A 108,942-nucleotide genomic window follows, 5' to 3' on the forward strand; every position below is an offset into this window, starting at 1 on the left:
ATGCCAGAACGTGGGTTTTCTGGAATAATGCTTCAGCTGTTCCTGCGGTTCAGAAGGGATGCGGTCCTTCCTGGCCTTTTATAGAGGCGCACAAACCTGAATCCATTTTTAGTACATCGCTTGATGCTATTCTGTTTTCTAAACCTACCGTACCTACCAAACTTCAGAGTAAAGATTTTGTCCTTGGTCACTCAGTCAGGATCTTAAAGCAAGTTAGGGATGCTCTGTGCCTTCCAGACCTATCATATTTTACCCCCGTAACTTAAAACCTTTCTCTTTCACTTGGCTTGATGGACCCCGTGTATAAGCATTGGTCAGATTTAGGTCTTCACACTATTAAGCACCTCTACATCGACAATTGTTTGCTTCATTTGCTCAGCAGCAATCAAATTTATGCTCCCCTCTGCTCATTTATTTCAACATTTACAAATCAGGAACTTATCAGGAATTTTGTTAAACAGTCTTTCTCCCATCTGGATCAGCCCCCTGCTCATAGTGACTTTTATTATCATTATTATTACCTAATCAGCCAGTTTACTACACGTTGTACACTTACAGCACCACAGCAGAGATGCTTGGTTAAGGACATGGAAGCAGAGATATTGGACGCTTGATGGGCCAATGAAATGCCAGATTACAACTTATATTATATGTTAAATATGTTTAACATATATAACCTGATTTATGGCTTAAGAGTAAAGCCAGATAGTATAATTGCAGTGCTAGGCTGCTCCCTAACCTCATTGGCAGTTCTGCAGCACTATATACATATGAACAGTATTAACAGAGAGAAATTAAATAAAATGTACAAATATACAAACTGGTGTTAAAAAAAAAGTAAATATGTAATAAATAGTGTTATGTATATACAGTTGGGTTATTGCACATAGAATATGGTATTGCACAGTGGTGGTTCATAGAGGGAAATGTGTTATCGGTGCATGTGTGAGTTCAGGGTGGTTATAGCCTTTGGGAAGAAACTGTTCTTGCGTCTGTGGGTTTTTGTGCTGATGCACCTGTAGTGCTGTAGAAACTCTTCTGGACTCTGTGGACTCTCTGTTGCCCTGTCTAACGAACACAGAAGATCTTCTTCAGACTCTTCTTCTTGCATTTCTCCTGTACTTTTGATTTGGACTGACTAAGCTGTGTGGGGTTTGTTTGGTTGTTGTTTTTTTCTTTCCTTTGTCTTGTGTGATTTGATGTAATTTTGAACTTAAGGTCTTATAAATAAACTTAAACATTCACTGTTCAATCCTTTGATATCCATGAATTTGAAACACTTCTTGAGGCTATTACATCAAAGTGTGAATGCTTACACTGGGAACATTAAAGCAAAACTTTTCTGTCTTTTTTAAGGATGTTTCAAAACCAATATTTGCAGAAATAATGCAATTTGTTGTTGTTATTATTATTATTGGAGCTATTACAAATTATTAAACTGCTGCTGAAGCAGTTTTCATTGAATAAAAACTGAGCTGAGAGTGCTCCACCTGTCCACCCGGAGTCTGCTTCTGTCTTGGTGACACAGGTCTGTCAGTTTGGTTTAGGGATTTGATTCTGGCTTTGGGTGAGAGGGGGCCTGCTTTCAAATTCCATAGGAGACCATGTGGTCCTTAGTTAACTCTATGAAAATTTATGCAGTCCTTGTTTAGTTAGCAATTGATCCAGGTCTCATCAGTGTTTTACCTATGTTACCGGCAGCTGCTGTTCACTGATCACCTTATTTAGGGTCAAATGTGAGAAGAAGTTTCCAAAATACAAGAAAAAAATAATTCAAACAAATGAATTCTCAGTTAAAAGCTCTGTTACATCCAGTTTGGTGAGCAATATAGTGTTCTGATTCTTACAGTCCTACCTGAGAAGAAATGACCTGCTCTCATTATACAGAGTGAACAAATAAAAGAAACAATGAGACCTCTCATCCAAGAGGCTTCTTCAGTTCTAAAAGCAAAGGGCTGCTTTTTTAACACTAACAGGAGTTATCCCTTAAAGAAGTCCCATCATTTTTCTGTACAATGACCTGACAACTAAGAACAGACAGACAGCATCTACTATCTTTTAGGAACTACTGGGATTTGAGCCCAGGACCTCCTGCTTACTATATTGCTTTCTAGGCTGGCACTTTAACCAACTTAGCCACAGTGCAACCTAACCTCCCACAAAGATACGTAGCTAATCAACACTGAGAAATCAGGTATGTAAAAGCTCTGCGCTACAACCAGATCATCAGGATAACAGTCTGGTGAGGAGTAGTGGTGGAGACCAGGAGTGCATGCCAAAAGTACCTATGATCTCCAATTCCTAACCTCTTTGAAAAGTTGGTAGGGCATTTGTTAAGGACGTAAGAAAAGGGAAGAGACATTCAGTGAGCTAACTTTAATCTGAGTTTAGTTAATCTAGAGTTTAGCTCCTAAATGAGGTTTTCTGTTGCTCTCCTCGGTGTCGGTTCTCAAGCTTTTTGTGAACCCTTTGGGAAAAAAAACATCTGACTACATCGACTCAAGCTGCTTTAAAGTAATTGACAGAAAGATATCAGCAAAAGCTAATGAAACACAGAGAAGGAAACAATTTTATTATTAGAAGAAAGCTTTTAAATGAGCTAATTGTAGAGTTTCTGTTTTTTTATTAGTCTGTTACTAAGCGCTAATTAGCAGCTCTGTGTTGCATTCCCCCCTCTGTCCATTCCCCCACAGCTCAGGTGGGGGAATGGACAGATTCCCCCACCTGAGCTGTAGATCTCTGCAGCTCGTCCAGAGTCACCATGGGCCTCTTGGCTGCATTTCTGATCAGCGCTCTCCTTGTTCAGCCTGTGAGTTTAGGTGGACGGCCTTGTCTTGGTAGGTTTACAGTTGTGCCATACTCCTTCCATTTCTGAATGATGGCTTGAACAGTGCTCCGTGGGATGTTCAAGGCTTGGGAAATCTTTTTGTAGCCTAAGCCTGCTTTAAATTTCTCAGTAACTTTATCCCTGACCTGTCTGCTGTGTTCTTTGGACTTCATGGTGTTGTTGCTCCCAATATTCTCTTAGACAACCTCTGAGGCGTCACAGAGCAGCTGTATTTGTACTGACATTAGATCACACACAGGTGCACTCTATTTAGTCATTAGCACTCATCAGGCAACGTCTATGGGCAACTGACTGCACTCAGACCAAAGGGCGCTGAATAATTATGCACACCCCACTTTTCAGTTATTTATTTGTAACAAATGTTTGGAGTCATGTATGATTTTCATTCCACTTCTCACATGTGCACCACTTTGTGTTGGTCTTTCACGTGGAATTCCAATAAAACTGATTCATGTTTGTGGCTGTAATGTGACAAAATGTGGGAAAGTTCAAGGGGGCCAAATACTTTTGCAAGTCTCTGTATTGTGTTGTTGTGGTCTTCATAAATAGTAGTACAGAAAAGCTTCAGCTTACCTGTTGGTTGTCCTTCACCTCTCTGTCGCCCCCTCTTTCAGGTACAGCCTCTACGCTGCTGTATCCATGTTCAAACCTGCCTCACTCCTCACCTCACTGCCATAATAACTGTCATGCTGTATGCCCTGAAGTCCAGTGAAGGCGTCATGGTAGAAATTATTGCTGTAGCGCTTGTGTTTGAAATATTCCCAGTTAAAACGAGTATTTTAATTTCCCACCTCCTATTTTATTGTTTTCAGAAACAGCTTGAGGAGGACAAGACGTTTGTTCTGCTGGACGGTGATGACGATGACGACAACAATGAGGAAAAAAATACAGAGGATTTTTTGGAAGATGACAAAGAGACAGATATCCATGATGTGGCTGGGTAAGGCTCACATACATGCACACACGTAGTTCATCTTCTTCCAAGTACTCACACCAAAACCCAATGTGTGTAATAAACATTAAAAACCCTTTCCTTAAAATAAATGTTTTCCTGCTAGGTGTTGTGCCTGTAGCATTTTATTAATACTTTACTTTTTCAAAGGATATGTTGATAATGCTCTGACAAAAATATCTTAGTTTAACACACTTGTTCTTTTGTGATATGGAAGTGATATGGTGGTTCATTGGTCTTTTCATAACAAGAGGTTTGTGACCTTAACCCCCACTAGAGACCTTTTTTGGTGTTTCCTCTAACCTCAGAATACCTGCTACTGACCAAGGCAATAATGGACAGCAGGAATAGTTTACTATTTGGCCTCGAGGACTGGCATTACAGTGTCCCGTTTTAGGGGTCAAACCTTGTTGGTTCTGCCATAATGTCAGGGTCAGTCGTTGAACCTGTTATGTCTGTATGTCTGGCAGCCCCACCCAGTAAGCTGTAGTTTTGATGCTTTTTTTTGGGGGGGGGGGGGGGGGGGGGTATTCTCTCTTTCTTTTCTCCCCAGTTTCCCCATGAGGATGTTTGCAGGGCAGTGTTTGGAGCCATGGGTCAGTTTTGTCAAGCTCAGCACAAAGTGTGCAACGAGAATCCCACCGAGGACAACCACCGGGGTAATACAGGATACCAGCATGCTGAATTAGGCAGTGCATTGTCTGCACTGTATCAAAACTACCCCGGGTCGAAAAAGTTTCTAAACAGAGATAGAAAGTTACATATAGATTTTATGTCCTGGAACATTATACCCACTTTGAACTGAAATATTAGGGTGACCATATTTGACAGTATTTTGTCTCTATCCACCTCCGTCCAATTTCCAATTTACCCATCATTTCTAAGATACTCGAAAAAGTGGTTGCAGCTCAACTTCATGTACACCTGGTTAATAATAACATCTACAAGAGATTTCAATCTGGTTTTCGCTCATGTCACAGTACAGAAACTGCTCTACTTAAAGTCACTAACGATCTTCTAATCGGAGCTGACTCTGGTCTTCTCACCATTCTCGTCCTTTTAGATCTGAGCTCAGCCTTCAACACCATTTCTCACTCTGTCCTTCTAAGCAGACTTTCCTCTCTCGGCATCTCTGACACACCCCTCGCCTGGTTTCAATCATATCTCCTCGACCGTTCCCAGTTTATTCAACTAAGATCATTCCGCTCTCGTCTATTCCCCGTCACCTCTGGTGTACCTCAAGGCTCAGTTTTAGGCCCTCTTCTCTTCATAATATACATCCTCCCTCTAGGTACCATTTTCCGCAAATTTGATCTTCAGTTTCACTGTTTTGCTGATGACACCCAGTTATATCTCTCTTGCAAACCTGATTCCTCCCTCCCACCTTCTTCCCTTACAGAATGTCTATCCGAGTTAAAATCCTGGTTTAGCTCTAATTTTCTAAAGCTCAATGAGGATAAAACTGAGATCCTCCTTATTGGCACCAAATCCAACCTTTTGAAGGCGAACCATTTCTCACTCACCATCGATAACTCCACAGTTTTCCCTTCTCCTCAGGTTAAGAGCCTTGGTGTCATCCTAGACAGTTCGCTTTCCTATAAATCTCACATCAATAATCTCACCCGTTCTGCCTACTTCCATCTACGTAACATTAACAGATTGCTTCCTTCTCTTTCCACCCAGTCTACGTCCATTCTTGTCCACAGTCTTGTTACCTCCCGTATTGACTGCTGCAATTCTCTTCTGCATGGTCTCCCCCAAAAATCCCTCCATAAGCTTCAACTGGTTCAGAACTCTGCTGCTGGCTCCCAGTGAAGTTCCGGATAATATTCAAACTTCTTCTGCTCACCTTCAAGGCCATTCTTAACCTCGCTCCTCTCTACCTTTCTGACCTGTTAACCACAACCTGTTCTGCCCGTTCACTTCGATCTTCTTCTTCTATCCAGCTTGCTGTACCTTCCTTCCACCTCACCACCATGGGAAGCAGAGCTTTCAGCTGCTCTGCTCCCAGGCTGTGGAGCTCTCTGCCCCAAGAAATAAGAAATATTGGTTCTCCCCCAGTTTAAATCCCAACTCAAAACTCATCTGTTCAAATCTGCATACTCACTGTGAATCCACTGTTTGTTAATTTTGTCTTGTGCTTTTGTTTTATTGTTCTTATTCTGCCATTGTTTTACCAGGTGTTTTATCCTATTGTAAAGTGTCCTTGGGTGACTTGAAAGGCGCTCATAAATAAAATGTATTATTATTATTATTATTAAATTCATCTCATGTAAACAACAATTGGCGCACAGCGTGACGTGAAAAAAGGCACACACCTTTGACGTTGCGTGACGAACTCTGTATTCCTCGTCCAAACGTAAACACAAAAGCTGAGTTTTAAAAAATCTCTATTTTCAGTGATTCGAAATGCTGTTTATGTGTGGACGAAAGGCCTAAACACATAGAAACAGCCTCGTTTTCATAAATACCCGTGTAGGTGGGGACGTAGCGTAAAAGAGTTAGTAGTGTATTTTATTACTACCTGTAATTTATTGCAGTTTACTTTTATTTGTTTAATTGTTTACTAAATGTTTGACTCTGAACCGAAGCCTGAATTTTATTTAAGGTACCAACTATTCAGGCAGTAAACGGCTAATATGAGAACCCAGTGTGTTAAATATCAGTACCAGTGGTATTACAGTTAGCTAACCAAAACTTAACAAACATCAGCTAGCGTATTTACAGCAGCCGTGTCAAAAAGTTCCCTTGTAGCCGGGCAAAGTAATGCTAACGTTAACTTTAATCATACCTGCTGAATAACTTCAATGTCAGGCTGTGACAGAATCTGTTCCAGCTTTTCTGTCATCTCGACCCCTCAGCTACCACCTTTGAGATGACGGTTTTGTGATGATAACGTTACTGTTAGTTAACGTTGACTCGTACACTAAACGAGTTGCCTCCACTTAGTGTGTCTTCTTCTGAAGTATGCGACAGCTGCCAAATATATCAGCAGATTCTCTCCTGGTAGTTTTGAAAAGATCTGCTCGAGCTTGAGCCCTCAGCACTACCACCTTTCAGATAACCATTTAACCTATAGTCTGCGACACCTGCCAAATATGTCAACAGAGTCTCGCTGGGTAGTTTATAAAAGTTAGCTACCGAATTTGCCTGAGAGGAAAATCAGTTTTAAATAGTGGGGACCAAAAATAAAGACTAAAAGATTCAAGCATCGAAACTCGGTCCGGTCTGCCAACGCTCCAACTGCCAGCAGATTTCAGGGTTTTTTACATCCCCCACTTTGCCATGCCTGATGTGCCACCTCCTTCAGCCACTGAGCAAGTCTTTTCATGATGTTGTGTTGACTGTTTTTCTACAAAGAAGTAAAATATAATGCCTGCAAACTGTAGTTGTGTACTGTCTATGGAGAAAAGTGTCAAAAATATGTGGAACCAAAGATCCACACATCCAGATACCACATTGGTCTTTGCTGTTCACTGACAGATGAACTGACTGTGTTCATTTTAAGCAGTTTGATTGGTTAGAAATGTTAGACACATATTTATACTTGTTTAAATGCATTGTGTTATGCAAAAACCTTTATCTTATGTTGTTACCTACAACAGTAGTTCTGTATTCTTGAATGTTTTAATTCAAGATTTTAATGTTTTGTACAACATTTGTTTTTTCACTACATTCTGTAAAAAGTGAGTGTCAAATGTGAAAAGTGGTTCGCATCACTGCATTAACCGGGTCCCTTTGACTGTACTGGAGGCTGTAATTCACATAGTCAGTGTCATGTTGCCATGAATATGATCTGAAACCAGCAACTGAGCCCATAAACCCATCACTCTCTTTCCTGTACTTTCTCAAATAAAGTTGGCATTAGAAGCATGTATTTTGTTTAGTTATAACTATGAAGGCTGGTGTAATTATACTGAGTACTGCTACTGCAAGTCAAAATAAAAAAATCTAAGGTTCATTGAGATGTGCGAACTTGTAGTACTTTTTTATGTTGAGACTTAAAGTTTCCATTATTATTATTATGTAGTATAAAATTTAGGATGTCATGACAAATACGTTAAACCACATAATTTATGGAAATATGCTATAATTTAATGACCAATACATTAATTGTCTTTAGTGTATAGAGATGGTGGCATTTGGACTTTGATCGATTATTATGTGCAGTTGAACTGACTGAAATTTTGTATGTATGCATAACTTAAATACATACTTTTAAATATGTCACTGGCAGGACGGCTCTTTCAGGGTATCATCATAAGTTGAAAGAGATTTCCAGTGATGGTCCATCTCTCTAACAACAATCTTCTTTTCCTCCTCGAGTCTTCTTACTGCCATGATGATATCGAATGCCTTTCTCTTTGCTCTAAGGCTGACAGACTGAAATGCATTTAGAGCAAAGTTAGATATCAGTTCGCAAAGAACGTCTGAAGTCGTAAGTGATTTTAGGTTGACAGCTGAAGCTTGTGCTTCACGTGTGCTTGTTGTTGCTGCTTAGAAGAAATGAGATAGTTGCACTTAACATAAAGTCATTGTGCAATCAGCATCAAATTTTTGAACCTGTTTTTGCTCAACTCTTCTGCCCACTCCTTTACATCACTGACACAGTCATCCAGTTGACTGTCAGTCACTGCCAACTGAAGCTGGCTTAGAACAGCTTTTGTGGCCCACATTAAAAAGTTGGGATTAAAAAACAAAGCATTAAAGACATGTTTACTCCAAATATTTAGAACACAGAGGAGTAATCATCTAAAAATACAATACCAATATCATGACCTTCTGATATTGGTGGGTCAGGGAGGTGGCCAGGTTGTCTAACGTTTGTTGGTTCCAGTGCATGGCCATAAGAGTTAGCATGTCTGTCCTGCAAACAAAGGAAACGTAATGTTACCATTTTCTCTCATCATAGTTAGACACTTCAAATCTAGTGCAGGATTTGGCCTTCTCGCATGCTTTGGACTAATGTTTTGTGGTAATTGCAATCTTTGACAGAACGACACTGCTCCACCTCCTCCCCTAGTGTCAAACCAGCCCCATCCTGATATGCTCCACTCCATTTCACCTGGATATAAGCACACACACACACACACACACACACACACACACACACACACACACACACACACAGAGAGAGAGAGAGAGAGAGAGACCAATAGAGAGGCAGAAACAGAGAGACGAACAAATAAGGGCAGCAGTAAGTACATATTTAAAAAAGACTGACGTGGTTCTTAAAAGTGCCTTTGGGAGTTTTTGAAAAAGCAGATTTGGGAAGCACTAATAGGCTGATTGATGAAGAACTGTTGGGAACATTTTTTTTGTTTTTGATGCAAGTTACCCAAAGTCATGCGCCCAGGTTCTCTAGCATCTATCCCAGGAATACATGAATCCCAGGACATGAACCAAATATGATCAAATGAATGAGGGCTCATTTAGCTCTGATGGAAGCATGAAATGTTGCTCACAAAGGTGTATGAAATGATCTGAAAGGGAGATTCCCTCCTTCTTCCTCCGAGGGGCGTGGGCTGAGGGCGTGAACCCGCAATGAGGTTCAGCGAGAAAAAGAACGAGAGAGAGAGAGAAAGGCAGAAACAGCTGATCAGCGCCCTGCTGACCCTCCTGGCTGTGACATTTTAAACCAAACGTTAATTGTAATATAACCCTTGTGATGGGTTCAAGTTTCGATCCAATTTTTGGTAACCTCAGCTTGGTCAATTTAACACAATTTCTGGACAGTTATCGTAACTCAGTGTGCTGGGTCAAACCAGTAACCAAACCCTGTTCAGTTGAAAAAACCCAACGTTGGCTCGGTCCATATTTGACCCAGCATTTTTTGTGTGGCATATTTGAACTAGGACGCTCTCAACCAGTTGTTTGTGCAGTAATTTAAAGATTTTTTAAAATTACTTTTCATGTTTTTTTGGCTGAATTTGTGCCTAAAAAGGATCAGATTATAATAGTTGGTGATTTTAATATTCATGTCTGTTGCCCTGATGGTCGGCTTGCTCAAGAGTTTTTAAATGTATTCAGTCATTTTACCTTTAAAGTCCGTTGAAGGCCCTACACACCAGCAGGAGCACACTCTGGTGTTATCACATGGTTTATCTGTTTTATATTTGGAAATTGGGGATTCAGTGTTCTCTCATCACAAACCTGTTTCTCTTGTGCATGAGTTTAAAGCTTGTGCTCCACTCCGCCGCTGCTCTCTTCTCCTCCACTTTTATAAAGAAAATCTTTACCGACCCTGAGATTACTTATTGGGCCCACCCCAGATGAGCTGCTTTTGCAGTTCCAGGAAACCTGTACTCAGACCCTGAACACTGTGAACCCATTAAAAACCAGGCGCCCAAAACGTGTTCCACAGCCCTGGTTAAATGAATCCACCCGAGCAGTCAGGCGTCAGTGTAGGAGAGCAGAGTGGAAGTGGGAGAAAGACAATTTGCAGGTTTCTTTTGAAATATTAAAAGAATGTTGGAAATTAGATCAGAATACAGTGAAAATGAGAGAAACAGATGTTTTTCTCAGATCATTGTGTTAAATTGTCATAATCCCCGTGTTCTTTAAGACTATCAGCTCTACTCTAAACAACCCTGAAAGCCTCTGCTGACACATGTCATCAGTTCCTTTCTTTCTTTGTGAACAAGGTCGAGTCTGTCAGGTCAGCAATAGTTCTTCCTACAAATGACCCATCAGTGTTTATTCCATGACTGTAAACATGTTTCCATTTGTCACTTCAGTCTTTACTCTGAAATACAGGAAATGACATCATGGCTCAAAATCTTTGTCGTTCAAACAATTCTTTATTTAACAGTTTTTTAACTTTATTTAAGAACTTTATTTAATAAAATACATTCAATAAAAACAGAAAGAACAGGAAACTGATTTTTCATCCAACCACTGAAAAAAAAGGTAACCACTGAACACAAACACTGCAGAAGAACAATTTATAAAGATTAACATGGAACTACAGGAACATTTTGATTCATTGCCTCATTAGAACGTTAAGGAGAGCCCATCTCTGTGGAGCCTGATCTCCAGGGTTTTAAGTTGGACTCTGACGCCAGAAGAGGATGTTTCTCTCTCTTCAGATTCGCTGTCGTCCTGTGATGGGAACGATTTCAGCGCTGCGTGATCGCGCTGATGTTTGCACAGAGCAGATAATGAAGTGAATGTTTTGGCACATTGGTAACAGTGAAACAGTTTATTAGTAACGTGGAATCGTTTGTGTGCAGAGTATGAACTGAGATTACTGAAGCTCTTGTCACACTGCTCACAGCTGTAGTTTCCTTCCATGTGTGCACGTTCATGCTTGCTACGACTACCTGAACATGAGAAGCTTTTCTCACAGTGTCTGCACTTGTATGGTTTCTCTCCTGTGTGGACTCGTTTGTGTGTTTTAAGGTTACTTGCCGTGTTGAAGGATGACCCACACTGATCACAGAGGTGCTTTTTGACCCCACTGTGAATCAGTTCATGTCGTTTTAAGTCACCTGATGTGGGGAAGCTTCTCCCACATTCTTTGCAGTATTTCAGTTTGTCTCCAGTGTGTCTACGTTGATGTATTTTTAGGCCAGCTTGCTCACTGAAAGTTTTTCCACAGATGTCACAACGAAAGTCTTTCCCACCACCACAGTGATGACAGGGTTGAGAAGTGGATCCATCTGTGTCGCTCTGCTTCTAAACAAAGACACAAAGACAGTGTAAGTTAGTCCTTCAACATTTGTATCCTGAACGTCGCCTGAAATAAAGAGCATCTCTGCAGACGTCCAATTTTACTGCTTCGATTAACACACTCAGTGTACTGGGCTACAATAACTACAATACTACCACAATAATACTACAGTAATACTTCTTATTACAGTAACATCTGACTTACACTTAAATGAAATGAAAATCTGAATAATGGCTCAGAGCTACTCTTGGGTGCAGTAGAAGTGCTAACATGCTAACACAATTTAATGAGCAGACTTGTTCCAAACCGTCAGACTGAACTTACAAGATAAAAACAAAAATATATACCTCACAGTAACTGCACTTGTAGAGTCTCTTTCTGGTGTGGATCTGCTGGTGTCGTCTCAGGTGCTGTGGAGTTTTAAAAGTCTTCTCACACAGGTCACATTGATAAGGTCTCTCCTCAGTGTGGGTAAACATGTGGCGTTGTAACTGTGCGTCTATTGTAAAGTATTTGCCACACTGATCACACCAGTACACATCTTCTCCGGAGTGAATGCGTAGGTGTGTATTTCGGCTCCATAGCCGGCTGAAGGTTTTTCCACAGATGTCACAGCTGTATGCCTTATTTCCAGAATGGGTAACTAGATGCCTCTGTAAGCTGCTACTTCGAGTAAAAGCTCTGCCGCACTGATCACAGCTGTAAGCTTTAACTCCACTGTGGACAACTTGGTGTGTTTTTAGGGCAGTCTTCCAGGAAAACGACTTTCCACACAAGTCACAGCTGAACGGTCTCTCTCCAGTGTGGATTAACTGATGTTGTTTTAGTTTAGACTTCCCAGTAAAACCCTTCCCACACTCGTCACAGGTGTTTTTTTTCTCTCTCTTTCTTCTGTGAGGTTTGTCGGCCTCCTGAGAGCGCTGACTTCTCGCTCCATGTTGGTCCTGCAGTGACAGAGATACAAACAGAGGCAGTGAGTGAAATGCAGTCATTAAACAAACTGAGGCTTCAAACTCCCTCCATTAACACTAGTTTTAAACCTGAAGGGGGAGTGTGGCACCAAACACCTTAAAGGTCTCTTATCCCCACCTACTGGTAGTAGTAACACATTACATCCAACCTGGTGTTAAAGATAATTAATCATTGTTCAAACAAGCTAAAATCATGCCCATCTCTCCTACTTGTGCACAAATATTAATGCTAACACTCAGAATAGTAATAAATGTTTACCAGGTCTGCACTTTTTTATATTTCCTGTTGCTGTTTCCTATTATATATTTCTATAATTGTCTAATTTATTCAGTAATAATAAATCAAATGTAACAGTTACTAGCTTGACTCAGTGAAGGATGATGTCAGAGTCTGAGTTTTTTTTTTTACTTTTACTCGCTACATATAAAAAAAATCAGTATTTTCTACTCCTTATATTTTCAAAACAGGCTGTTACTTTTGGTTTAATTCATTTGAGGGGAGTTATTTCATCACTGCGGGCATCAAAGATCTAATCGATTTGAGCCTAAACAATAACATATGAAATCCAATCCCGATCATGTACTAACGATAAAAGATTAAAGAGGCAAAACTGTGTGCCATAGTCAGGGGTTAAAATGGGCCAGCGTTTGTGTTTTTTGGCACAGAATCTGAACGACTGCAGGTAGGGCTGTGCGATATGACCAAAATCTCATCTCCCGATATAAGACATCTATCGTCCCGATAACGATATAAATCACAAAAATGTAACCTTTTCTGTAAATTCTGTGAATCTCGGGCAGCTTGACTTGGTGAAGTGTTTCCAGCTGCGCGTCGTGTAGCTGGAGTCGAGTGTTTTAACCGATACATGAAACGATACATTTTTAGACATAAGTTGTAACGGACGCCGTTTTCTTTGTGAGTATTTATTACACGGCGTGCTGCGGGGAGAAGCCTGTTCTAACGTTTGAGTCTAAGGTTGATTTTTTTAGCACCTGGCGTCTTTTTTACTTCTCATCCGTAAACATTCTGCATCTTTCACGTGATTCAGTTTATTTTGAAAAGTCTCAACAAGATCTTGAGCTTTATTGTGAAAGGTTTATGTGGAACATAAACAAGCGGACACGCGATGGTTTTACCGTCGTTGTTGCTAACGACAATGCATAAAAACAGGCGCTTGTCCGTCCGTAGTGTGGTTATATTAAATATAAGAGAAAGAGAGAACTTTAAGAACTTAATATAGCCACTACAGTGACCATCAAAACCATGAACAAATATTACTGTAAACAGTTTATTTTGTGACACCACGAAACAAACGATAGTGTAAAATGAAACGATAGACGTTTTTATATCATCATCCGATATATATCGTTACATCGAACAGCCCTACCTGCAGGTGCTAATAAGTCGCGGTCGCGTTATTTCAACATCTAGCTAGCAATACAGAAGACAAGCGAGAATAAATGGAGTAATATTTTTTATGTGGCAGGTAATTTCAAATGCAGCGATTCTATCAGCCCAACAAACATCAGCAAACACACAAACTGTTTGTGTGCAGTTTGTCTCACAATGTGATTTAAAGACTGCAGTAAAATCCTCTGCAGGTTAGTGCAGGATAAGCAGGTAAGTTTACTGTACTGTGATGGATTTAAAGTAATGAACAGTGTGTGACTGGTGCACAGAGACTGTGGTGCTCATGTCAGAGTTAGGTTACATCAAGTGTAGCAGAGATTAACTTGAACTTAAGCTCATGATGCTGACATTCATTCACTGAGCTCCACCCACATACCAACAGTTTAGTGTCTAATATAAAGACAGTGTACTGTCAGTGCAGAGAATGGAAATCAGCCAGGACAACTCATGAAACATCTGCTGACATCTGGATGAATTCACAGAGACCAACAGGTCAGCTGATCACAGCCTGTACATTAAAAAAATCTACTGGAGCTTTCAATAGAAATTATTGTGAGCTGTGATTCTTTTCCCCACACTGAGCCACTACAGCTGATTTTAGGGTTGAATCCTGCTGAATCCCACTTTAACCTCTTCCCTGCTCGTTTTGATGTTTAGAGGCACACGTCACCGTCTAAGATGTATGCATTGTATACATCTTTTTTACATTACATTAATACAGCACAGGGTTCAGTTAGTTTAGCATAAAACATATATCAGTACTTTAGCTTTTAATGGAGTATTTCTTAACACTAGTATCTGTCACCTTCTTTGTCGAACTCATTGTTTTCTCTGCAGTGGCTGAGCTGAGTCCAAGTAGCTGAAATGTTCCTCTGCTGCTCTGTCAGACTCTTCTCCTCCTGCTGATCAGCTGGGACACAAAACAGAACTTTGTTAGGCTCCACACTGCACTGAAGACTCAAAGTGTCTCATATGTTCATCTGAGAGTACAAACAACAAATTTTAGCTTCCCTGGGTGGGCAACTTGTTTTAAACAAAGACAAAAGGTTTGAGCACTGATACCAAATTCAGCAGTATGGCACACCAGTACCAGGAGAGCAATTCCTCTTTAAAAAAGGCCCTGGCCAAGAACGAAAACAGAACAATCGATGGAGCTGCATAAACGAGTACACATACGTGTGCCGTGAGAACTGATCAGGTGTGCCGTGGAAGATTATCCTATCTGAGTGGGTGTAGAAATCTGAGCCATGATCTGAGTAACCCTCATCACTCAGTCACACTCCGATTCTCTACTTGTATCAAGTCCATTGCACTACTTTCAAGAATTCTGCAACCTGTTCTCTAATGTGTGCCTTCCTCCTCTTTGTATATACTCCTCTTATATGTTATTTATTCTTACTGTCTTACTATTTATATTGTTTTCCATGCACAGTTGGTGTGGAGCCCCCACAATTTAGCTGGAAATGTACAAAGACAATAAAAGACTATTCTATTCTATATATCTTTGTTCCTCCATTTCAGTTTTGTTTGGAGCTTTAAAAGATCTGCAGTACATTTAAATGTGATAAAATTAGAACACAGATCCCCTCTTAGGGTTCGAGGTTGTATTTGTTTTAAAAATGCATCTCTGGTATCTCTGGCCTATCATTATTATTTTGCTAACAGTTAATCAGGCTCATTTACTGAATACTGATCAGAATTTATCAAATCATCTTTGAAATGATTTTAATAACAGGCCTCTCAGAGTGAGGCCAGTTTTTACAGTCACATGCCCTGTGGGCCAAACAACTTTGCTCTGATAAGACAAAGGCAGCTGTGTTTTAGCCTGGAATACATTTATTTTTACATTTCTCATAAATGGATTCCATTATAGCACTTTTACCGCCATCATGTTGGGTCTTTTGGAGCCTGAAGTGATGGATGAAGGGTGGCGCTAGCTAGCTAGCTTGGATAGCACGTTCATAAACTGTGCAGGTGCCACAGAGATGCTAAGTAGCGCTTAGTAACAGACTAATAAAATAACATAAACTCTGATTACAGTGAGCTCATTTAAAAGCTTTCTTCTAATAAAATTATTTTCTTCTCTGTGTTTCATAACCTTTTTCTGATATCTTTCTGTGAATTAGTTTAAAGCAGCTTGAGTCAATTTAGTCAGATTTTTTTTCAACTGGTTTACAAAACCTGAGAACAGAGAACAGAAAGACTCATTCAGGAGCTAATCTCTACATTAACTAGACTCGGTGCTTACCTTTAAATCAGTCTTGACAATAAACTGAGAGAAAAACGCCATAAAGCGGGAACTCGGCTTCTTCTTCGGCTTTTGGATTTGTTTGGCGGTTAAAGCTTTAAGGCGCATTACCGCCACCTGCTGGACTGGACTTTTCATATCCTAAACATCAACAGTTGGCCACAAATTTGTTGGAGTTTCTGTTAATGAAAAAGATGGAATTCAAGGATCTTGTGATTTGGTTTCTTTGTTTTCACCATTTACTCTACAATTTTCTGCCAGTGTATAGCAAACCCCACAGCTCAAATCAATGAAGAATTTAGTATTTTTAAAATATTGCTTAAGCTGGAACCAGCAGCTATGTAGGCCCAAGTTTTAATCCAAACATGTGATAGAAGTTTACCACCAGGAGAAGCAGACTGTAAATAAAAGACTGTGCTACTGAAAACCGCTACTTTGGATTGTAAATATGTTTCCATTTGTCACTTCTGTATTTGTATATGGCTCAAACTATTTGTTATGAAAGCAAAACAAACAAACTGATGTTGTATAAATTCATTCAGGATTATTTACTTCGAGTCCAGAAATCATAGCTGTCTCATCAGATCCAATTGTGACATTAGCTATAATTTCCGCGGAGGGTACTTGGTTCTATATCAGCGGTCTCCAACCTTTTTTGCGCCACAGGCCGGTTTATGCCCGACAATATTTTCAAGGACCGGCCTTTAAGGTGTCGTGGATAAATACAACAAAATAAAACTAGTACCGGTACCGAAAAAAAGAAGATTTATTCATAACACACGTGAAAAGACCCAGGACCCAGTTAACGATAAAAACAATAACAAAATAACGCTGAAAACCGATAAAAACCCAGAAAACCATACATTTCACACCTGAGCCTCAACTTTTGCGGCCCGGTACCAAATGACAGGACTGGTACTGGTCCAAGGCCCAGGGGTTGGGGAGCGCTGTTCTATATGACAGCACAGCTTTTAGGTTGAATTCAAGCGCTTAGGTACAGCCTGATAATTACAGGCCTGCAAACTGTTTGCTGATGAACTTTGGAGGTAAAAGTACAGACAGCTTCAGAAGACACAGGACACAAGATGGGTTCAACATTTCTTTTGAGTTCCACGTAACAATCCCTAACTCTGTAATTAAAGAATGTGTCATTTAATCTTGGATGGCTAAAATGGGCTTAGCTGTTCCCAGGACTGCGCTCTTCTGGACAGAGATCTCCGATGTTGTTCCCGGGATCTGCTTGAGCCACTCACCTAGCCTAGGAGTCACCGCACCTAGTGCTCCGATTACCACGGGGACCACCGTTACCTTCACCCTCCACATCCTCTCGAGCTCTTCTCTGAGCCCTTGGTATTTCTCCAGCTTCTCATGTTCCTTCTTCCTGATATTGCTGTCATTTGGAACCGCTACATCGATCACTACGGCCGTCTTCTTCTGTTTGTCTACCACCACTATGTCCGGTTGGTTAGCCACCACCATTTTGTCCGTCTGTATCTGGAAGTCCCACAGGATCTTAGCTCGGTCATTCTCCACCACCCTTGGGGGCATCTCCCATTTTGACCTCGGGACTTCCAGGTTATACTCGGCACAGATGTTCCTGTACACTATGCCGGCCACTTGGTTATGGCGTTCCATGTATGCCTTGCCTGCTAGCATCTTGCACCCTGCTGTTATGTGCTAGATTGTCTCTGGAGCATCTTTACACAGCCTGCACCTGGGGTCTTGCCTGGTGTGATAGACCCCAGCCTCTATGGATCTTGTACTCATAGCTTGTTCTTGTGCTGCCATGATTAGTGCCTCTGTGCTGTCTTTCAGTCCAGCTTTATCCAGCCACTGGTAGGATTTCTGGATATCAGCCACCTCCTCTATCTGCCGGTGGTACATACCGTGCAGGGGCCTGTCCTTCCATGATGGTTCCTCGTCTCCCTCCTCTTTCTTGGGTTTCTGCTGCCTGAGGTATTCACTGAGCACTTGGTCAGTTGGGGCCATCTTCCCAATGTATTCTTGGATGTTCGTTGTCTCATCCTGGACTGTGGTGCTGACACTCACCAGTCCCCGGCCCCCTTCCTTCCGCTTAGCGTACAGCCTCAGGGTGCTGGACTTGGGGTGAAACCCTCCATGCATGGTAAGGAGCTTTCTTGTCTTTATGTCAGTGGCTTCTATCTCCTCCTTTGCCCAGCCTATTACCCCAGCAGGGTACCTGATCACGGGCAAGGCGTAGGTGTTGATGGCCCGGATCTTGTTCTTACCATTCAGCTGATTCCTCAGGACTTGCCTGACCCTCTGCAGGTACTTGGTGGTTGCAGCTTTTCTAGCGGCCTCTTCATGGTTCCCATTCGCCTGTGGGATCCCCAGGTACTTGTAACTGTCCTCTATGTCTGCAATGTTGCCTTCTGGTAGTTTAATCCCCTCAGTTCTGACTACCTTCCCTCTCTTTGTTACCATTCGACTACACTTCTCCAGTCCGAACGACATTCCAATGTCATTGCTGTATAGCCTGGTAGTGTGGATCAGTGAATCGATGTCTCGTTCACTCTTGGCATACAGCTTGATGTCATCCATGTACAGGAGGTGGCTGACAACTGCTCCGTTCCGTAGTCGGTATCCGTAGCCAGTCTTGTTAATGATCTCACTGAGGGGGTTCAGGCCTATGCAGAACAGCAGTGGGGACAGAGCATCTCCTTGGTAGATCCGCACTTGATGGTGACTTGTGCTATGGGCTTGGAGTTGGCCTCTAGTGTTGTCCGCCACATCCCCATTGAGTTCCTGATGAAGGCTCTTAGGGTCCTGTTGATCTTGTACAATTCAAAGCATTCCAGTATCCAGCTGTGGGGCATTGAGTCATAGGCCTTCTTGTAATCAATCCAGGCAGTGCACAGGTTGGTCAGTCTGGTCTTGCAGTCTCGGCTGACTGTTCTGTCTACCAGTAGCTGGTGTTTTGCGCCTCTGGTATTCTTGCCCATCCCTTTCTGTGCCCCGCTCATGTATTGACCCATGTGCCTGTTCATCTTAGCCGATATGATGCCTGACAGGAGCTTCCATGTAGTACTGAGGCAGGTTATTGGTCGGTAGTTGGAGGGGACCGGTCCCTTCTTGGGGTCCTTGGGGATCAGGACCGTCCGGCCTTCAGTTAGCCATTCCGGGTGTCTCTCGTTAACTAGCAGCTGGTTCATTTGTGCTGCCAGACGCTCGTGGAGTGCAGTCAGCTTCTTCAGCCAGTAGGCGTGAACCATGTCGGGCCCTGGTGCTGTCCAACTCTTCATACTGGAGACCCTTTCTTGGATATCTGCCACTGTGATGGTTACTGGACCCTGTTCAGGGAGGTCGCTGTGGTCTGCCCTCAGATCCACTAGCCACTGAGCATTGCCGTTATGGGTTGCGTCCTTCACCCGTATGCTCTTCCAGTATTGCTCCGTCTCCAGCTTTGGTGGTGCTGTTCTCTTATTGTTCCCTTGCCACTGAGAGTACACCTTTGCTGGTTCTGTGGAGAACAGCTGGTTTATTCTCCTGCCTTCTATCTCTCTGGTGTACCTCCTCAAACGGCTGGCCAAGGCTGTGAGTCTTTGCTTGGCAGTTTCCAAGGCCTCAGGTATGGACAGCTTGCTGTATTTCTTATGCACCTTCTTTGCCGCACCTTTCTGCAACTCCGATAGTTGGCTAACCTCCCTCCGTGCTACTTTGATCTTGCCCTCTAGCCTCCTTCTCCATGGAGGGTACTGCCCCTTGTGGCTGTTCAACTTGTAGCCAAGCATCTCACTGATCACTGCTGCCGTATTGTAGATCAGCTTGTTAGTGTCGGTAATCGTGGTTGTAGGTATTGTCTGTAGTGCTGCATTAACATCATCTAGCAGACCTTCTGAGGGTACTTCACTTAATCTTGGTAACCGGCTATGGGGGGTCCAGGTTTCAAGCTTGGCCATGATCCTATTTTTCAGGTCAGTTCCTCTTGCACTCAACGATCCTTCTCCTATCGCACTTGGGGCTATGTACCTAATCTCGGGTGGGGGTGATGATATCTCCCCCCTGACCTGGTGTCCTGACTCCTCCTTGCCGTAGCATTTATGTTGTACCTCGTCAATCTCTAGCTGTGAGAGCAGTCCCTTCTTCCGAATGTTGGAACACTGAGCTACTAGTTGTTTCGCCGTCATTGTGGATGTTGGGTATCGAAGAATCCATAGGTCCCTCATCCTATTCATGTAACCCCTTCCGCCAGGGTTACTTGCATAGTAGCATTCCAACAACGCCCTGTTTTCATCTCTTGCCCACCGATGCCTTCTTGTTCCAGTAGCCCACTTGTCGTCAGGGTGCCCTGGTTCCTCAACACCTGACGCGGACCTTGTTGGGAGGGACAGCCTGATATGTCATGTTTTTTCTTCTTCAGTTCTTATTTAATCACATGCTTTTTGATTTATTTGAATCAGATAATAAATGAGGTTACTGTGGGTGTTGGAGAGGAGAAGGCCCCACTGAAAAAGTAAGATCTTTGCTCTGTGTCACATTTTTACTATGATGAAAATTATTTTTATGTGTACATTTATAAATACACACATAAACATGCATGCACAGTTGTTAGAGTGAATTGTTAAATGTTGTCATTTTTATGCTTACCATCTCTACATTGTTTTAACACTGTGATGAAAGGAATGTCCCCCTCCCCAGCCTCTCGAGGTTCTGGGGGGGGGGGGGGGGGGGGCTGTAGTCTTTTATTGCAGATACATCCTATCTGGAAGATCTGTTTCTTGTGATGTTGCTTCCTGCGTTTACGACCCTTTGGTCAGCAGGAGGTCACACACACACACACACACATTCTTAATTACCTACTTACTTGGGGCGACCGTGGCGCTGGGGGTTGGGAAGCGCATCTGTAACTGGAAGGTCGCCGGTTTGATTCCTGGGCTCTCTGTCCTGGTCGTTGTGTCCTTGGGCAAGACACTTTACCCTACCGCCTGCTGGTGTTGGCCAGATGGCGCAATATGGCAGCCTCGCTTCTGTCAGTCTGCCCCAGGGCAGCTGTGGCTACAACTGTAGCTGCCTCCACCAGTGTGTGAATGTGAGAGTGAATGAATAGTGGCATTGTAAAGCGCTTTGGGTGCCTTGAAAAGCGCTGTATAAATCCAATCCATTATTATTATACAGAAGTTCACACATATACATACAATGCCTTGTCTTAGAACCATGTGGGCGTTGCTTTGCTGTGATGTGTTTTGTGTGAACTGTTTCTCAATAAAAGGCAGCAGGAGGAGGCCATCGTCAGGGTCATTGTTAGACACAGACGAGGCCTCTCTTGCAAGTAAACGATCGATCGCTGTTGTCTTGTTTTTCTTTCACGGGAATAAATCCTGGATACAGCGGGGTCTGAGTTTAGACCCAACAACAGTTTTCTCATTTGAAAGTAAATATTTGTCTGAATATTTGAGCTGAATCAGTTTTTACTGTTATCAAATCCGCTTCTTTTAAATTCTTTCACCGACTCAGTGTGGTCAAAGCTCACAAAATCATCTTTATTCTACATTCCCAGAAAAGGAGAGCTGCAGACGCTAGCAAGCATCCACAGGTCTGAAGCATCACAAGCCAAAACGAGCATAACATAATCAGTCATACGTCACACATAGTTTCAATCAAAACAACTCTGCAGTGCACTCTGCCTAGTTTCACTTTTCTGTCTGCACCGCTTCCTGTTCTCTGCACAAAGTGTGCAGAGTTTCCTGTCAGTACTCTGTGACCTTTTACACACTTTATAACTCAAAGTGGCGTTTTCCTACACTGGCCCCTATAAAACAATATAAATAGAAAATAAGCACTAAGAATATATATTTATTTCGTAACAGTCCCCCCCCCCCCCCCCCCTTTCATCTTTCCTAAGAAAGACGGCATAATTCCTGATTTATCCCATTAAGTTTATTTGCATGTGAGAATAATAGCTAAAGTATAACAAAAGAAATCCTGCTAAACAAAATGAAACCTTTCAGTTGCCCAACCATATATGTCATCCATCCCCTCAATGGGTTGTGTATTTTCAATGTTCCCTTATTATTGTGGCGTAATTACTTGTATCCACAACAAATAAATCTAACAAATAAGTCAAGCTCTAACACAGCACCTCGCGTCTACGCCGGGCTGTGAGCTGTCCTACCTTACTTCCTACACCCCCTTTTTACCCAGAATCACAGTTTAAACCCACTTCTGACTTTCCTCACTGCTCAAATCCAAACAGATATAATTAGCTTTTCCTAGTAAAAGGTCCTAGATTACTTTGGTCAATCTGTGGAAACAGTCTCTATAGAGTTAACCCGTTTCCTCTTTAAAAATTACTCCTGGTTTCTAAGCACACAACTTACAGTGCTCTTCATTGTCCCTTTGCCCCCTTTAACGGGTAGACCATATCCGGCCTTACCACTGTGTTTGGGCAATTGACACAACATACAAATCATACAAACCATTACTAAAGCTACTCTTCCCATTACTCTTCATTACTTTGTGTTCACACTATAACCTCTGTCTAACAAGCTTTTGACCTTCTTTACAATTGAAACAGCTAATTTTCTGGAACGGGCGATTCTCTGCGCTCTATGCTTCTTTTGGGGGCCCCTTTCTTGGCCAGATCCGTTCGGTCTGGTGCTTCCTGGATTCTCGACAACCCCTTCGTGGTTTTGCTGTGGTTCTGGAATTTGCTCCTTCTTCTGTAAAGGACAGAAAATGAAAACACCTCTCTGCGACACCTCAATCTAATATGTTCATCTATTGTTCTTTTAGTTATTCAAAGTTAGTTCAGACTATCATGTTCAGAGCTCTATTATTTATATATGATTAGTCTCAATATTATTTATGTGTGTAAGCGACACTGTTGACAGCCTTTAACACACTTAAAGAGCCGTTCTCACCGTCTTCACTCCAGGCGTTTCCTGTTGCTCATTCTCTTCACCCTTATCTCTGGAACATCATGAGCACGTCCTGTACCAAGACTGTTGCTATGCAGGTACAAAATGCACTTTCAAGCAAAACGTGTCTTACCTCTGACCTAGAAATGAATCTACGTGTTATCTGTGTATGTAAGCGTGTTTGCATCGACCTTTGCTGCACTCTAAGTCGTTTTCCTTGTGACCTTTTATACACTTTATAACTCAAAGTGGCGTTTTCCTACACTGGCCCCTATAAAACAATATAAATAGAAAATAAGCACTAAGAATATATATTTATTTCATAACACTGTGTGAGTTGTAGATTTCTTCCCTTTGTGGAGTCCACAGCTTCATGTAGTCGGTTCAGATGACTTTCTTTTTTTTTTTGCCTGTCCCATTTGATTCTTTAGCCGTCAGAATTGTTGTCTGAAGACCAACAAGGAGACCCAATGGATTTACTTTGCCAAATGAATCATCACGGCCTTGCCGTATTGACAGACATCCAGAGGCCCCAGAGTGCGAGAGCCCAAGGAGGACCACCGGAGGGGCATCCATGCCACCCTCCTGGGAAGAGCTGAGGAGAGCCCCAGATGAGGGGTCACCCAGTAGCCACGGAGCAGAAGCCAGAAGGGGCTGCAGTGATGTGCCCGCCGGCTCTGCCGGCAGCCAGCTGTACCAGAGTGAACCGAGCCACAGGCCCAGAGGCCGGAGGCCCGAGGGCCCCCCGCACCCCGGAAGAGGCCTGACCGAGCAACAGGCACCAGGCCCCGCAAAGTAGTCACCGGGAGTGAGCTGGTACATACCTGAGCGCCCAGCCCCGGACACCAAGAACAACCAACGCACCGACCCCTGAGGGCATCAGTTACCGACAGGGAGTGTGGTGAGGGGAGATAGGCCTTGGAAGGCCTGGGAGTCCCCAGAGAGGTGGAGTCTAAGACCCGACCTGACATATAGACACAGACAAACAGGCACACACAGACACAAACATGCATTCCCACCCTCATGCACACATATACAAATACTCAGCACTCACCCAACGTAGGGATAGACCTACATGGACACTGTACACACAATCACACTCCCCAAACACACTCTATACCCCAGGTCCAGGTACCCTCACCCCTGGAGGGGGAAACGGCACCTAGACCCAGGAGATGTTACCCTTTCCCCCGGGGTGGAGGCAAGCAGACCGCCCCAGGCTCCGCAGCAGCAGGGAGGCCCCGCATCCCAGATCCCAATCGGATGGCCAACACCTCCTTCCAGCCCCCCCGCCCCGATGGCCAGCAGAGAACAGGGATCTGTGAAGACCCCAAACCTCCCTCCTCTCGCTCATGTGTAGTGTTGCTGCGTGTTGTTCTAAGGTGCATTTAAAACACGGGAGAGCATGGTGCTGCTGCTAGAGAGCAGCATGTGTTAGCGCGGCCCCTCTCGAGAACCCTCAATGTCTACATGGATTTAAAATTGAGAGGTGGGCACCGGCGCCAGAGGTTCAGATGACTTTCTTAAGGCACTGAGTGCAGTTTGAGTGCATTACAGCAGACTGATCTTCTCTGTTATCGTTGTGTTTCCAGTGCGAGTCCACGAAAGGATCTCATGGATCAACATGTGGTCCTCGGGACTCCAGCCACCTCTGCTGCACCAGTCTCACCTCCAGCTGAGACTCAGAGGAACAAAGCAAAGAAAGCTTCCTGGTGGCACAGATGGCTTTTTTGTAAGGTGAGTTTAACACTGCAGAAATAAATAAATAACAGTTTTATTATTACTATTATCATTATTATTGTTATAAATATATTTGTTTATCTTTATTATTAGTAGAAGTAATGTTGTTGTTTATGTTGATATGGTTATATTTTTATTATTATTATTATTACTGGTATTTTTGACCTTATTATTATTATAAGTTTGTTGTTATTGTCATTATTATTAGTAGTAGTACTAGTTATATTATATTATTATTTAAAATGTTATTGTTATTACTATTATTGTTGTTATTAAATTTTTTACATAGGTCACTCCATCGTATGGAAAGGTCAAAGTCTTGATGCTTTTCTGATTGTTTTAGAGGTTCAGGTGAATAAACATTACAAACATGTTTTTGTTCTTTTAATCTTCCCGGTGACAGAGTTAGGATTTAGTTTAAGGAACGTCTGATTGCAGATTCCTGTTAGAAAGTAAGTGTATTGCATTTCTGCAGTGGTTACAGTGGTGACACTTATTAGACTCTGTAGGCTGTGCACCAGTTTTTCAGGGTCCTTTTAGGTGCAATTGTTGCAACCACTGTAAATGTGACACCATCACAGAAAAAGTTGATTAAATCAGTTGAAGAAAGTGAACTCTAATATGATGGCTGCACACCAGCTGGACCATTATAATCACATCACATGAGTAACTTTTTCAGCTCCACATTTTTGCCATTTCTAAAAAAAACTATGCAAACTCATTACCTCCAAAAAATTGAGTAACGTTTACTGAAGACGACTGTTAGGACAACTTATTCATTGCAAGTATGCAGTACTAAGAATAACTTGATGTTTCTGACTGTGCATTACGAATTATTGACCGACTGACACTGACACTACTAAATTCAAAAACAATTTGTGGTAACCTGATTATGATTTAAAAAGAATGATTAAACTAAACTGCTGCCATCTGCTGGCAACTATGACACGTTTACAATCTCACGACCACTTTGTGCTTTGATCCTTTGATCTTAAAAAACCCTTAAATAGGGGTGAGACGCAATGACTTTTAGTCCGTTATTTGCAGCATTTATGTTCGCAGCATTCAAACGTTTGCCAGAGAAATCTTTTAAAACATTTGGATCCTTTTCAGAGTGACAGTTTACAGATTCAAACATGTCTCAGAGAAAACCCACAAAAAGAGAAAAAGTAAAGCCCAGCTCTCCTCTTTGTGACCAGGGCCCTATTTCAGGAAGCCGGTTTAGAAAACTCAGAGTGAAAAACGATACTCAGGGTTGAGTAACCCCGAACTGTCCAACTCGGAATATTCGGTTTCAGAAAGGCTGATAACAAGTAGTTCAATCAACGCGGAGTTGCTTTAACCCCAAGTTAAGCGCGCGCACAAGGATACATAAAGCCCTGATTAGTGGAGCACAGATTAAGCGAGTCACCATGGAGACGGAGGGAAAGAAGGCGCGGTCAATGTATTTTACAGCGCTTGAGGCCGAAATTCTGATGGCAGCATATGCCGATAACATGCAAATCTTGCGGAAAAAAAGTAACACAGCCTCAGCTGCAAAAGAAAGGGAGCATGCATGGCAAAACAAAGCCGACAGAGTCAATGCGTGAGTGTTAATTTAAACATTGATCTAGGGATTTCCACCCATTTAACATGTTATTTTATTATATTTTATTTTATTTTATATGTTATACATTTTATTTTGTGATGTGACGTGAGCGCAGGTGCAACCCAACAGGCCCCAAACGTTCCTGGCAGCAAGTAGAAATGAAATATAAAAATATAGTCCAAACAGGTGGTGTAATTGTATTATGAGCCATAGTGCTTGGTCTGTTTGTCCGATGTAAATCAATTGCAGTTAGAGGCTACATTAATTTCCCCTCTGTAAGCACTTATTGAAATTATCTGAGCACATTACAAGTACATATTTGCTCTGTATGCTCAAATGTGACCCGTTATAGCCAACAGAAAAAAAGCGGAGGCCCGAAAAACAGGTGGGGGTCCTCCACCACCACCACTCACAGAGGCTGAGCACTTGGCTTCCACATTTGTGATAATGTTGGCAGCATCACATATGATCTTCACAGTGCAGAGAACACAAATTAGCATCCATTACTATAATGAAATAATCTGTTAGTTTGAAATGCTACAGGGAACTATGTACCTGCACATTAATGCTGTGGAAAGACTTCCTGTTCACATAGTCTCCTTCATTTACTGAAGGAGCAATGATTGGAATGTGAGTGCCATCTTCAAATCAAATCAAATCAAATCACTTTTTATTGTCACATCACATGTGCAGGCACACTGGCACAGCACATGCGAGTGAAATTCTTGTGTGCGAGCCCCAATCACGCCTGGGAACCGTGAGAATAAATGTAAAATTTAAGTAGTAGTTCAAATATCACCACATCATGAATTAAGTTTTGTTCATCCTGATACCTGCAATTTTGTGGCATCCCTCTTTGATAAATCTTGTGGGTCTATGACCGGGGAACACCACAAACCAGTACAGGAGACGTTTCAGTGCAACTGTAACATTCCTGACTGCCCGACAGACGGTAGCCTTGGAAACGTGCTCAGCGTCACCAATATTATACAGAAAGCTCCCGTTTGCAAAAAACCGAAGTGCAATACAAATAATATGTACAGAACTGAGAGCATGTCCGCGATGTGTCACATGAGCAATATTAGGCCTGAGGATGTTATTCAAATAAATTATAGATTGTGCTGAGAAACGGTAACGTTCACACAGGAAATCATCAGGAAATGATAAAATGTCCAAACGCGCTCTGATCACTCTCTCCCGGCGGAGAGCTCTGCGGAGAATTTGGGCTTCAACATCTACTGGCTCTTCAAGGAAGGAGCACGCCATGTCTGACACTTCCTGCAGTCAGGTTTCCGACAAAGAGGCGGAGAACGTCAGGGTTAGTTGAAGTAAACCTGCTAGGGGGCAGGTTAGCTTCACGGAGTGTGTCGTCATAGTAACTCACTCAGAATGAATCTAAACTCGCTTTGTGAAACCGAAAACCCAGAGTTTTCGTTAACTCAGGGTATACTTACTCAGAGTTTGCACTAAACCGGCTTCCTGAAATAGGGCCCAGGAAGACAAAATTCAACTTCCTGATCAAAACAAATCATTCAGCCAGCTTCTAGAAAAGGAAGGTATTCTGAAGGTGAAAGAAATGGAACTCCTAGACATGCAGGGAAGAAACTTTGAGCTCCAAGCAAAGCTTGATAAAGCACTCGAAAAACCAGTGCTGAAGGACAAAAAGAATCAGGAGCTGCAAGTAAAGCTTGATGAAGCTCTGCAACAAAATGAAGAAATCCTTGAAGAGAAAGAACACCTGAAAATAAACCAGAGAGACACGCAGTGCCAACTCCAAGACATGGAGGAGAAATACAGAGCGCTGCAGGTAAAGCTCGATGAAAGACCGCACACAAAGGAAGAGTTTCTTCAAGAAAAAAGGCTACAGGAGATAAAAAAGAACGAAATGGATTTCAAGCTTCAGGACATGGAGAAACACAACAAAGGCTTGCAAATCAAGCTTAATGAAGCTCTGCAAAAAAATAAAGAACTCCTCCAAGAAAAACATCAACAGGACATAAAGCAGCGCAACAAGGCATGGAGGAAAAATGCAAAGCGCTTCAGGTAAAGCTTGATAAAACACTGAACAAAAGTAAGGAGTTGCTTCAAGAACAAAAGCAACAAGAAATTAAACAGAAACAAATGGACTCCAAGCTTGAAGACGTGGAGGAAAAATACACAGCGCTGAAAATAAAGCTTGATAAAGCACTGCAAAGAAATAAAGACTTCCTTCAAGAGAAAGAACAGCAAGACATGAAACAGAAAGATCTGGATTGCAAGCTTCAGAACATCGAGAAACACAACGAAGGCTTGCAGGTAAAGCTTGATGAAGCTCTGCAACAAAATAAAGAAATCCTTGAAGAGAAGGAAAAACTGGACATTAACCAGAGAGACATGCAGTGCCAACTCCAAGGTGTGCAGGAAAAATACGGAGCGCTGCAGGTAAAGCTTGATGAAACACTGCACAAATATCAAGAGCTGCTTCAAGACCAAGAACAACAGGAAATAAAGCAGAAAGAAGACAAACAAATTCTCCAGGACTTTGAGAGGAAAAACCAAAACCTGCAAGAACTTTATAACAAATTGAACTACAAAACAACTCAACTGGAAGGGGAAAAGGAAAAACTGCAAAACCAATGCTCAGAGATGCAGAGTGAGCTCAATGACATGCTGAGAAAAAACACAGAACTTGAGGAACTTTCAGTCAACTTGAAGTGCAAAAACACTAAGATGCAGGTGCTAAAGCAACAACTAGAGAAAACAAACGAAGACCTGCAGTGTACACTTCAGGAAATCGAGAGCAGAAGTCAGCAGTTAGAAGACACGCATGACAAATTACAACAGAGTTATACAGAGCTGCACGAGGCAAAGCTAATGCAGGAGGCAACATCTAAAGAAAAGAAAGAAAGGCTCGAAGACAAACAAGCCAAATTAGAAGAAGTGGAGAAAACATGCAAGAGACTTGAGAAGGAGAACTCAGAAACAATCGATCAGTTGAGAACCCTCATCCTAGAGAAAAAAGTGCTCGTGGAAAAGCTCATGGGAAAGAGGAAAAAACGCTTACACTTCTTCTGGAGGAAGGACACTCCTGCTTTTTCTACTTTTTCCACTTTTTCTACTGCTAATGTCACCTCGTCTTCCTCCACCTCTGTTCCATCTTAATTTTCACCTCTCCTCTCCCTTTCTCTCCTGACACCTCTCCCTCCCCTGTCTCCCTTTAACTCCTAATACCTGCCCCATCTCCCTCCCCCCCTCTCTCTCTTTTCACCCTCACCCCCCAACCAGTCCTGACAGTTGACTGCCCCCTCTAGAGCCTGGTTCTGTCATAGGTTTCTTCCTTTATAGGGAGTTTTTCCTATCCACTGCCGCACCTAGTGCTTGCACATGAGGAGTTTCCTCCCATGTAAACAGATGTGTGCCATGATAAAACCTTTCTCCACACACTAGAAATAAGAAACTAATTTCAACCCTCTGTTACATCTTATTCACTTATTTTATAATCCAGTCATTTTTCCAAATCTAGTATCAACTAATTTGCCTATCAGCTCATAATGCGCTAAGTTGACAGGTCAACAGAAATGCACGTTCAAAATATTATCACAAAAGAGAATTTCCTTCATACAGTAAATGACTTGTGTTGCATCAATCAAACAGAAAACATGTCACAATGTATTGTATTACCAACTAAATCTATTGTCTGATTATTGCTTGGTCATACCAGACTCTCTGTGTCTTTATTTTATCCTTCTCTGTTTTCACAAACGTTTCACCTGTTGTCCTGCAAGCTGGAGATTCAGCATTTGATAACAAAACTCTGTTAAGTTTTTCCCTGCTTTAGAAGAAAGAAAGTGTACTTTATTGGTCCCCGTGGGGAAAATCCCTCTCTGCATTTAACCCATTCACTCAGTGAAGCAGTGGGCAGCCACTGGGCGCCCGGGGAGCAGTGTGTAGGGACGGTACCTTGCTCAGGGGTACCGAACCCCCGACCTTCTGATCATGGGGCCACCACTCTACCTACTGAGCTATCCCTGCCCTAACACCAATGAGAGATATAGGTGCATGTATAGTGTGTGCTATAGTGTAAGCTGTTCTTCAGTGCATGTATGTGTGTTAGTACGCTTGCATGCAGGGCCTGTGGGCCTCTCTCACCCAAAAGGGCATTTTCTTAACAGCTGCCTTTCTCTTGCATATGTTAAGAAAGGCAAATGTGCTTGTAGCAGTTGTGAGATTATTGTGCTGTTATATATTACATTATACCTGTAATCAAAATGAGTGAATCATGATACTGCTGTAGGCCACATCATACTTCTTGTGTAATCAGTATGTAGTTTTAGTTTGCATCATTCTTCTGAGTTAAAAGAGTGTGAAAATCATGAGATTTATTGGATAGGTTTGTATTATCCTATACTGCTGACTTACTGTGAGTGAGTTACACTGTTTCATGACATTTCATACTGCCGAGTTATGAAGAGAATATTGTGTTCAGAGAGTCAGGGCCTTTTTTATTTATTTATTTTTCCTGATAGTAGAGACAACAGAGCACATTGCACGGGAGCTTCACTCCCACCTTTGTTAGAAGCAGAAAAAACAGCGAGCCAAGGTCATAACTCAGGCTCTTCTCTAATGGTCAGAGTGTGACCCCATAAAGACTTCCCTAAACCTGCTGGCCTGGAAGTCCAGCAGTTCATCTAAACAAAAGGCACTTAGCCTAAAACTGACATAGCTACGTTTATCCTACCATAAAACAATAAAACAAGGTACGACCTCTCCCATGCTCCCAGGGTGTTGGTGTGAATGCCAGAGCACTCTGGAATGCACACAAAGCCTTTGCAGACTGCTAAAGATCACACATCCTATCACTACACACTCGATTATATACCTCTAAGCATATATGGTTAAATATTTCCCAATACAAATAATAAAATCTAAACCCATCAGAGTCCTCATACCAAGCAGAAACTGCTCGAAGTGGGATTCAAACCTACACCTCTAGGGGAGACTGCGACCTGAACACAGCACCTTAGACCACTCAGCCATCCTGAAACAGATCTAACAGAACTGATTTTCTGATAAATCCAGAATCCAGTTTAAACTCCTTCCCTTCACATAAAAAGTCTTGAATGAACCTTTGGTCCAACTGTTCCTCACACCTGACTGGTAACAAGATGGCGCTGGTGTGTGTGGTTGCTCATCTGTCACGCCCAAGTTTGTTTCTGTTTCTATTATTTCTGACCTGTGTCATTCACCAAACAAAGTCTCTGCTCAGGTGTAATCGCCAGACATGATGATCACCTTTTATTGAAAAGGTCGGCACCGCCAGGCCTCTTATCACAGATCCCGACCCCTCTGTCTCTGTCCCTTGCACTGCTGATTTTACTCAGTCTGAGCTTGTGATTCTCTCCATTTCAGAGGATGCGGGGTGTCATATTAACCCCGCAGGTTCCCCCAGGATCCTTTCCCTCCACAATTTTTAAAAGAAGGTTTTCCTAGTATAGGGCAGTCTGTCCTTGACATTATTAACAGCAGTCTGTCCTGTGGTGCGGTTCCTGCAATTTTCAAACATGCAGTAGTGCAGCCACTGCTTAAGAAACCTGGCCTTGATCACACAGTTTTAGCTAATTATAGACCGATTTCCAAGCTGCATTTTCTTTCCAAGTGTTAGAGAAAATTGTTTTGTGTCAACTGAAATATTTTATAGATGTAATGGCATCCTTGAGGTTTTTCAATCAGGATTTAAAACCCTTTATAGCACAGAATCTGCATTCTTAAAGGTTTTTATTCTGGTAACCACGTTGTTCTGGTCTTGCTTGACCTGACTGCTGCCTTTGACACAGTAGAAGACAAAATTCTAATATCTCGATTACGGTAAATGATCTAGTGGGTATTGGTGGCACTGCACTTAATTGGTTTAGTCTTATTTGGTAAATAGAACTTTCTCTGTCAGCTTCTCGGTTCCAAATCATCGTCTGCTTCTCTGTCATGTGGCGTCCCACAGGGGTCAATTTTACGGCCACTGCTCTTTTTACTCTATATATTGCCTTAGGGTTTCATCCTTAAAAGGCATGGGATCTCTTTTCATTGTTCCACTGATGACTGTTAAAGCAGAAGGATGGCATCTCCATAAAACCTCGCTTGGCATCTCTAGATGACATTAAAGCTTGGTTGGCTTTAAACTTCTTAAATTCTAATGATAAGAAAACAGAGGTGTTGGTGTTTTGAACTAGTGGTCCTTGCTGATTTGGGACTCCTGGATGTTCTTACTGACCTTGGTTTTCAGTTGGACAGTGATTTTAAACTGGACAGCCAAGTTAGAGCCTGTGGTGAAGTCCAGTTTTTATCATTTAAGGAGACTGACAAGAGTGAAATCTTTTCTTTCTCTGCAGCACTTTGAAGGGTTTTACTTTTATTTCCTCAGTTAGTTATTATTACTCTCTTGCTCTCTAAACTAAACTGAAATGCATAAACACACAATAGAACATAAGTGAAACTAAACTAAATTAAAAACAAATGAAGAAAATGAAAATGCAAAACTAGAGTAACTCTGCAGGATTCCCACCCAGAAGCTGACTAGTGTGAGTGGGCATCAAGGGGCAATGGAGGAGGCTGACTGTAGATGAGCCTGGAGTTTAGAGTGTCGTGGAGAGTTAGCAAAACAAAAACACCGTCGCACTTTTAACCCCTGACTTTGACAGACGTCGTCTCTTTTGATGCGACACCCTCTGGTGATTAATATAAAAAAAACAAGATTACCTTTCATGTGTTTCTGTTTAAGCTCAAATTGGTTTGATGTGTGGAGGTTTTCTCAGTGTTCATCAGTCACTCATCTGTGTGGCGTGTCTGTGGCGCTGTGGCTTAGTTGGTTAAAGTGCCTGTCTAGTAAGTGTTAAACTAGAAAACAGGAGATCCTGGGTTCAACTCCCAGCAGTGCCTAAAAGATATAAGCTTTGTCTGTTCTCAGTCATCCACAGCCTGTTAGTCTACGGAGATCGGAAAGATGAGTGCCTGGATTCCTTTAAGTGCAATGTTAAAATAAGATCTTTAAAAAGCACAAAATGATTTAATATGAAGGCAATATGAGCAGCGAGGGACTGGCTGTTAGTTCAGCGAGAGAGTTATTTGTAAAGAAAACTATTTTCATTACCAGTCAAAACTAATGTGCACACTTATGTCTGCATTTTTGTTTTGTTAAATATGAACAAAAGAACAGAAAGTATAGACCCACGTTCGGCGCGAGCACATCACGATAAGCACTGGGTAACAGACGTCGCCGAAAACATCACAGCACTTTTGCAAATATGCGATGTCTTGATAAACCAAATAGATATTTGAAGTTCATACGGCTACTTTCTGAAAATATGTTAAAAGTTTATTTTGTGACGCAGAAAGATAAATTAGAGTAATATGAAAACTTAGTAGCGGCTGCCATTGTTGGAAACTGTTGCACTGAAATGTGAGATTTTAAAAAGGAGCTGTTTCCTGTGACTTGTTGGTTTTTGGGGATGATCCTCAGTTTAAGTTTCTTATGTTCAAATCCCAGATGAGCCCATTTGTTGTTTAAGACTTTGCCGCCTCCCTGTTGATTTCTGTAATTTGTTACTATCAGGATGTCCTAAAAACTCCACGGAAAGCGTTTAGCTTCAGAGCAAAACTGGCAGGAAACAGAAAGACAGCATTTTTCTCCTATATTGACTTTTCTCCACTGGATTCCTGTTAAATCTAGAATTTAATATAAAATACTATTTTTTACTTTTAGCTTCTACTTTTTTACATCACACTGTGCACAATCTCTGTGGAATTAATCCTAGAATAAAAACTAGAATCAAACACAGAAACCGATGACTTTCTGAGCTTTCAAAACAATCTTTCATACACTCTTCTTCATTTTTTTACTCTGATGTGTGACTTTGGGAAAATGACACAATTAACTGTTTGGCTTGTTGGTCTAGTTTCAATGGGAGAAATGTCCCTGTCTCCCTTGAAGGGAGTCTTCCCTTGGAAGAACTCGCCTCACGGGTGAAGAGTGCTCTTTAAAAGGAGCTGAGCAACAAAACCAGTGATACTTCTGAGGCTGTTTCCAGCTCTGTGTCAGAGCAGAAACAGGTTTTTGCTGTCCCATCACTGCCACTCTGCACGATCCCAGCACTGCTCCAGAGAAACCTAAAGGTGGTGTTCACAGAGAGACAGTTAAATATTCTTGTCCACCCATTTCATTTGAAGCATTACCATGAGCCAAGAGAGATTAAATATTTGGAAGAGATGACAGGACTGACCTACAAACGGGTGAGTGTTTTTCAGCTTACTGAACATAAGAAATTGAATTTGTGTTCAATCTTGTCTCCAGTGAACTGATTAGATGTTTTCTATTTTCTTCCATCTTTGGGTAAAAACCTGGTTTCAAAACAGAAGGAGAAAGTTTAGGAGGAGGTCACATCCTCAGCATCTCAATCAGGGTGTCCCATTTCATGTAAGTATCTCCTATTATTAAACTTTGATTCAGACATCTGGGTAATTCATTCATTAATTTCATTTGAAATGTGTTGAATTTGAAACAAGAACTTTGTATTGTACTTTTACTGACTGTGCTGTCTGTGATTCAGTTTCAGGGAGAGGGACAGCCCCCACTCAAGCAGCAGTACACCCAGCACCTGGAGATCAATTTAATCAGAAGTGGTGCAAATTATCAGGCTGTGGGCAATTTTGCGGTTGGACCTCAATGGATCTTCCCCACCTCACCCCAGTTGTTTGGCTGGTCGATGCTACCAGGCAACGGCAATTATGAATTCAACCCTGTTGCCGATATGAACAACAACAACTCAGGTTTTCACAACACAACTTTTGAAGGAGCAAGTGGAGAGCCTTGCCAGCAGCTACTGATCCTTTAATTACAAATATTGTAATGTATATCAGATTTTTTGTATTAAGTTTGAATCTTCTTGTCTTCATGTAGCTCAACACAACAGAGTCTCAGATTTGATCTCTTCCAGTAAATAAAAGGAACGGGGTGAATTTTCGGCCCTTTATTTTTAACTGTTGGATTTAAAATAAATAGATGAACTAAAAAAATTAAAATAAATAAAATTCTTCGAGCTGACACTTCCTGTACTGTGGCATAAAGAGGAAGTGTGATGGCTCACCTGGTAGTGGTGTGCCACACTGCAAAACCTGAAATATAAATGAGTTTGTCTGAACAGCACTTTGTGCAGGGGTCTGGGTTTGTCTGAGAGGTTTCCCTCCTCCTCACTAAGTTTGTTTTGCTGCTCTTTCCGGAAAAAAACTTCTCTTTGTCATCTCTTGTTCTTTATAAACTGGTGGTGTTGCCACAGTAGAGTGTCTCTCAGTTTGTGCGCTCATCTAAAGGTAAGCACCGAGCTAACGTTACTGTGAGTTCAGTTCATGTTGAGTTTAGCTCCTGAATGAGGTCTTCTGCTGCTCTGCTCGGTGTCTGTTCACAGTTTATTGTGAACACGTTGAGAGAAGAGTGAGAGAGTGTTTGGTGAAAAACACCAACTAATCATTAGCTCAGCACGCTGGGAGAAGTTGAGCGTTTGCTGGCTGAAAGTTGGTGCAGAAAAGTATTTTCAGCAGCCCTGCAGCTGCTTTTCTGCAGCCTCATTTCTATTTGAAGTGATAACAGGAAATGGATCAGAAGGATCTGCTGCAGTATCAGGGTCACAATAAACTTTATTGTCCAGCTGCTGTGGATGAACACAAGCGTGGAATTCAATTGTTAATTAATGAATTGATTATATTCAAATCTCTGATTTGCAATGAGGATAAGGACATAACAGAATGTGGGGAGTGTAGACCAATGTGAAATTGAAAACTGAAAACTATTGTGCTGATGAAAAGAAGCATTATAGTTGGTTAGTTTGGGGTGTGAAACTGGAGCTTTGTGGTTTCAGTTGGTATCTAAACAAATGAAAGAAAAAATCTAAGTTATACAATCTAAAAAAAAAGGAGAATTAATCTAATGTCTTCCTAGAGTTGTTATAGCACCACACAGACTCATCTGGGATTCGGACCAGGGACCGCTCACACATGAAGCAAGAAACATTCCCTAGGAACAACAAGTAGGCCTGCAGAGCGAGAGCGAAGTGCTCTAATAGGGTGATATGGTACTACAAGGTCATTAAGATAAGATGGGGCCTGATTATTTAAGACCTTGTATGTGAGGAGCAGGATTTTGAATTCTGGATTTAACAGGAAGCCAATGAAGGGAAGCCAATACAGGAGAAATCTGCTCTCTCTTTCTAGTCCCTGTCAGGACTCTTGCTGCAGCATTTTGGATCAGCTGAAGGCTTTTCAGGGAGTTTTTAGGACATCCTGATAATAATGAATTACAGTCGTCCAGCCTGGAAGTAATAAATGCATGAACTAGTCTTTCAGCGTCACTCTGAGACAGGATGTTTCTAACTTTAGAGATGTTGCACAAATGGAAGAAAGCAGTCTTACATATTTGTTTAATATGTGCATGGAAGTCAAAAATGACTCCAAGGTTCCTCACAGTGTTACTGGAGGCCAAGGTAATGCCATCCAGACTAAGAATCTGGTTAGATACCATGTTTCTAAGATTTTCAGGGCCGAGTATAAATAACCTCAGTTTTATCTGAATTAAGAAGCAGAAAGTTAGCGGCCATCCAGGTCTTTATGTCTTTAAGACATTCCTGTAGTTTAACTAATTGGTGTGTGCTTGATGTTTGTTGTGTATTTGCTGCTATGACAACTAATCTTTCCTCTGGGAATAATAAAGTCTCTGTGATGCGCTCTTATATATATATTTATATGGCTATTTATTCCATGTCAAAAAAATGGACTTCAACATACCTGCCTGGCAATGTATTTTCATTCAACTGTGCACTGTTGGATCATAAACAGAATAACGGTAAGTGCCTCAATAAATATCTCGACGTGGGACTGACATCAGTAAATCGAGTCTAACCTGCAGATGTTCGGTGTAACAGAGACAGACACAGAGCAGGTTTGAAGCTGAAGACTTTATTCAGAAAAAACAGGGCAGAACATTTTTTATATTTTGTTTTAAGTAGAATTTAAATGCTGTTTGGGGAAAAAAATCATTTAAAAGTGTGAAGGAAGTTTGTCTCCAGGGATGATGGTTTGTTTTTAACTCCTCTAACCTTTACTGCTACTGCTCCTCCTGCAGCCTCCACCTCTGTTTTTACTGCTGCTCCTCCCCCTGCTTCCTCATGTACTTCCTCCTCTGCTCCTTCTCTTGCTACTATGTTTGCTTCTCTTCCTGCTGCTCCTGCCTCCACCTTTGTGTTTTTTACTGTTTCTGCTGCTGCTCTCACTCTGACTCCTGTACATGTTCCGCTTGCTGCTGCTGCCTCCACCCATGTTTTTTCTGTTGGGCCTGCTCCCACTGCTGCTCCTGTTTCCCCATCTTCTTTCTACTCTGCTGCTCTCACTCTGTCTCCTTTCCCGTCTATGGTTTCCTGCCTGTTATTATTATTAATACAAAACTCAGAATAGCTGCCATCTGTATAGCAGCTGTGACACTAACTCAGAATTACTCGTTTTATCACAGCGAGGCTGAGGCTGCCCATTGACCACGCGAGCTCGAGAAGTGACTCTGTCAACTCCCTCTGTCTATGGTTGTGTGTGTGCTGACATCAACTTCAGACTGAGTTTCAGAATTTGATTTGTCATAAACTTTTGTAAACACAAAGGCACTGTCTGCCCATTTGTGAATGTACATGTCAGTCTGTTTAAGGATGTTATTGCTATCATATATGTCTGTACACGTGCTACACGGGGAGAGATAAGAGTAGAGGAGCAGGAAGTTTCCAGCGCTGTTTTGGCTCAATTGTTCTAGTTTTTGAAGAACTTGATATTCTGCGTGTTTAGGTTTTAAAACCCTGGCTATAACCAGGTTGTTGCCTACATAAACTTTACTGTTCTCAGAGTTTCTTTCCTCAATGACTGTCCTCACTTTTTCTTCATAGCTTCTTTCTCTGAGGATTTCATGAAGTGTGTTGGTGTCGCGCTGCAGCGGGATGTTTGCAGCTAGACAAAACTGTCCATCTATCCTGTACCTGACAACAAAGAGAGAAGAACACAGAAGTTTTAATGTGACACAGAAATTCTGTATTTGCCAAATGAGAAACAAACATCTCAGATCATTTCAGACACGCTACAGGTACTCTGATACCTCTGTGTCTGTCACATATATGTGTCCACAACTTCAGTGATTAGGTCTGCTGTCGAGGTCCCCTCATGACAGCCAGCCAGCAGATACTAGTTGTGTTTGTCTAGGTTAGTTAGGGTTAGCTATCCAAAAGTTTGATTAAACTTAAACTGAACCAAATTCGATATAAAGCATCTGTACCAGCCTGAGCTTCTGCCACTTAGCGCTGCTGATAAAAACAGAAGCTACAGACAGATGTATAACAGCCGGGCCTTAGGGCAAAACAAACAGTCAGTGTGTTTGTGTTAATGGGCACGAACTGTGATTTTTGTCCGTGTCAGTAAGCATTTACAGTCATGGTACTAAGGACATATAACACCTCCCTAAGGTTTTACATATCGGGATGTAAATGAAGTCATCTGGTCCTCAGCAGGTCTTATTCAAATATAGCCTCAGATAATCATGACATTTTACACAGTCACTATCATAGAACAGCAGCTAAGCCAACATGCAGAGACAGTCTGAAAAGCGAAATGACAGAAACAACCAGGGGCTGGACTCGGTCTTTCACACTCTGCTTCTGCATTTTGTTAAATAAATAATGACTAACATGACACACCAACATGTATTATGTTGTTGTCCATCTCAGGTTGTATTTACTTAATTTAAAGACCATATTTATTTTTGTTCTGACATGTGAGACTTTGCGTTTTAACCCAGTTACTTTTTTCTAAAAGTGACCTAATGGGTTTTTAATTTGTGAAGTATGTTTTAGTTCAGATAGTCGAAAAACTCTCCCACAATGCATAGCTGTGTAGCTGTTAAACTCCTCCTTCTTCCGGGTTTACTAACGCCGTCTCCACGTGAGATACACTTCCAGTGCAGTAATGTCAACAAACCCCACGGTTCCGAATGGCGCGGAGGACGAGGAGTTCCGAGTGTTCGTGGCTCTCCACAGCGCAGCGCTCCAGGCTTCAGCTATCCCTCCGGTCTACTGGAGGAGCCTGCACCACAAGATCACCAGCGAGGTGTGCTCTGACATCACGAAGCACTGAAACACATGTTCAGTCCTAATAACTGTTTGTTTACTGTTGCAGAAAAAGCTGCTGCTGACATTTCATACACGCTGAGATGCAGCACCTTGGCGTGCACACATTAAAAGACATTCTCCCAGCAGGCCCCTTCATGCCATGTCTGTTTCCGTAGATTTATGATGCCGGGGAAGTTTTCGGAATAATGCAGTTCCAACAAGAAGATGAAGATGAGAGGGAGGGAGATGAAGAAAACGGAGAGGAGAAGAAGAAGGACAATCCTGGAGATGAGATCAGATGTAAAGTGGTTGTAACCCGGGAGAGTGGTCTGCAAGCCTCGGAGCCGACCAGGTGAGGGCGCCAAACGATAACTCTTCTTCCACTGATTGCATGTTTGTCTTTGTGCTCCTTGGAGAGGAAAGGAATGCTACGACCTTAACATTTAAGTGTTTAAATGTCTTATTTATGTCACTATATACGACTGCAGACTGCACGTCAAAGGTGCGGGCTGCACTCTAGTTGTATTTATATAATGTGTTTAAATACAGGCCTTTTATATTAAAAGTTAAAGACCCTCCAATAGTACAGAGAAAACCTGAGAAACCCTTTGGGAATAGCGGGAAGGAAAAACTCCTTTTTAACCGGAAGAAGCCTCCAGCAGGACCCGGCTCAAGGAGGGGCGGGGCCATCTGCTGCGACCAATTGGTCTGATGGGAGGGGACAATTGAGCAAGAGGACCAGACAATAATAACGAATGATTAACTAATGATGTGGTGTATAAACAAAAACAGTATTTTTTTTTTTATTTGATTTCAAACTAAAACTTTTTTACATTTTGTTTCACTTTTTAGCTCAGTTTTTGTTAACTATAATAGCCGTGCCCGTGATAAGGACATAGCTATGATGATCTCCAGCCTCCAACTAACAAATCAACAAAGTAAAAGATAAATTATTTAACAGAAAATTGCTTTTCCTCTCCTCTTGGATGTTACATCATACTTTTTCATATTTGATATTTTGAGATGCTTTGATTCTGCTCCTCCAAAGCTGTGCCAAAGTCCAGGTATCTGGTATATTTATATGAGCTGAGTACTGTTTTGCTTCATATTTCCAAACTGTTAATCCTTGAACAGGTAGTTAGAGGAAGTGGATGGGGTGATGTTCAGAATAGCTGAACTTAATCAGTTGTCTTACCTCATGGTGAACAAGAATAACTGGATAGTTGTTTGTTGTGTTATTGCTGTGAACATTGAAATCCTGACCCTGTCCTTTACTGTTTTATATTTATATAAACAAAATGACACAGAAAACCTTAAATTCATTAACATTATAACAAAATAGTGAGAAGAGAACATCGTTAACAACTGGAATTCTTAAGAAAACCATGGAAATCCCTTTAACCCTTGGTTGTAACTACATTTCATTTTCCGAGCTAAAATGAACTATTGCTTTAGTGACAAGGTTAAAGGTTCATCCAGTAATATTTCATAGACTACAAATGATTAATAAAAGTGCCCTGCAGGTCAGGGTGTCAGCTTGAAGGAATCCAGGGGGAGAGCAGCTGCAGCTTAGTCATATTACACCGCCACAGAAATATTTAACTGCATCGTTTCTGGGCAAATTTCCTGCGGCTACTTTCCATCAGCGCTTTCTTTATGTGAATAAAGAGATTTTTAAGATTTTATTAATCGTCAGCATTTTAAAGCTCTTTAAAGGTAATTTTCCAAACGAACATCTAGCGTGAGATTGTCTCCATATTCCTGCAGCGTTTTCCTGGTGGATCACGCGTGGACGTACCGCGTGGATCATGCCCGGCAGCAGCTGGAACAGATCCCAGGCCTGTTGCCCAGAATGGCGGCCCTTATGGGGCTGGACTTCCATGGTGAGGTCCCCGACCCTGACACGGTGGAGCTGGTGATGGAGCGCATGTGGAAGTACAACCAGACTTATCAGCTCTCTCAGGGGGTGTGTGAGAAAACACTGCTCTTATCACTTAGATATGTACTACACATGATTCTCCTAATACTGTATATTAGATGATTGTGGAGCTACTATAGGAACCATGATGTGAAACTTATTTCAGTATAAAGCAGCTAATGTGTAACACAAACCTGCTGAACGCTTGTCCTTACGAGGGCTGCGCACACTTTGAACAAAAGGGAGTTTGTGATAATAATGACCCGAAAGCCAGAACCTGACCCTCCTCTGCCTCACTTCCTCCCGTGTTTTCCTGTGCAGTCCCCAGAGGACAAGGTTCCCGTGTGGTACGTCATGGATGAGTTTGGCTCTCAGGTGCGGCACTCTGATCAACCGACCTGCAGCATGGCTCCTTTCTTCTACGTGCAGGGCCAGTTAGCCTACACCGTGCTCTGGCCTCTGCAGGACCTGCACGAAGGAGGTGAAAGCGCACACAGCATACACGGAGCGATCACCATGTCACAATTCAGAAAATGAATACATCTGGTTGTCTTTGGATACAAGATACCTGAAATAGAGTTTCCCTGTTAAAACATGCAACATGATTGGATGACATAATGTTTTATTACATTATTATCCACAGATGAAGTTACCCGTGACTATACATATGGAGAGCCAGACCCTCTGGTGCGGCAGTGCCGCCTGTTACCATGGATACCTAGTGATCTAGAAGAGGTCAGCAGCGTCACAGCTGAGCCCCCGGACTCATTCTTTGAGGTGAGGAGTACCACATAAATTTATCAGCCTCAAGAATTCTATTAAACTTTATTCTCATCTCAAACTCAGATTCAGTCTTTTGGATTCTTGATAAAAAAAAAAGTCAAACAGTTCACAAAGTAGTAAATAATGTTAAATAAGTTTCACTAATAGGAGATTTAAATACGACAAAGTATTTTCATTCGGTACCTAAGGCACAGTCCAGTCACCCCTTCCTCATTTCCTAAATTATGATCCAACTGTGATTAACCACGTGTTTTTGAAAGGTGAGTTCAGTTTGATTAAATACACCCAGGCCTGATTACTGGCAGACCTGTTGAATTAAGAAGACACTTAAGTAGAACCAGAACATCTTCCTAACAGTAAAATATGGTGGTGGTAGTGTGATGGTCTGTGTGGCTGCCTGAGAACCTGCAGCACTTGCTGTGGTAAATGGAACCATGAATTCTGCCGTCTACCAAAACATCCTGAAGGAGAATATCCGGCCAGCTCTTTGTGACCTCGATGCACCGTTCTCCCTCCTCCCATCTGGCAGAAGTTTTCGCAGCATCAAAACTGTAACGACCAGACACTGCAAGAGCTTTTCCCCCAAGCAGTCAGAGCCCTCAACTCACTACCACCAGACTGATAAACACAAACACCTTACAGTACTCACCAAAAGACTCAAACACAACACAAACTTCCACAAATGCACTACAAACCGGACCTGGGAACAATCTGCTTATTTGCACACTCAGTCACATAGTTACTGAACACATCTCAAATATATTTGCACATTTTGTCTCTTGCACGTCTTCGTCCGTTCTCGTCTAAAATATCCTGACTCATAACTTCAACCTTGTATTCAGTACCTGCTGCACAATCCACTCCATATTGTCTCTGTCCTGTCTGTGTTTATTACATAGATAAAGTTAGTAATAGTACCTTTTTATCACTTAATTTGACCCAAATTTAGCAAGTTATTATTTATGTGTAAATCCTAGTTTTATATCTCTTGGAGATATATTATTTATACTCATATAAATGCACCAGGGGGACTCGGGGTGAAACGCTGTATACTGTGTATATTGTTGTATTGACAATAAAGTTCTTGAATCTTGAATCTTGAGATGCTGTGGCATGACCTGAAAAACCCTCCAGTGTGGCTGAATTACAACAATCCTGCAAAGATGAGTGGGCCCAGCTGGTTTCCCCTTAATAAGAAACATTTAAAACTGCATTTTTAAAGGAGGTGAAATCTTTGTCCTGGATTTAAATTTGTTTGATGATCTGAAACGTTTAAGTTTGACAAACATATGAAGTCAGGAACACTTTTTCCCACCACTGTATGTGATGTATCCACAGTCAATATCTGAGCTGAACTGAAGCCTAATTGTTGGGTCGTCTCTGTGTCTGCAGAACATTGCTCGGGAAAACAAGGAGCAGCTTCCCGTGGAAATACAGCCTTACACTGTTCCGAAGGACAAAGTCTACAAGTAAGTTTGTCACTGTTACAGAAATCTTTTTTATTATATTTACCTGTAGGGCCTTTCTGAGTTGGGCACTGACTTGCTGCAGACTTCTGTATTTGGATAATATAATAATGATAATGTGACACAGAGAAAGTGGATATCTGAATATGAAGGAGAAATACTGAGCTGGTCCACAGCTTCAGACGTTGCTTGTTCACGCCTGTTCATGTGTGTCAGGAAGGTCGCTGCCTGCCTCCACTCTCTCCCTCACTAAAGATAACACATTTACTTTGTTGGGAATTTGCAGGTCGAGATGATCTCCGTGTAGTGTTTGTCTGACTATAGATAATATTTTAATCTCTACCAACATAGAGGCCAGATTTCAGTGTGTGGTGGAATGTATCTGAATACATAGTTGGTGCTCAACTGAAATCTAAGGTGCATGTACAGGATTCATTGTTTCATGCTACGTCTACAGCTAGAAAAACTTTTCTGAATTTAAAGAAACTCAAAATAACTTCTGCTCAGGGTTTTATACAGCAAATCGCTTCATATATGCTGTCGCTCTTCATCATGTCTCATTCAGTTTATATGCTGCTTTACATCAACATGAGTTCTCATTAGCTCAGTCTCATGTGAACTGAACCTGCTTTTTCCCTTTATGACGCTGTGTTTGTCAGTCACAGCATCACTTCTGTTATTCAAAATCACAGTCACATTGGACTCTGGTGCCTTTCTCACACACACACACACACACACACACACACACACACACACACACACACACACACACACACACACACACACACACACAGAATGAATGAGAGCACAGCAGAATGCTTCGGGAATCTGGGTGAAAAAGTCAGGCGTTCATTACTCAAACATGATTTTCTTACTCATCCTGGTGATTAGATCTGGTCTTGATTATACTTTGAATTAGAATTAAATATGTTGAACTATTAGCAAAGTCACTGCTAAGTAAACTCTACTTTAGCGCTCTGTGTCACCGTCCCCATAAAAAGGCTGGATGTTTAATCCTTTTCCTCCACTTGTGGGTAAAGATAAGCTGGAAGAGATCAATCTCTTTGAGATCGTATATATCAGATGAAGCCGATTAAACATATACAAGAGTATACAATGAGACTGACTGGATGTTATATTTTAAACCAGACTGTTAACCAAAAACAGCTTCTTGGTTTTTCGTCTCTCCATCGAACACATCAGTCTATTTTTGCTGCGGACATAGTGACAGGGTTCGTGCTTCGGTAAGAAGAACAGTTTGTGTTTGTGTTGTGATGCACATGTAATAACCCAGTGGTTCCCAAACCATGAATGGAGATTTTTTAAAACTCCTTTTTTGCATTTAGTGTGGACGATAAAATATTTGCCTTTTTCCACATCACGCTGTGGCCACGTTATTGTTTACATGAGATGAACTGCAGAATGGCAGATAGAGACAAAATCCTGTTAATCTGACTGTCTGGAGGCTTTACACGCTTACATACACAAACAGTTACTGTCTATTTACAAAGGCAGAGGCGTCACGGTGCCATTATTTTACGTGTAGTTGTTTTTTCCTGTGTAATAATATTCAACATTGCTGTCAATACTTTTTTCAAAATCGCCTCTCTGTGCAAAATGGGTTCAAAAACATAAACAGCTGTAGGATCCTGTTCGTCCGTGATTTAGACAGGGGAACAAATCGTGGCAGGATCAGCCTGATGTTATTTGTATCCAGCTGTAACTTTACTGTATAAAGAGCTAACATCTCCAAAATGTCAGGAGCAGTTAGTCATTACAACAAGTGTTTGTGAACTAAAAATCAAGAATGTGGGATCCTGTTCGTCCGTGATTTGAACAGCCCAGTGCGTGCTAGCAGTGTCCAAGCGTTTTTTTTCCCTTTTCATACGGCGCCCGCCCCCTGCAATGGCCCTGCGCCCCCCCTAGGCGGCGGCCCCACACTTTGGGAAGCTCTGTATTAAGCTGTTAGGTTGTAAACTGTCTGGATGAGAACAGACATTCCTTTATTGCATAAAATACATATAATCGTGTTAGCTGATTGTGCCACTCGCTACATACAAGGAAAAATCTGTTTTTGACTCCGCAGACATCTGACTCAAACAGGCTTTCCTTCATACAGTCTTCATTTACAAAGTGCTTTACAAATCCAAACATTACAGCTAGCAGGTGTATTTTCCCGTTTCAGTATAGCTAACCAAACAACGAAGAGCCACCAGAGACTGATTTTTAGTTTACGTCCCTTCGCTTTCCCTGAGTTATTGGGTTTGTTACCAATTACCTAACATAAACTAATGCAAGTCTACTGATCGCAACCAACCAACCCATGATGTCACATAATATACTGACACAAGATGGCGCTAAACATGTTTTCAAACTTTAAGCCCTAATTTCTTAAATCCAGCGTCACAGACAGTCTGTTTTTGAGAGCAGCGCTCAGTTTATAGATAAAGAGTTTCATGTCCACTTTAAGTGCTAATTAAAAAGCTCAACAAAAAGAGTTTTTTGTTATTGTTTTGTTCATTTGTTTCCAGGGTTTACTCTGAAATGTCACAAGTAACAAACAACCTTAGCCACCCTCGGTTCCAGCTGATAGAGGATGAGGACGAGGCAGATATCATTTGGCGCTATAATCACATCAAAGACTACAGGTGAGCAAGCGAAGCTGCATTCATAACTCGGTGACATTATGGAGCTAGACAGACATGATTTCTTCATAAGTGACTGTTTCATACATGGTAGCTGTTGGATTAAAAAAACATGTGCTCAAGGAAACCAGGAAACACCTATTTCTGCAGAGTCACAGCACACAGGTCCTTGGGGCCTTATACACTAGGCTACAGAATTCAGTGAATTGTGCATAATTCTTATGCACTAAGTATAGTGCTTTTCTGATCATTGTGTCAGTAGGTTGTATTCAGTGAACACAAAACCATCACAGTTGGTACTGGTTGGCGAGTAACCTTCTTTAATAGTAATAAATCACACAGCAATAGTACATTCATGTAGCATGACAATATATTAAGTAATCCAAAGTATTCAGAATACGTTACTCTCATTGAGTAACGTAATGGAATACCTTACAAAATAAATGTTGGGCCATGTAATCTGTAATCTGTAGTGGGATACATTTTAAAAATAACCTTCCCAACACTGGTGATGTCCATGGGTCACGTTGCAAAGGGTTTTCATTCAAGCATTTTAGATATTTTTCAGTTTGAAGTTATTTTAGTTTGCCAACTTATTTTTGAGCTTCTGAAAACGAATATGACTGTGTGTAAAAACGGCTAAACACCTGAACGTTTGTTAAACTCTTCAAAATAACACTGAAAGTCTGCACATCAGTCACATTTTGATTGTTTGATTCATGTTTGTGGTGAACAGATTTATTTATATAGCGCCCTAAGGTGCTTAATATTGTAATGTAAAGATCCAACAATAATAGAGATCAGTTGTCCAAAAGGTATGATCCTGGCTGTGTTATAATATTATTATATGTTAACTCACAGTTTGTGTATTCTGTTGGTGTGTGTGTGTGTTGAGTGACTAATAGAAAGACTTTATTAGACTTTATTTCAAAGCTAACACTGATCTTGACCAACTGTCAGGCAGGAATTATGAAAACAGGCTTTATTGTGTGTGAATGCCAAGAACATGTTTTTTTGTGTGACTTAATAAGTAAATAATTAATAATAAACTCTGTATGTTTGTTGCTAGGCTGCGCTACATTGTTGCATAAACATCCTAATCTCAGCTTTAATTGATTCCAACACAATTTTAAAAAGTGACCTGTTTTCATGCTGGGGAGGTATTTAAGTTCATAAATACCAGAAAGTTAAAAGAAGTCTGGGATTATTCTAAGTCTATCAGCAAAGTTATGTTGACACTTGATAAAGCAGCTATGAACCAGCGTTAGGTGAGGTTGCTGTTGGACTGTCTGAAAGGTTAAGTATCATGTTTTGATTTGGCAGCAAACTCAGTGTGGAGCGGCCTCATGTGTTGCTGAACCAGTTTCCCTGTGAGAGCATCATCACGGTGAAGGACTGCCTGGCTGCTGTGGCTCGCAGGGTGAAAGGCAGCCCAGGACCCGACTGGTTACCGCAGACCTTCAACCTACAGACAGAGCTGCCACAGTTCATCAAGCATTACCAGCAACAAAGGTTGGGATTCTGATTTTGTTTGTTTCTAGTCATCTCTAGTTTTTATGACGAATAATAAAAGGAAGGAAGAACTTAACCGCAGTGTTTCACACAGACACCCTGAATAGTATACAGAAACATCTGTGCTGAGTATGGCCTGGAAGTCCTGAGGTCAAAAAGGGACACGCTCCCCTAGGGTGCTTGAGAATGACCGAGCTAAGATCCTGTGGGACTTCCAGATACAGACAAAGTGGTGATGGCTAACATAGTGATGCTGGACAAGCAGAGGAAGACGGTCGTAGTTGTTATCAAATGGCAGCAATATCAGGAAAAAGGAGCACGAGAAGCTTGAGAAGTGCTGAAAGAAGGGAACTGGAAGCTGTACATGTGGGTCACCAGCAACCAAGTATAATCCAGGCTATACTGTAACAGCTTCTGGTAGAGGCAGTGTGATGGTGAGATATCGACCTACTGCCACAGTCTGGGACTGAACTTAAACCCCACCCTGTGTTGTCATCTTTATCAGAGATTAGAGGATGGAAGGGCCTGCCTGCAGTCCCGACCTCCGTCCCATTAAACACTTACAGGGTCTGCTTGGGCATGTTGTGACAAATGCAGATTGAAGGGTGGGATCCCACAACAGTGTGTGACCGTCCTGGTGAACAGGAGAGATCCAGTCTGTGGCTTGGTATGGTTCTTCCACATGTTTATTAATGTTTTAAGGTCTTTACAATGTAAAGCGCCTTGAGGCGACTGCTGTTGTGATTTGGTGCTATATAAATAAAATGGAATTGAATTGTAAAATAATAAACTTTATATTTCTTCTTTCTTCAGACTTCAATCATTAATTTAATAAACAGCAGCAAGCAAAAGTCAATAGCAGCTTAAGCTGTTTGGCATCAGCAGAGATTTTAAAGGGAACAACCCACGAATGCAAGTGTGGACCATAAACAGGCAGTGTTACAATGAAGAAATAATTGAAGTTTCCTTTTATGTATTTATTATTGTTATTATCATTATTAACTGGATAATTAAAAGTTGCCTTATATTTTTCAGGGGAGAAGATAACCACTGGATCTGTAAGCCTTGGAATTTAGCTCGTGGACTAGACACACACATAACCAACAACCTGGATTACATAATCAGGCAGCGAGAGAGTACACCAAAGGTGATGGCACACATACACAGAAACCAAGAATGACACTTATATAAACTTATACAGTGGGGCAAAAAAGTATTTAGTCAGCCACCGATTGTGCAAGTTCCCCCACCTAAAATGATGACAGAGGTCAGTAATTTGCACCAGAGGTACACTTCAACTGTGAGAGACAGAATGTGAAAGAAAAATCCATGAATCCACATGGTAGGATTTGTAAAGAATTTATTCGTAAATCAGGGTGGAAAATAAGTATTTGGTCAATAACAAAAATACAACTCAATACTTTGTAACATAACCTTTGTTGGCAATAACAGAGGTCAAACGTTTACTATAGGTCTTTACCAGGTTTGCACACACAGTAGCTGGTATTTTGGCCCATTCCTCCATGCAGATCTTCTCGAGAGCAGTGATGTTTTGGGGCTGTCGCCGAGCAACACGGACTTTCAACTCCCGCCACAGATTTTCTATGGGGTTGAGGTCTGGAGACTGGCTAGGCCACTCCAGGACTTTCAAATGCTTCTTACGGAGCCACTCCTTTGTTGCCCGGGCGGTGTGTTTTGGATCATTGTCATGTTGGAAGACCCAGCCTCGTTTCATCTTCAAAGTTCTCACTGATGGAAGGAGGTTTTGGCTCAAAATCTCACGATACATGGCCCCATTCATTCTGTCCTTAACACGGATCAGTCGTCCTGTCCCCTTGGCAGAAAAACAGCCCCATAGCATGATGTTTCCACCCCCATGCTTCACAGTAGGTATGGTGTTCTTGGGATGCAACTCAGTATTCTTCTTCCTCCAAACACGACGAGTTGAGTTTATACCAAAAAGTTCTACTTTGGTTTCATCTGACCACATGACATTCTCCCAATCCTCTGCTGTATCATCCATGTGCTCTCTGGCAAACTTCAGACGGGCCTGGACATGCACTGGCTTCAGCAGCGGAACACGTCTGGCACTGCGGGATTTGATTCCCTGCCGTTGTAGTGTGTTACTGATGGTGACCTTTGTTACTTTGGTCCCAGCTCTCTGCAGGTCATTCACCAGGTCCCCCCGTGTGGTTCTGGGATCTTTGCTCACCGTTCTCATGATCATTTTGACCCCACGGGATGAGATCTTGCGTGGAGCCCCAGATCGAGGGAGATCATCAGTGGTCTTGTATGTCTTCCATTTTCTGATGATTGCTCCCACAGTTGATTTTTTCACACCAAGCTGCTTGCCTATTGTAGATTCACTCGTCCCAGTCTGGTGCAGGTCTACAATACTTTTCCTGGTGTCCTTCGAAAGCTCTTTGGTCTTGGCCATGGCGGAGTTTGGAGTCTGACTGTTTGAGGCTGTGGACAGGTGTCTTTTATACAGATGATGAGTTCAAACAGGTGCCATTCATACAGGTAACGAGTGGGGGACAGAAAAGCTTCTTACAGAAGACGTTACAGGTCTGTGAGAGCCAGAGATTTTCCATGTTTGAGGTGACCAAATACTTATTTTCCACCCTGATTTACGAATAAATTCTTTACAAATCCTACCATGTGGATTCATGGATTTTTTTTTCACATTCTGTCTCTCACAGTTGAAGTGTACCTCTGGTGCAAATTACTGACCTCTGTCATCATTTTAAGTGGGGGAACTTGCACAATCGGTGGCTGACTAAATACTTTTTTGCCCCACTGTATATGTATGTGTATGTGTTCAGAAAGGGCCTTCTGTATCACTTTCCAAACCGCTTCCACTTGACCTCAGTGGTGGATGAGGTCAAAGAAAGATGGGTAGAAGACTTGATAATTAATTAGGAAACGAGAAGAGCAGTGTGATGAGAGTGACCATAAACTAGTCTTACACCCTGGACAGGTCGCTGGCCTGTCGCAGGGCTAACACAGAGTTACAGACAACCAGTCACAATGACATTCACACATCAGAATTATGCATGATTAGCTGTTATTAACTACTATTGTTAACTTCATTAACTAATAGATATTCTCATTTTATAACACTGCATTACTTTACAAAAATAATACAGTAATTCTAGAACAGTTCATCTGCTAATAAGGTTTGATTTGATCCCATCTGCTCCCGTGGTGCATGCCAAATATCTCTGGGCAAGATTAACCCCCAAGCTGCTCTCTGACGCGTCCATCGGGTATGAGTGCGAGAGTGTGAATGTTAGATTAGCACAGAAAACAGTGATCAGGTAGAAAGGTGCTGTATAGGGACCACTCCATTTAACCACATAAGACATATATGATGCTATCCTTTCTATCTGTAACTCATATATTTATATTTACTGTTATCAGAACACAGGATCGATACGCTAAGGTAAAACAAATTTCCATCACAGAAATCTTCAAAGGGATACAGAGTTGCAGACTCCGTGCTGCATGACTTTAAGATTCACACGGTGTCAGGACTGTAAAGCTCACAGTTGTCAAAGGAGCTTGCAAAGAAAAGCGTCTGGACTTCTTTAGCCCTTGTGTTGTCCACGGGTCATTTTTGTCCTCTAAAGAAATCTTTTGCTATCAAAAATAACAGAAGTTATTCATTACTATACTATGAATGATTGGAATAAGTTTCAAGTAATTTGATTTATTTATGTGGTTTTTATTGAATTTTATAACGTTGGTGGTCCTCGTGGACAAAAATGACCCCAAAGTACAAAGTGTTGCAAAGAGCCGTATTTTCACACCATACTGTTTTCAAACATCTTTGATCTTGGATCACTGATGTGTGGGGTCAAGCACTGGTCATAACAACCACAACAGGCAGCACAATGAGGAGGCAGGTGCTCTATATTCAATGAAATTTTATTTATACAGCGCCAAATCACAACAACAGCCGCATCAAAGTGTTTCGTATTGTAAGGTAGACTCTACAATAATACATACACAGAAAGTATCCTCAAAAGCCTCCATTGCACTGGAGATTTGCATACTTTGATGAGCATACTTTTTTTTACCATGTTGTGCAAAACAATGACCAGTAGGACAAAGCACATATTGTCCTCTAGTATAATGAGGAGGGAGAATCAATGTTCAGGAAGATCCAGGGTTAGAAGATATAGAAAATATTGTCAATATTTAGAGCACATGCTACCCTTTCTCTGAAAAAGCACATCAGCCACCTGCAGAAGTGGAAGAAGGCTATGAAGTGAAGAAAAGTGATGAAGAATCTGAACTATGTTCAAGTAGGTTCTCAGGCATCCAGGACATGGTAGTCTGAGGAGCTTGGAGAGAAAGTGACTGGGCTTCTTGAAGTTTCTTGAATTTTCAGAATGTGAAACTGAAATAGAAGATGTGTCAGAGGACTACACATCATCCATTTCAATTATGATGAAGACAAAGAATCAAGCAGGAAAGAGGAATCAGCTGAGACAGAGGAATATTTGCAGTAACGTGAGGAAACACTGATCTGGTCTTCTAACCTTCCCAGTGACAGACGATGCATGACTCTCTCATGTGCCTCAGAGAAAGATGATCTACCACAGTCCAAGCACATGTGCCAGGTCCCATACTCCTTCAGTGGCTTTTCTACTCGAGTACTGAAAGCATTATACACAGTGTATTCTGCTTGTATTCTGCTTTTTAACGTTCACATGCCAATGGATGCATCAGAGACCAAGTTGGGGTTCAGTAACTTGCCCAAGGACACCTTGGTAAGAACTCCAGACTAGAGCACACAGAGATTGAACCAACAACCATCCAATTAGCAGATGACCTGCTCTACAGCCAACTCAATGACGAACAAGGAGGGACAACAAGAGAGGAAGAAAAATGGACCGAATGCAGCTGTAGGCATATGTGGGTGTGTTGATTCTTACTGCCGTGCATCCAGTAGAGTCGCTACGGCCAGTTTATGACATCCTGAGTCTGGTAGAGAAGTTTTCATGCTGACACAAGATTAATCATAGAAGCACAAAAAGGACATAATTTCTTGATAAAGACACAATAGATGATCGTCGTTCATGACACAAACGTGCTCCCATTTGAGGTGTATGATGTGTGTTGGTGTTGACTTGACTTGAAACACAAGTGGGTGTTCCTCCTGCTGTGATGTAAGATCCTGGTACTGATGTGACTGTATGAGCACCAAGTCCCCTTCAGAGGACTCTGTCCCCTCCAACAGAACATCCAAGTGTTGATACTAGTAGTTAAACATATGCCGTTTTATGACCAGTAGTCAATGTAGTAAATTAGCTTAACAGCTGTAGGCCATATATTATCCTTTAGTTCTAATGGTGTGCTATGTATGTAGTTTAGTCTCTATTATACTCTTGAATAAAAGAAACATAATCATTTGTAGTTCATTAGACAAAGTGTGCATTACTCTGTATCCTTGATCAGCTGTGAATGTCTGACACTGTTTTCTTGAGATGTTTTATTGCTGAATCATGTGAAGAAGGCTGTAAGAGGGAGACTAGGTGTCTGGGCAGAAGAGATAAAACCACATTCCTTACCCCCCTTCCTGCTTTACACAGAAAGACAGGGAGGCAAGGTCAGGAGCCAGGCTCGCTAAGAATTAGAAAAACATGTGAAGATGCAGCTTTTATGACAAAGAGGGGGGCTGTGACTAGCTATAAAAGTCTGTGAAAGTTGCTACCATTTTGAGACATGCTGTCGAACCTCTGCAGGCATCTCTCCCGTCCGGACGTTGTAATGCTCTGACTGTTGAATTGTATGGAAATAAATGATTGTTGATTGAGCATTTATACACCGAGTATTGTCCTTCCTTCAGCCCAAAGATTCAAAGAATTGGGAGATTTCAACACAAGTAAACCAGGGAACTTTGAGACAAAAACATGGGCAGCATGTGATGCAGGTCCAGCTGTACATGGAACATGCTCGTGTGCGATGGCAAACCGTCTGTCCTGCAGTCAGGACACGAGTTGTCCCTAACATTGCAGGTTTCCAAAAGAAAACAATCACCTGTAACAGCTTGTTTACTGTATATGCCCCTTGGCCTGCAACTGCAGAAAGAAAGCTGTCCATGATGGGACCAGTGCAGAGGAATAAACCTGAGCTTCCTCCTGCACTTGGGTCAAATATGGACACGCCTTTGTCCTCATGAAAGTTTGCCTTCACTCAGACTCATGCCCTCCTACCATGCCAAAATATAGAAAACTGTCAGGCAATGAGTTGGAATAAAGTTGAATAAAACCTTGAAACACAGAGATGGATGATATTTTATACTTGTTGCTTCAAAGCAAACGGGGTCATTTTTGAGCCCTGAGGACCACAGGTGTGATTATGTGCTGCCATTTAAAATTTATAAATGGTTCAAAAAAAGAATTCTCACTAAAGTTCAACATACAGCACTCTGTATGTTGAACTTTAGTGAGAATTTTTTTAAAAAAATTTTTTTTTAAATATTTAATTTAATTAAATATTTAATTTTCTTGTTTTATTTTCGCTAAAAAACAGGGTGTATTTTTTGTAAACAAGGTCTGGTAGCCCTAAAATGTAAAATGTTGGGTAAATTATGTGTTAATGTGTTGGTCTTAAGTAAAACTAAGGTGTAACACTGAATTGATTGACAATTTATACTTTATACTTTAAAAAACAGTCAAATGAAGTGGAGACACTTTTGACCCCTGAGGACCACCAGTGTGATTATTTGCTGCCATTAAAAAAATTTAAATGGTTCAAAAAAAAATTCTCACTAAAGTTCAACATACAGCACTCTCTAGTTATTCAGATAGTCAAAATTACCTAAACAATTAAATATTTAATTTTCTCAATTTGTTTTCGCTAAAAAACAGGGTTTATTTTTTGTAAAGAAGGTCTGGTGGCCCTAAAATGTAAAATGTTGAGTAAATTTTGTGTTAATGTGTTGGTCTTAAGTAAAACTAAGGTGTAACACTGAATTGATTGACAATTTATACTTTATACTTTAAAAAACAGTCAAATGAAGTGGAGACACTTTTGACCCCTGATGGCTCGCATTGTATGCAAATCGGGAGGACATCACAAGGGTTAAGTTGCTTGAAGACGTTTCACCTCTCATCCGAGAAGCTTCTTCAGTTCTAAGGTCAAATGGTGGAGAGTCCCAGATATAAACCTAGTGGGAGTGACCCCCCACAGAGGGACAAAAGGACCCCCTGATGATCCTCTAATCGCCTGAGCCAAGGTGGGAAACTGGGCGTGGGTCCCAATCAGCCAGAGTTTCGGGTGAGTTCATTGTGAAACCTGGCCCCACCTTATCATGTGAATTCCTGAGGTCAGATGGCCCAGGATGTGAGTGGGCGTTAAGGCGTCTGGGGAGGGATCTCAAAACTGGATTATAGATGGCAGAGAGTTGGTGTCGTAAACCCCCGCCTCTGTTCAAAGATGGTCGCTCACAGTGGACATAGATGGCTTCTTTCACTCCTCTTTCAAACCATCTGTCCTCTCTGTCCAAAATGTGAACATTGGCATCCTCGAAAGAGTGTCCTTTATCCTGTCATGACCTGGATGACTGAGAACCTTCACAGACAAAGCTCACAGTTGTTTTCATGTTCCAGGTGGTGTGCAAGTATCTCGAAGATCCAGTCCTGTTCAACAGGGAGGAAGTGGGAATGGTGAAGTTTGACATTCGCTACATGTTGATGTTGCGTTCTGTGCAGCCTCTGCGTCTCTATGCCTATAATGTCTTCTGGCTGCGCTTTGCCAACAGGTAAGAAATGCATACATACAGAAAGAGTTCTTTCCTGTAGGGTACCTTTCTCTGCACAGTCTGATTCCTCAGACTTTGCTTAGTGTCCACAGATTATTAAGTATGGATTACATCCATACTTAATAATCTGTGGACACTAAGCAAAGCGAAGTCAGACAGGAAAAGGCAGATGATGGCTCACACTGCTTTTGTGGCACTCATTAGTTTGTTTGTTCTTGTTCCATTTGATGTAAAAAATAACAGCACAATTTAATTAAATATATCAAAAGTTAACATAGAAGTTACAAACCAACCAAAACTAGCAAAATAATGTTTCTGTCTATTCTTTCATATTCAAAGATTGTCTTGTTTCTTATCCATCGATTGGCTCTTCACGAAGTTAAACCTGTTTGTTGTTAAACCTGGCAGTTTGTTGTTGCTCCTCCATCCTTGACCCTTTGCCGTGCTGGTGCTGATCTTTCGGTGTTTCTGCCTAGACCGTTCTCCTTGGACCATTTTGATGATTACCAAAAGCACTTCACTGTCATGAACTATGCCGAGGGGGTGGAGCTTAAGCAGGTATCTTCTCTATTTTAATTTGTATGTCTTGCCATAGCTGTTGTCGTCATCAAAGTCTAGTGATAACAGTTTGGATGGGTCCCTTTCGTAGGTGCACTATGATGAGTTCATCCCAATGTTTGAGAAGCAGTACCCACAGCATCCATGGAAAGAAGTGGAAGTGAGTGAAAATGTTAAGTGCTTTTCAGTTTAGGATGCTCTTTCTGAGAGTTTAGGGAAATGGTTTGTTTATAAGAAGTGATACCAAGCTGGTCACTGATGTTTTCAGTCATCAGTGGCATGTCAGCACAAATTATGATTCTTCCAGGAGTATCTAAAGCCCTCACACCACCTGTTGAATCTGCAGATTAGGTAGCAGCATCTGCACAGATTGTGAAGCACGTGTGACAGTATCTCTAAGGCCTTAATCCTAGTATGGTTATCGTACTCAAATCTGGGTTTCTGTCCATTTTTCTTTACAGGGAGAGTTATTTAAAGCTTTCAAGGAGCTCTTTGAGGCAGCCACTTCTAGACCGGCACCATATGGTATTTGTCCCTATCCTTCATCCCGGGCCATCTATGCTGTAGACCTCATGCTAAAGTGGAGTAGAGGACAAAATGGTGAGCATTTATCCTACTGATCATCAAAGCCAGTAACATTTGTTTGAGCCTCAGAGGAATGGCACCTTAACCACATTTGTTTCAAAGGCAAGCTCTCTTTTCATTTGACCTGGCTCATGTTTTTTCTTCTGTGACCTTTGGGAGCATCTCTCTACATTTATTTTGTCTCCCCAAATTCATTAACACAAGATTCTGTAACTTTGAGATTCTGCTTCAATCAAGGTTGAGAGGGCGGAGGAGAGGTTGCAAATTTGTCCCGTTATGCATTCCCAGGCAGAAAAGAATCACACAGACTCATTTAAAAGCTGTGCAAAGCATGTTTTACCATCATTCAACTTTCTGGAAAGCTCGGAGGAAATCCACACTGTACAAGTACAGATTGCAAGATAAAAAGGATCATCATGTACAGCAGCCCTGACAGTAGAAAAGAGGTTAAAGTGGGTTATAAGTTTAAATACTTAACAAGCAAGTTGCATTTTAGCAGCATCTCTTGCAGCAAACTGGCTCTCAGAACCACCGTCACAAGTTCAGATCAGGCTGGTGTCAGGCTGCATGAGAGGCATTTCCATCCTTCGCTCCACGTGTGAAGAAATCAGGATGTCAGTGACACAGGACGTTAGCTGTCCAATTCTGATACAAGGTTTTTTCTCTCTTAAATGATTTAGCTGCTTGGTAGACTCTTCCATGTGATTAACACTCTCCCTGATGCACAGCTAGAATTGAGTGAATGTCTGTATTTGTGTAGTAAATATGTAAAAGAGGTCGCTTTCACGACTAAATCAAAATGAGCCCTTGTAGTATCTATCGACATTTCAGAGGCCTTATTGAGCTCGAGGTCTTTTGAAGACAAAGGCTCAGAGTAAAACAAGGATTCATGAAAGTGACAGGAGAAGGGTACAGATTAAAGAAAAGAAACTCAAAACCCCTTTTTTACAACAAAACATGCAGACCCTACCCCAGAGTCTGAATCCTTGTAATCGTGCCTTGGTGCATCTGAACCAGAATAAAGTGTCTGTATCTAGACTTCAATTCAATTCAGTTTTATTTACACAGCGCCAAATCACAGCAGCAGTCGCCTCAAGGCGCTTTGTATTGTAAGGTAGACCCTATAATGATACATACAGAGAAAAACCCAACAATCACATGACCCCCTATGAGCAGCACTTTGGTGACAGTGGGAAGGAAAAACTCCCTTTCAACAGGAAGAAACCTCCAGCAGAACCAGGCTCAGGGAGGGGCGGGGCCATCTGCTGCGACCGGTTGGGGTGAGAGAAGGACGACAGGATAAAGACATGCCATATTTTGCAGTTATTTTCTGCTTATCCAGTCTTCTTAAAATATGGCATCAAGAAATGTGTTTACTGTGAGCTTCAGAGAGCTTAATGAGACAGTGTCTTTGGAAAGTGTTTGGCTATTTCGGCCCATTTACAGTCTTTTTACAAAACTACACCTGTTGGCGGCACAACAGGTGTAGTTTTGTAACAAGACATTGCACATATCAGCTTATCAGACTAAAACTTTATTTACTGTGTTCTCATCCTTCAGGTGAACGTATAATACAACCTCAGATCCTAGAGTTGAACTTCAGCCCAGACTGTGCCCGGGCCTGCCTCTACCACCCTGACTTCTACAACCACATGTTTCAGACGCTGTTCCTGGATCAGCCTGAGGAGTGCCCTGTCACGCAAATCATGTGATTAACCGAACATGATGGAGGAGTGTCTTTAGTTTATGTTTTCATGCTTCAAGTTGCTGAAATCTTCCCCTTATCCATCTGCGCTGCATAGGTTTGGTGGAACTCCCTGTATGCGAGATAACAACTGTGCATACTCTGCTGGTTGTGTGCTTGTAGAGTCGTATAGAGGAACACCTTGTCAACTCTGTGTTGCACAGTGAGATTAAAAATGGATAAACTTCAGTTTCTGTTAATGATTTCTCTTGATGTAATCTCTTTAGTTTCACTGTTCATTAAAGCCATATTGTACTCTTTCATCTGTGTCATTATAATTACTTTTTCTTTCTTTTGCTGTATGTTTCCTCATGCACACACGGCTGACATTGTTCTGCAGTTCCTGCAGACAGTAGCTCAGAAGACGTCACACATATACTGCATACAAAAAATGAAAGATATAGTTCGAAACTCCATCAAAGAAAAAATCCTACTGGACATGTGATATGTGTTGATGCAGGCCCTATTAGGATCCCAGAAAGTTGATTCTGTTTATCTGGATGCAGCGTGTTCAGTGGGAGAAATGTTTCGTCCCAAGTGACTTTTTTTAGTCTCAGGCTGAGACTGTGAAATTGCCATCAGTAATGGGAGCACCAACTGGGTGAATCAGGTCATAAAACCTGTTTTCATTCTATGCTGTAGTGTTGTAAATAGACAAATTAGAAAAGTGTAACATCATAATTCTAGAAAATAACCAAAAATATGCTGTTATTACAACTATGGTTATTTTAGGGGTGCTCTGATGATACCTAAGCACCCCCAAATGGGTCTAAATTGGTTATGTGTCAGTATAATACAACACCGACTGAACACCATCCCCAAAGATACAGCAGCAAGTGGATTGCTGTGTTTTATTCATCGGGGGAACCAAACAGCCTCTGGCTAAGAGGATGACACACCACAGAAGAGCTAACTCATCAGGCCAGGACTCTGCAGTGTTTACACCTACACTCAGTGGCCAGTCTTTCAGTGATGAGGATGTACACATTCTGAACAGGCCTGGTTTGAGTCCAGGCTATCCTGAAATGTGAGTGAAGGAAATTGCCGTCCCGGGTTTCCTCCGTGGCGTGAGCGATAAGCAGAGTTCTGTCCTTTCCTTCTAAGATTCCTAATTATTTAAAGTAACACTCAGGTATGCCGTTCAGCTGGGTTAGTTACAGCGCCGGGAGCAGCTTGGGAGAACAAGGAAACACAGACTGCTTCAGGTTGCCTTCCCAAATCAACTCAAAGGTTTATTTGATACACAGCAGTTTATATAGAGGAAAAAAAGGTTCGTGTGTCAGCTTTCCCAGTTCAAACCGGTACAGACTAAATAAGGAAACGTCTTCCTGCCTTCTGAGCAAAGTATCCCTTGTGTAGTTTATCAGTTCAGCTATAATTTATGATCATCCCAGCAAAATACACTCCTAGACATAAAATACAGAGTTCTTTCATTAGTGAATTCTGAAACAAACCACCTGGCCTTTAACGAGCCTTTTTCTAAAAGATAAGGAAGGGAGGATGGGAGTAAGGAAGTGGTCTCGTCTCTGTGGTGTTTTCGACCTTGGGGTACCAGCCTGTGAGTCTTACACATTAATTCTTGGGTCACAGAGAAAGAGAAAAACAACTATTAGATGGGCCTTATTGAGTAACAGTTTTCACTACAAAGCAATATCCTGTAAATGCTACCATGGTATCAAAATATCACAACAGTGAGGGGTAGAGTTGGTTGTAGCTCAGGAGGCAGAGCAGCATCTACTAATGCATGTTAGCTAAAAGTACTTCAGCCTAGAAAAAAAGCGCTTGTATGAAAGGGTAAGTCGGGTTGCATAATGCCTTGAGTGCTCAGGTAGAGTAGAAAGCAGCAGTGAGTCTAATGTGTTAGGAATGATGGAAACAAAGTGGAAAGATGCTGCAGCAGAGGGTCCACTTTGTAGAAAAATGATAGTCAGTACTTTGTATGACCCCCCCCCCCCACACACACACACACACACACACACACACAGTCTTGATGCTTGCTCAGTCATCCAGGTAAGGAAATCCAAAAAAGCTGATTCTGTCGTTGTCAGTGGGAGAAAACACTACGTCCAAACGCTGTATGACTGACTTCTCCTACTGACGTCTGATATTCAATGTCCCAGAAGTTTTCTATAGGCCAGCTGAGTGTGAGGGGCAGTAACTGGTATCAGTTCCTTCATCCTCCATTACAGTTCACAACATATTACCACACACACTCACAGGCCCTTGAGGGGCCCCCCCAGAGGCTTGTGGGTGGGACTGCTGCAGTGGCCCCGTTCACCCCTTAACTGTTATCTGCCCTTCATTTTTATCTGCATCTTAGACAATGACAGGGGATGTGCGCTACTGTTCAACAGTTAGGCTAAACAGTCTGCTTGCTGGGGGGGCAAGTGGTCATTGTGTCTGCATGTGTGGCTTCGTGTGTCTGTGTGTCATTGGTGGGTATGTATGAGTGAGTGAATGGTATGTGTGGCTGGGCCTGGGTCCCTGTGGGACATGGTCACAGAGGAAAAGCAAAATGTGTTTGGCACAACAGTGCAAGCAGATCTTAATCGCAAAAGCTGCCAGACAGGACAGGGTTAATTAAATCATGTGTTAAAATTCAAAAAAGCAGAGGTTTTGGTTTCTTTGTTTTTCCCCCTTTTCCCTTCCCGCCTTTATTCTCAAATATTCACAGGAGGAATTGCCGGGCTGTCTCCACCTAAAGGCAGACCTCAGTGTTAGACTACAAGCACAGGTTCTGTTGACAGAGGAGGCCGTGCCTTTGCCGTTGCTGCACCCAGGCTATGGAATACTCTCCCTCTTCATATTCGCGCGTCAGATTCCATTCAGTCTTTTAAATCACGTTTAAAAACGTATTTGTTTGATCTGGCATTTAAGGCGAATTAGGGTAATTTACATCTGGCTCTGTATTTAGATTATGTAATTATCTTATTTTATATATTTGTAATTTATATTTTATTGTGATTTTATTTGTACTGCGATTTTAATGGAAAGCACTTTGGTGTACTTCGGTCTTAAAAATGTGCTATATAAATAAATTTTGATTGATTGATTGATTGATATGGTGAATCTTAAGCTGCCTCATTAACTATAAGATGACATAAACTACACAAACAAGTTGTTTTTGTAAAGTTTTAATTTGCCCTTGGAAGGGGATCAATTCTGTTCTTAGCTATAAGAATAGAATAACAGAGAAGAGCTGCCTCGACGGGGCAAGACTCGGCTGTCCATCTGCATCTGAAGGACAAAGGTCAATGTTCACATTCTGGACAGAGAAGACAGATGGTTAGAAAGAGGAGCGAAAGAAGCATCTATGTCCACTGGGTCCGTGAGTCGTTTGGTACCGGGCCGCGAGAGTTGAGGCTCAGGTGTGAAATGTTTGGTTTTCAGGGTTTTTATCGGTTTCCAGCGTTATTTTGTTATCGTTTTATCGTTAACTCGGTTTTCCTGGGTCTTTTCACGTGTGTTATGAATAAATCTTCTTTTTTTCGGTACCGGTACTAGTTTTATTTTGTTGTATTTAAGGCCGGTCTGTGAGAATATTGTCGGGCATAAACCGGTCCGTGGCGCAAAAGAGGTTGGAGACCACTGAGGTAGAGGATCAATAAGGGGTCCATGACCCTCTTGGGGGGACACTCCCACAGGATTTAAATCTGGGACTCTCCACCATTCAACCCTAGAACTGAAGAAGTTTCTCAGATGAAACATCTTCAAGCAACTTAAAGAAGTCCAGACGCTTTTCTTTCCAAGCTCCTTAGACTACAGAGAAGGCCGAAATCCTAAAAAGAAAAAGATCTATTCAAGTATGTACAAATATAGCACAACCATCACACCTACAACTCCCAGCAGGTTCAAACAAGGTCACATTGTGTCATACAGAAAGCATAGAGATGTTTTTGTGGGTCTCAGACACCCCTGGTGGTATAGCAGAATAGAAGGAGAACTAAAATAAAAATAGGAATTTTACACTGAAGTTTAAGATTCTTCAAAATCAGAAAAGGTGGAATCCAATCAGGGATTGAGGACAGGTCAGTCAGAGACTGTAGTTCAAAGTCAGGTGTACTCGGAACCAGCTGGGCTGAAAGAGATCTCTAGGAATGGACTAGGTGGTCTGTTCCCAGAGAGCCAAATAGAGATGACTTGGGGTCCAAACGGTCAGTCCTCTTCAGGTAATTTAATGGTTTTACAGGTGGAGGCCACTGACCTTTCCCTCCTCCTTTGCGTATACTCATGCACTGTATATAATGTTCTGTCTCTCTCTTTGTCTTTGCACAGTCAAGGAGCGTATCAGGTCACATTTCACTGCGTGTTATACCTGTATAACTATGCACATGACAAATAAAGAATCTTAAATCTTGAATCATTTTTTCTGACGATTTTGTTTTCACTAGTTTTGCATTTGGCTTCTAGTTCAATTCAATTCAATTCAATTGTTTTTATATAGCGCCAAATCACAACAAAAGTCGCCTCAAGGCGCTTCATAGATACAGAGAAAAACCCAACAATCATATGACCCCCTATGAGCAGCACTTTGGCGACAGTGGGAAGGAAAAACTCCCTTTTAACAGGAAGAAACCTCCGGCAGAACCAGGCTCAGGGAGGGGCGGGGCCATCTGCTGTGATTGGTTGGGGTTAGAGAAGGAAGACAGGATAAAAGACATGCTTTTCCAGTTTAAGATACTCCATAACTTCTGTGATCCATTGTGAACATGAAGGGGGTGAGGAGTCTTTCAGTGCAACAGCACAAGTCTCCTGGCTAACAGAGGACAAAAGCATCTTCAGCTTGTGTTTTTTCAGATGCCTCCCCTGTGGTACCAAATAGAGCAACAAAGCAACATGGATCAAATTTTAAAAAGAGTAGAGAATTGCCAAAACTGATGTAGCATTGAATGTGTCCAGGACATATGTAGGAGGATCGCTGGAGCCTGCCTACATTTATCACAGGTAGAATCCAGATCTGGTCTAAATCGGGACAAATCTTTGACGAGTATGACATTGGCAAATTGATGATGAACAAATCTTACTTATAATTTTTAGGCAGTCTTCCCTGGAGATTTCAACATTTAAATCCACTTCAAACTTTACTTTTACGTGATTAAGAGTGGTTGAGCTGTGGATTCGTTTTTTATAAATGTTACCAATAATTCTGATCAAATGCTACTTTAAAAGTATCATCTAGCAGAGAAACAGCTGGACGAGAGGGGAAATGTCAATATAAAATTGTACTTATTAGTCAGTATAAGCTTTTAAATGATATAAGTTTGCATATGATAGAATACTGCATGATGACCTTTTTATGACTTAGACTGTTGTCCACTACAAGACTGTTTCTCACAGCGATAATAGCTGAACAAGCTGTTATTATTTCACTCCTGCTAGGAAGAGGAGAGCTGGACACTTTTATCTGCGCTCCCTAACAAGAAGAGGGGCCACGTCCTTCACAATCACACACACACACACACACACACACACACACACACACACACACACACACACACACACACACACACACACCTACATACACACTAACATTCCTCTTCCTATGAATAGACGTATTCACTGTTGTATTATTTTTGTATTTAAATAAAGACAAGTGCAGGAACGGAGCGCACATCACAGGGCCCCCACTCTGGTGTGAGTGTTCTGTGATCGCCCTTGCAAGTAAAAGCTGCAGCGTCTGTGTGTTTCTTTTTTTTCTTTTTCTTTTTTTGTTTTTTTGCCTGTCCCGTTTGGCTCTTTTGCATCAGAATTGTTGTCTAAAGGCAAAGAAAGATGCCCAACGGATTTACTTTACCAAACTGACCATCCCAGCCTTGCCGTAATGGTCCATTTGATTCACCTTTTATTGTTTATTTTATTTTCACTTACTGAATATGGGACAGACTTGACTGGGGGAAAGAAGGGGAGAAAGAAAGAGGGAAAGAGAAACAGCTGAGAAGAGGGACGGGGGAGAAGGGCAAAAAACAAAAACCAACAGAATGAGCAGAAAAAGAAAATGCATATATCAATCACCTGGATCACCTGCTGAGAAAGAAAAAAGAAAACAAGCAGAAGAGAACAAGAGTAATAGAATAAACAACATCACAATGATATATGGGAATATGACAGTAAATACTAAATGTTAAACATTATTGTGCAGCACCTAAGATCAACAGAACACAGTGTGCTTTGAGGTAGGAGCCAAAAAGGGTGTAGTTTGTGGGTGTGATCACCCGTGTGTACACCTGTGAGCATGGACGCGCTTGTTTTTTGTTTTTTTAAAAGGTTCCTTCATGTAATAATCTGCTAGAGGGTGTGGGGGGGCACAGCCCCGTCCTCCAGGGCATGAAGCAGGTATGGAGGAGATCAAGACTCCAGACATCCAGAGGCCCCCAGAACACAAGAGACCAAGGAAGACCAACAGAGGGGCAGCTGCGCCACTGTCCCAGAAAGAGCTGAGGAGAGTCCCAGATGAGGGCTCACTCAGCAGCCGCGGAGCAGAAGTCAGGGGGAGTTGCAGTGACGCGCCCGTGAGCTCCGCCGGCAGCCAGCCGCGCCTGAGTGACCGAGCCCCAGGCCGAGAGGCCGGGGGCACCCCACCTCCGAAGTGGCCCGAGCGAGCCCCAGGCTCCAGGCCCCGATAAGCGGCCGCCAAGGAGTGAGCCGGTGTGTACCCGGACGCCCATCCCCAGACACAAAGAACCACCAACGCACTGATGTCTGAGGGAGTCCGCCACTGGCAGGGGAAGTGGTGGTAGGGGGAGATAGGCCTCCATACCTTGGAGGGCCTGAGATGTCCCCAGAGAGGTGGCGCCTGACACCCAACCTGACATATAGACACAGACATACAGGCACACACAGACACAAACATCCATTCCCACCCTCATGCTCTCATATGCACTCACTCCACACTCAACCAACGTGGAGACAGACATAAAGAGACGCTGTACACACGATCACACTCCCCAAGCGTACTCTACAAACCGGGTCTAGGTACCCTTGCCCCTGGAGGGGGGAACTGCACCCAGACCCAGGTGGTGTTACCCTTTTCCCTGCAGTGGGGGGAGGCAGACCGCCCCGACTCCGCAGCAGCAGGGAGGCCCCACACCCCAGACCGCAGTCGGACGGCCAACTCCTCCTACTAGCCCCCCCGCTCCAGCAGGTCGCAGAGAATGTCTGTGTGTTTCTACCTTTAGATTCTCAGCTGAAGAAGTGTCTTTAGAATAAATCTCTTGACAAGAAGCAATCTGTATGTAAGGATACAAAGTTTTGTAATTGTAAGCATAAAAAAATAGATTTGGGTATGGAAAACCTGTTTACCAGCTGATTGAAAGAGGGAAAACTGTTTCTTATATAAATGTCCTGTATTGACAGAATACTATTTTTACACAAAACCTGAAAGCCTCCACCTGACAGGGAGGGGATGAACATGTGGTTTCCAGTAACTGGTCCAAAGAGAGAAAGACTGTGTAGCATGAAAGCCTTCTGTTATGGATTTTGTTGACAAAGTATGCAAACACAGCCAGCTGAAGTCAATACCTTTATTACCACACGTGTGAGAGCAAGCCGACAGTCAATGATGGTTACAGAGTCATGAGTGCTCCGCTTTCTGGACCCAATTTAGACACATTTTTGGTTTGCAGGGGCCCTCTATTGAAGCACCATTAATAGGGAACCATCTGTTTCCCCATCTCTACAAGACAGTGTATTCACTGGATGGGCCAGGTTGGGCATTGGGACTTTTGCAGATCTATATTTAGATTCATCTTTTGCATCTTTTCAACAATTGATCGCAAAATTTGCATTACTTAGGAGCCATTTTTTTCAGATACTTCCAGGTCCAAAACTTTGTTCACCGTTCATGTAAAGATTGTCCTGTTCTCCTTAGTCATCTATTTATGCTAAACATTATTTTGCTCGGTTTAGGATGATACACCGTACTCATTATACTAAGGACTGGCTCACTAAAATATATAATCCAATGTCTCCGTCATTCTTCTGCAAATTATGCTCATATATTCTGGCACTCTCCATCTTTGAGGGTGTCCTGATCTGGAGTCTTTGATGCCCTGTCCAAGGTAACTGGGAGAAATATTGTTCTAAATGCTGTGACTGCATAATTTGTGTATCATGAGCTTCACTCAATCTACATAAAGACTCGATAGCATCCTTAACTTTGTTGGCCAGCAGGCTGATCTTTTTGAGGTGGTACTCTTCAGTTCCACCTTCTCATATGGCCTGGGTTAAGGAAGTGCTCTATCATCTGAAGCTGGAGAAGATCAGACTGACCCTATCTGGTACTGGGCACAAATTTGAAAAGACTGGGAAACATTTTTTTTCTTATGTGAACAGCACATCTTGTCCTGTTACCCGAGCTTGTCTTGTGGGTGTATAACAAACCTTAATAATAATACTTGTTCTGTTTATTATTATTGCTATTTTTTACTTCTTTATATTATTACTTTATATTACTAAAAAAAGATTCCAGATCACCTTTTGTCTCCTTTTTGAGAGTGTTTACATGTACCCTTAGTGCAAATGAATTCCAAAAATCATTAACAATCCATTCTTTTAAAATGAATCAAAGTTTGGAAATGGGCCTGCACTTGTCTTAAAAAATCTGGAAACTTTTTGATAAATGCATATGAGTTTTAATTTGTTTCACGTTTGCTATTTCATGCATTTTTTGCAACTTATTCCTTAAAATGCAATTTATTTAGGTTTAGTTAGAAAAAAAAGACGTTTCAAAAACTCATAGATCAAATATGATAAAGTTGGAGTGAACAGGTTAAACTATGAGTAAATGGTAAATTGTGGGTATTGGACTTCCTCATTTGGTTGGACAGTACACATATAGCTGACAATGCCATTTCACAAGGGAGTGTGTGCAGCTCTTTATGGCTTAACAAAAGGATGATGGTGATATATTTTAAAATATACTTATAAAGTACTTTCTACATATTGAGAATACACACCACACTTGCAAGAATCATAGTGTCTAACTTAAGGCTTTCTGTCAAATTTAGACCAATAAATTTATTACAGTGATCTCACTCTACAACATAGGTGTCAAACTCTGGCCCGCGGGCCAAATTTGGCCAGCAGCCTAATTACATTTGGCCCGCAAAGCCACACCAAATTATTATTAGAGCTGGCCTACTGGTATTATACAGCTAATATATATATATTGTTTAGTATTAAGCTTTGTTTGTTCCATATTCAGTTTTTCAGCAAAATGTGTTTGAGTCCATAAGAAAAGATTCATTCTGGAGGAATAAATATATTTCAATAAATATTAGCGTTAGCCTGCGACTTTGTTCCAGTTTTGAATTTTGGCCCACTGTGTATTTGAGTTTGACACCCCTGCTCTACAACATAACAACGTTTCACAATTTTTTCAAAGCTTTAGTTATTGTGTTTACAAACAGAATGACGTACATGCACACACACGCTAGCAAAAACATTGTGACCTTGGCAAAGGTGGTTAAGTCTGATTGTGTCATTGTCACCTATTCCTCCCTGAAAATTTGTTAAACCATTAAACCACTTTCTCTTGTTCCTGAAAAAAAATCAAAAAGAATATCAGAAGGTGCAATAATACAAGTGTCATGAAATCAATATCCTTATTTTCCTATTAGATTGTGTTATGTACTTTAATAATGAAGGCTTGTAAAGCAAGGCCACTTTTGACTCACAAACTAAGTGCTCAGCTAGACTGAAAAACAGGAAGTTTTAGTGCACAGCCATATTAATAGCTAAGACACAGAAAAGAGGAACTTTCCATATAAGCAATGTTTGAAACTGTGTGACGTCTGAAGTACAGAAATAACACCATATGAGACACATGTTGAGCTAAAAATGTTAGAGCTCTTGCAACTGGCGTTTGAGCTGTGCAGGGGTCTCTCTCTTCCGGAAGATGATTGAATAAAAAGAAATATAAATGTTTTAACACACTATGAGTCGGTTTTCTCTGTTCTGTCATGGGGACAAAAGAATCGGGGTTTCCGCCCGGTTCTTCGTGTAACAGAGAGAACAAATGTGGCCGAAGGTTGGATCTGATATGAGGCGAACAGAAGACCGGTCTAAAGAGATTTAAAGGTACAGGCACAAACCTGTTCAAAAAGCAAATTTGTGCATATTGGCTGAATTCTAAATTATCTGTTCGCTGAGTGGATGATCTTAACTATTAAATTGGCTCAGTAGTGGTAAAACTAAATTCTTGAGAATAAAGTGAAGCTTTGAAGTAAGGATAATGACACTGTGAGAAAAAGACAGTACTGAGATAAAAGTAACATGAGATGTTGTGGTAAGAGAGAAAAGAGACCAATGTGTGTTTAGGAAAACACAGGATCATAGGTTATTGGTCATTTTATGGGTTAATAAGTGTCAAGTTCAGGATATGTGCTACCCGTTAAAGGGGACGAAGAAACCAGGACTAAGTTTTAAAGATGAAACGGGTTAACTTTATAGAGGTTGTTTCCAAACCAGTGACAAGAGTAAAGTAGGACCTTTTACCAGGAAAAGCTAATTGTATCTTTTGGAGTTTACAGTGTACACTGAGGGAAGTCAGGAATAGTTTTAAACTGGGATTCTAGTTGAAAAGGGGGTGAAGGACGTAGATTTAGGGCAGCTCACAGCCTGGCGTAAATGCAAGGTGCTGTCTCGCAACTTGATTTATTTGTTTGATTTATTTTTATGACAAAAATAATAAGGAAACATTGAAAACATACAACCCGTTGAGGGGACAGATAGGGTTGGGCAATTGAAAGGTTTTGTTTTGTTTAGCATGATTTTTTTTGTTATATTTTAGCTTTTAACATGGAACACGCCTCTCTGCAGCTTCTCTCCTAATGCTACCCCAAATAAAACCCATCTCCATAGAGACTGTGTCAGCTCCCAAACAGACAAAAACAAACTAAAAGCCAGCAGTAAACAACGTAAACATAAACAATCACAACGAAAGAACAATACAGAATCCACATCTGAACCAAAGAGTAAAACAGTGAAATGTGGATTATTAAATATTAGGTCTCTCTCTTCAAAGTCTCTGTTATCTCACCCCAACCAATCACAGCAGATGGCCCCGCCCCTCCCTGAGCCTGGTTCTGCTGGAGGTTTCTTCCTGTTAAAAGGGAGTTTTTCCTTCCCACTGTCACCAAAGTGCTGCTCACAGGGGGTCATATGATTGTTGGGTTTTTCTCTGTATCTATGAAGCGCCTTGAGGCGACTTTTGTTGTGATTTGGCGCTATATAAATAAAATTGAATTGAATTGAATTGAAGTAAACTTAATGGGATAAATTAGGAATTATGTTGTGTTTCTTCTGTCATGGGGACAAAAGAATCGGGGTTTAATACAAGAGTATAAAGATCAACAGCAATTCAAAGAAAATATATATTTACTGATGAGTACTGCAAGTACTGTTTTTTATATCCCTCAATATGTAGCAGTGAAGAATAGAACAGATCTTTTTTCAGGATACAGCATAAAAGTAATGGGAATAATGTTTGCACTGCAGTAGGTCAAAGAAAGTAACCAAAATCAAAGTTCCATCATACATATAGCTTTTCAGCACATTTCAATCAGTCTGGAAAATTATCATGTAGACTGAATATTATTATTATCACATCTTTCACATGCTTTTGGAATTCCACAGCAGGGTTTCAGAAATGTAATTTACCCAAATTATTGCTCATGTACTGTTAAAGGGAACGGAAAGGTAGAGATGCAAATGCACATTTCATTAAAATAATAGGAAGTTAACAAGCAGAGCTGAGGATAAAATATCATTTAGAATCATATATGGAAAATTACTGGTGTATATAACTAACAATATCCAAAAGGAGTTGAATATAATAAGGCAGGAACTCAAAGAACACGATGCTTATTACTCCCTTGAAAAGAGAACATATAGGATTAAACCATGTACTCCATAAAAAAGCAAAACACCCAACAGGTCTCTGTCTTTAACGTAATACACCAGAAAGCGTTAAACATGTATGGACCAATTGCACAAAGCATGTGGAAGAGAGACGAGAATTAGTTATATTCCCCACCGCACGCTGTACTCCATCCACACGCCCTTCCCGTAGGTGGCGCTAATGCGCATGCCAGTCGGTTCTCCACTCGCCATTAACGTCCGAAGAAAACGAAAAGAAACGGAAGAAGACAGTTCAGCGGGACCAAGATATAAAAACGTATTTACTGTGGTACGTAAGTTTGCTGGTAGCAAGCATCATCATTGAATTTGATCTTTCAGCCGTTGCATTGTTTTGTGTGCACGCTTCAAAGACGATGAGAATTGCATTGTGAAAAACGCGGTAAGGATGAGTGACATGAGCACCTCGACGTGTTTGTTTTTTATAACCTTTTAATTACCGTTCAAAAGACATAACACGCCTCTGTTTGCATGTGACTGGCGCGTTTTCTTTAAAAAGAAGAAGAAGAAGAAGTTAAAAATATAGTATTTTTAGTATTTATTTATTTATTGTCATTGTCAAGAACAATGAAATTGCGTTTGGGGCTTCCATACAACCCAAAACGGGACGTTAACGAATCACACAGCCCCGTTAGCGTAGGTAGGTTGAGCCAAAGTCTTTGTTCTTGAGCATGTGACATATTCTTAATCTGAAATGCGAAAGTCAAGAGCTGCGTTCCTGGTAACCAGTTTAACTCAAATGGTTCCCCAACGTACTCATGGTTCCCCTTCAGTCGACCCACTCCATATGGGATCACGCTTCCGGGTGCCCTGGCTGAAACCCCACAGCTACGATGACGTATGTGGCTCCCGCTCGTGGCATCATCCCTCAGTTCTTGCACTCTTCACCTTAATAAAGAACACCTATGCTGAACTGGGCTAGATAGCTACTGCTAGTTAGCTCCGTTGCCTGCCGCCCCTGTTGTTTTACTGGTGTTTTGATGGCAGAGCTGCGGGGGCGCGTTCGCTGTATTGTTCCTCTGCTGTCAGATGGAGGCAGTGTAGGAAGTCTGTGCTGGTCAGTGGACGGCTCTTGCTCCAGCTGCGGAGGAGAGGGAAGTTATAACGTATAGAAGGCCTAAGAGAAACAGTGTTTGACTACAATGACCTGGATGACTGAGAACCTTCACAGACATAGTGTTAAACATTGAAAATTGTAACTACGGCCACTGGCTGTGCTACTTTTTTAAAATCTTTCAGGCTGTAATCAAATCTACTGTCTTTGGCTTTACTTTTGCAAGTAGATGGAAAGCATTCCTCTGTTTCAGAGACTTGGAGAGCGATCCATGCTTTCATTGTATCTCGACTTTTGTCGTCTGTTAGCTGACTGCAGCTACATTGGTTAGCACCCTCATACCTTTCTGATCTTTTGAACTGGTAGATCTTTCAATATCATCTGCAGACTACCAAAGCACAGAGGAGGTCGGCCTTTGCTGTGACTGCTCCTAAACTGTGAAACAAACTGCCTCTTCACATCAGGACCTCCCCAACATTAGGCACTTTCAAAACATGTTTGAAAACCCACATTTATTCCTTGGTTTTTAAAGCAGAATGAGTTCTGACTACTTGTTCTTGTACTGCTTTACTGCTTGTTCTGACTGCTTGCTGCAGCACTTGAGTCAGCAGCAATGTGCTATATAAATAAATGTGACTGACTTTTGTTGTTGTACGCTTGTTCATAATATCAGTCTGTACATGCTCCAGAGAGCTTTTCTTCAAATTCTTTAATTCTCACTCGCTTTTGCAACTTTGTACTTTTGTGTTACTCGCAGCAACAACTCCACCTCATTGTTAGTCCATTTAAAAAGCTCGCTGCTTTTCCTCAACATTTTGCTGCCACATTTCAACAAGTAAATAAACGGCAGACGGAAATGAGGCAGGTCGAATCTTCTTGCGTTTCACGCATGCGCAGGACTGGAACGTAAGCGTTTTCAGCCGTTTCAACTCCGTGAAAACGACTGAAAATGCTAGTGTGGACGCGGAGGCGAAAACGCCGTTTTCACATTTATCCAGGCTAGTGTGGTTGTAGCGTCAGTCTCTACCACTCAAAGCGGTTGGTGCCTGCAGAGTGCTAATTCAGAATCATCTTGTGCAGCATTTTTGCTTTGATCCTTTTGGTACTCATTCCACATCTCTACCAACTGCCTTTGGGTTGTATGCCTCTCCCTTCTTAAACATGAGCACTGTCTCCATGTCCAAAGAGCTCTAGTTTCATCTCATGTGAGAAAGGAAGTGCTACCAGTGTGTAGAATCTTTCTCCCAAGTTATCCTTAGCATACTTTAGTCTGGCTTGAAGGTGTTTCTTCTACAGAAGTGTAGTTTTTCTTGCTCTGCATTCTCAGTCTCTTCCTGTACAGTGTCCTGGTGATTGTCTTCGATCCATCTTAGTTTAATAAATACCACACATTATCTGAAGTTAATTTTGAACTTTTCCATAACTTTGTTGTTCTACTGTAGTTAAATTACTTAGATGGGTTAGCTGTTGTTTGTTGCATCCTTTGCAGATTCATGAATTTGAATATATATTTAATATTAGTCTGTAATGAAATAACAGGGCTCGCAAAATCTCTAGCCCGACGTCCCGGGGCTAGCGATTTTTCCAGTCGGGCCCTGCCCTGCCCATCGGGCTATCATAGGAAGGAAAAATATATGTCAATGCTTTTGTGTTCTTTCGGAAATGTAGCTGGGTAATTATGTCATTGACATCGGTGAGCCACTGTCAATATGTGACATATTGAAATCGTGTTTGAATTTGCGCTTGTTTTTTGCTTTCACTTTGCAATCGCACGAACTGTGTATAGAGAGCGACAGCACTGATCTGTGAGTGATGATAATTTGTGCACCAATCCCTCTGACGTCGTCTTATCAATCGTTAGCTTACTATGCAAACATGACAAGTGAAATCTCCCGCAGCAAGCTTAAACATGTGAGAGGTAGGGCTGGGCAAAACAATTATTTTCCTAATCGATTAATCTAACGATTCATTTTTCAATCTGATTCGATTTCGATTCGATTCGATTAACGATTTTTTTTCCCCATTATTTGACTTGTATAGCAATTTCACATTTACTAATTTATGTATATAAATGAAAAAAACAAATTTATTCATTTGAAGACCTTTTAATAAAAAAAAATTGCAAAATAAAGTTGTAGAGGTCGTACAATCAATACAATAGAGATAGCATTTAACAAGAAATGAAATGTGCAAACATATATAAAATTAAGGAAAAGTTAACAAAACATTTCAAATAAATAGCAACAATGGTGTCTTTAAACAAACAAAATGTAACATTCACTTTGCTTTCTGCCAAAAAGTGCTCTTCATTCACAAAACAAAATCCACAATAACATTGTACTACAATCTTCTGTTTTTAACAAAAAATTAAATGTTTTGCAAAACAAATATAACAAAGGAAATCATAGCAAAAAATTAATAATATACAAACAGCAGAAATGGCGTCTTTGAACAAATAATGAAATGACAAGTTACCCCTAAGTAGGACTCTGTGACCAGACTTGTCCAAGCATCAGTGGTAAGGGAGATTTTGGATGTGGCTTTTTTTAGTTCATTCCTTAGTTTCTCCACTGAAGTTTCATACTTTCTCTCCATCATGCTTGTAAAATGACGCTTAGACGGCAGAGTGTAACCTGGTTGGAAAGTGGTCAGCATTTCTTTGAATCCCTCACCCACAGCAAGTGGTCTCTTGTCTTTTAAAATCATAGATAAGACGCTCTCAGTAAGTACAGCCACCTCCTGGGGGGTGCATGGTGTACTTCTTCTCTGACAGTAGTCCTCCAGACTTCTCTGTTTATTCCTGAAATCATAAATCACACACAGCACACAGATGTGTGCTGTGATTATCTCTGTGTCTATGAGTGAGTGTACGTCTACGTGGGGGGGGGGGGGTCTGGATGAATTAACGGGTAAAAACTAGCGTTAGTAAACAAGTTGAAAACTTACGGTGGTTTGTCCTTTGCAGAAGCGGCTCCTGGATGCAGTCGTTTGAGGTGCTGGTGCATAGCCGTCGTGCTTTTATGATAGGCCATTTCCACCTCACAAAGCCGGCAAACGACTGAATCACTTCCTTTTCTGTTAAAATATCCCCATACTGTAGAACTGCGTGTTCGGGTGGAGTGATTTAAGTTGACTGCAACTGCCTCACTCATGATTCCGCTACTCGCTGCCGCCATGTCTTTTTTTGAAAGTGACGACGCATCGACGCAGATTTTTTTACGTCGATGTATTTTTTGCGTCGACGTAATCGATTACGTCGACGCGTTGTCCCAGCCCTAATGCGGACCACTTATGTGCACCCGTGTAAATAACATAATGTTCTGCCGGGTGTGTTGTTGGTTTTCTCTCGATTTCTGAGTCGACAAGCGCCTTTGTTACTGGGACCAGTCATTTTAAGAAAGGCCCCATTAGAACCCATGAGAAATGCAAGAAATGCATTATTGCTCAGTCTGCAATATCTTTCCCAGAACAAACACCAATTGCAAATAACATACTAAAAATAAACCTGAAAAATCAGTTTAAAACAGCTACTATGTTGCAAAGAGTGAACTACCACTGGCACAATGTAGCAGTCTTTGCAAACTTTAAAAAGCAAATGGCCTCGATCTTGGTTCCACTTGCCTCTTACCCGTGACTTCAGTGGAAATTTCAAATTCAGGATCTGACACAGACTGATTCATGTCCTACACAGTTCTTACAAGTTCATAGAAATGTCTGTTCAATCAGAACCAAGTATTTGAGTTGATGATTGTAATTTTTATACAATGTTGTAATTTGTGTTTCAACAATTTTTTGATTAATATTTTGTTTCCGTTACAATATTATACATTAATGTATAATATTGTACATTAATGTATAATATTGTAACGGAAACAAAACAGGAAACAAAACATCAATCAAAAAATTGCTCTTTTTTTTATTCGGGCTACTTAAATTTATTTTGGGCTACCAAAAACTGAAGAGTCCCTGCCCGAAGGGCTACCAGGGATTTTGAAATTTTGCGAGCCCTGAATAATCAACATTTTTAAGCTAACAAAACCTTAAAACTGAACCTTAAATACCTTTTTGTGAAATTTTGGTTATCGTTATTTTATAAAATTGAAAGTACATCAGAATTAACAACTTTGTCCAAAATTAGTTTCTCTTGCCATTACTGCTGTTGTTGCAGGAAATTCGTCAGTATGACCACCACAGATAGTTCCAGAGAGTTTCTGGGAGGTTTAGCGTTAGTAAAGTATCTCAGTGTCTTTATAATATTTTTTAATAAAGTTTTAGTTTCTATCCTTAGGCAGGGAGGAATTATAGCATCATCTGAGAATTCTGAAGGCCCTTTCACATAAGACACGGCATGCTCTGCGCTGGCTGCTGCCCTCTGCTTGTACGTCGTTTTTTTGTGCCCGGTCTATAGCTACTTTTTTCATTAGTACTTATTAAGATCAGCTCGCCATGACTAAACTCAGATCGACTGGTTTTCCATTACAATGCATGTTTGTTGTTATAGCAATGCGGCCAAGTGTCCAATGACGTAATTAGTATGTGACATGAACCCTACAACAAAGGTGGACGTCGAGGCAACGATATACCCGGTGCTCGATCTATGGCTGTTTGTCAGACTCGGGGGACCATGTCCTTGTTTTGTGTTTTGTTTTTTGCTTTTTTTGTAGCCATTTTCCCTCATTGCCAGGTTTCAAAACTGGCAGTTTTGATTTGCATAAGTAAGACTTTCTCATGACTCATTGAATGACGCCACTGATCAGCCAATCGGGGGCACGCAGTCTGACTCTAAATATTGTGGCAAATTGTGGCGAGATGATCCAAGTAGGTACTAATGAAAAAGAGGTTATGTACCAGATTGCTTTGTTTCCACAACACTGCTTTCCTTCCAAGGTCCCCAGAGCTGTTGAATGGAATGACTTACTCAACGGCTTGGAGGGAAACTTCTGTCATAACGTTCATTGAACTGCACAGAATGTTTTCGTTGCATGCTTGAACTTAGGGTGACTGTAGTTTTAGTTTCAAAACTTGTGTGAAGGTATGTCAGCAGGCATGAGGACTCCTCGCTGGCGTGCTTGTGCTGTGCTTTGCTCGCTGCCGCTGGAAAACGTCCCAGGATTCCAAGTTTATCCGCTCTGCACAAAGCGCTCTGCCTCCTGTATCGTAGATGTACACACTGAACACGATGAATGCAGGGTTAAAGGGTTTGTCTGTGCTAGGGGTGGGTGATAGAGATTTTGACTATACCGCTCTATCGCGATAGCGCATGTTGATGATGTCATCAAGCTGCGCCTGTTTTGGTCGAAAGCATCGCAGCGGCTACAACCATTATCATCTGCAAATTGTGGCGGGCGACAGTCACAGCAAAGAGATGAAGCACTTCTGGAATATGGGGAAAGCTGAAAACTGCGCTTCCTCCACTTCCGTAACGTTGAGTCATTAATGTTGAATTCTCTCGCAGCTACTCTGTTCCCATGTTGTTGCAGTATATTAATAACTAACCTCGTATTGTGGATGAATGATCTCAGTTGTTCTCCTGACTGACGTTTGGCCCGTGTACAGCATCCTGCTATGCGACTGCATTTGTCCTTGACCACCAGAATCCCTCACGTTAACTTTTATCGAGTGGAAAAAAAGTTGGCGTTCATCCTCCAGCTTCACTGTGCTAATGTTATGCTAACATCGCTGTGTCGCTAGCAATCATGTAGCACAACATTATATACCAGGTAGTCCAACTTCAGTAACCCTGCAAACGCCACTGCTGTTTAGTTTTCCGTCTTCATTTATGTTGGAAGTGGCAGCAGAGCTGTACGTTTGAATTAGTTTCAAAAATCTCTGTCAGAACATGGTATGAAATGTTTAGGTGGAAACTAGCGAGCCAACTTCCTGTTAACTTCTAACTCCGTTAAATTTAATAAATTCTGTTTTCATGGATGCCTGGATGTTAAACTTAATTGTTACACCAGATGATTTAATTAAAGATGAAAGAATTTAGACCGTTTTTAACTCTTAGTTTTCGTTTGACTTTGGGACCTGAAGAAGACGGAGTTTTGGACCCAGATTACTCCGCGAAGCTCCTCACTACGGCAGCCGTAATGCTCTGACAATCCATCAAAACATTTTTAACAGATTTCTGCACGCCAAAATCGGTTCGAGGTCAGTAAGCACAACCAGAATTCATACATAAGGCACACTCGATTTTTGAGAAAATTAAAGGATTTTGTGTGGAAAATACGTTATACAGAAGAAAAGAATATATCGTGATATATATCGTTACCGCACGTGCTTCAAATTATATCGCGATATGGATTTTAGGCCATATTGCCCAGCACTAGTCTGTGCTACACACAGCTGGATCATGTTTGTTCCTTCTCAGAACGTTGTGGACCTTCTGCTCAGTCATTTCTGATTTAATTTTGTACAGTTTAGACATGTATCATGATTGCTGTAAAATTTCAGCTTCATAGATCAAAAATGTTTTTTAAAAATGGTCTATTGTTAAATATATGCAGATTTTTAATTTTCACTTTCATTTATTTGTCTTGTTTCCTAGACAAGGGGACTACTTAACTGAAGTCATCGTTTGAAAGACTGCTCTTCAGGCAATACTTTCTGAATGTTCCAACAGTCAAGGAAGTCTCAGGACAGCCTGGTTCTCCTGACAATTTGAACTCAAATCAGGGTAGCCTTTCTGCATCTTGAAAAATCAGAAGTGACTTGCTGTCAAGAAAGCAGTGCACAATCCCACCAAAATTCCATGGAATCCACTGTCTACAAAAATCACAATTGTGCACTGAATTACAGCACCCCAAACCCAAGGATTTTGCATTTAGTGTGTATAGCAGTGACAATCAAACAAAAAGAAATACTGGCTTGAGTTCATCAGCACATGTCCTTGTTTAACACAAAGGAATATCCTCTCTTGAGAACTTCATAAGACAGCCTTCTAACAAAAGTGGACAGCTTGTGGAATTTTTAACTGAGACTTTAACTTTTCCTAAAAGTTTCTAATATACAATGCTGGGCTGAAGCAAGGGCTGCTCCACTTCATAGAGAGAGAGCCCAAATGTTTTCTTTACAAGATCAGTCTTCTTCTGTACCTGAGAACAACGCCTCCACATCATCCCCATTATTTTGCATCTCTCCAAAAAAGGAATCTGCTCATTTCAAATCTTCCAAGATTGAACCTAATGTTGATGATTTTTCAGAGGAAAAATGTTTTGAGAATCAGGAAGTGGGAAGTTTCCTCCCACGAGTTTGTGAGCAGAAGGAACAAATCCTAGATCATTCAGAAGGAAATGTTTCCACCCCTTCTCAGAAGCTCTCCCCTTCTTCTCTCAGGGATCAGCCAGCCGAAGGTGAAGTCTTGGAAGCTAAAAAAACCAAACGGATCACAGATGATGAAATATTAGACTTTATCGAGAAAGAGGTTGCGTTACTATATTCTACCAAGCGGCAAAGTTTCAGCCCTGTTCTTACTGAGCAGTGCACTACTGCAACTGGACAAGAAGATGAAGTGAAGGAAAGCAAAGGAGCTGAGTTCTCTCCCACGTCTCAAGAGAAATGTGATATATCTGCATCAGAGAAACATGTAGCAGGTACACCAAACTCTGCTGTTGACAGCTCAAGACATGTTCATAAAAATGTTGAGAAGTATTCCAGTGTAAATTTTACCAGTATGAAAACATGACCTTGTTTCATGGCAAACCCCCAAAAGTGGATTCTGTCCATCTGGACGTAGCGTTTTCAGTGGGAGAAACGTTTCATCCAACTGACTTCTTCAGTCTGGGGAAACCTGCAGTCAGCTCAATCTTAATGATCAAGGAACTGACCCCCTAGCCCATTGTTCCTTCGGTGCTGCTAGTGTCAGTCATTATGCAAATGTACTGTTTATAAGATTGGGGAAACCTGCAGTCAGCTCAGACTGAAGAAGTCAGTTGGATGAAACGTTTCTTCCACTGAAAACGCTACGTCCCGATGGACAGAATCAACTTTTAGGGATTTACTTATCTGGGTGATTGAGCATGCATCAAGACATTTCATGGGTAACTTTCATCTCTTTACATCCACAGATTATCAACGTGTCGTCTTGGACGTTGCTCCCACTTGCATAAATAATGAAGCAGAGCATCCAGTGACTGTGACAGCAGTTTCTGGAGTCACCGTGCCAGAAGAGACTGAGAAGTACCCAGGATTAACGGTCAGCTGCAGTTCCTCACAAGGAGAGCGTGAGAGAGTCAAAGAAACCGAAGGCACTGGAGATCAAGATCAAAATGTAAACGAACAGACACCTCCATCTAGACCTGAAGGTGCAGATACATTCTCTGCTGCAGTTAGAAATGATCCAGAATATGAACAGGGTTCATCAAAGCCAGACATGCATCTTTTAAACACAAACCAAGAGGAAGTAAGGTTTGAGGACCCTTCATATGAAGATATAAGTGAAGATGAGAATCCAGAAGTTGATAATAATGACGAGGAGATGCCTTCACCTTCATGTGACGTGTCTGAAGCCAGTAATACGCAGTTTGGACATGTGCAGAGTCAGGCCGAGCTTCCAAAGAACCAAACACTTGGCATAGCACAAGATTGCTCTTGTCCATGTTTTGTTGAAACTGAGGATGGGTTTGAACGTTTCTTATGTCCTAAATGTGACGGTGAGAAACATTTAGATTGGCAAGCAAGCTGCTCTTTGAGCCCCCTTTCTGACGCGCAAGATCAAGAGGAGACTGATGAGGACGATGATTGGCTTGTTATGCCTATTAGCGTATTAGATGTTAAATGGGAACCAGCAGATGAAGGCCAGGCTGACCCAGAAACTGTTTCACAGCATGATGGTGAGCATGAAGACCAGGTAAAACAAAGTGACACAAATCCAGCTGTCTGTGAGGTACCCGGATCTGTTCCAAACCATGTGCCAGCTTCTGCTTTTTCCATGATGGAGGTTTTTGAAACACCTTCTCATCTAGCAAAAGTCATACAATCTAGAGAGACAATGCAACAGTCCTTCATGGTGCCTTCTTCCTGGGGCACAACTGAGACTAAAGCTCAGAGACCACAAAATAGGGAGTCACATAGTGCTCCTGATGACAGTTGTGAAACTGACGATAGTTCCGATTACTCTGCTGATTCAGGACGTAACTATCTGACCGTGTCCAAACAGTGGTTAAGTAACCTGTCAGCGCCTGCGTCAGCAGAGAAAAATGACTCTGGTTCTGTAAAAGAAAATGAAGACCATGAGATGGCAAACTTACAACCAAGTCAAACGGGGAACAGAAGCAAGTCTTCAGAAAAGGATGACATCATCAACCTTGATTCTGACACCGAGGATGAAGGTGTCCAAAGCTGTCCAGAGACAAAAACAAAGAGATTATGCTCTACGCGCACAGAGAACAGTGGAGCTGCCAGCCTTAATCAACTGAAGAAACCTTCTCCTGAAACTGTGGAAGGAAACTGTCAAACCAATGGACGTACATCTATAGATTTATCCAGATGTTGTGACGAAGTGATCCAGAGTGGGAACCCTGACCTTTCACAAAGGACAGAAAAGTGTAATAATACTGGATCTCACCATGGTAGAAAAGCACGAAGCATTTCAGATGATCCTGCTGTTATAGTAATATTTGACAGTGATGATGAAGAAAAACAAAGCAGCAGACGGGTAAAGAGGAAAGGTGCATTCTCTGAGTCAATGAGTGGAGGCAGTACTTCATGTGGAGAACAAGTGAGGGATATTGAAAAGAAGGGAAGTCCTAAAGCAAACAGCAGAAAGCCGAGTATGCCTTGTGCAGATTCACCAAAGTCACAGCATCAGTCCAAACCTCAGCAAACACAGATAAAAGAAAAGAAACAGGATGTAACCTTTAGCCAATCAGATAGTATAAAGAAGAGAAAACTGATTAAAGTTAAAGTGCGTCCTGAGCGTGTTCAACAAAACGACAACAGACAGACTACTTCAAAAATCATGGAACAACATCGTGATGATGCACAAAATAGTCTTCATGTCAGCCAAAACACCCAAATCAATTTATCATCAAAGAACCGCTGTGAGAAGCAGTCTGTGGACACGGAGGTAGACATCACTAAAGCTCACTATCACCACGTTCAACAAAAGGCACAAAGGCAAACCTCAGAAATGGTGCAAAGAGAAGTAGAAAAACACCTTAACAACAAGGAAAGAGAGACTAGAGTTCTCTCGTCAGAAACGGAGGACAGCGATGATACCTTGATTTATATACAAACCAGTCCACCGTTCATGAACTACCAACACAAGAACCCCCAGTCTGCGGACAAGGGAATGGGCTCCATTTGCCATCAGCATGTTGAACAAAAGGCCAGTGAACATATGACATCAAAAACAATGGACAGGAAGGTTAAACAAGCCTTGAAGAAGCAGAAGAGAAAGACTAGAGTTCTCTCATCTCAAACTGAGGACAGCGATGATACCTTAATTTATGCACAAACTAGTCCATCCTGTTCTGATAGCGAGGATGACTCCACTATGACTCCCGTGATTCCTCGCTTTGTTGTTCAGAAGTCTTCTTCATCTAGTGATTCCCTTAAACTTCTAAAACAGTCTACAGTCCAAAGGCGAGGCAAAAATGAATCCCAGCCAACTCCAGAGACCCCCACAGAAACCAGCAAGACTGACTCTAAAAAGAAGAAACAACAAGGGGCTAAAGGAAAGCTTGTATCCAACCCAAAGCCTATAAGTGATGCACACCATACAGAACCGTTGTCTAGGTCTGCGGATAGCTCATCTAGTTCCAGGCACTGCTCGTCCTCATCCAAACTACAGCGATCTCACTCTGACAGAAACTCTTCAACATTACATCAGTCTCGCACTCCTACAGAGGGCCCGTCATCTTCCACATCCATGCAGTCATCAGCAAAGGAACAAGTGTTCAGTGACTGGCGAAAGAGCTTTGTCCCAACCAGGAGAGACCGAAAGAGTAGTCTGGAGAGTAACCTGAGACCAAGGCACAATTACGAGTCGCTAAGAGAAGCCAGAGCTGGACCAAGTCAATGTGACAAGCCACACAAACGGAGACACAGCTCCTATGAGTCTGTACCTCCTCTGATGAAGAGGCCCAAGGATGAAGCCATACAGATAACGAAGGCCAGACATCAGGACGCTCCATTAGTGCGAAGTGTGTACTTTTGAAGTCTCTAAAATGTTTTAATTGATTTGATTCATATATTAATAATAGTCAAGTTCCAAATTGTTATTTTAAATGTGTTTGATCTTGACTGCATGTTTCTAAATGTAGGATTTCCTCTGAGACAAGGCTACAAGTGGAAGAATGAAACGAGCGTCATGGCCGACAAAAGGTGATGCTCAACATTTAATATCGACTGCATATAAAAGAGTGGTCAAGCCTCCGGGTATGAGCAGTAAAACCAATACGGAGATCCCTCTAACTTTCCTTTGGCCAGCAGAGAGAAGTAACTTGTGTAGGGCTGTGCGATATGACCAAAATCTCATATATATAGATGTCTTAATATCCCGATATTAAGACATCTATCGTCCGATAACGATATAAATCACAAAAATGTAACATTTTCTGTAAATTCTGTGAATCTCGGGCAGCTCGACTTGCGTGAAGTGTTTCCAGCTGCGCGTCGTGTACCTGGAGTCCAGTGTTTTAGCCGATGCATGAAACGATACATTTTTAGACATAAGTTGTAACGGCCGCAGTTTTCTTTGTGAGTATTTATTACACGGCGTGCTGCGGGGAGAAGCCTGTTCTGACGTTTGAGTCTAAGGTTTATTTTTTAGCACCTGGCGGCTCTTTTTTACTTCTCATCCATAAACAATCTGCTCTTTCACGTGATTCAGTTTATTTTGAAAAGTCTCAACAGGATCTTGAGCTTTATTGTGAAAGGTTTATGTGGAACAAGCGGACACGCGGTGGTTTTACCGTTGTTGTTGTTGCTAACGACAACGCATAAAAACAAACGCTTGTCCGTCCGTAGTGTGGTTATATTAAATATAAGAGAAAGAGAGAACTTTAGGAAATGAATATAGCCACTACAGGGACCATAATAATGATAATGAAAAAATATCGCTGTAAACAGTTTATTTTGCGACACCACGAAACAAACGATTGCGTAAAATGAAACGACAGACGTTTTTATATCGTCATCCGATATATATCGTTATATCCAGCAGCCCTAACTTGTAGTTGTTTCGACATGTGGGAAAACTGCCTTGGCTCCGGACTCTGAGTATTTGATCTGCTGCTGAATTTGAATCTGCTTTTTTAACTCATGCTCAAGTCCAAAAGGTTTATTTAACCAATTTAACGTCCATGTAAAATCACTAGTATTGGTCAGTTTACAGGTTGAATGAGGCCATGTCAAAGATAATGTGAAAATTGTGGTCTGGGCTTGTTATGTCTGGTTTTAAATAGCTAAGATATCACGTGAATATGCTTAGCTTGAGGCTTCACAACAGAGCTTGAGTAAAGAGTCATTGATAACTTGCTGTTTTGTTTTCAAAGTCAAAGCAATGCAGTGTACAGTATGACCAGGTTTTCTGAGGTGTGTCCTGTGTTTCACTGTGTGCAGACCAAGGAAAAGGTTCAGCTCTCCAAGACCTCACCACTGAAGGGAAAAACGCTCTGCCAAAGAGGCATTCTGTTGTTTTTGTTATGACTGGTTCTGTGTTTGATTTAATAAAGCACTTGTGTAAAACAAGTGACGTTACATATAAAACTATAAGAAGTTCAGCATTTTATGTGTTGTACTTGCTATATTATATACACTCAAAAAATACAGGAACACTGAAGTTGCACACCAGACAATCTTGAAAATGAAAGTTGGAAATGGGATGGAAACTAAAGTCATCAACGTTTTGATGGGTCCATTCTAATTCTAAGCAAACACTGACTTGTTCCCGTATTTTCTGAGCAGTATACAAACATTATTCTTTGTTTTCTTTGGAAACAGAAGTGCCTGTATGAAAACCCAACATGCAGCTGTTTACTGTATTTTCTCTGAATACTGTTCATACTTGAAACTTTGTAAATAGTTTGTTGAATTTTTTTATCTATTCATTTATAAGCTTTTTTTCTTACTCAGAAAATTCTATGCACCACTTAAAATAGCTGCATATTAAAAAAAAAAAAAGCCTTATTACAAGAAGTGCTAATAGATTCACAATTGTTTGAATGTCTGTTTCACGGGATTTTAAATGCAGTATTATGCTCACTCTGTTTAAGTGATGTTCCCCAGTGCCTGTGTGAGTCCTAAACCCATCAGAAGGTTTCAAACCGCTGACAGGTGAAATGAATAAAAGTTGGTACAATGTTCTGCTAGAAAAACATGGGCGCTGTTATTTGCGTGATTGTTATTTCATCATGTATTGCTCACCTGTGGTTGGGGAAATAAGTACTTGATCTGTTGCTGAATTTGTTAGTTTGCTCACGTACAAAGAACTGAAAAGTCTCTTATTTTTATTGTAGTTTTATTTTAATAGTGAGAGGGGATATCTGAAAAATATAGCAGATTCTTTGCATAATCGCAGAGAATACAGATGTAAAATCCATAGACATGGACATAGCGATAGACAGGAAAACAGCCCCAAAGCATGTTTCCATGTCTGCGCTTTGCTGTAATGTAATTTGAGGTCATACTCTGCAGGCCAGTTATCAAGTCCAGAAGGAGAAAAAATAAAAACGACAGGTGCAAAGGAAGCGGTTCCAGCCCATTTTAAGATAAGATACCTTTATTAGTCCCACGAGTGAGAAATTTCATGTTAAGGCTGCCGACCTATTGCACGCGGTGCCATCTTACCCTCCGACCATACATACGTTACACAAAAACATCACAAGGGGAAGACAGGTCAGAGAGGTACAACAATGGAAAATGCACCACATGAGGAAAGATAAGGAGAAAAAAATAACTCCCCCCAGACTGAGCTCCAACAGGGAGATCAGTTTGAGAACAGAGAAAAACACCTCTGCACATGAAAAAACTCTTAATACACCAAAGAAGCACATGACAAGCAACAGGGGGGGTAAAGGGTGAGAGACAGCCAATGTAGACAGGACATCCGGGCCTGCAGCCTGTGCGCTGGTCTCCTTGATCCACCGTCAGCATCGGAAAATCAAAACTTGCACCGTAACCTGCACATGACCAGGTTATGTGGTAAATATAATGCTTTATTTGTCTACACCCTGTGGGCACTTTTTCGTAGAACTGCAATAAACTTTGACCCAACTGTAGAACCTCTGGAGAAAAGCAAAAACTGAAGCTGTAGACTATTGCTACTTCAGTCAAAACCAAACTAAATGAACATTGGACATGCAACTTCAAATTTGCAGAAAAATAGTTCCTCGAAATACATTTTCACTAAACTCAAAAGCATAGACAAAATATGTTAAGGCTGTCCAATTTTCTGAGAAGCATACCGAGTTGCCCAAATGGTGACCTTCTCGCCCTGCCGGATTCAGAAAATTTGGTACTTTCCAGTTCTCTCCCTATTTCTCATCCCTATTTGGGATCTCTGACAAGTGTCTGAAGGTTGAGAAGACCTTGAGGTGTGCAAAAAATTAAATTAAATACTGCAAATGTATAACTAAGATTATGAATTATAGAATTGTGCATCATAGTTAGATGATCAATGTGTAAAATAATAATGGCACAGTGGTTAGCACTGTTGCCGCACAGCAAGAAGGTCCTGAGTTCAATTCTACCATTAGGTCTTTCTGTGTGGAGTTTGCATGTTCTCCCCGTGTCTGCGTGGGTTCCCTCCGGGTACTCCGGCTTCCTCCCACCGTCCAAAGACATGCAGCTTGTGGGGATAGGTTAATTGGATAATCCAAATTGTCACTAGGTGTGAATGGTTGTCTGTCCCTGTGTGTTGGCTCTGCGATAGACTGGCGACCTGTCCAGGGTGTACCCCGCCTCTCGCCCTATGACAGCTGGGATAGGCTCCAGCGCCCCCCACGACCCTGAAAGGGATAAGCAGAAGTGAATGGATGGATAACATAATAATAAAACTTTATTAGAAAACTAAAAACGGTTGTACAACAACTGTTGCTGCGTGAAAACATTTATTACTTCCTGCATAATGCTTTGTGTTATGTGTGACCCTGACCCGTAAAACTGTAAGGTGAATATCAATACATTTTCTCTAGTGCCTTTATGAATTAAATTATTGAATGACTGAAAAGGTTCAATATTGAATCAGCTTATTAACTCAAAACACTTGCAGAAGCCTTTAGATTGTATCTCAGTCTAGTTCTGTAGGCTACACAATCATGGGGAAGATAGTTGTCCAAAAGACGACCATTGACACCTTGCACAAGGATGGCAAGACACAAAAGGTCGTTGCAAAAGAGGCTGGCTATTCACAGCTCTGTCTCCAAGCACATTAATAGAGAGGCGAAGGGAAGGAAAAGATGCAGGGCTCGCAAAATCGCTAGCCCGACGTCCCGGGGCTAGCGATTTTTCCAGTCGGGCTACCAAAATCTATCTCTGCCCTGCCCGTCGGGCTATAATAGGAAGGAAAGATATATGTCAATGCTTTTGCATTCTTTCGGAAATGTCTTCTACTTCTGCTTCGAATGGTTTGCATTTTAAACTCCCAGCCTTTCAGGTTGTTATGAACGGCTTATATTTCTAACATTTTGTGATGTAAAAGTGAACCACGTGGCTTTTTTTATTTTCTGTGTGATGGAAGGACTTAAGACACGAGTTATTTAAACAATTATAAATGACAGTGTGATGGCCATGGTACTTTATGTGGACCAAATATGTTAAGGATAATGTTTATCAATGTAAAACTGCAAAGAACCTTTGGTTAGATTATAACATCCAAAGGCTTTAAACATGTGCTTTGTCTGTAACGACGGCATCAACCTACAGAGCATTGTTTTTACTAAAATTCAGCATCTTCAGATTAAAATTTGGTTGCTTTTTTTTTTCACTGTAACACCCCCTCAATGCTATTTTTGTGATATTCTTGGAGATTTCATTTTTTATATTTATAAATGGTAAATGGCCTGTATTTATATAGCGCTTTACTAGTCCCTAAGGACCCCAAAGCGCTTTACATATCCAGTCATCCACCCACACACTGGTGATGGCAGCTACATTGTAGCCACAGCCACCCTGGGGCGCACTGACAGAGGCGAGGCTGCCGGACACTGGCGCCACCGGGCCCTCTGACCACCACTAGTAGGCAACGGGTGAGGTGTCTTGCCCAAGGACACAACGACCGAGACTGTCCAAGCCGGGGCTCGAACCGGCAACCTTCCGATTACAAGGCGAACTCCCAACTCTTGAGCCACGATCGCCCCGATTGCTTTTTGGTGTGAGGGACGTAACATTTTAACAACAAAAGTATAGAAATCCAAAATGGTTTCTTCCAGCTCGCCTCTCCCCTACTGTGATTCTAGCACTCGAGTGGCTGAGATGCAGCGCAGCGGAGGTGTGAGTGTCTGGCTTAAAACAGGACATATTAGCTGCATTTAACATTCAGTTACTCTTTATATAGTTAGGTAGTTATCAGACCATGTTTCTTTTTAGCTGAAAAACATTACACCAGGTAACCTGCAGTGTTGAGTGTGTGTGTGTGTGTGTGTGTGTGTGTGTGTGTGTGTGTGTGTGTGTGTGTGTGTGTGTGTGTGTGTGTACAGAGAGACAGGTTCATAATGGATATAAGGAAGTTTTTTCAAAAAAGGAGCCACATTCAGGTAAAAGTGTAAAATCAAATGACCTGTGATTCAGGAATAATGTTGGATCAGTGTTTCAATATTTATATCTTTTATTAGATGTTCGTGTGGTTTGGTTATTTTCCTTTTGGTTGAAAGTACACTGAGAGAGGACTTTTTGTTAGTGATCTTACAGTTTTTTGTGAATGCTTAAACCCTAACTGTGATTCCTGTAGCACAATCTCTAAAACTATTCAGACTTATAGCAAAACCACTCACTGAGTTTGCAAAACTAAAAGCACAAAAACTGCTTTGCACTCAGTTTGCAATTTTGTAACACACACTTTGCAAAACTGTAGGCACAATTCACTGCACAACACTCAATTACCAAATTTCCAACACACTCCTAGCAAAAGTATACACATGTATGGCTATCATTAACACTAATTTGCCAACTGTCTGGCACACTTTCACATGTGAAAACTTTTTTAGATAATTAGTTCACTTTGCAATCAGCCTAAGCACTATAATACAGGTAAGCTGTGTGTGCGGAGTACAATGGAGGGAGCAGGAAGAGTGAGAAGTAGAGGAGGCCGAGGAAGAGGACGTGGAGGTGAAGAAGTAGGATGAAGAGGACGACAAGGACAAGGAGGAGCAAGAGGAAGACGAGGAGGGGGCAGAGGAAGGGTAGGAAGAGTAAGAAATAGAATTGCTGATGACATCAGAGCTACAATAGTGGACCATGTAATCAACCGTGGAATGACCCTGAGGGAAGCTGGCCAACGGGTCCAGCCTAACTCGAGCCGCTACACTGTAGCAAGCACCATAAGGACATCTTGAAATGAGAATCGGTTAGTACAGTCACTTCGCACTAAGATCTGTAGCACTGCCATATGCCAATGAGAAACACACCAATACCATTGATGTAAAAATACTGAAATTGTTACTTTACAGAATTGCTAGATGACCAGATGCTGGGGCAGAGGAAGCATGTTCACTGCAGACCAAGTAACCCATATAGTCATTATGGCGATTGCAAATAATCCTATACTTGGAAATAAACACTTGTGGTTGTTTTGATGTGTTTGAATAAACACCAGTACTTGAAGTTTGGATCCCTCTATGCTTATGGATCTATGACAGCAGTATGAGCTCAAACTGACATAGCCTACCTTGTGCACAGAGAAAGCAAAAGCCAGATGTGTTTTGTATTCATACCATCAGTGTGCAGTTGGCGCATTGTGTGCTTAGTAGATGATGGCTTGTGTGTACTGTTTGATACGGAAACACCATTTTTACGAAGGTGTGAAGAGTTAATCTAGCTGTGTTTGCTTTTGCAAGAGAACTACAATGTTTTGATGATTGGGTGACAGGTTTTCTTATTTGTGTGAAGAGTTTTGCAAAATTAGCCAATAGTTACAAAAAATGTGCTTACGCAATCAGAAAAAACTGTAATAGAATTTTTTCATATTAATGTAATTTTTCATCTAATTGAATACAATCTATTTGTGTATGATTGTCAGTCCAAAGAGGGAGAGAGGAAAGAGGGAACGTGAGGAGAAAGTACAAGGTCAGGAAGAACCAGGTAAGCAAACAGACAGGGAGCAGTGACAGGCACAACACAAACTGTTAAACTGACAAAGAGAAAAAACCTGATTTTACTCACAGTCTGGAAGTTGTGTCCTCCCTATATTAAAGCTGCTGTACAGAATCTGCTAAACAAACTGGGTTGAAGCATTTTGACCCTCTTTAACAACATTCCAACATAACATTATCACTGATTGGGGAGATTAAAATTAATGATATATTTTTATGTGGTTCAGCCACAACTCTACTGAAACCTCAGCCAGTAATAGGTCGGCCAACCTTTGGACCGTCCAGTTGTCTGTATGACTGCCGCAGTACGTGCATCACATGTGCTCACTATCAGAAAGAGCCAAACAGCCCTGGTGGAGTGAGCAGCTGTAAAGAGAAGCAGATGCTCTGTTTCTAAAAATGTTTTAAGCTTGTTTCAAAGATTCTGTACAGCAGCTTTAAATGTTTTCCAAAAGCACACAGACACTTATCAGTGTTTCTCACACTTTTTACAGTGTGGGCCACCTGATAACAATGTCAAGCTCTCCCAAGCACCACTATGAAAGCATGAAACTCATAAATCTTGCAACACAAAATTAGTATTATTAAATTAGTAAAATTAGCATCTGCAGTAACGATTTTTTCATACATTGTAGACATTCTACCACAGGCAAAGTTGCCTCCATTTTTATAGTTTTTTTAAATTAATATTTTGTAATAATTTATTTGTAATAATTTATGCTGTTTTGGGAGTGTTTTTGTATGTATCCAAAAATGCACTCAGTTTACTTCTTACTCACTGTGAGCATCGTTCATTATTCTCCCCCAATAATTAAGGTCAGGATGTGTATTTTTCTATTCCAATCCATTCTTCTTTTGCAGCATTTAAATAACCTTTATCAGATTTGATGGTTTTGTTACAGACTTTTCAAAAAAGTGTTTTGCTTTTCTTTCACAAATGTGGGATTAAATTGTGTTAAAATGTACAAAACAGTGATGTCATGTTTTGGCACAGAGAGACTTGATGAATTTAAGAATCTTATGATTTAATAAAGAAATTTGCAGACTTGCACAGAGATGGTAAAATTATGATGACTGATAGCAGAGACAAAGATAACAGACGACAAGGACAGGGAGGAACAGGGGTTTAAATGCACCAAGGAGACATTCAGAGACAACTTGGGACAACTGGAGACATTTAAGGATGCAGGGACTGACAGAGACGGGGAAGACATCTCATCGTGATGAGTAAAGTTTATCTTACCTGGCTGGGCAGCTCTCTGGGTGCTCAGCACCCCCAAAGCTCTGATCCTAGAATCGCCCCTGCTGCAGACAGTGAGAGTCTGGTTTATTTCATGAATACAATGAAACATTTTACAGTCCACAGAGCAAAGTAGCATACATGATAATGGATACACATAACACGGACAGTGAAAAGTAAATCTCATCGTCTTACCAGTTGTTATATTCTGTAAACTTAAAATAAACCATTGAAATTAGAGTTTGGTGTTTTAAGTCGTCCATTACTGAAGTCACACTTTAACAATGCTTCATTTCACAGTCTTTATGATGACAAAACATGCTTTCGCGTTAGCAAATGTCTGTGCTGTCACTTGAACCCTGGCTCAAATGTCCAGAGCCAGGGTTCAAGCTTCCTCTTCAATTATCTTTGATCATTAATAGGGACACAAAAGATTCGTCACATTATGCCCATAAACAACATGTTTTTATAGAAATCATTGTGACACAAATATTTATATTCTTGTTTCACAATGTGCATGAACTCAAAATCTTCAGAGTTTCATATTTTTAAAGTATTGAAAAGAATACATTTATACCATTGTATGAGCTACACTTCTTGTAAAAAGAAAAACTGATTGGAAATGCACTCAAAAAAGCAGGAGCTATGACCTTCCTTCTGTGAGCACAGCACACACACACACACACACACACACACACACACACACACTGGTTGGTCATACCAGTCTCTTTGTTTTCTTTGAAGTTAAGTTGTTGTCCTGCAACCCAGAGACTTTACAGTTCATCCTTTAACCACAGGTGTATGTTAAGTTTCCCTGCTTTAATCTTGCTGAAAAAATCTTCACGTGTCCATGAGTGTAAGCTGCTTTTTCATTGCGTGTGTGTGCATTTGTAGGCGGGTTACTTTTAACTTTTTCTCCAACAAGGCGTTTCCTTAAAAGGTGCTTTTCTCTCACATTTCTCTGCTTGTGTGTGTTTTTGTTTCACCTTTTGTTGCGATGCTCCGGACGCTTTCCCAACCTCCACAAGTCCGTTGGCCCAAAATCCAACCCAATTTTGTGTACTCTTAAAGCTTTAGTTTCTCCTTTAATTCTCTCCTCGCTGCAGTCTCTTCCACAGCTGCTGATTCTTGCTGGGTGTGGCTCCCATTGCTATCATTTTGCTTCGGCCACTGTGCTTGTGGTGGGCGGTTGGTCCAGGTCTGTAGCCTCCTGTATTAACACACTAAGAGATTTCTTTCTTTCATTTTCATCACTGTTAAACAGACAAGCAGGCAACACGCCCACCTTTACAGCGCAAACTGCACTCTCACAACACATTCCTCTCTCTGCTTCTCCATAATTCTCCACTCTCCCTTTATTTCTCCATGTCAATGGAAAATTGTACTTAGTAGTCAGTATAATCTTTTAATGATATAAGTTTGCATATGGTAGAATGCTGCATGTAATCATTTGTGTTTAGAAGTATATAGTTGGTGGCATATTGAAAGAATGTCTCATCCTAGGAGGTCTGTAACATTCCAGGGTGTTCACCCCCACATTCTGGGAGCATGGGAGAGGTCGTACCTTGTCTTATTGTTTTACGGTAGGACTATGTCAGTTTTAGTTTAAGTGCTTCTTTACATATAGATGAACTGTTGGATTTTCCAGACCAGCAGGTGAAAGGAAGTCGTTTATGGGGCCACACTCTGACCCCACACACACGCACACACGCACACACACACGCACACACACGCGCACACACACACACACACACACACACACACACACACTCCAATGTAAGGAACAAACGCTCACTGAAGTATAAATAAAGACCAGGGCAGTTTCTCAGTGCGAGCCTCAGTGCTGGAGGCTGCCCTTGCTAGCAAGAAGTTGTATGCCGATGACTGTCAGCTTTACTTACCTTTTAGTCATTTGGATACCTCCCCATGTCAATCACTGCTTGACTGTCTTAGCGATATTAAATGTCATGGTCCCTGTGCCCCGCTGGTCAATCCTCTATTGGGCAATATGTTTGTGGTTTGTTTGCTCTCTCGCTCTCGCCCTCTCTCTCTCACTCTCTCTCTCTCTCGCCACGGCGATGCTCACTGCGGGCTCCCGCTGCTGGCCCACACACCTGCTCATCACCACACCGGCCGCTGATCCCAGCTGATTACTGCACTACTTAGATGGCGAGTCTGCACTAGTCTTCGCTGGATCGTTGAGCTATCAGTGTCAGTTAGACTTGTGTTTCTGCTAACCTGTACTTTGAGAATTTCTTATAATTATCCTGCTAACCCGACGTTTTGTGTGTAGATCGTTTTTGGAACCCGATGCGGAGAGGAGTGATTGAGGGGGAACGTTTTTGTACAGAAAGTGTGGAACACCCTTCTCCCAACCCTGTTTCCCACGGACCCTGGCGACCCGGACCCGTTTCCCCTGCATGTTGTATATAGCCACTTGGTGTATGTGTTCACTGTAAATAAACGCACTGTCCTTCGCTTAAAGGAAAACCCTGGCCTGCGCCTGAGTCTCTTTCGGAAACCTTATCAGAACGATCCAGCCATTATGGACTCAGCAGGACAGGACCCCGTGGGCCGGGCTCTGGCCGCCCAGGAAGCCGCGCTGGCCCGCCATGAACAAATGCTCGGGCAGCTACGGCAGGATGTCGCCGCATTGACCCTGGCGGTGGCGCAGTTAATACCGCTGGAGGGAAATGCGCAACCAGGGAATCCCCAGCCACCCAGCCCGGCTCCCCAGGCGGCACCGCCTGCCGTAGCGTCAGGTAGCTCACCGCGGGTCGGTACGCCGTCTGACGGACCTTTACCCACACCGGAACCATTCTCGGGTGAGTCTGACAAATGTGCCGGATTTTTGGCTCAGGTGTCTCTGACGTTTCGCGAGCTGCAGCGTTTTCATAGCAACGATGGGGCAAAGATCACTTATTTAGTTCAACTTCTGAGGGGCCGTGCACTAAAATGGGCCCAGGTTGTGTTGAACTCTGATCCTGTCATCACCTACGCTGACTTTCTCTCCAAATTTAAGAGTGTGTTTAACCCAGGCACCGGGGCAGAGACCGCTGCTCTCCGTCTCCTCAACTTCAAACAAGGTAGGAGAAGCATGTCTGAATACGCTATCGACTTCTGGATTCTGGCAGAAGAGGCAGGGTGGAATCAGGAGGCGCTACGGAGCACGTTGCTGAACAATATCAGAGAAGAATTAAGGGACGAGCTAATCATGCGTGATCTCCCTGCCTCCTTTAATGAGCTAATGTCCCTGTGCATTAAGGTGGATGAGCGGCTACGGGCTCGCCGGTCGCAGCGGAACTACAACTTCCATGAGGCTGCGGGAGTCTCTGGCACCGGCGCCATGGCGGATGCCGGCCCCTCCCGGACTCACAAGAGCGGGGACGGAGAGGAACCCATGCAGCTGGGCGGCTCCCATCTCACCGCGGCGGAGCGTCAGCGCAGGATTACGGCCGGTGAGTGCCTCTATTGTGGTCACAGGGGACATGTTGTGGCTACCTGCCCTTCGCGGGCAAAAGGGCGCGCCCGCCAGTGATGGTAGGAGTACTGGTGGGCGAGCTGAGCCAGGAAGAAGCTCCTACCCGTTTAACACTACCGACCATGCTTTCCATTCACTCTAAGAGCCGCTCCCTATCGGTGTTAATCGACTCTGGGGCGGAACAAAACTTTATTGACTGTCAGTTAGCCCGGCAACTTGGGTTACTATTGGAGCCCCTGCCTCATGCATTACGTGTTACGGCGTTGTCTGTCAGGTCAACGCCTTCCAGACATCACTCTGGTGACGGAGCCTGTCGAGCTCACCCTCTCTGGCAATCATTCTGAAGAAATCTGTTTTTTGGTGTTTAAAGCAACTCGCACTCCACTAGTTCTCGGCCATCCTTGGCTACAACAGCACAACCCTCACATAGATTGGCTAAAGGGGCGTGTCACTGGGTGGGGGGAGGACTGCCACATGACCTGCCTTAAAGCTGCCTCGCCTCCAAGCACTGAAACGCCCTCTCCTGGGGAATTGAAATCAGCTGATTTAACTAATGTGCCCTCTGTTTATCACGACCTAGCTGAGGTGTTTCAAAAGGCCCGCGCCCAGTCACTTCCTCCGCATAGGCCCTATGACTGTGCTATCGAACTGCTCCCGGGAGCTCCTTTACCCACCAGTCGGCTCTATAGCATCTCACTTCCAGAACGAGACGCTATGGACAAGTACATCACGGAATCCCTGGCTGCCGGCCTCATTCGGGCCTCCACCTCTCCAGTCGCGGCAGGCTTCTTCTTTGTCGAAAAGAAGGATAAAACCCTCCGGCCATGCATTGACTATCGCGGATTAAACAACATCACAGTAAAAAATAAATACCCTCTGCCGCTCCTCAGTTCGGCCTTCGAGCTCCTCCAGGGGGCTACTGTTTTCACCAAACTGGATTTGCGAAACGCATACCATCTGGTTCGCATCCGTGAGGGCGATGAGTGGAAGACCGCCTTCAACACCCACCTTGGCCACTTCGAGTACCTTGTCATGCCCTTTGGTCTCACTAATGCCCCTGCGGTGTTCCAAGCCCTGGTGAATGACGTGCTCAGAGACTTCATTAACCGTTTTGTTTTTGTCTATCTAGATGACATCCTGATCTTTTCCAGAAACCAATCCAAGCACGAGACCCATGTCAGACAGGTCCTGCAACGACTCCTCGAAAACCGATTGTTCGTCAAAGGAGAAAAGTGTGAGTTCCACGTCTCCACCGTTGCATTCCTGGGGTACATAATCGACCAAGGAAACCTCCGCCAGGACCCTGTGAAGGTAAAAGGCGTTGTTGAGTGGCCGGAACCTCCTAATAGGCACCAACTGCAACGGTTCCTTGGGTTTTCCAACTTTTACCGGCGGTTCATTCGGGACTTCAGCCGAGTTGCCTTTCCGCTGACCCAGCTAACCTCTCCCAAGCTTCCTTTTCAGTTGAACAAAGAAGCTCAGGTAGCTTTCCAAGAACTGAAGAAACGATTCGCCTCAGCCCCCATCCTGATCCAACCCGACCTCACGCAGCCATTTGTGGTCGAGGTCGACGTGTCCGACTCAGGGGTTGGAGCGGTTCTGTCGCAACGGAAGGATGGTAAGCTCCACCCTTGTGCCTTCTTCTCCCGCCGTCTGTCCCCTGCAGAGAGAAACTATGATGTCAGGGATCGGGAACTGCTGGCGATAAAACTAGCCCTGGAGGAGTGGCGGCACTAGTTGGAGGGCACGGCTCAGCCTTTCCTCGTCTGGACAGACCACAAGAACCTGGCATACCTGCAATCAGCTAAGAGGCTCAACGCCCGACAGGCCAGGTGGGCCCTGTTTTTCACCCGTTTCCACTTCTCCATCTCTTACAGACCCGGTTCCCGGAATGTCAAACCCGACGCCCTGTCCCGTCAGTTCTCAGTCTCGGAGGACCCCACTGAGCCCGCTCCCATTCTCCCCGCCACCTGTGTCGTGGGCGCCATCTCCTGGGGGATCGAAGCAGCCATTCGGGAGGCTCATGTGTCGGAACCGGATCCGGGAGGTGGGCCAGCCCAACGGCTCTACGTCCCTCAATCAGTACGTTCTCAAGTACTTCAATGGGCCCACACTGCCCGCTTTACGTGCCACCCAGGGGTCCACCGCACTATCAACTTCCTCCAGCGCTACTTCTGGTGGCCCTCTCTGACTAAAGACGCTCGGGAGTACGTCTCCGCCTGCGCGACCTGTGCCCGGAATAAACCGTCTCATCAGCCGCCCGCTGGACAGCTCAATCCCCTGCCGACTCCGTCCAGGCCGTGGTCCCATATAGCTTTGGACTTTGTGACCGGACTGCCGCCATCAGCAGGCAACACTTTCATACTTACTATCGTAGACCGTTTTTCTAAAGCTGCCCACTTCATAGCTCTACCCAAGCTTCCCACGGCCATGGAGACCGCACGACTGCTTACCCGTCATGTGTTTTGTTTGCATGGGATCCCGGAAGACATTGTGTCTGACAGAGGCCCCCAGTTCACGTCTGGCGTCTGGAAGGAATTCTGCTCCTCATTAGGAGCAAAGGTCAGTCTGACCTCCGGTTACCATCCCCAAAGCAACGGTCAGTGTGAGCGAGCTAATCAAGAGCTCGAGGCAATGTTGCGGTGCATAGCGTCCTCCAACCAGTCCATCTGGAGTGATGAACTACCCTGGATTGAGTACGCCCATAACAGTCTGACTTCCTCCGCCACTGGTCTGTCTCCCTTCGAGGTCTCACTGGGTTTCCAGCCACCTCTCTTCCCCTCTGTCGAGGGTGAGCATTCTGTACCATCTGTCCAGGCCCATCTACGTAGGTGCCGACGAGCTTGGCGGGCCGCACAGACGGCGTTGCTGCGCACAAAGGACCGAACCAAACAGACCGCAGATCGCCGCCGCACACCAGCTCCAGCATACAGCGTGGGACAAAAGGTATGGCTGTCCACACGCTTTGTTCCTCTCAGGACTGAGTCCAAGAAGCTCAACCCAAACTTCATTGGTCCGTTTGAGGTTTCGGCGCTGATCAACCCCGTCTCTGTGAAACTCCGGCTGCCGCGCAACATGAGGATTCACAATGTGTTCCACGTCTCCCAAATCAAACCTGTCCGGAATAGCCCTCTGTGCCCTCCTTCCAGGCCCCCTCCACCCGCCCAGCTTGTGGACGGCTTGCCCGCCTATTCCATCACGCGGATTATGGACTCTCGCCGCCGCGGGCGTGGCTTCCAGTACCTTGTGGACTGGGAGGGCTATGGCATTGAGGAGCGGTCCTGGGTTCCGCGGGCCGGTGTCCTGGACAAGCGTATGCTGCAGGCCTTCCATCAGTCTCATCCTGGTAAGCCTGGTGGGTCGCCGGGGGGCTCCCGTTGAGGGGGGGGGGGTACTGTCATGGTCCCTGTGCCCCGCTGGTCAAGCCTCTATTGGGCAATATGTTTGTGGTTTGTTTGCTCTCTCGCTCTCGCCCTCTCTCTCTCACTCTCTCTCTCTCTCGCCACGGCGATGCTCACTGCGGGCTTCCGCTGCTGGCCCACACACCTGCTCATCACCACACCGGCCGCTGATCCCAGCTGATTACTGCACTACTTAGATGGCGAGTCTGCACTAGTCTTCGCTGGATCGTTGAGCTATCAGTGTCAGTTAGACTTGTGTTTCTGCTAACCTGTACTTTGAGAATTTCTTATAATTATCCTGCTAACCCGACGTTTTGTGTGTAGATCGTTTTTGGAACCCGATGCGGAGAGGAGTGATTGAGGGGGAACGTTTTTGTACAGAAAGTGTGGAACACCCTTCTCCCAACCCTGTTTCCCACGGACCCTGGCGACCCGGACCCGTTTCCCCTGCATGTTGTATATAGCCACTTGGTGTATGTGTTCACTGTAAATAAACGCACTGTCCTTCGCTTAAAGGAAAACCCTGGCCTGCGCCTGAGTCTCTTTCGGAAACCTTATCATTAAATTATGGATGGCAAATAATTTTTTGAATTTTAATGGTCGCCCACATCACTCTACTGATTCTCAAGATGTTGATTTTGGTGATTTGACCTCTCATCTGAAAAGTTCAGTCACTAATCTTGGTGTTAAACTTGATTCTGCGCTTACTTTTGAAGGTCATGTAAATGGGGTGGTGAAATCAGATTTTATCACCTCAGACGCCTGTCGAAGGTTAAGCCTTTCCTTTCCAACCCCAATTTGGAAACTCTTATTCGTGCTTTTATCAGCTCACGTCTGGACTATTGTAATCCCCTTTTAAAAGGGGTCGGGTCGGGCACCTTGTCACGCCTGCAGTTGGTGCAAAATGCAGCGGCGCGATTTTTAACCGGTAGTAGGAAATTCGATCACATCACTCCGGTTCTGGCTTCCTTGCATTGGCTTCCCATTCAATTTAGGGTTCGTTTTAAAGTCCTTTTATTGGTTTTTAAATCTTTAAATGGTCTGGCTCCTGTGTACTTATCTGATTTGCTGAAGCCACATGTTCCTCCTCGCTCGCGCCGTTCAGCTGAGCAGCTGCTGCTGTCGGTCCCTAAGTCGCGGCTGAAATGCAGAGGAGACCGAGCGTTTTCAATTGCGGCTCCGATGCTCTGGAATAACCTTCCCCTCCAAATTAGACAAGCGTCATCAGTGCAGGTCTTTAAGTCCAGATTGAAAACCTATTTTTATTCCCTGGCTTTTAACTCTGTAGGAAACTGACACCTTCTTATTAATTTTATTGTATGTAATGATTTGATGGTATTTTTAATTTGGTTGTTGTTTTGATCTGTGTTGTTCAGCACTTTGGTCTGCCTGGTGTGTTCTTAAAGTGCTATACAAATAAACGATGATGAAGAAGTTCTGTGTTTCTCTTCTCTGACTCTTTACTGAAGAAGTGTTTTAGAGTATATTTCTTAACACTCCATTCTCTACGTCAGATTTATAACCGTATAGCAGTTTTTTACACCACAGAGTATCACACCCAATTACGCCCGTCTATCTCTATGTGGCTCCAAATTTCCCTCTTTACTCTCTGTTATTTTAATTTTCCACACTCGTCAGGGGACAGGCACAAAGTAATCAACAATTTCAACCACTGAAACGAGGAATGCAACCTTTTCGACTAATATAGAACTTAACCTTTGATTTCAAAACGTGTCTTGCTCTAGTCCAGAATAAATGTAAACCCGTGATTGCACAGCGGTTTCAGTGTTATTCTGTTATTATTTGAGAGCCCTGAGTCCTCAGGTTATAAACCTGGATCACCAGACGCCGCTGGACCGTACCTTGTGTCCAAAGTACGGTGAGGGAACCAACCCCAGGACAAAGCTTTTTTAGGTGTCCTCACCTCCAAGGTTGCTATCCTAGTTACATCCGGGTCGCGTCCGAACTACCAGTTGAGGGAACCACTCCTAGGACAAAATCCACAAGGCCCACTAGGCGTCAACCTTAGATCCTAAAATGTGTCTCCGCTCTAGTGCCCTCCAATTCACACATCAACCGTCACTGTCACCATGTTCATATTTCACACACAGAAACACACACAGAAACCTCTGAGCTCACCTTTGAAATGCAAGCGCACCACAAGCCAGACTCTATTTCATATGTTGAACTTTGGCCGCGTCTTAGAAATTTTCCCCGTTTCTTGCAACAGAAGCCAGTCATACACAAAATTAAATGTGGAAGGTAACGTGGGCTGCAACTCTAGTCTCAACGTAGAATGTTTTTAGTTTCTTGCTAGAGCCAGTTCCTATGACACTGGAATTCAGCCTCAACTTATGATGTTAGTATCTCGCACCGAAAACCAGACACCGACAATTTAATGCGAAAATACGTGTAACTCAGCGAACACATTAATTTGGAAAGCCCAATATGCACATTTGGTATTTACAACAGGCTGTGCTTAGCTTTTTATATTTGGACCGGTCCTCTGCTCGCCTCGCCTCACGATCTCACCACAGGCCAATCTGCCTTCCTCAGCACACCAAAGATCCGGGTCACCAGGCACCAAATTGTTTAATTCTCCCAATTCTTTCGCTCTTTGGGCTGAAGGAAGGACACTACTCGGCATATAAATGCTCAATCAACAATCTTTTATTCCATACAATTCAACACTTCATGAGCATATGTAACAGAGTTAGAAAATAGCTTAATGAATTTCCTCAAAATTGATGTGCTTTGTGAATAGTTGGAGCCACCTGGTGGACAAACACAGCAACTGCAACTGTTAAGGTTCCAAATTGCGGCACAGCGCATGCCTCAGCAAAGGAAAAAAACTCCCAAGCTGGTGAACTGAATGTTGCAGTTGCTTTGCAGATTGTTAATGAAGACTGTGTGCTGTTTTCTTTGTACCAGTTGCCAGAATAAAGAGGGAGCCCAGAGTAAGGGCAAGTCCAGCGTTGCAGTGCCGTCCTTTCTACATGGGCATATCACACCACTTGCACAATAGACTCTCAGAACAGCAACAGCTACATTGGTGCCGTGACTCTGTGATTTGAGATCAACTTGATGCAGATCTCCAACCCAGGTTGCAGTGTATTGTGCTTAAAGATTCATCCTTTGCTCGTCTTGGACTGTGAATTACGTTGAGGTACTGGACTGTTTGTTCTTTGATTTGATGGGACTCTCTCCGGACTGCTTGTGCTGACACCTGCAACTCTGAATATTTGTTATTGTCTACGTTTTGTTTTGGTTTGTTTTTCTTGCTTTTCCTTTTTTTTCTGTTTATATGCTAATATGGCAAGCAAATTCCAGCTGAGTGATATATGTGAAAATGTTCTCTCCTCTGTTGGGCGGGGTAGAGGTGCAGCACGTGCTCATTTACTGTCACATGGGTCAGTTGGGAGGGATGAGGGAGCTTCACCTGTGTTGCCTGGGAGGGTTGGAGCCTTTGGGTCGGATTTAGATCCGGATGAGTCTCCCGTGGGGCAATTTTTGCGGGGCGAAGCACGTCACTCCACTCCCGGTGATGGGAATGACACATTAAACCAGTTTAGTGACATGATCTTTCAACTTGGTTCACAGATAGGTGAATCTATTGCGGCCAGACTTATGTCTAGTGGAGCTGTTGGTGATGTCGACCGAAATAATGCTCACTCACATAACCAGACTTCACATTCGGGTGGCGATACGAATACACCTAGTGAAAACACTCAATTCAGTGTTATTGTAAAATCCGACAGGGAACCTGTCATTTTCAGGGGTGATGGTACAGACAAGTACACAGTGACTGAATGGGTTGAGTTGATGAAATCATACATCAGGAAGCAGAGTCTTGATGTGTCGTTGCAGACAGAGGAGGTGATGGGGAGGCTAATGGGGAAGGCCAGGGATGTAGTTAAGATAGGCTTGAGAAGTGATCCTGCGCTTATTACTTCCTGCGCCCCTGATGTCATATTCAACATGCTGATAAGGTACTTCAGCAGCACTTCCTCTTGCCTACCCCTGCAGGACTTCTACTCAACTCTGCCTTCTCACAGGGAGAATCCTGTTGATTACTGGATACGCCTCAACAAGGCTGCTGATATGGCTGAGGAAGGTTTGAAGCGTCAAGGCAGGCGAATGGAGGACATTGGTGGTGAGATTGCTAAAATGTTTGTGAAACACTGCCCAGATCCTGAGCTCGCATCTGTGTTTAAGTACAAACAGATACATGAGTGGACGTGCAAGGAGATTCAGGAGAGGATAGATGAGTATCGGCGCGAGAGGGTGTCTTCTGTGAGAGTGCGCGTGGTTGAGGCCCATGCAGCAGCGCTAATTCGTGATGACACGCGTGTTGAGCTCTTGAATAACGATGACAGGAAGTCTTCTGGTGTTGACGCGCTTCCTACGTCACCCCCGTCACCTGGGGTAGGACCCTCTGTCTCACCCTCTCCTCTCTTGTCCCAGACGCAGCAGATGTTTCTTGCTCCAAGCTGTCCCACTGTCCCTCCTCTATTGTCACAGGATGGGGAACGGAATCCGACGACCTCAACTCAGAATAGATGCCAGACTATTCCCCTGCATTACCAGAAGCAGTCTGCCCTCCCTGCTCCTGAGCAGCAGTTCCCCCACAGTCAGCAGCCCAGCGACAATGCTGTGCTTGGTGAGATGATGTCGATGCTCAGGGAGCTGTTGAATAAAGCGAAGGCTGGGGATGGACATTCCCCCTCACGGCAGGGTGGCAGACGAGTACAGAATCGGGCCCCTTTGTTCAATGGCAGGAGCTGTCAGGTCTGTAATAAGGAGGACCACACTACACAGTCCCATTGCCGCTTTGCCCGACTCTGTTTCACATGCTTTCAGCCCGGTCACACACGTCGCTCGTGTGCCAATGGGGCCTCTACGGGTGACAATGCCCAGGGAAACTAGACGACCTGTGCTTTGAGGGAGGCTGTACAGTTCATGAAGAACACTCCCACACACATGATGCAGCAGAACTGTATGACAATGTAAAGGACTTAGACAAGTCTGAGAGAGTTATTTTTCAGGACACACAGAGAATCAGCAGCAGTGACAGCCTGTTCTACACTCCTGTTACAATCGGAGGCAAGTCATCCCTTGGTGCTATGTTGGATAGTGGTTCAATGGCCTGTTCTTTGAGTGAAGTAGCGCTGCAGAGGCTTGCTGCTGCTGGTGCTATTGATTTGAGAAATCAGGGGGCGCCCACTGTTGTTTTTGTTGGCTGTGGTGGTGTACGAGTGAAGCCTAAATCAGTGGTGGAGCTTGACATGGAAGTGTATGGGTGTCGTATCTTGGTTCCAACCTTTGTTGTTGAGAATCAACAAGATGACTTAATAGTTGGCTCGAATGTCATCAGACATTTAATCCGTCAGTTCAAGAAAGATGCAAGCTACTGGGAGGCAGTTTCGATGTCGCGTTCAGGGCATCAGGAACTTGAACAGTTCCTCTCTCTGCTTGCTGGCCTGGAACGCTGGTCTGGTACTGAGATACCAGACAAAGTGGGCACAGTCAGGTGCAACAGGGCTGTCACCCTGCCAGGTAACAGTGAGTTTCTTGTATGGGGGAAACTTCCGAAAGATGTTAAGATATCTCCCGGCTCTACTGTAGTTACTGAGCCAACCACCTCTCGCTCTGCACCCAGGGGCATCATGGTCGCTAGAGTGGTGACTCCTCTCTGGGGAGACAGGTGGGTCCCACTCAAGCTCCTTAATGTCACAGACAACCCTGTTATTCTGCGGAGGAATGCCAAGCTTGCTGATGTCTACACCTGCCTTGCATTGGAGGATATGGAGGTTCCAGAGCTCAGTCAACAGTCTACTCGTACAGAGCCCACTGGGACATCTGTACCCACAGTGGATGTTGGTACTGTACAGGAGAGGCTGGACCGTGTTGGCCTGGGTGACCTGGACCTGAAATCCTGTGATGTGTCATCGGACTGGCAAGAAAAGTTGGCTGACCTTGTGGTCAATTATCAAGATGTCTTTTCTCGCCATCATCTGGACTGTGGTGAGGCTAAGGGCTTTGTACACAGGATTCGACTGACAGATGACAGGCCATTTCGTCTCCCCTACAGGCGTGTGCCTCCTGCCGAATACCACAAGCTCCGCCAGGTTCTTAACGAGATGGAGGAGAGAGACATAATCAGGAAGTCTACTAGTGAGTTTGCCTCACCTCTTGTCCTTGTGTGGAAGAGAAATGGCGACTTGCGAGTGTGCACCGATTTTCGATGGCTCAACAGGCGGACGCTAAAGGACGCTCATCCCCTGCCACATCAAGCTGATTGCTTGGCAGCCCTTGGTGGCAATGCGTTTTTTAGCACGATGGACTTGACTTCTGGCTTCTATAACATGCCGCTACATGAGGAGGATCGCAAATACTCTGCATTCACAACACCCATGGGTTTGTACGAGTATAACCGCCTCCCTCAGGGTTTGTGCAACAGCCCAGCCAGCTTCATGAGAATGATGACCTGCATTTTTGGCGATCAAAATTTCCTCAGCCTGCTGTGCTACCTTGATGACCTGTTGGTCTTTGCACCATCTGAGCAGTTGGCTTTGGAGAGATTGGAAATGGTTTTCAGCCGACTTCGCCAACACAACCTGAAATTGGCCCCAAAGAAGTGCTGGCTTCTCAGGAGGACGGTGAAATTCCTCGGGCACATCATTAATGAGTCTGGTGTGTCCACAGATCCTGCTAAGGTCGAGGCTGTCAGCAATATGACCATTGCGGACCTAATGGAGCCTGATGGGATCACCCCGTCACAGTCCCGTGTCAGATCATTTCTGGGGATGGTGAACTATTACCAGCATTTTGTGCCCAATTGCTCTGCCTTGGCAAGGCCCCTCTTTGACCTTCTGTCTGGCCAGAAGCAGAAGCGCAAGGGGCGGGCACGTGTGAGCCGTGCTATGCAATCTCGGAAGCTGACACCTACTGACTGGACACATGATCATCAACAGTCATTTGAGGATCTGAAGGCTGCTTTGGTGTCCTCAGTAGTTTTGGCCCATCCTGACTTTGCTCGCCCTTTTGTCTTGTCCACCGACGCCTCCTTGGATGGGCTGGGAGCAGTTCTTTCACAAGTTCAGGAAGGTGATTTTGTGGCTAGACCAGTTGCATTTGCCAGTAAATCCCTTTCCCGTGCCCAGCGTAAGTACCCTGCTCATCGCCTTGAATTCCTTGCGTTGAAATGGTCTGTGTGTGACAAGTTCAGCCACTGGCTCAAGGGACATGCCTTCACGGTGTGGACTGATAATAATCCACTTACACACATTATGACTAAACCTCATCTGGACGCCTGTGAGCAGCGGTGGGTGGCGAAGCTGGCATCTTACGAGTTTGATATCAAATATGTCCCTGGTTCTAAGAACATTGTCGCAGATGCACTAAGCCGTCGACCGTTTGTGAAGTTGGCTGTCGGAGAGAGGTTGCTCTGCTGTCCCTATAGCAACCTAGTTGGAGAAGCTCTTCCCATCTCTGTTGGCTCAGTACAGGAGGCATTTCGACAGTCGAACTCCAGTCGACATCTCTTCGATGGCCAGGTCGAGGAGGAGCCTAATGTGTCGGTGCATGCTAAGAACCAGTCCTTGACTAAAGAAGAGGTCTCTGCCATCTTTGAGACACATACCCTTTGGGAGTCGGGTGCCAGAACGCGTGCTGTTGACATCCTCCAACAGCTTCCACAGCTACTTCTCCCTGCAACAGATGCTCAACCTGTGTTCTCTGAGGGTGAGCTTCGTGAGGGGCAGTTGAGGGATCCTGTCCTCTCCAGAGTGCTGTACTTTGTGGAACGTGGCCGTCGACCTTCCCGGAGGGAAAGATCCAGTGAGTGTGCCATGGTCATTAGGTACCTTAAACACTGGGACAAACTGACGATGTGTAATGGTGTCCTTTACAGAGTATCTAGGGATCAGGTCTCCAAGAAGAAGAGATACCAATTTGTTGTTCCTGATGCCCTTAAACCCGAGGTCCTCCAGGGCACACATGACAATGCTGGCCACCAGGGGCAGTTTAGGAGCTTGTGTCTGGCCCGCCAGAGGTTCTTTTGGCCGCACATTGACAGAGATGTGAAGGATTATGTGCGACAATGCCAGCGGTGTGTCATTGGTAAGGCAGCTGATCCTGAGGGGAGGGCACCCCTGGAGAGTATCAAGACATCTGCACCTTTGGAAATTGTGTGCATTGATTTTTGGACTGCGGAGGATTCTAACAAGAAACCTGTTGATGTGCTGGTAGTGACAGACCATTTTACTAGGATGGCCCAGGCCTTCCCTTGCCGAGATCAGTCTGCTAAACAGGTTGCGAAGCAACTCTGGGACAAGTATTTCTGCATTTATGGATTCCCAGAGAGGGTCCATTCTGACCAGGGCGCATCATTCGAAAGTCAGCTGGTTGCCGAATTGCTCAGGGTTGCTGGTGTGAAGAAGTCTCGGACGACGCCGTACCATCCAATGGGCAACGGTAGTGTGGAACGTTTTAACAGGACACTGGGCAACATGATTCGTGCCCTCCCTCCTGATGCGAAACACGACTGGCCCCGGCGCCTCCAGACCCTGACATTCATGTATAACTGTACTGTGCATGAGACAACAGGTTACGCTCCTTTCTATCTCATGTTTGGTAGGGTCCCCCGTCTTCCAGTTGATGTGCTGTTCAAAAACATACTGAAAGATCCTGAAATCGGTTGTTATGATAGCTACGTGGTGTCCCTGACAAAGGATCTTCAAGAGGCAATGGCTATTGCTCAAGGACATGTTGACAAAGAACAGAGACGTCAGGCTGAGCTCTATAACCGCCGTGTGAAGGGGAACTTGATCGCTACGGGTGATAGAGTCCTGGTTTCCAACAGACGTGAGAGAGGGAAGCGAAAAACAGCAGACAGGTGGGAGTCCACCATATACACTGTCGTTGGTGTGAAACCTGCTACTCACACATATGTGATCAAGAATCCTATCACTGGACAGGAGAGGGTTGTGCACCGTAACCTGTTGATGCTTGTTAACTTCTTGCCTGTGGACGTGGACAGTCACGCAGATCGCACCTTTCAGTCTTCTTCTGAAGCTGGATCTGGCGATGCCATGGATGCGACGGGATTGCTGTCTTTCTCAGAGAGTGGGGATTCTGTGAACAGAACTCGGCAATGGGTTGACAAATTGTCGGCTGCACGTTCGGACAGCTGTGAGGGCGCTGAGCCCTCTGGTCATGTTTTGAGCATGGCTGATGAGCCTGAGAGTGTGAGTGATTTGCACCATCAAGCCGGTTCAGTGACCTCTGAACGAGACTGCTTATCGGCCCCCTCGACTATCACTCAGGGAGGGAACAGACAACTCACGCCTTCCACCCACTCTGGTCCTGGCGATGTACAACCAGTCAGATCTCGTTTTGGACGCATTGTCAAACCAGTCAATCGGTTGCTCCATGTAATGTCCACTCAAGAGGTTGTTAATGATGCAAGTCAGATGATTGGCAAAGTCTCTAAGTCATTACGTCAGGCTTTTCAGTAAGTTTTTTTTATTTTCTACATTGTGGTTTCCAGTTTGGTGTATTCTTTGTTCCATTCTGGTTTTCCATTGCACCACCATGTTTGAACTTTGGTCCCGATGCGGGGACATTTCTTTTTCTGTGGGGCATGGTTTGTGTGGGGTGTAGACGGCATCCTGCATCCAGGAGCTGGTAGTGAGTTGGCGCCGCTCACTCTGCTTCATCCTTTTGGGGATACTTCTTGAGTTGGTGTGTCTATATAACCATGTCGGGTCTGTTTTCTTTTGGGTTTCTCTTTTGTTTTGTTGATTTTGGTGGATGCTGTGGGTTGTGCATCTTTAATTTTGAGTGAAATTCTGCGGGGGTGGATGTAACAGAGTTAGAAAATAGCTTAATGAATTTCCTCAAAATTGATGTGCTTTGTGAATAGTTGGAGCCACCTGGTGGACAAACACAGCAACTGCAACTGTTAAGGTTCCAAATTGCGGCACAGCGCATGCCTCAGCAAAGGAAAAAAACTCCCAAGCTGGTGAACTGAATGTTGCAGTTGCTTTGCAGATTGTTAATGAAGACTGTGTGCTGTTTTCTTTGTACCAGTTGCCAGAATAAAGAGGGAGCCCAGAGTAAGGGCAAGTCCAGCGTTGCAGTGCCGTCCTTTCTACATGGGCATATCACACCACTTGCACAATAGACTCTCAGAACAGCAACAGCTACACATAAACCATCCGGATGGGGAGACATGCATGAAGAAAACCTAAACATTCACATTCTTTCTAACTCCCAGCGAGCCTGACTTATGGCCTTGGCGCCCTATTTTGTCTGCCTTCAACAACGGTGGGGGTGATGTGCTCTCTGTCTCCTCTACTATCAGAAGAAGCAAAGTCCTGACTCTCTGAAAACAGCAGTATAATGCATCATAAACAATATCATTCACTCACACTGAATCAGCAGTCTAATGTAATACAAATCAGTTTAATAACTGTAATAGTTATCACCTTCTAATTCAGGAGAATACTGCAAACTAAAACTACATAATAATTTCACAATCTTTAATTAGGGGTATAAAATAGCATAAGAGAATATTATAATCCCACAGTGTCCATGTGAAAAATTCTACAAGCTCTAGAAAAGTGCCAACTGAGGTGGCAACAGTGCAGGCACTTTTTTTTTTTTACTTAAGTAGAAGTTTAGCTGCTAGTGTCAGAAATACTCAAGTAAAAGTTTGATCATGTATGGGCTCAGAAATGTAAAGAAAAAAGTAAGAAAGTCAAAGTGGTAACCTAACAGCACCTTACGCTGTAATAAAATAATATTAGCAGATCAGACTACAAACTTAGTCTGGTGGTAAAAAGAAGGGCCTTGCAGGCACATTTGGCAACCAGGGTTAGAGGTCAGACACCTGGAGCCTGCGGGTTGGGGGTAGCAACACGGTTTGGTAAAAGAGTCATCATCCATGTTTTGCATGGTGTTGCGGCTGATAAAGAGCCATAACCTACACCCCTTGTTTAGAGGTGATTGCCAGTTTGTTGGGTTTTTTAGAGACACAGAGAGTGAGAGAGATCATGTTCTACATTACTTTAAAAAAGGGGGTTTTCAGAGCTGTTGATATATGAAGCAGTGTTTATAGAAACACAGAACAACTGTTTATGGCATTGAG

At 42.7% G+C, this 108,942-nt stretch overlaps 3 protein-coding genes, 1 long non-coding RNA gene, 1 other non-coding gene and 1 pseudogene across 7 annotated transcripts; 4 read left to right on the forward strand and 2 right to left on the reverse strand.

Moving 5' to 3' along the window:
• Positions 1-10,793: 10,793 nt before the first annotated feature.
• LOC146649074 (uncharacterized) lies at positions 10,794-14,767 on the reverse strand. The gene is made up of 3 exons (XM_085387556.1): positions 14,660-14,767; positions 11,820-12,416; positions 10,794-11,477 (listed from the first exon to the last, which is right to left on the reverse strand). Exons 1-3 carry the CDS (start codon positions 14,675-14,677, stop codon positions 10,794-10,796), a joined length of 1,299 nt encoding a protein of 432 aa, XP_085243682.1. The 5' UTR covers positions 14,678-14,767.
• A 13,132-nt stretch (positions 14,768-27,899) lies between these two features.
• Positions 27,900-29,466, forward strand: LOC146649075 (uncharacterized; annotated as a pseudogene).
• A 3,662-nt stretch (positions 29,467-33,128) lies between these two features.
• trnat-agu (transfer RNA threonine (anticodon AGU)) lies at positions 33,129-33,217 on the forward strand. Its single transcript is given in 2 exon segments — positions 33,129-33,166; positions 33,182-33,217. It is a non-coding gene; the product is annotated as a tRNA-Thr (tRNA).
• A 6,037-nt stretch (positions 33,218-39,254) lies between these two features.
• Positions 39,255-58,708, forward strand: ttll12 (tubulin tyrosine ligase-like family, member 12). Its single transcript, XM_085385717.1, has 14 exons — positions 39,255-39,460; positions 39,639-39,814; positions 41,230-41,428; positions 41,702-41,861; positions 42,024-42,157; positions 43,556-43,632; positions 46,161-46,277; positions 47,598-47,786; positions 48,822-48,933; positions 55,409-55,560; positions 56,037-56,118; positions 56,210-56,278; positions 56,580-56,718; positions 58,264-58,708. Exons 1-14 carry the CDS (start codon positions 39,320-39,322, stop codon positions 58,413-58,415), a joined length of 1,899 nt encoding a protein of 632 aa, XP_085241843.1. The 5' UTR covers positions 39,255-39,319; the 3' UTR covers positions 58,416-58,708.
• An 11,785-nt stretch (positions 58,709-70,493) lies between these two features.
• LOC146649078 (uncharacterized) lies at positions 70,494-84,736 on the forward strand. Of its 3 annotated transcripts, none has more exons than XM_085385713.1 (5): positions 70,494-70,634; positions 77,965-79,009; positions 79,484-82,561; positions 82,682-82,742; positions 83,982-84,736. In XM_085385713.1, exons 2-5 carry the CDS (start codon positions 78,478-78,480, stop codon positions 84,019-84,021), a joined length of 3,711 nt encoding a protein of 1,236 aa, XP_085241839.1. In that variant the 5' UTR covers positions 70,494-70,634; positions 77,965-78,477; the 3' UTR covers positions 84,022-84,736. The 3 variants fall into 3 exon arrangements, with proteins under 3 accessions (XP_085241839.1, XP_085241840.1, XP_085241842.1); XM_085385714.1 differs by having other exon boundaries at positions 70,615-70,745; XM_085385716.1 differs by lacking the exon at positions 70,494-70,634 and adding an exon at positions 77,451-77,567.
• An 11-nt stretch (positions 84,737-84,747) lies between these two features.
• Positions 84,748-92,060, reverse strand: LOC146649079 (uncharacterized). The gene is made up of 3 exons (XR_014908065.1): positions 91,895-92,060; positions 90,912-90,970; positions 84,748-86,368 (listed from the first exon to the last, which is right to left on the reverse strand). It is a non-coding gene; the product is annotated as an uncharacterized LOC146649079 (long non-coding RNA).
• Positions 92,061-108,942: the final 16,882 nt, after the last annotated feature.

The sequence above is a fragment of the Rhamphochromis longiceps genome, linkage group LG17, assembly GCF_057381845.1.
Source record: "Rhamphochromis longiceps isolate RC_006_pf linkage group LG17, R_longiceps_female_GT1.1, whole genome shotgun sequence".
In the NCBI taxonomy this organism is placed as follows: Eukaryota; Metazoa; Chordata; class Actinopteri; order Cichliformes; family Cichlidae; genus Rhamphochromis; species Rhamphochromis longiceps.

Excerpts from the sequence above, each read along its gene's own strand:
- LOC146649078 (XM_085385713.1), top strand. The coding sequence starts at position 78,478 with ATGTTTTCTTTACAAGATCAGTCTTCTTCTGTACCTGAGAACAACGCC. Across the intron at positions 82,562-82,681 it reads GGACGCTCCATTAGTGCGAA|GATTTCCTCTGAGACAAGGC; the intron begins GTGTGTACTTTT and ends TTCTAAATGTAG. Across the intron at positions 82,743-83,981 it reads AGCGTCATGGCCGACAAAAG|ACCAAGGAAAAGGTTCAGCT; the intron begins GTGATGCTCAAC and ends CACTGTGTGCAG.
- ttll12 (XM_085385717.1), top strand. The coding sequence starts at position 39,320 with ATGTCAACAAACCCCACGGTTCCGAATGGCGCGGAGGACGAGGAGTTC. Across the intron at positions 42,158-43,555 it reads CCCCGGACTCATTCTTTGAG|AACATTGCTCGGGAAAACAA; the intron begins GTGAGGAGTACC and ends CTGTGTCTGCAG. Across the intron at positions 43,633-46,160 it reads CCGAAGGACAAAGTCTACAA|GGTTTACTCTGAAATGTCAC; the intron begins GTAAGTTTGTCA and ends ATTTGTTTCCAG.
- LOC146649074 (XM_085387556.1), bottom strand. Across the intron at positions 11,478-11,819 it reads ACAAGTGCAGTTACTGTGAG|AAGCAGAGCGACACAGATGG; the intron begins GTATATATTTTT and ends GTCTTTGTTTAG.